This window comes from Pagrus major, chromosome 9, assembly GCF_040436345.1.
Source record: "Pagrus major chromosome 9, Pma_NU_1.0".
NCBI lineage: Eukaryota > Metazoa > Chordata > Actinopteri > Spariformes > Sparidae > Pagrus > Pagrus major.
The window spans coordinates 21,983,352-22,127,530 of record NC_133223.1 but is presented as its reverse complement, the minus strand read 5'-3'; the positions used below and the strand labels follow the sequence as shown (position 1 = coordinate 22,127,530).

At 39.9% G+C, this 144,179-nt stretch overlaps 3 protein-coding genes across 3 annotated transcripts; 2 read left to right on the top strand and 1 right to left on the bottom strand.

Annotated features, from left to right (window-relative positions):
* Positions 1-11,676: 11,676 nt before the first annotated feature.
* On the top strand, positions 11,677-57,474 carry map2 (microtubule-associated protein 2). Its single transcript, XM_073473828.1, has 18 exons — positions 11,677-11,924; positions 24,055-24,144; positions 24,614-24,688; positions 27,501-27,716; positions 30,130-30,435; positions 31,508-33,567; positions 33,646-34,672; positions 34,770-35,012; positions 35,929-36,066; positions 37,074-37,135; positions 38,606-38,744; positions 39,501-39,557; positions 39,945-40,252; positions 47,357-47,449; positions 50,524-50,616; positions 53,242-53,323; positions 56,485-56,597; positions 57,253-57,474. The coding sequence occupies exons 1-18, from the start codon at positions 11,714-11,716 to the stop codon at positions 57,472-57,474; spliced, it is 5,535 nt and encodes a 1,844-aa protein (XP_073329929.1). The 5' UTR covers positions 11,677-11,713.
* A 3,145-nt stretch (positions 57,475-60,619) lies between these two features.
* Positions 60,620-66,973, bottom strand: myl1 (myosin, light chain 1, alkali; skeletal, fast). Its single transcript, XM_073474034.1, has 6 exons — positions 66,756-66,973; positions 65,940-65,967; positions 63,713-63,856; positions 62,430-62,603; positions 62,244-62,321; positions 60,620-61,165 (listed from the first exon to the last, which is right to left on the bottom strand). The coding sequence occupies exons 1-6, from the start codon at positions 66,876-66,878 to the stop codon at positions 61,137-61,139; spliced, it is 576 nt and encodes a 191-aa protein (XP_073330135.1). The 5' UTR covers positions 66,879-66,973; the 3' UTR covers positions 60,620-61,136.
* A 12,642-nt stretch (positions 66,974-79,615) lies between these two features.
* cps1 (carbamoyl-phosphate synthase 1, mitochondrial) lies at positions 79,616-133,824 on the top strand. Its single transcript, XM_073473581.1, has 38 exons — positions 79,616-79,767; positions 81,052-81,161; positions 81,364-81,508; positions 82,932-83,021; positions 83,114-83,170; positions 83,257-83,349; positions 83,452-83,541; positions 83,930-84,058; positions 84,946-85,052; positions 85,457-85,598; positions 85,846-85,923; positions 87,041-87,139; positions 87,470-87,565; positions 88,019-88,208; positions 88,454-88,611; positions 88,744-88,872; positions 90,623-90,767; positions 91,511-91,721; positions 93,067-93,265; positions 93,359-93,535; positions 96,016-96,134; positions 102,344-102,485; positions 103,217-103,282; positions 103,452-103,515; positions 104,509-104,690; positions 107,682-107,876; positions 109,811-109,878; positions 113,372-113,447; positions 114,610-114,687; positions 117,907-118,014; positions 118,750-118,839; positions 119,080-119,250; positions 125,342-125,416; positions 125,530-125,628; positions 131,034-131,093; positions 131,289-131,401; positions 133,070-133,199; positions 133,292-133,824. The coding sequence occupies exons 1-38, from the start codon at positions 79,642-79,644 to the stop codon at positions 133,403-133,405; spliced, it is 4,521 nt and encodes a 1,506-aa protein (XP_073329682.1). The 5' UTR covers positions 79,616-79,641; the 3' UTR covers positions 133,406-133,824.
* The last annotated feature ends 10,355 nt before the right edge of the window (positions 133,825-144,179 follow it).

The following is a 144,179-nucleotide window of genomic DNA, read 5'->3' as shown; positions in this document are numbered from 1 at the left end:
TGGGCTGTAAGGACATGAATGTAGTTCTGGCCAGGCTCCTAGTTTCACCATAGAAGCGTTTTAATCATTGCTGGCAATTTAATGATGAGAAATAAAGCATTATTGTGCACCAGGTGTGCTGTGGCAGCTTGCCATACACGAATGAATGAAGCCAAAGCAAAGCCATAACCTCTTACAGCTTCATTATAATCAACCTTTTCTGTCACACATTCATCAACTCTAAACATTTGAGATGTGCTGAATACCTGTCCGAGAGAGAAAAAGAAACATTTACAACAAGAGATGGAGAGAGACAGAAAGAATGCCTGTTACCTCCGCAGATGAAATGGCTGTGTGGGTGGATGTACATGTGAGTGCAGGCTGCTAGGAGCTGTGAGTGGGAAGTTGGTACTGAGTGGGAAGAGAAGAGCTGCTTTAGTGAGACGATCAGCACCAAGGCCTGCTGAAAGGCAGTCACGCTTTCATGGCTCCTCTTTGTTTTCCGCACTTGTACAAATGTAGGTTGCTGATGGATGGTGGATAAGAGTGTTTTTATGTGTGCCTGCCGTCGTCTGTATATGTGTGTAATTGTGAGGGTCAGGATCTGGTTTTCTTTGCTATTATTTTCATGCAAAACCGTAATCCTGTAGCAACTGTAGAGGTACAGACTGAATAGACTGGGCAGAAACAGCACACTCGATTGAAAACATGAGCAAAAAGAAAGCCTTTTTAGAAATCTGTGCAACTTAAGCAACTCATGCATTTAGTCCTGAACTGATTTACATACATTTTTTGTCAATAACATGAAAAACATCATGAAAAGCATTGTCAAAAAGATCTTGTGAACAGGGATATTCTTGTGGCTGGTTTCATTACAAATAATTGATTGTCAGTTGTTGTAGTTATATAATTTTTTTTTTACCCGCGCTGCTATAGAGAAAGATTACATTTTGTTAGAGTTTGATATGGTTGTGATATGTTTACGCAAAGAAACGGGGGACTGATGAGCAAATATCTTAAACTCCCTAACCAGAGCCTGCAGGTGGATGTTTGGTTGGTGCAAGGGCTGAAAACACAGGCAGCAATACGGATGCAGGGCAGCAGTGGCCTTGACAGGGCAGAGGGAGAGATGGAAAATATTTGTAGCCAAATTGGCAGGATGTGTTTGGTGGATGATTGTTGAGAGTGAGGCACGTTGCACGTGTGAATAGCAGTGCAGCTCGAGTCAACTGCCTGAACTAGTTCACAGGCGTCGCTTCATTTCGTCCCTGATATTTTTACTTCACACATACAGCACGTCCACTAGTGTTATGTGAATCTTAAGAGTTGGTTCATTGAGAGGAACAGGAGGTGGAGCTGATGCTTCAAGCAGGTGAAATTATACTATTGTAGAAGGAGAGAGCACAACGAGATGACATAGTTAAGACGGTTCAAGTTAAACCTTACTGTAAATGGTTTATGTTTGATCCATGTATTCATTCGAGGAAGGTTACAGTCTCCTCAATGCTCCACACACATCTGATGTTTTCATGTATCAACATCTTTCGGCTCTTGGACCAGAAGCTTCAGTTGATGTTTAAGTCAAATGCTCAGTGTACATCATGATTTACGCGCTGAACACCTTCATTTGTTTGAGTTATCTGTGTTTCCATTCATTTTTAGGCACAGATTGACTCTTCACACCTCTCCTCTCCCTGCCTTCCATCTTCTTTACCCCCTTAGTCAAAGTCCTAACAGCTATAAATCACCCTGGTAATAATTAATATATTCTGTCGTCAAACTTGCCTGTCGGCCAGGTTTTATTGCCCACAACTAGCAGCTACAGTTAGCAGCAGTTAGCGATGTCCGTGTTACAAGAGAAGAGGTCCATGTTGCAAACGTCCCTGTTATACTTTCATTCCGGCCCTAATGACAAGCCACAGCTCCTGAATGAAGTGTGAGGTTTTATTCTTTTTTCTTTTGCTGGAACTTAGCCACAAATTAAAACTTGGCCAACTAAGACTCTTCTTATTGATTAACAGTTTAGCCAACTATAAAGTGGCAGTGCTACTGGGCAGCTTATGTTTGACAGTACACCAGGTTATAGGTAGAGTTTAGGCAAACAAAACTGGTGCCAATTTGAACGTCCAACCAATTTGACCTCCCTCTTCTGCTAATACTTCACATGACAGCAGTCATTATTCACACAACTGCAATAGTTCTCTTTTTGGTGAAATTTAAATATACATATTTTTAAATGTTTGAACAAACGACCAATACATTGTTTATTTTTTTCTTTTGTGAACCAGCATGTGAAACAGGCAGCAACTGGTGTCTTTTACTGCATCTGTACCTGGTCGTGTACTGTAGGTATTTAAAGGCCCATCCAGTACTAATGACATAATTCCCGGATTGAAGCTACTCAGATGCTTTTTTTTATGCTGTTCAACATCTTTTTACCCTCATCCTGAAAAACATCACAAGTGCATATATTTCTGAGATGAAAAGCCTTTGAAGCTGCGTTTACTGTACACCTCCGCTACAACTCTCCTCTGACAGCAGCTTTAATGAGGTCTTCCTTTAAAGGAATGCATGAGGGGGGGTTTCATTTCAGATTTTATAAAACGACAATGAGTAAAACCTCAACAAAAATAACTGGATCATTTTGATATCAATCTTACCCTATTAGATCATTCAATCTCTAATACGTTGAACAACTACTGAGAAAGATAGAATATAGTGGGGAGCCTGTACGTACAGTATGTAAAGGACATTTGAGCGCCATATAGGGAGGGATTTGATCCAGCTGTTGTGGATAAAATTACCTGACCCTGAACTACTTTAGCTTGGTTATTCACAAGAAACTCCAGTTTCTCCTGCTCCAGTAAAACCAGCCTCAGGGCTTACAAGTGCTTTCTAACAAGACAAGAAATGTATAACATGGAATAAAACATTAAGGGCGGGAATAGTTTGACCATTTGGGAAATCTGGTATTTGTTTTCTTGCTGAGAGTTAAATGCCTGACACCACATATCTGTCTGGTAAATATGTAGCTGGAGCCAGCAGCTGGTTATTATAGCTTAGCATAAAATGTGTTAAATCTTGATTTTTATCCATTAGCCCAGTCACCAAGATAAAATGTTAGCAGTTAATATTTTTTCTGTAAACCACAGATATGTTCAAGTTTAAGCTGAACCATGATGTTTTCCTAACCAAAGCCAAGTGAGTTAAACCCAAACAAACATTAAATTGTAACATAAAAAAGCATTTTAACGTACTTAGCTTACAAAAGTATAAAAATGACATTTTACTAGAGATGATGTGCCAGCCTATTATTGCCAAGCAGCCAGCTGAGAGAAAACCAAATTTTGTGTATAAACTTTGGTTTTTGAACATTTCCCATCTTCGTACTAAGCTAAACTCCCCCTGGCTAGCTTTTTATTTACCAATGTTCTTGTTTGCTTATGTCCCAAAAACTATTCTTTTAAACTCACATGCATGCCCTTGCTTTCAATGATCTGCATTCGTGCATACAGATGCAAACATGCAACTTCAAGCACTCATACATACTGTATATGTACAGTAAACACACACTCAGAGCAACTACATCTTGCATCCCAAAGCTCCTCTCCATGCTCTCTGGCTCCTGCAGTGAGACGGCCCTGAGAGGAGAGCCCTGCAATGCAGCATCTGTGTGACTCACACACATGCACGCACACACAACCGCACACACAGAGTGAGATGGTGGCGCGTGAAAGTGCTCAGATCGTAGGAGGGAGATGAGGAGAGAGAGAGAGCAGAGTGAGGGGAGAGATGAAGCCTGATGAGAAGCGGAGGAGGAGGAGGAGTGAGTAGGAGGAGGAACAGTGATGGGAGGAGGTGGAGGAAGGTGAAGAGGGAAGAAGAAATAACGGGTGGGAGGAAGATTTATAGGTGATGCTAAGAAGTCAGACAAAAGAAGAGAAGAAGAAGCTGATAAGAGGCATGGACTTGACAAATGGACGACTTAATTAACTTGGTGATTACCTCGTCTGAGCAGAATTTTTATGGCTGATGCATTCACAGACAGTTTATCAGTCCCGCTTCATCTCTGTAAGCTGGACACACATTCTGATACATGCTCGGACTGACAAGGGAACATTTGTCTTGAAATGAATGAATATAAACCAGAATATGCTCACAGCTAGCAGGTAAATCTTCACAAAACTTATGATTGCTGTGTGATGTCATGATGGCTTGATTTTGCTTCGCTAATCGCTATTTTTGTTGGTGAGGAGATGCTCTGGAGGAACAGCCTGTAATTAGCCTTCTATTCGCTGATATCTGCAAGCTCTTGCTCGATAATTTGTTGAGCTAAGATAATTCATGTTAGTCTATAAAAACTCCCAAAACAGCACTCAGCAGTAATGATACAACACAATTAACAGTATTTAGTCAGTGAGCTGTAACTTCTGGGTAAACAAACCAAACACATCAGCTTCTCTCAGTCTGCAGTCAGTACACTTGTATTTCTGACACTTGTGAAAGATTTTTCATTGTAACTTTTAATCTGGCTTCAAAGGGTTAAGATGAATTTTAATCTTTTGTGCGTCCACCTCACCTGGCACTAAAGCAACATAAAGTTCTACTTTACCAAGCTCGTCTTGCTATGTGACGAGAGACAAGCATTGAAGTACCAAATCAAAATTTAAAACTTTACTGTCTGTCTCTTAATGGACTTTATGTTTCAGTCAGACAGCCCACCTGCTATTTTGAGGCCACTGGAATGGCTATGTGCAGCAAGTGTTTCTCTCTCTCTCTCTTTGTCTCTCTCTCTCAGTGTGTGTGTTCTGTTTTGACCCTACTTGTGTGTCCTTGCCTGTATATCTTCCCTCTTTTGACTGTACATCATTTATTTTCTATGGATTGTGCCTCACTGGGGAAGAAGGCCATTGGAAATAGTGATGGAGTCATACTTTTCACGTCCTTGACAATTACTGTCAAGGTGTCCTTCGGCAAGGCACTAAACCCCATACTGTTCTTGTAAAGCAGCTCAGTGGACATCAATAAAACACTGCAATAATACTGGGCAGCCTAAGTAGAAATGAGTAGATTCATCTGAATGTGAATTAGAAAGGTTTATGTCTTGCTTTGAAATGTAGTGAGTCACTGAGTACAGATAAATGGCAATTTTTGTAATTACTAACTTAACACATTGAAAGAAAAACGTTGCATGTTGGTTTTGATTGACATTAACGCCATGGTAACAGAGTGCTGACCACATAGCTGATAACAGGCTTATAACACATGGGGTGATAAAAGCACAACACTCAGCCGAAAAAGTTCAATGTACAGACAATCTGCTTCCACTAATGGACTTTTCTGTCTCTGTTATGAAAGTTTATGTGCGCGAAAGCTCAAGATTGACAGACACAGCCAGCCAACAAGCTTCTCCTCCATTTTCTGAGTAACCAGTGTTACGGGTGAGGAGTTCCACCTGATCTACCATATGATTGGTTGAAGGGCTGCACGATATGGTCAAAAAGTAATATTGCGATTATTTTGACAGATATTGCAATCTAATATATAATTCATGATTATTATGGATGATTACATTTCACATCACAAATTTTAATGTCATTGAAAAACTAGTAAAATCATGTTGATGTGGCATTTTTCCCAGTCTCTGCCAAACAAACATGTTTTATTACATCTGGAGAACTATTTTTGTAGGCCAGAGCATCTCTGCAGCACTAAAATAAAATAATTGCAGTTCTTGCGATTTCGATTATTTGGGGATTAATTGAGCAGCCCTAATTGGTTGCCTAAAAAAAAGATTTTCAACTCTGAAAAAGGACTCTGGTGCTAAAATAAAAAAGTTACGTGGACACGGGTCGAAAAGATTTAATCAAAAATGTAATCATGCTGGAAGCCATCATGGTGCTCTCTCACTTTTCCTTGCATAAATCGAGCTTTTAAGGAAACGAATGAATGAAAAAATACTTAAATATATAAGAATTGTTTTTTTGTCAATATTAGAAATGAAAAAAAGGAAAACCTCAACTCTTAAATCCAAGAAAGCAAAATTTGTAGTTTAATGAATTTCTGTAGCGTATAATCTCTCTCTTCCTCTGAATAACCTCCTGAGGCCGCCGTTTTAGCCAGACAGAGTCGGGGGGAGGAAAAGTACCCTGAGTGGTCTATTCTGAGGACATAGTGAAAAAAAAACAAGTCTACTTCCAGTTATTCTGCACTCAAGCCTTGTATAAGGGTAAAAAATGCAGCATGCTCACTTGATTATTTCCATCGCCTCAAATCGACCCTGTGTTGGGAAATGCAACTTGTCGCTGCTGATTCATCCCTGTGAAATGATGAGTTTATCAGTGTGCAGTAGGTGAAAGGAGCAGAGATGTTGAACCTGTACACTCAGCCTTCTGTGCACTCGTAACACTTGCAGAACTTGAAACAGGCTCAAACTGTAGAGACATGCACTGTCTGTCAATATAAAACAAATATGAATTATTGATGTGAACTGTAACGTAGACCCAATAGTCAATGTTTGTACTTATACATATGTGCATGTTACTTAGCAACCAGTTTGATTAGCTGCTGTTGAGAACGCTGCGTAGCGTGGTGGGAAAAACACACAACCAGCATCATTGCACATTTGGAAAGGTTATTAATATATTATATAGATACGTTTGTTTCCACAGCAGCAGCCACAGTAAATGTTCTTGTTGCATCTTTTACATTTTTAGTATTGATTTTTTGCATCATACCTATACCTCTTAGCTGTTGTAACAAGGTGACAACAAGGTAATTTATTTGTCATTAAACAACACAATGAGAGTTTGTAGTTCCTTCATGCTACACAAACATAAACATGTGTACATGGCATTACCCAAAAAACAAATGGGAGATGCCCCATGCACAACAGTGCTTCTCTTCTGGGTGCAGCCAGTAAAGGGCAAATCACAGCAGATCCAAAAATCAATATTCCAACGCATACCAGGCACGGGTCATAATGACTGCTCACCGCTGTCAACGTTTTTCGTGCCTGTGATTCATGTCTTCATGTCACTCCGCAAGTAGTCCATTCATTTGTCACGATGGATCTTCATTCAAAGCAGAGCTCCACCAAAGAGCCTGCAATCGTTGCAGAAGGTTACCTGATGTGTTCTAAGAATTTTGGACGTGTGGGGAGAACTTTTTCTTTCTTAGCTGAAGCCGACAACGGGACAAAATAAATGTAAAGAGATACATAGTGGAGTTCCTATTTTTGTTATGACATGTATAATAAATTCTGTAGTCTACCCCTTACATGACCTGGCAAGTGACATTCTTCTAAAACGCATACGAATAACTCCCCCGACATGGTTAGAAAATACTGCCTCTAGAGCCAGCTGCACAACGAGAAAATGTAGCTTCATCAGATTCGCTCTGTGCTTAATTGCCAAGAGATGTTTCTTTAAATAATCTGGTGCTGATCAGCAGATAATCCAACAAAGTCACATTCCATAGCTTATCATAAATATATAATAGTACAAAGTACGTACGTCAAAATTGTTTATTTCTGCTGTCATTTTCAGCCAGAACTGTAACGTTCAAACAGATATAATAAAACACGATGATCCGACATTTCTGTTATGTGCTGTGTTGCTTTGCTAGGGTCTTTGATATTAATGCAACAGTGGTATCTCATACTAAATGCTAGTTTGGGGTAAACTCAGACTTGTCATTTACTTAAGTATTTGGCCTATCAGGTAAATTAGTTCTCCAAACTAACGTTAGTAAAGTGTTGGTAATGATGAAATCATCAAACATGCATTTTAGTTGAATAATTTGTAAACACTTTGTAAATACATGATGAAAAAAGGCAATTAATTTTCATTAAAGCTAGTGCGTCATGCAGGGGTTTTATACCCAGAAGTTATTGAAAACAAACATTGTGATTGGTTGTTTACATGCAGGAATTCTGTAGTGCATTTTTTAAATTTACTTCTGAATGCAAGTAAACAGCCGCAACAAGATGGTGACAATAATATGGTCGGCATCTTCACATTAAAAGCTCAACATTTGGTAAACACTGTCTATCAACTTTGACTGTATTTGGGCAGCAAGCATCAATGACGTAAACACAGAGTCCACCTCTCCTCAACCCGCTATAGTAGTAGTTGTGTGCTCTGTCGTCTTGTGACACGGTCCACACGTCAAATGCAACAACTTGATCAGGGATTTTGTGCAATCAGCAGTGGCAGGTGTTTGTCTACAAAAATCAGATCTCACAAAAAACATGTCCGATACACTCATAGAAAGTTGATTTCAGTCGTACTAGCAAGCTTGATATTATGATTTATTATTCATTAATGAGGATAAATAAATATGTCAATATAGAGTGGAATATTTAGAAATGTAATGCTATACTAATACCCTGCTGAGTTACAAGTTACTATCCAACACCTCCAGTAGTAGTTTCCAGCTCTGCTCGTCTGCTCACTATTCAACTCCATTCTTCTCTGGCACAGAGAGAGAGCGTATCAGCATCAACCACCCCTCTATCTGGCATAGTGCCACAGGCTTTTTGCCAAGTGCAACAGACCTGCTGTCTACTGAGACGTCGGACGTCTAACTCTATCATATCACTATCTCATACAGTCTCGGTCCTCACTGGACACAATGCCTTGAGGACAGTATATTATCTGGACCATATACTATATTGTCTGGTATCTGGTGATCTGCAATTTTCTGCTCTTCACTTGTCTTCATCATTTCTTCTCTAAACTGATCTTGATAAGACTCTTTTTTTAGTTTCTTTTTCCTCTGCTCTGTTATACTTGAGACTCTACTCATTCTAAGTTTTTACATCATATCCTAAACCAGTATTTTATTTCTGAATATACAGTAAGTGCATGTTAATTAGTAGCTACTGTACTGCATTGCAGCCCTGTTTTGTGTTTCAGGCTGATGAGAAAGGCGTAGTTTTACGTGATAATGTTGCATAATGCCTCTCTAATCTCTAAACCATGCTGAGTTTTCAGAGGACTTGATTTCAGTCCCTTTTGTCTTCTTTTGCCCAGCAGGTGGTGCTGTTTCATTTCACACATGCAGCACACTCTTACTCACAAACATACAGTCCATACATTAAGCACTGTCATCAGCAGCTCAACAGGCCTCCAGGAAGCCAGGCCACACTTCCCTCCTCCCTCCTTATGGACCACCACTGACATTCTGAGCCTGACCACCATCAGGATCATCCTGTTGGGTCTGGAAATAAGCCATAGAGCTCAAAGTGACCTTCACCATCAGACCACCGGCACTGAGACATATAGCATCAGGACAGCAGTCTCATCTCTGTATTTTATGGCTCTTTTAATATTGAGAGTGCTCTTCGAAGGAGGCTCGTGCAGGGACACAGAGGTGGAATAAGCGACAGAATGGATAGTGACAGTGAAGGGGCGATGCAAAATATAGTGCCATGGTTTTTGGATATAGACAGAGTGGACATTTTGAGCTGTTTTTGTGCTGTGGAGTCTCTGTAGAGGCCTCATTCATACTGATGTTCCCTTCAGAGCTGAGTCATGCAAAGCTCCATTGACTCCTGACTCTGATCCATTTAGGCTGCATGGGCTTACAGCCGTCACATATTCTACTCTGTTCTATTCGGTTCTAATGCTATTCTGCGTCTCTGTGCTCTGTCTTTGTGGTATTCTGTTCCAGTGGCTCTCAAGGTTTTTGTGTGATGTAACCCCACAGATCTGTCAGTTGAGCTCATGTAGCCCTTCACTGACACCATAATGTGTATGTGTCCTGCATTAGGGCCCGTGTCCGCATAACGTTTCCTTCAAGCAGAAAAGTGCTGGCACTGTGTTTGGGACTGCCGGGTTGAGACCAAGAACACGTCAGATTTGATTGGTGTTGGCTAACGCTAACAAGCTTCTCCTCCATTTTCTGGGCTACCAGGATGAGGGGTAACGAGTCCTACCTGGTCTAACATATGATTGGTTGTCTGAAAAAGAGAGACGAAACCAGCACCTTTCTGAAAAGTTCAGAGATTTTCAATTATAAGAGTTCGGAGTGGCCACACAAAAATGCTGCTGCATGCTGCGACAGATGCTCTGTCCTCATTGGGAACAATAAACAAAAAAAGGGGATGTGGACACTTAATGTGTCAAAAACACGACAAATATTTTGTTATATTTTTTGTCATCCCAAATGATTCTCTCAAACCGAGAGAAACCCATAATTTCATTCAAAGTAACGATGTGTTTGATTTAGTCGCCTGTTGCTATACTTTCTGGGAAAACATCAGATGATACGTCAGAGAGTGAAGGAGGGAGTCTGCAAACGTGACTTGTCATCTATTTAATTCTGTTCTACTCTCTCAGTGTGCAGACAGTGAGCAGTAGTGTTGGATGTATCACAGTGACTAGTGCTCACTGTAGCATTACGTCGGTCCCAGGCTGCAGTTATTGACTCCTGTTTTCTCCGGCAGACTTCCCTCAGTCTCTGAGTCTCTGTGGACTGCAGAGCTAAATGACAAATTGCTCTTTCACACATCCCCTTATGCACAACTACACAGGCTGCTCAGCAAAGGCTTAAAGAACCACCAGCCACAAACCTCCTGCAGAAACCACGAATTCCTTTTCGAAGCATTTTCTGTCTTTTGTGTTTGCCAATTGTCTTTTTCTCTCGTCCACATCAATTTGAGTGTTTGAAGGCCAATATTGGTGTTTTTATTGTGAGACTGAAACTGTCTAAAATGAACACTGCGCTGATATCTAGAAAAAAATTTAATAAATAGAAAATAAGATAAAATCAAAATGGTCAACAGACTTACTAACCCAATTATCCAGAGGAGAGGAGCAGAGCCTTCTTGTGTATTGATCTTAAGGTACATCAAACCCATTCATCTGCTTCCCCCACCTTCTGCTCAATATCGTCCAAGAGATCATTGAATCTTACTGACTGTCCCTGCCTCAGGCGATTATATGGGTTGATCAATATTTTCCCCTTTTGCTTCTGCTTGATCTCCTCTGCACACTGTGCTGATCAATCATCTGTTGTCAGCATGGGATTTCATACACATGTAAGCCAGACAGCGGTGGGTTGGAAGTTTCTGGTCAAAATACCTGTTCTACACATCACAGTCTCCTGATTTCCAGTGTTTTGAAGCGTTTCATTTTTGTTTTTGAATTTTTTGTTGTTGAATCATCAGATGAAATTAGATTCAATCTGATTCAAACAATTTGTCTAACGTTGGTCTCGATCATGTCAGATTGACCCACCCTTATATCCCCTCAGCCCTGTGTGAGTCACACAACTCCAAGGTCTGCTCTGTTCATTTTCAGCCAGGTGTGGTCACCACCTGGGCCGCAGGCTATATGAGTCATTACACACACACAAATCAATAGGGTCTAATCCAGTGGCAGTCACCTGCCCGCTAACATCCAAGGACACTCTTTCACACAACCACCTACACACGGACTCACACAAGCACAGACACACTGTCAGAGTTGTTGACAGTGAAGCTCAGTGGAGCTGCAGCAGGGATTATGACTGACAAAAAGAGATTTGTGAATGTGACTGATGCAGCGTGTCCTAGAGCCTCCTCTGGTCTGCACACTGTTCATTCTCCTTTACGAAACATTGCTAACGTTGCAGTTAATAACATTGAGTTTTGACTATTCTCCTCCATCCTCCCTCCCTTCTTGTCTCCCAGCCAAAAGGAGAGACCCCGTCCCTTGCCCACCCTCCCCTGCTGCTAGCTTGCACCAGCATGGCAGACAGTCGACAGCCAGAAGACGGTGCCCCCCAGTGGGACCCATCAGGGGGGCAGGAGCCCACAGGCACCCATGGGGCCAATGGCTACAATTCCTCCGCGTACAGGACCTGCCAGCCTGGTGCCACCCACATGGCTACGACACCCTACTCTGCCAGGGAGAACGGCTTCAATGGGGAATTAACTGGTGCTCACGCTGTTACTGCAGGTAAGATGTGTTGATAATATTCAGACTCAGCAGAGGCTCATCTGGAATTGTCTTGCAAATCCCATCATCTTCTTCAAAGAGGAGGATGGGATGAGGCCATTGAATATCAACTCAGGGTATAGTTAGGGAAGATTGTGTCCCCCTTATAATTTTCAGTTTTCAGTTTTATTGTAGGCGTGTTCTAGAAAATGTACAAACATTTTAGTGCCTGTCTCTTTAAAGAGCCAAAATTCCCAGTCTGCTCTGATTCATCAGCTCTCGCAGGTCTGAGCAGGCGCTGCCCACCGTGTTTCCCCATCAGCTCTGCTAGTGTTTTCGCAACCATGGCTGAGCTTGTTTGAAGGCACGGTTTCTTATGGGCTGTGTTTCATTTCTCCATGGTTTCACAGTATATATAGCACCTAGACCTGCTTTATTTACTGAATGGACAGTAGAAAGAAAAGGAATGACATGCAACAACACTTCTCAGTGGGACTCAAACCAGTGACATCATTTATGTTCAGGATTACTGCCTTAAAACCTCTAGACCAAGGCACCGCTAGAAAGTCATCATTTAACTTAAAGCAACATTATGCACCTTTCTGGAGCGCAACAGTTGATTTTTGAGTCTCATTCCCAGGTCGTCAAATACTGATACTTTGGATTGGTGGCCTGAGTCTGACACCAACAACCCAAAGCCTTAGACATCCTGGGAATGAGACTAAAAAATTAACTGTCTTCTTCAAAAAGTTACATAATGTTGCTTTAATATCTTGAGCCCTGTTTCCCCCCCCCAAAATTTGGCAGAACAAGGCAGTGTTTCATCTCTATAACAACAAATCTCTGCACTTCTGTTATAACTGTCGGCTTTTCAGACTTTTTTTTATAGCTGGATGTGATTTGTAGCATCTTAAAATGTGAATGAGCACAGTGACAGTGAGTTGCTTGTTACGGTTGCTTTTCTAGTAATGATGAAACGGTAAAAACAAAAGGTGTGCTCGTAGTGAATGCATGGTCAAGAGAGTGGTAGAGCAGAGGAAAAGCAGTGAAGTTGTCAGTGTAGCAGTAAATTGAAATGTTAAGGCTTGCATCATACAGACACGGCTGGTACTTAAACTGACTAATGAGGACATTTTTCCTCTGTACAAATTTCTGCCATTTCAACCAGCTGACAGTTTGTAAATGACCAGCTGACCTCATTACGAGCTGCCGATTGGCTGTTGAAACAGGTGATGTTCACACTGCTGCAAATTTCCCCTGCAGCGTTTTAAAGGGGTTTCGTCTCGTCGTGAATCTTTGGTCTCAACTGGGCTTTAATGCATTATCTTTTAATTTTATCATTATGAATATATAATCTGTATATTTTTATTTTTCTGGCAGAAATGAGCCTCTATAGATCCAGCCTGAAATCTTTTTAAATAAAAAAAGTCCAGTGACAAAAAATTCATTTCAGTTTTCATTTCATTCCCTTCGCTTGAAATGTTATTTAACACATAAATGAAACGTGGAGTGCAAATGCTCGCTCATGTATATAAATCTGGCCCATGATATCCGAGAGGAAACACGCCACACTTTAAAGATTAATATCTGGAGGCACTCAGGCATTTTACTGCATCAGCAAAAGGTGCAAATGTGATACGTCTCCAACCCGCTTATAGCAAGTGCAGACATGTAAATGTACAGTTTTACCATAAGTGTGTGGATCAAACCAGGTAAAACATGCAAATGTGAAAGGCAGCTGGGGGTGAGTAGGTCGGAAACATATCAATGACGTTTGCTGTCAGTTTTGAAAGATGTACTTTAAATATAGAAGTAAGAGGAAGTGAGGTCTGTAGCTTTGTGTGATTTAGTGTGTCGAAATTCTGATTTGTAATCATGACATCAGTAGCACTGTTGAGCTGTGACAGGGGTCGTCTTTCATAAAATTAGGGTGCAAGCACAAGCAAAAGTCACAGTTCAGCCCTATAAATCAGCCAGGTCACTTTATATTTGTAGTTAATTTTGTCCAGAGGAACAATAATCACACAGCAGAGGGGGTTTGTCAGGAAGTTTCATTTTAACGGAGAAGTTTTGTTGTTTTGTCAGTCGTGGCAAATCAGATCAGCTCGTTTTACTCTCTCCAAAAGCAGATCTCACAGTTTGATAGTGGAAAGGAAAGTCTGCCAGTCTGTTATTTGGGCTTGTGTGTAGTATGTGTGTGTTTGTGTATGCATGCTTGTGTGTGTGCGAGTGCATGCGTAAGCTTTGTCTACGACTTTTGACAGCGTTTGTGTGTTATTACATTTGTGTCCTGTCTCTTCTCATGCGTGGGTTTTTCAGCACTCCAAGTCCTCACTAGAATCACATAGCCTGCTGTTATTAACAGTGCTATAATTAACACACAATATCTCCCTTTCTCGCTCTACCCCTCCTCACCCCCTCAACAAACCCACCCCACCCTCACTCACGCCCTGGAGACATGAACAATAATGTACCAAAGCTGTAACCATGGAGATGGCTCCCCTACAATTTACTTTGCCGGGGCTTTTGTTCTTTTCGCCTGTAGCTTGCCACAGACAAGGCCATTTAGCACACGATGATAAGAGCCCAATTAACCTCCTATCTCCCCATTATTAAAGCTTAACTGACACCAGTTTTGAGGGCTGATTACAGTATTTTTGAGAGTAGCTGTCTTTTGCCATTTGGCCGTTTTCATACCCTAAATGCCCGATCTTTAATTTTTAAGTATCGTTCAGTCTTGATCAAATTTTCAAGTAATAACAGCGTGCAGATGAACGTCGGTGATTACATCTGCTTCCAAGAACGTTTCACTTGTTTCAAGGTTTTTGTTGGAAGTGTTAATGTGTTGAAAAACAGAAAAGAAAGAGTCAGATCAATGCATTATAATCACATAATGTCAAATGCTATTCAGAGATGACTATACAATTTTATTGTACAGGGATTCATTGATAGATTTTCCTTCATTTTTGTGCTTGGAATGTAAATAACAACACAAAAAAGGTCAACATACTGTGACACTTACAAAGACAGTCCTCGACCGGTGCTTTTGTTACATTTACCTACTCGTTGGTGTATTTTTTCTGTTGACGTACTGTGACCACAAATGTGCTTCAGTAAACATAATGTGTGGGCAGAAAACCACTGCCATCTTACCTGTAAATGTCAACAGTTATCTCTTCTGAGTGTTCAGGCTCTGTTGTGACACAGAACAGAAACAAAACAGATCAAACTACTCATATGATGGCTTTTATGCTTTATATTCTTCAGATTTTTTTAGTTTGGGCTTTTGTTTCATGTTTTATAGATAGGATACTTTACTCTGTGGCGTGCCTGTAGAACACACTGGTTCATTAATCAATGCAAAAGTCTGCTTCCTACAATTTTATGACAGAATTTTCTCTCTTTCTCTCTCTGTCTCTGTATATATATATATATATATATATATATATATATATATATATATATATATATATATATTTATATTTATATTTATATTACTTTTTCCCGACAAAGTTGATCCAATCGTCACATATGTGCAAAAAAGATTTTTTATGATGTCCTATCATATTATCTTCAGTTTAGAGTTCAATGCAACTGACACAATGAGGATTCCTTTGGTAAACTAATAATGGGAAGCGGGTGGTATCTCTGCATTGCTTTGCATTCATTTGCATGCACTACAGTCCATACGAAATTCTTATTGTTTTTCTAGTGTCATCAAAAGTTGCTATCATTTTTGGCCTGTAATATTTTAACCTATTTGCAGATCAGCAAGCTTTTTTTCAACACTGAATCCACGTAAGGCAAGACCAGCAACTCAAACATATTGGGTCAATTTCTTATTTTTTTAAAAACAAATAGAGTACATTGCTTGCTGATTATCCAGACTAACTCCTTCTTAAAGACGACATGTTTTATATGATGTTTTATATCCAGAACTCTTGTCACATTGCTTCAATCCATTGCTCTCTAATAAAACTGAGAGGCTAACTTTTAGGCAGTGGGCTGACATAATTAGCAACTGCCAAGACCTCATGTGTTCCTTTGGGTCATTATTAGCACGTATCAAAGACATGAGAGTTGTAAACAGCCATCTTTCAACTTCAAAGTAATAGTTTAAAACTGACATCAACAAGAAAACAGTACTTTTTTATCTTTTTATGAGAGGGGAAAGCCAATGATCTTTTTAGTCGTTTCATCTCCATCTCATGGAGCAAGTGCAGCAAGTGGAACTGACTTAGATACGATCCTCGTAATGCATCACTTGTCTCAAGAGCTTGTCCTTGGGCTCTGAAAAAAAGTGTTACCAGCCTGCATCAAATGTGTTATCCGGCAGAAATCAGAGATAATAAGATCAAGTGAGAATATGTCTCTTAAGTCATATTACTAACAAATATCTCCATCACTCCATTACTAGACGAAAACTACCATAATTAAAAAAAAAGAATAGATAATAACGATTTCTTTTGCTAATGTTTCTAAGATGAGAAAATTACACTTTGTTGGCATCTCTAATGTGCGCTGAAAACTGAGATCAGAATCCAAGATAACCCCAAGGTTTTACACCTGCTCCTTGATTTGAATGGCTAGTGAACGGAGGTGCACTGACAATGGTTTTCTTTGGACTTTTGCCCAAAATATTGTAATCTCTGTCTTGTCTTGATTCATTGAGAGAAAGTTGATATCCATAGATTGTCATATAAACATTGCACTGACCTTTCAGCAGAACTAAACCACGGCAGTCTTTAAAGCATCTGGGAAAGTTCCTGTGATAAAAGGGGTTAACAAAACTTTCTCTTCTCCTCCAGATTTTGCAGACACTAATCTGTAATAATTACAATGATCAGCGTATCAGTACATGTTCTCCAATCATCTGCATGAAAATGACATACTCTCAGCAGCTGTGTAACCAAAGCTGTGTTTGTCTGGCGAGCACCTTGTCAGCATACATTAGCATTGCTCCAGAGCAGGGCAGGGCGGGGGTAAGTGGGGCAGAATGGGTGACAGAAGGGCTGATGCTGGCACTCAGTGAGCCCTCTCCCCCCCGTGAAAAGCTCTTCAGGCACAACAAGAACCTATTGAAGCACGAAATTGCCCTCTTGACTTTCCTTTGAGACGAAAGTTAAAAAAAGCCATCGTCAGCCATGCTGGAAGTGGACAAGGGAAAGATATGGAGAGAGGGAGACAGAAATAAACAGAATGAGTTAATAGAAACCGTAAAAAAAATATTAAGGGTTGGTGAGTTTATTCTACAGAGTGGTTGGCTTGCATAAACCGAGGAAACCTTTGTGTTATATTAGGGTTATTACACTGAGCTGACACAAGTAACTCGGCCTAGTGTCAAGAAGCCTGGAAGAGATTTTTCTGTTGTTGAAGTCTCTCCATGTCATCAGCTTAAATCAGTATGTTCTGCTGCAGTAGCGCGGGGATTAGATCAAATGGAGCTCTGGTGTGAAGCGTGGACATAAACAAAAAGAGACAAATCCAAAGTTTAAGGATGACTGAGTCTCTGAGATACACTCAATAAAACGGAGGTCTATGAATGAAACAAAAAACATTTTGGCACTAGATGCAAACGTAACATTATTATGTTATAAAATATAAAAGGAATTTGATACGTTTTGCACAAGCTATTTTATGTTTTAAGCCTAAAGAGTACTTTATCGATTTAGCATAATATTGTCGAACTCAGGGACAGTTGGAAAAAAAGGGATTAAAAACAATGCAGCAAAACCAGAGATAAAATCTTTTCTATTGCATGCATACTTATCAAATCCTGGTGCCTACATTACCCAAAATGCAATACTACCTAGCTAAAGTCATATTGGACAGTGTGTGACTTCACACAGCTCCTGCTGGAGCCACAAAAGGGTCTGTACAACTTTTTCACATATTCATTAGAACTCCAAAAGACATGATATGTAAAATCCCATTAGCTATTAGCTTAAATAAAAAATACTTTTATTTGTTTGTTTTGCTCAAAAATACAATCACAACTTTGCCTCAGTGGGCTCAACAATCTGTAACAACATCCTCCAAGGAAATAGTTCACAAAAACTCAAATTTGGAGAATCCTCAAGGAGAGCAACGGAGGAGGGATTCTTCTTCCAAGATGGAGAAAGACACAATCGATGTCTTATTTACAGATAAGACAGAAGTAGAATTTACTATAAGGAGAAAAACAATAATGATATTAAGCAAATAAAAATAACGTGATATTTAGTCGATGTTAACGGTAATAAGTTTTGTAAAATTGGTCATCTTTGGGAAGATGGCTACAAGATTGAAGAGAAGGAAGCCAAACATCAATTATGTGATTGGATACAGCTTTTCTCATTTAATATCCTTTGTGGATAATACAAATTGTTAACATATCTGTAAGTAAAAAAAATGCTTTGGAGGGGTTCAGGAATCTGCTGCAGAGTATAAAGTTGATGCTGCCAGATGAAAATACTCAGCTTGTTGTATTAGAACATTGTTCCTTCAGGAGAAACGATAAAGGTGAAGCTGATCATGTGGAACAACACTCACTCTATCACTTCATCCAGGTCACACAAAGGTCTTCATGAATGATGATGCATCAGTTCCTTTTCCCATGCACGTCATCTGAAACCCTTTGAGGATTTCGTCTCCTAAGTGGCGATGGAGTGTGTAAGACCACCGTCTTGTAACTTGCTGTCCGACCTTGAGTCATGAATGGCTGTCAGACTGAAGATTGTCAAAGATATATTGTGCAACTGCAGACGAGTTCATTCATCTGAAGACAGCAAAGATATAATGTTGTTGCCATGACTTAATGACTAGATTAAACCTAATACACTTGACAAACAAGCTCTGACCAGAGTGAAAACATGAACAGATGCAGCACACTTATATGAAATGCAACCTATCTTTATGTTTTCCTGTCAAGCAACATCTTATGACACATGATAGCCGAGTTTGCGACCTGTTAGCTCTTGTTTTGCTTCATGTATTTGCTGCTATATGTGGTTCCTTGCCAGGAGTGGGTCGGTAGAATGTCCTCGGTGCACCACTACTTCTTCATCTTCTCGTGTTGGACTGAAGGCAGACTGGACCCTACAGTAACTCACAATTGCCTCTTGCGATACAAAGTGGTATTTCGAGACGGAACAGGCCGAGGTTAGCTGGTTAGCATGCTAACAGCAGATATCTCTGCAACACAATACATGACATCAAAACTGTTATTTCTTCACATTCTATTGATAATTTTAGTTATTTTTCTATGTTTCAAACCAAAATTCCTAGATATGTTATGTCTTAGATGAATGCCACTGGGGCCGAAATGTTAGCATTTTGGTTGACATAACCAGAATACATTGGTGAAATTGAGATCTGGCTACTTTGTCCTACAGATTTGTGTGTGCGCTATCTTTATACCTTTGGGTATTCAGCAGGTGCAACATATGACTTTGGTTTAGCACCACAAAATAAAACTCTGGGAAGGTGCATCCTCTCAAATGTGAACTATTCTTAAATAGTAATAAAAAATAAAATAATATTAAATAAAAGGTATAAAAATATATCTCTTTTAATAAATTGTGTTTTGGATTCAGCTTTGTTTCATTAGAATCAGTCAGATTTATGTCGTGTCGTGAAACCATTGGCTTTAATGATCAGCCACGTCACAGCCTTCATTTCCTTTATACTGGAGGCTACAGACAGGCATGCTGCTGGCATCTGAATTACACTGGGACCAAAATCAGTGGCCCACCAGTCTGTTGCTATGGTAACCCCTCGCTTTACACCATTTTGGGTTGCCGTCTGGTGTCGTACCAAACGGCACTCCTGCTCTCTCCGTGCCCTCTCAGTCCTGCTGTGTGTGTGTGTGTGAGTGAGTATGTGTTTGTGTGGCTGTGTGTTGACTCAGGGCTTCGAGTCGTAGTCTCTGCTTAGAGAGGGAGCGTCCTCAGCTACAGTCTGCTTGTCATACAGGTAATACGTGCTTTTACTTCATCGGGAGAGTGTGTCTGTGTGAATGAAAATACGCAGATATGATGTAACCGTTCTGAAAATCGACGTAGCTTTTTGTGCATGTGGTTTATTTTCCTGTCAAAGCCAATGAAAGGCAGTCTGCTTTGTCATTTGACATCACTCTGTTAGAGAAATGCTGAGACAGACGACCAGACGAGGCTAGTTGTCATTACTGTCAGCTAGTTCTGTGGACGTGACAAGGTCATTTTTACAATGCTTTTGCTTGGTTATTGTGCATTTGAATTGGTTCGGAAGATTGTCTCATTGAACCCAGTGCCCTCGCTGTGGCGTTTGAATGTCCCTGCATGTGTGTGTCTGGAAGAGACTGCAGTCTGTTTTTATCCCCTCAAGGCATATGCATGAAGCCTGTGGGGCAGTTCTCCCTTGTTCTCCCTTTTTTAAAACATTTATCTTCACATACAACTTAGAGAGTTTCTAAAACATGTTAATTTTGAATGTATAGTTCATTTAGAAAGTATTCGGACCCCTTTTTTTTCTCTCATCCATCCAGACTCAATACACCAGAATGACCAAGCAAAAACACGCAGCTGTATGAAAAAGATATTTGCATATCAGCAAAACGCCACCCATGAGGTCGAAGGAGCCGCCTGTAGAGCTCAGGGACAAGATTGTGTCGAGACACAAGGCAATGCAGATGGAAAAATATTGTAAATTCTGAAAATATTGATTAAAATCCAGACAGTGCTTCAGGCATGAGACTGTAACCTCAAGACAACTTGAACAAAGAAAAAATGCCATTTTTAGAACACAATGAGTCAGGATCAGTTCTTAACAAGTCACATATTTTCTCTCTTTTACCAAAATCTATCTTGAGTCTGAAAAAATGTAAAAAGAAAAGAAAGAAAAATAAAAGGAGAGAGCTTTTGAGCATACAGTACAACTCTTTCTGAAATGGCATAATGCTGCAATCACGTTCTCCTCGGATGGTCCCATTTCCCGATTTGGGAATTTGCTCTTCCAACTTCATGTGTTCATGTGCGTCATGTTGGAATGTGGGAGCATCATGGATGCCGGAAAAAATTGTTTTGCACTTCATCAGAACAATTTAAACATGTTGACAGCTGTTTCCAGCATTTGAGTGACAAAGAAGAACAAAGGAAACGATACAATTACTAGACAATACATGACTTTGGTAAACGTTTCTTACCATCAACCCAATGGTTACTTTTGTATGTTTCAGTGTCATATAATATCGACTTGGCAACTTGTGTACCAAAATTTCTCGGACTTTTTCGAGTAGTTGTTTTCTGACTTCTGAGGGCATTCACATACATTTTCCCAGTCGGAAAAATGTTTTTACGATAATTCCAACAACACGTGAACAGCACATAAGTCCATTTCTCCTGATCCTCCCCATTGATACCCACTGGCCCCCACTGACATTTGACTGTTGCCTTCAATAAGAAAGGATACAATTGGTATCCTTCCCAGGTCAAATGGCTGCTTAACTTACTTGAATTTATAGGCTCCAGCTCTGGCAGCAGTGTTGACAACGTAACACCCAGGTGGATACGTTCCTTTTCCAGCATTATTTTACAGCACGCGTTGAAGTGCCGAATGTTCGTATGCATTGAGTGTAAAAGAGAGACTGAAGTAAAAGATTGAACCACGGTAACATTTTCATTGTCAATCTACTGTTCCCTGTTTTCCGACACCACCAGAAAAAAAACAGAAAAGCAAACTGGCAAAAGGAAAGGAATCAATTGCCTACTTTAAGTTTAAGAAAACTCACATATATGCTCTAATTTTGATTTAAATGTTATAAGTGTGCACTGGCTGGGTAGCAGGACTTTCCCTTGTTGACCATTCCTATACAAGCAGCTGGGACGAGCACTGGGCTTTGAAGCAAATTTGACATAGTGCCCAAACCGTGTTATTACAACGTCACGTGATGCACTCAGGCCCAAAATAACTTTTTCCCATAACATTGTGAAGGAAGCAGCTGTAAAACAGTGGATACATGTTGTCCCAGCCTCTACAAAATGACTAGTTTCATTGTCATAATTCGATCCATTTGGTCCGACAACAATTAGAAAGTCCAGAAGAGCCGATTTAATCATTTGAAATCTATTCAAGTTAAACCCAAATTTGGCTGTCTCAGCTGGCAGAAGTTTCTAGTGCGCACACTCTACGGGTGCCACAAGTCATGTGATGTATTTCAACTTCATTCCTTATTTTTCTTTTATTGTGTGCTAATTTTAGAATCACCTCTCTATCTGTTTACTACTTGCTTTGAAAAATGTGTGAGACATATTATCGACATCCTAACATGAACCCACCAGGAGTATTTTGTGATGCATCAGTTTTAAAACAAAAAAACTAATACTTTTCAGGATTGAAGACTGTCTGAACCACAAAAGATCTTGAAGCCATGTGTTGTACCCATGGATGGCAGACAAGGCATTCATTTCGGACATGTTGAGCTGAACTGTACACACACATCTGCAGGGTATTTTGAACCCAGGTTTGTCTGAGGTCACAACCATTTATTGCGTTTGGCAGTGGCACCTTAGCCGCTCTATTTTCCAGTATCGGAAGAAAGGGGTTTTGCCTTTAAGCAGTGAATAGGTGCTCCACATTTATTGCACTTTGCTATTGAAAGAGGGAAATGGCTGCTTTGGGTTGGTGAGTGGGTTGTGTTAAGTGTTCCCGGAAGAAGTGTGTATGTGCGTAATTGCATGTGTGTATGGCAGCCAGCTTGTTTGCGCTGATATGTGGGCGACGCTGGATAGAATAAGGTCCTGAAACAACAGCAGAGAAGCATCACACTGCCACCCAATCCCACATAACCACTGATTCTATGCAAATGAAGGCTGGTTTGATTAGGACTCTGCAGTCGTCGTCCCCCCTGCATGTTAGGCAATATTTAAAATAATTCATACAGACAGACCAGACACTAGTTTATTAAGATGTCCCTGCTTGGCATCCAGATTGGGGGAAAATCAGAGGAAAAAGCCTTGTTTCTGCATGATAGCACATGCACACATTACTGTAACAGATTTACGTTAACATTCACCTACTGTTTGCTCAGTTATCAGCTTGAGCATCTTTGTAATGTTGCGTGATAAATTAGACCTTCCCCGTCTCTCTCTCTGTTGCCTATACAAGCCTGTGGACCATTTAAGTTGTTTTCTAACACTGCTGGTCTGTGGATTTCTTTGTGAAAGACTTGGGTTGGATGTTCTCCGACAGTCCAAAGGATGTGACTTTATGCACGTTCTCGAGTGCCTCGTCTCAGTGCCTCCCTCCGCTAACAGTGGCTAATGTTTTGTTTAGACATGCAGTCCGCTAACATGAGCTAACGACCGGCTTCCAGCGCAACACAGAAGTTCCAAGATAATTACCACTTGTCTCTTCCTGTAGGCTAGGTTAGCCACGATTGATAGCTACGTTACCTCAACTTTTGTCATAATACTGAGATCTTTTCACCTAATTAGGAGATACTTTAATTGAATAATGATACCGTAACGCATTATTAAGAGATTTGCGTGTGTGTTTTGTTTCTTTTGAGAATGCACTTCCATATATTATGTACATATTTTTTCAGTCAGTAAATCCAGCTTTCTCAGAAGCATTGAGTCCATCTCTTTACAAATCAAAAGGAAAATGTCTGATGTTTTTTATCACATACTGTACACTCTTATTTCGTCCAGGTGTCATTTTTAGTCTTCACTTGTTTAGGGATGCTGAGTTTCCATGGTGACACTCAGCCTCCTCCAGCAACCCTAGCATCCCCGCAGTTATGGAAACAATTTCAGCTCCCTCATACTGGCTTCCATCTCAGGTTTTGATGACATGATTCAAAAATACATTCATACAAAATGGATGGAAGATGACATTTCATCGATATATCCCAAAAGTGTTGACTGAGCTAAATCCTGTCCTTCAGCCTCACATTCTCACACGGTGATTTCACAGATTGAAATCTGGAAGCTGCCCATTACAGCCACAGTGCCCTGATGCACTGGAGCAGCTGGGGATCCACTGCACATTTTCTTCCAGCCAGTTTTGAGATTGAAATCAAATTAATTCTTTGAAACTTTTATTCCAACTTAAGTCTATTCTTTTAAATTATTGTTTATTTATTTTTTGATAACGTTAAAGTTGATTGACCTTGTGTATGTTTGTGTGTGTTCAGAGCAAGTGTCGGCGCGGATCGTACAGGAAGTGACAGCAGAGGCAGTTGCAGTGCTGAAGGGAGAACAGGAGACTCAAAGGCTGCCATCAGGTAAACCACGCGCGCACACACACACACACACACACACACACACACACACACGTCTACAAATAGCGTGGTGGAAATTATTTTTTGTCCCATCTCCCTCCCTCTAGCAGGAGGCTGGAACTTGTCCTAGCTTGGCATTGGGCAGGGTGCATTCTGGATAGGTCGCCATCTTTCGAACAACTTTTTTAAAAAAAATCTGAATCTGACAATATTATACAAGTACAATAAAAAGTGCTTTTAGGTTTTATGTGCAGTTTAATCCACTGGAAGCTCATGGCTCACATGACAGGGTTGCAGAATTGTCCTCATTCATCTACAGCTAAATGTTCTGATATCTTTTAATGATACTGTTTACTCATCAGTGTTGGTCCCGCCCTTACCTGTATGACTCCTGATGTTGAATTGCTGCAGATGCTCAAAGTCCTTTACAATGTGTGATTTATATGACTCGTAAGGTTTTCTCCCTTCGCAGTTGAAGACACCACAAATTTGCCTCCCTCTCCTCCCCCCTCGCCTGCCGCGGAGCATTTTGGTCCTCTGGAACGAGGTAGGCCAAGAATATAAGTGTGCTTATAAGAGTTTGTCTCTAATGGAGGAGAGTGTGCTTTCCTTCTTTTCCATGACTGAAGCTTCTGGAGTTTTGTGATCGCCACCACATCGGGGTACTGATGTGGGTTGGCTCTGGGTGTGCTCTTTAATCCCCCCTCTCAGGACATACAACACCTACAGGGACAAACCACAGAGTGGTACCCATTCAAGAAACCTGTACACACCAGAGTTGCTAAAAGCAGGAACATGTTCTCCATTTTTCAGACATCCATTTCTTCTAAAATCCTGCTTCCTCCTCCTCATGTACACCTGGAACAGATACAATCTGTATCTTCATCATCACCAACCATTTATCTCTAAAAGAAAAAAACGCTCACCTGCATGACCACCTTGTTACAGCAAGTGCGCTCTTTTTCATCATCCTCTTCTTCCATTTCCCTTTCTAACCTCCACACATCGCTGTCCTCCCACACACTAATATGACAGCCAATTTAGGTAACCCTCCAACTTCTTGTTGTTTGTCTCTTTTGTTGGATTATGTCTTTAGTTTTGCACGTCTAATCATGGTGTTGTGTTTTCTTGTCATTGTCCACTGTCAGTCTTTTTTGTACGTCTTTGGCCGCGGCTACAGATCGGAGGTTTAGCTCTGTCAACATCACAAGAAGACATAGCTGCCTTCAAGCTATAGTCAGCATTTTGTCTGAAGCCAGGTTACAAAATTAAAGTTGAAAACAGAAATTTGCTAATATGATGAAGCTACTGCAAACTGTTAAAATGCAGCCTAGATGATCTGAATCATCTTGATAAGCTAGATATATGACGTCCAGGCTCAGACAATGGATACTAATATAGCTAAGTGTTAGCTAGCCGTCTGACGTAACAAGAATGAAATATGATGCTCATAATTGACTGAAAACATCAATAACACAACATTAACATACATAACACAACACAAATGTCATGGCAAGAATGGTGTAATTAACAAGCAACATATATGAAAATTCTTTGAAAATTATCAAAATAACATAACACTATTCTGCTATTTTCCAATAAGCAGGCATTAAACAGCTGATAATTGACTTTGATTAATTTCCAGGAAACTGGTTTCTGTTAAACATCATGCCATTTTAATTTCAAATACGTTTTTGTCTAGTTAAAGGTACACTATGCAACTGTTTTACGGACTTAAAAATAGAGAGAGTGCTCTTGATACAAGAACTAGCACTTTGCAAGCGCTAACATGAGTTCAATATTTACTTTAAAGCCATATCTTTAATTTGTATGTGTAAAAATCAGAGCAAAACAAGCTTGTATTTCGAGGTATTGTGGGATAGGAACAAAAACAGCACATTGCCCATCTACAAGTCCTCTAGTTCAACGATATAGGTCAAAGAAAAAGTCATGTAGTGCCCCTTTAAGCTGGCATGATCATCAGATGTTAGTCAGAAAGTCTGAAAAAAATTGTAGTGGCCTGCTGAGAGGAAGTTAGATGGCAACTGATATTATAAATATAAATTAATATTACATGATCAGCAGTGAAACAGAAACCAGATAGAAAATGTTTTTATTAACTGCTAGTAGGAAAATGAATATCATTATTAAATAATGTTGGGCTTATTTTCAATACATTTTGATATAATCATTGTGGTTATTTCTGGTTTTGATCCAGTTCGGTTCTTTATGTTTGACTTTGATTGTTTTTGATTTGATTTTGCTTTGAGCGATGTAGGGATTTTTGTGCAGCTGCCTGCAAAAATGGTTGACAGTGTAACTACATCAGTCTGCTTCATGCTTGTCCTTTGTTTACATGTCTGCTCAGTCTGAAGTGGCTGGAGTGTAATGAGGCGAGTGTGTAGGTGGGCCAGCCATGCACGAAACACCGATGGTCAGTTTTGTTAAGAAGTGATTTGAGGTCGCAGGAGTGTTTTGTGTTCTTGACCAGGTAGAGTGGTTTAGAGATGGTGTACAAATGACTTTTTGCTCCAAAATGATGATTAGTTGGTGGCTTTCACTGGGTCCAGAGGTTTGGTTTAGAGGTGGTATAGAGGTTAGTTCATCTAGTGGCAATGGCAAAATCACACTCTGCTACAATTACTGCTTTATTAGTATTATAACTGCTTTGAGGAAGAAGTACTTTTTGTGTTGTATGTCTTCATACTTTAGTATTGATACCTTCCTCAAATGCAGTATATTCATTTTATTTGTCTCAGAGTATGGCTGGCCCCCAGAGCTTTGTCATCTTTGAGTTGCTTGTCACTGTCTCCTTGTCAGTGTCCTGTGTGTTATGTTTCTCTTGCTCTCAATCAAGCTTTTTCCTTTTCCTGCATTCCCCTCTCTGGTGACTCTCTCTGTTAATTTGTCGTCTCTCTTTTGTTTTCCTCAAGCTTTTTCTCCCTTTTCACAGCAAAAAATGACCATCTTAAAAAGTCAATTAAAGATTTATATAGTAAAGAACATTTGATTATTTCCTTAAAAGAAATGACAGACAACAGCTGCCCTCCAATTTATTATGAAATCCCAATCAGTCAAGCCTCGTCTCATAGTTATGAATTCCAACCGAAGGAAAAAAATTAATGATCCCGTTGTCCTCATACACACTATGCTTCCATGATGCAACATTTGTTTGCTCAAAATCCCAAAGATATATTATTATGTTAAATCACCTTTTAAGATGAGCATTCTTTGGTGAGTTTTCCATCATCTTTTCTTTCTCCTTTTCCTTTATTTTCTTCCTCCTCTTCACTCTCTCTTTCAGTCCGTGTGTCCAGATTTCCCTGCAGTTCTTCTCCTTGTGTCTGTCTTGTTTGTAGATGTAGGGGATGAGGAGGAGGCGGGGCCTCTCCGCCGCTTCCAAAATTCTCGGGAGAGGTGCAAGTTCCTCGCCCCCTCCATCTCAGTTTCCGTGCCCGAGGACGACCCCTACCACTCCGACGAGGAGTACTATGAGCACCCATTGTTCAGCCCAGAGTGGACGCACTCGGGCTCTCGCCCCACAGGGCAGGCCGTGGCCTTTAGACAGATTGAAGGTGAACCACGCATGGTTCCTCTTTGCCATTTCCCTCCCTCCATTCCTCTCTCTCTCACACTCTTTTTCTCTCCTTTCTCTTTTTAACACCGATTTCCTTCCTTCCTCTGTGATTTGACCTCCTCCCTCCATCTCTCCCTCCTTCCGTTCCTCCGTCTCTTCGTCCGTCAGTTCCTTCTTCGTCCGTCAGTTCGTCTCGTCGTCTTTGTGTGTGTTTGTGTGTCCATGTGATGTTTGTTTGCTCAAAATCTGAGCAATTTCATTATTGTTTAACAGTCATATTTTTTTTTCCATTTATTTCACCCAAAGCCATTACTACCAGTGGTTGCCATGCCATAAAGTCCAACACATAGCAGTGATGTCTCTACAGAAGGACAATGTTGTAATTGTGATTCACCCAATGGACATAACGCACATAACGTACAGTTGTCGTTAGTACCACATGGCCACCAAGACTTCTGGGACATGGGTTAAGGTCCAAATGGCTTTCATGATTATCTCAGAGATACTGCATGATCGATGATCTCCATGCACAAGTGTCTCTATACCAATCACCTTCCAGGGTTAAGTTCATTCCTCAAGATGACCCCTCACCATATCAAACCCCCTACAATCATCCTAAACTTCTCTCACACACTCACTATGGCAACAAGGAAGACTTTCAGCTCCACACACTCAACAAACAAACACACAACCTTCCACTTTTTTGTCTTCAGAAGCACAAGATAGAGGCAGTTTCTTTTAAAAAGTGTTTGCCCAAATATGTGGAGGAAACCTAGGACCTCAATATATTTACATTTAGGAAATACCAACAATTAACATAGCCTGCTATGTTATCCATAAAAATAAAGCCTTTGGCTGGTCTGCTTCGACAGTGGACATTTAGGGCCTGTGTCCACATAATGTTTATGTGGCAGTGTGATTGGAAGCGTTTGAGCAGCGAGGGAAAAAAAACGCTGCGTTGGCTTTGACTGACATTAGCTAACGTCATGGTAACAGAGGGCTGGCTCGCAGCTTACAGTGGGTAGAGGGATAAAAGCACAACACTCAAGAGCAACATTCAGTGTCCAGCAGTGTCCAACAAATGGACTTTTCTGTCTCTGTTCTGATTTTGAGTTTCTATCTGATAAAGCTCAGGATAGACAGACACAGCCAGAACAAGCTTCTCCTGTATTTTCTGGTTTTCCCAGGTGACAGGTGACGAGTCCTGCCTGATCTAATATATGATCGGTTGCCTGAAAAAGAGTGACGGTGATGCCACCATTGCCTTTCTGAAAAGTTGAGAGATTTTCAACCAGAAGCGCTTGGATCGGCTGAGCAATAAAAGGCGGACTACCCTGACAAATGATGCTGGGTGTGTTGGTGCTACACTCTCTTCACATTGGCAACAATTGAAAGAAGACGCTGGCACTCAGAAAAGAAACGTTACGTGGACACAGACCCTTATACCTCCGCCTTCTCCAAAAGCATACCCTGATAGAATTTAACTCTTCAAATTCTTCTACTTCTGCACAACTGAAAACCTTGATGTGGATGAGACTTAAGATGCAAAGATGTATTAATCAATCTCTAAATAACTTTTTAAATGTATGTATTTATTCAATAAACAATGACAAAGAAGAGATATAAAGCGAGTGTCTGGAACTGATACTGTATAAATTCCATAAATCAAGTGGAAACATGTTTTTAGCTACAGCTATGTCACATGCAGCAACAAATAGAATTTGTGTAACCTACACAAGAGCATAAAATCATACACAGCAATGGCTCCTGAAGAGCAAAGCTTCACACCCCCGCATTGACTGTAACACGGTTAAAAATCCAGTCCATGCAATGTCGAGAATCTGAGGCACTCTGCTTTTAACTGCACTGGACTGAAACACTTCATGGTCCCCTTTTCTAAAGAGCCAGAGATTTCAGACGTGCTCTGAGTAGAAGTGCTTCTACAAGAGCACAATGTTTGGCCTTGAAGTGTTGCTGCTTCATTTATGTTGCCATTTTCCTGAAACAAACTCAGTTGTCAATGATGGTAGGTCAGTCTGGGTTGCAGGCATGGTGTGTGAAAGGGAAAGAGAAAGGGGAAATGGTGATGTTTCTGAATTTTACAGACGGTACTGATAAGAAAATTTAAAACATATGTAAAAAAAAAAAATATGTCTAACCAATAAATCTTAAAGTTTCCTAGCATACTGGGTATACTTAGCACTCAAAGTAGAAACAAGCAGAACTAAAAACCACGTACACAACACTCTGTACTGTATGTGTAATGTACCTATATGTGTGAACAGACATACACTTTAGGTCATCTTTTAACAGAGCTGAAAGTGTCCCATCATAAGTTGTGTTCTCACATAGCCCAAGTCTGTGTTGCCTGTAGTCTTAATGTGTCCCCCTCTCACCCTGTTTTTGAGAAGAAGAGACCATGGAGGCTCTTACAGCTGAATACGAGGAGGAGGTGGAAGAGGAGGATGAGGAGGAGGAGGAGGAGGAGGAGGAGAGTGCAGAGGCAGCAGAGTCCGAGGCAGCTCTTGATGAGCAGCAGTGGAGCGGGGAAGAGCCCGAGCTGGACAGCCCCCAAGCTGAGCCCTTAGAGCAGGCAGAGGGCGTAGACGAGGCCCAGGATCTAGACCTGGAGCCGGCTGAAGTAGCTAGTGCTGCTGCAGAAAGCTCTCTGGAAAGAGAGGAGGAGGAAGCAGAGGGTGAGGAGAGCCCTGAGACAGGTGTGTCCTGCCCTCGGCTCTCCCTGCCTGCATGTTACTGCATTGTACACCCTATAAGAATGCCAGATGTGTCAAAAGGAACTCATATAACGTTAGCATTATAATCCAGGTGGAATGGCAAGTAATCCTCCCTGCGCTCTGCTGTGGCTGCAAGGCAACACAGGCTTGTTGGTGAAAAGAGTCACATTTTTTTAACAGAACCTGGTTTTATTCTGCTATCTTTGCGCTTGTATCTTCTTTTTTGTGCTGTGGTTTTCGGGGCCGGCCATTTCGTATTGGTATGATGAAGTGAAGTGTTGCTGAACGTGAAAGTGCTTCTGTTCACCGGCTAGAAGCTTACAGGTTTCTCATTATGTTTGCACATGGCTTGGTGCTGATGTATCGGTGCTATTCACTTTTTTGTAACCATGAATCATACCGACTAAACATGGATCACTCATATTTTTGTCATAATTGTGTTTCCTAATTTGCAGGGGATTTTGTGTTGGCTGTCTCATGTTAAGTGTGGTGTAGTGGTCTCATCAAATGCATTATTCTATCAGTAAAATTCAAATTCATTGGTTTTTCGTATGTTCCGACACTTTTAGTGGCATTTCTCTGTCATTTACCTGCAAGGCTCTACTATATTTGTGTAAATATTCTCTGAATCATGCAATGACAATATTAAGAAAATAAATTGGATGTTAATGAAACTTTCTGAATGTGGTAGATTTGAGCTTTTCAAATTCTCCTCACATTTTACTCATAAAGAATGACAGAAATGCTATTCTTTTTGTATCTGATGTTTTCAAGAGTCGCATGTATATCCATCCCATCTATTATTGCTTGTTTCCCATAAATCAGCATCACAGTTGCCTCATGCCGGTTCCGTCACATACCATGTCATACTCTCATCCATCTGTGACTTGGTGAACTCAAACCCGCCGTACTTCTTCAGTGATGGCCGTATCATTGTGCCGTAAGTTTCCGAGGCTTTCCCAGTCCCTGGCTTATTAAAGATCTCACTCGCAGCATGCCAAAGCATTACTTCTCTGTGGTGATCAAAACAGCCAACTTACAGATGTCCTTTCAGCTTTGAAGATGGACTCAGACAAGCAGGGCAGCGAGAAAAGTGGTTCCATGAGCCCAGACAGCATTGGATCGGAGAAACGCCCCGAGGAGTTTTTTGAGCCCCAGGTCCAAGGGTTCTTTGCTGGGGAACGAGTTGTGCCAGAGAGCCCCACCATGGATATGCCATCCTTTGTACCTCCGAGTGTTGAAAACCAAGCCAAAAAATCCCCCACCAAATCACTCACACTTCAGCCTACGTACGGTGAGCCGATCACGGTGTCAGAGAAACAGCCTTCAGTGGAGGTGGTGGAGTTCAGCAGCATTGGATCTCCCTGTGATTTCTCTGCAATTGGAGACAAAGTTCAAGGAGGAGACTCAACGAGAGATGCAAGAGACAGATCTGGCATGTCGGCATATTTTGAAACATCAGCCATGGAGGTTGTTGAGGCTCCTCAATGTAAGGGTGAGGGTTATTACGAACTGAGCAGAGCTGGTGAAGAAAAGAGTGCAGTTGATTCCAGACCTCAGGAGATCAGCTACAGCACGCTAGCTGAAGCCCAGGATAAACCAGAAACAACAAAAGACACTAGAGTGTTCACGGTTCCTGACAGGAGTAATGACTGTAGGCTTTCTCCTGGTAAACTAGCCTTAGAGCAGAGGAGTTACTCACTTAACATCACTATTGGAGCATTGGATCAAAGTGGCCAAGGCAGACCTAGGAACTTCTCCCCACTAGCCACAGATATCATGTCATACACTAGTGGCAGTCTAGATGAGTCAGCAGACTACCTCCCAGTCACTACACCCTCTGTGGATAAGCCTCCATCCTTCCCTCCCCTGATCTTAGAGACTGCAGCTTCTGTCACTTCAGATTCATCATCTCCTCCTAGGACCACTGAGCCAGTTTCAAGACCCAGCCCTGAACCGGCATCACCAGAATCACCACAGCCTAATAAGGGCACCTATAAAAATGGCACAGTGATGGCACAAGACTTACCTGAGATGCTGGACCTTGCTGGCACCCGTTCCAGACTTGCATCAGAAAACAATGACCTAGAAATCACCCGAAGAAAGTCGATTCAAGCTGATGCTCCTGCCTTCGCCGATGACCCACTGGCTAGCCTAGTTTCAGGGGAACAGAGTCCCAGAAAGAGTGACAGCCAGCTGGAAGAAATGGGCTATTGTGTCTTCAGTGAATATTCAGGGCCAATGCCTTCCCCTGCAGATGTGTTCAGCCCGACAGACACTTCCGCACAGGTCTTCAAACACTCGGTCTTGGAGGAGAAAGTGGCTGAGCAGGCTAGGAAATTAGCGGTCAGAGACACATCTATGGAGGACAACAGCCAGCCATCAGGAGTCACTGATGTCAGTGAAGAGAAAGACCAGAAGCAAGCAGAGAGAAAAGACTCTGAAGCTGAAGAAAAGGGCAAAGAGGTTGCAGATGATCAGCTGAATAAAACTGTAATTGAGAAGCCAACTGTTCAGCCAAGTGAGACCTTTGTGACGCCAACAGTTCAGCCAAGTGAGACCTTTGTGACACCAACAGTCACTGTGACTCTAGAAGAAGGCGGGAGGTCAGATAGTGAGACTCAGCGACAAGCCAGTGGTGAAGGCTCAGCGTCAGAAACTGAGATTGCCGACTATGAGAGGCAGATCCGCAAATTGGAGATGGAGGGCAGGCCTCTCAGCTTGGAGGAGGAGAGAGAACTGCAAGAGCTCCGAGAGAAGGTGAAGCTGGTCCACCAGGAGGCCTATGAGGAAGTGGATGCAGAGGATGTGTACCAGCTGACCGGCGTGGCCAAGGACCGAATTGCGAGGCCTGTCAAAACGTCACCTGCTTCGTCCGTGGAGAGCAACATTGACGATGACAAGCTTCTCTCCCCAGTGCTCTCACCTTCCAAGCTTAAACAAAGGGAAGTATATGGCTCCCCCAAAAGAACACCTTCACCTGTGTTAGGAATAAACAAAGAGGAAAAAGAGAAAGAGGAGTCAGAAAGAAAAATGAGGGAAGCGCAGGAGAAGGAAGCAGCCGAGAAGAAATTGAAAGAAGAGAAAGAAGAGGCTGAGAGGAAAGAAAAGGAAGTGAAAGAGAGAGAAGAGAAGGAAAAGAAAGAGAAAGAAGAGGCAGAGAGAATATTGAAGGAAGAAAAAGAAAGGAAGGAGAAAGAGCAGGAAATTAAAGAGAAGGCGGAGAAAGAGGAGAGAGAGAGGAAAGAGAAAGAAGAGAGAGAGAAGAAGGAAAGAGAAGAGCGGGAAAAAATGGAGCAAGAGGAGAGAGAGAGGAAATCAAGGGAGGAAAAAGAAAAAATAGAGAAGGAGTTGAGAGAGAAGGAAGAGAAAGAAAAGATAGAAAAGGAACTTAAAGAGAAGGAGGCGAAAGAAAAGCTAGAAAAGGAACTAAAAGAAAAGGAAGAGAAAGAGAAGATAGAGAAAGAACTAAAAGAAAAGGAAGAGAAAGAGAAGATAGAGAAAGAACTAAAAGAAAAGGAAGAGAAAGAGAAGATAGAGAAAGAACTAAAAGAAAAGGAAGAGAAAGAGAAGATAGAGAAAGAACTAAAAGAAAAAGAGGAGAAAGAACGTAAAGAGAAGGAGGAGAAAGAGAAGATGGAAAAGGAACAAAAAGAAAAGGAGGAAAAAGAGAAGATAGAGAAGGAACGTAAAGAGAAGGAGGAGAAAGAGAAGATAGAGAAGGAATTGAAAGAAAAGGAAGAGAGAGAGAAAGTGGCCGAGATGGACAAAAAGGTTGCTGACAAGCCTGTCGAGAAAGAGGAGCAAGAGGAAGACGTGTTGGATAAAGCAGGGGCAGCAAAGGAGATCATAGAGACTCGTGCTGCCATTGAATCAGTGGTGACAGTCGAAGACGATTTTATTACCGTGGTCCAGACCATCGACGAAGCAGATGAGCCAGGACACAGCGTTCGTTTCTCTGCTCCACCTGAGGCTGAAGCCCTTTGTGCCACTGCCCAGAAAGAGGAGGAAGAGGAAGAGGAGGAGTCTGTGGAGTTGGCTCAAGAAGCAGACATGGAGGCTGCCAGTCTAGAGGAGGTGGGTGATGTTCCTGAGACCCCTGCTTCCCCTGAAAAAGAGGCTCAAACCATAGAAACTGAAGAGCCAACAGAAAGCTACGATAGAGATGAAACCACGATGGACGACTCCATTCTGGACAGCTCCTGGATCGACACACAAGGTGAGACAGTTTGTTCTTTGATACTGTTCTTTTCCCTCACCTTTACAAATGTAATGTTTTCTCATGTTGTTCATGTCCTCTTTTTGCCACACTGCAGATGATGATAAGAGTATGTTAACGGAGCAGATTGAGCCTTTGCCCAAGGTGTCCAGCCCAGCCCAAAAGTCCACTGTAGTCCAGAAAAAGCAGACACAACAGAAGAAGATGGAGAAACAGGAGAAGCCAGTGAAACCAAAGGCCAAAGGAGGGCGGCCCAAAGGCCGAATCTCCACACCAGAACGCAAACCTGTCCGCAAAGAACCTGTCTACATCCCTAGAGAGGAAGTCAAGAAGAAAAAAGGTTCACACGATTTTGTTTTTCTTTTGATGTACAATATCTGTTTCTGCTCAATTCAGAACACACTTTTATTGTCTCTTGAAGGGAAATTTGACTTACAGAAGTTTATAGTTGAATTTTAAAGGTCACATGATGTAAAAAGAGTTTTTTGTAATATAAGAAAAGCAGAAGAAATAGAAATGCATACAGCCCCTATTCGGAACCTGTGGCCTTTAATATATGCCTTTAAGATGTCAAAGCTATACAGTCTCTGCCCTCAGCCACGCCCCCAGCACACTCGTACACTGGCAGAGCTGATGCAGAAACACGGTGGGCAGTGCCTGCTCAGGCCTGTGAGAGCCAACCAATCAGAGCAGACTGGGGTTTTCGGGAGGGGAGCCTTAAAGAGACAGGAACGTTCAGACAGAGGTTTAATGGTGGCACTATAGCAGTGGAAATACATTTTTAAATAAATGTGATTTTTTTAACATTAAAGCATGTAAACATTCTCAAGGAGACACCCAAAATAGACATCTGAGCCTGAACATGTGAATAATATTGGACCTTTATATATTATAGATTTAGATCTCAACTGCTTCACAAAATTTATACTGCTTGCCACAGAAAGAATGTTACTGTACACTTTTCAGTGTCCATCCTGTTGACACATTTCATGTGCCTAAGTGGGGCGCTCTGCTGTTCTAACTTCACTAAAAACACAACATCTTGTGATTTATTGCTTACCTCTTCAGCTGTTTATGTCAAAAAATGTGCAGTCTTATTAACTAGCTGACACATTGATTTGAGTCAGCCTTTTTTCTTTTGCTCAATAAATATGACTAAAAACAGGGAATTTCTAACTTTCAGCATTTTATAGTTTAACATGTCTGTTTATGCTTATTGTTGTGTCTCAATGGCCTTGTCTCCTCTGATAATTTAGCCGTGATAAGGAAGACTGAGCTCACCAAAAAGATGGAGACTCAGTCTCAATCCCCAGTCAGGAGGAGCATGGTGAAACCAGCTGTCCGCCAGACCCGCCCCACCCAGCACCACTCCTGTCCTAGAAGGAGAACCACAGGTGACACTTTGCCTTGGCCACCAGAACACCAGTTCCCACCAGTCATACCTCCACTCCAGCATCTGTTTATTTTTGGTATCCATTTTGTTTTATTGGTTACAGTGTTTTGTTTTTTTGTCACATGTGTCTTTGTTTTTGATCTCAATAAAAATTCATTGCCATACACGTTTCATTTGGCTTCATTTGTTTTTGGTGTTCGTGCATTATCTGTCTTTATTATTTTAAGAGCAGCTTAACACCAAAATGAGAGCATCGTTTTCACCTAGTTTTTGGACCAAGTTTTTGATTTCACCAAGCACTTTCCAATTCAATTTCTGTTTCACTACAGCAAGGTCAGCAAAAACAAGATGTTCAGATGGTGTTAAGTTTCTCTTTAAGTGCATTCTTCATTTACAGCCAACTGTTTTAATGTTCTTGGAGAACTGTTCATAGTCTAATGTCTTGTCCTATTAATATTTCATTCCAAATATGTGATAAAAATGGGCAAGTTGTTAATTGTGAAGATCCTATACAATGTTCCTGACCTCTCTGGTCTGTTAAGTCTTACATATCTACTTGAGTTTTTTCAACCTATGGTTGCCAGGCAACTAGTAACCATGGTTTTGTTCTATGGACCTGATAATATAAAGACTGATTTGATGCTGATGCTGCTCTCTCCCAGAGGCAGTTTGCACTTCATTTTCCCCTGACGTACTGGATTCTGTGTCACTGATGATGAAAGCCCTGTACACTGCTGCATTGCCCCAATTAGATTATTTTCCAGGGTTGCCTTACATAATGCAAAATCCCCCATTCTGTGTGATATCTTGCCAAATCTTTACAGAAAAGAGCACCCAAGGGGGCCGCAACCCGCTCCAACAGAACATTCGATTTGTCATATAGCTTACCATGCCAGGTTTGGGAATGCAAAATTGTATTTTGGTATTTCTGTTCTATCCCTTCTGAGCGTGAAGGTCAAAACGTGAATTCTGTCCATGTGTTCTAATTTTTCTGTTTCTGTCTTTCAGAGTCCCTACCAGACAGTCGTCAGCCTCTCAGTGTGGCCAGACAGTCTCGCGACAGAGCATCAGTGAGTATCCTCCGCCGGCCTGATGCTGGCATGACCTCTGGCACTGAAACCACTCAGAGAAATATCATATCAAAGCTTTATTGAAAAACACTCAGAACATATTGGCACTGAAGGTAGAAACCAAAAAAGCAGGGACTGATTGCTCCGTCTCCAGAAAACAGAACTGACTAACATTAGATCTGCTGTCATCTTTTTGTGGTTCTTTGCTAGAAAGAGTATTAGACTTTACTGAAATTGTATTAAAGTATGTTATTAATACATAAAAACAGATCTCAAACCTTTACCTCTTTGTACCAACTACACAAGTTGCCTAGTTCGACAAAAAACACTCATCAATTAGACAGATTAATTATCACTAGAATTAAGACTGCTACATATTTTCTCGAGTGACTTCCAGGTCAACCTAATCATCTATCGATTCAGATAAACACATTACATACTGTTTAACTGAACGCTGTCTGCCCTGCTGCTATCCAAGCCCTAATCCCTGTATGACAAACAGTGCATTGTAAAGTCACTGTTAGTTGTTCTTTGCATTTTATTAAAAAAATATTTATGTCTGTTGGTTTTTGTTAAATGTTGGCTGTTGTTGCCTTGTTTAATGGCTTTTTGCACAAGTAGAGAAGACGGATCCATTTAGAGAGGTTTTTTTTTTCACTGAGTGGGTGTTGAATCACCCCATGACATTTCTCCAGCGACTGTGGTCGTGACTCCATTTTACTCCTCCACCATGGTAATGACAGTTATTGTGTCTAAAATAAAACAGTTTCTGCATTTCTTAAATGTCATGTCATTACAGCATACAGTAAGTTTGTTCACTTTGAGCCCACATTATATTTCACTTTTAAATTTGCAGTCTTTTATACATTCATTACAACAGTCTGCATGAGCATGCTGAACACGATTCTTCACAATCTTGTTTTTTGTTTAGCATTTTGATTTAATACATTTTTCATTTCTTTGCTGACATGTTCAAAATGAATGCACCTGAATGGCTGATGTGATGATTAAATGCTCAACACACACAAGATCTGATGCTAATATCTCAGTCTTCATCTCACAAATTGCATCAGATCTTGAGCAACGATAATGCATGTAAAGCACTGTTATTTTCGTCACTTTTTGTCATCCTGTGTCCTTTATGGTGTCATGCTTCTCACCCACCGGGCCTCATCGTTGTACCATCTCAGTGCCGTGCTCAGCGTTTGCCACTAACAAAGATCCCTACCTCCATATCCAGAGTGGCTGCCTCATTAGATAGACCTCGGCCATCCTCAGTAGAGCCTCAAGGCTCCCCAGTATTACAGAGATTCATAGCCAAGGTAGGTGAATGACAGAGCAGCACTGTAGCTGGGAGAGTTCTGTTAATATATTACCAACCCAAACCTCTTTCAACTTTCAATAAAAGTCAATCACAGCCCCACTGCCCTAAGGATGTCCATCATGTCTGTGGTGTTTGTGTCCCATCAGGACGGCGGCTCATGGAGCCCAGACAAGAGGTCTTCTCTGCCACGGCATGCCATTCTGAGTCGCCGTGGATACCATGACCAGGAGGACAGCTCCACTTCCATTACGAGTTCGGGCTCCACGGCTCCTCGCAGACCCACATGTAAGCTGAAGCTCCTCTAATCTGCTCACTTCACAAAGTAATCGGTATTAAGTGGTATTAGGTACTAAACCAACACCAAGTTGAGTCAGAACAAGTTTCTCTGCTCGGCTCTGTATAATGTTTTATGTCTGAGTCTGTATGTGGGTATCTCCTGCTGTTACAGAAATTAACTTTGAAAACCTGAACATCTTTTTTCTATGAGATTTCATTTAAATTTCTCAATCCCAATCCCAAAACCCTTCAAGACTCTTCATTTACTATCATAAATTAAAAGATAATCAACCATAAAATCATAAAGAAAAACAGAAAATCCTAACCCTAAATTTCAAAAGTTGGAATAATAAATATATAATGTAATGTAATCTTTATAAATGACTGAAACAATTAATCGATTACCAAAATAGTTGGCATTGTCGACTAATCCAATAATTGACTAATTGTTGTTCTCTATTTAGCATTCAACAAGCTTCTATATAGTATGAGTCTTAGCTATAGTTTATCAATGGGAGGTGTACGTTGATGTTAAAGTAAAAATGTTCTCCCTTTTGTGTTTGATTCCAATTTAGCATAAAATCTTTATGAGATGTGTAATGTAACTGTATGTCAAATTGTTATTAATTCACAACTCGTCTTCAGCACATATTCCAAATTCATATGATTGTATTTGGAATTGGACATCCAAGAGCCTCTGATTCTCCCTTTCTTCTTTCATTTGTCCCTCTAAATCTGAAACCTTTCCTCTTTTGCCTCCTGCAGCATTTCGCACAGAGATGAGGGCAGAGCATAGGACAGGACGAGCTCCTAGTATGACAGGTAGACGGCATTCTTTCTCATTTTATTATTAATTTGGGGAAAATAATAGATTCTAGGGTTACTGTATGTTTCAGTTTAATAAAATACTCTATATCTGTAAAGTTCTTGTTGCACAACATCTTATGGTCTGGAATATGACTGTTAAAAGCCTAAAATCTCTGCATCTGCACTCTTTTATACTGGTCAACAAGCCTATCACAGTTCAATCTCACAAGAAAGACAATTTGTTAGCCTTTAATCAGTACAGGAAATGGCTGTTCTGTATTATGGGGTAGTTAATATTTTGATTTCCTGTTTGAAACACAGAAATCACCAAAGTCAGAAATATTTCTCTAGAAATTAAGTAGTAGGACTTCCAACCCTCACCTTTATATTCATTCCCATCAGTTACAGAAACAGTGCGCTCCCGTTCAGCTCGTAGTGGCCACTCCACCCCCCGCACCCCCGGCTCCACAGCCATCACCCCAGGAACCCCTCCCAGCTACTCATCGTCCTCAAGGACCCCTGGTACCCCACGCTCCCTCAGCTTGATCTCCCAGGAGAGGAAGGTGGCCGTGGTCCGCACCCCACCCAAGTCACCCGCAACAACACCCAAGCAGCTGCGCATCATCAACCAGCCACTGCCTGACTTCAAGAATATCAGGTCCAAGATCGGTTCCACAGAGAATATCAAGTACCAGCCCAAAGGAGGACAGGTGATGATCTTCTCTTTAATTTCCATCAAAACTTGTAGCTTTGTACTACTTATTCCTTTTTATCTCTGCAATGTTGCATTTTTCCTGTTTTTGCTGGTTTCACGTTGTGTTTGTTCTCATGTCTCTGTTTAACAGAGTTTATTTCTTTTATTTCTACATTTAACACACAGAAATAAAAAAAAACTATCAGTCCCCCTTATTACCATATAAATGCAGATATCGTCTGCATAAAACGATATTATTTCAGACAAAACTATATTCTGGATTCTGTCCTTGAGCTATAAAGCTACAGCAAAGAGTTCAGAGGCAATATACAGAGATGGAGACACACAACAGCCTTACCATGTCATTGTGTACATATATATAAAAAAGAAATCAGTGGAATCATTGGGGTGTACAAGGCCAACGGTAAACGTGCTGGTAAGAACTGTTTTTAAAATGTGCTTTTGTCTAACATATTTTCCTCTGCTTTAATATGTTCATTTCCCATGGCCACTCTCTCCTACCTCCTCACACTCCTTTTTTGTTTAGTCTCTCAGCTACCTCTTCCCAGTTAGTCCTTCAGTCATCCTGCTGACTCACCAGTGAAAAAGAATGCTGACATAATAAAGCAAACAAACGAACATTTATTATACAAAGAATTAACATTCATTAAAACTTAAAACAAAGAATTTTGCCTGACTTACAATGCATACAATTCTAGTGCAACAGACTGAAAAACAAAGGTTTTCCAAAACCTTAAGTCAATGAATCTTTAAATGTGTATGTGAACTACTAGTTCTTGATTAACATTAATCAGCTTTGTTCTTTGCAGTTTTAACCACTTTCATTTCACCCATCAGCATTGTTGACTCCCATTAGTGGCCCTTTATTTAACTATAGGCAACCACTCATGACAAGTGCTCTCACACACATGATGTTGATGTTCTTCCTGCCTTTTGTAAAATGACAGGGGGAATGGGTTAAATGTTCTTGTGAAGTGAGTTGAGTGTGTAACAGGACTGAGAAAACATCAGATTTGTCAAATGGCAAGGAAAAGGACTCAAAAGGGCTGTCCTTGTTCTATTGAATTAATATATACAGATGTAGGCACCCAATTATGGTGAAGGTTTCTAGCTTTATTGTCATCCATGGATAAATACTGATTCTGAGGTTTTAAAATGTGATATCTTTAAAATGATTTCATCATACTTTTTAGTTAGCAATATCACAAAAATCATCACCCTTGACAACCTTCAACCCCCCTCTCCATCTTCTGTTAGCAGAGAGAATATAGAGGCAGTGGGGTTGTTTAGTTTAAGGACCCTGACACAGCAGGCTGACAGTCGGCCAATGTCGGGGTCGTCAGTGAGCGTCTGTGGCCCGAGTTGTTGCGGTGTGTCACCATTCGCACTAGTCGGCCCGAGTTGGTGGCTTTTTGGCGCCTTGAGTGTTTCGAGTGAGTCACTCACTCTTGATTGGCTGTTCACCTAAGCAAATCAGTTCATGAGAAGAGAAATGAAAAAAGAAAGGGAAAGCCCTTTGAGCCTGTTGCTGTAGTATCCATGATTTCACCTATTTAGTGCATTTTCACCTCCTCCTCTTCCCTAGCGCAATTTCAGACCTTTTATTAGACATATTCTTGATTAGAAGAGCTATGCTAGCGAGAGTGGTGTAAAAAAAACGTGGCTTTATCGTAACAGTGCTTTTTGTATGCCCTTTTTGATGCTTTTTGATGTGGTGCTGAAGTAGCAGACATATTTGTATATGGTTCCTTTTTATCTTAGTCCCACCCTTTTTCGTTTTGGGATCTATTATATTCTATATCTTAACTCTTTACTATTAATGCTCAATTTTATACTTTGTTATAGCTTGTATTCTCCACAAAGTAGTGTCACTTTTATGATTAAAATGAGAAGTTGCAACTTATCGTCACTGAACAGCGAGAGGATCAAAGAGACACACTGCTGCCTGTCTTATCGAGAATATTCCTGTTATATTTCAATGATGATTCAGCAGGATGTGTGTTGCTGAAAAAACACATGCAAACCACAACACTTCTGTGACAAAATATTTCAGGAAAGACATGACTGCAGATAGTTTTTAGACTAAGCCCTAAACTTTACAATTCTGATGCCCCAAATTTCAATGAACAGAAAAGTAACCTGACTTTGACTTCTCATTGAGTATCGTCACTATGAACAGTATTTGTCCCTGCACTTTTTCTCCAGGCTCTGTGAACTGAGGACGGCCAACAGCCACATTTCTGCATTTCAAATCGTGTTTTCTGCTACTGCACACAATCTGCATTAGCAGGGTGTTTGCAAGTGTTTACCCCACAGTTTGACAAATATCGTGTTCCAGCATGAGCGCAAAACACAAAGTCAGCGCTGCAACAGGAAGAATAGTGATGAAAACAGCAATGTGTCTGTAGCCATCACCTTTTACAAGCCTCCACTGATGACCTGATTAGGAGTCTAAGCGTTTGGCTGACATCTTTATGACTTGCCAGGTCCCAGCGCAGCTCTGTGCAGCCAACCACAAAATAGGGAGGGATCATGCTCCAAACGCCTGCCTGTCGTCGGCAGGGGAAAGGGCTGGGTCATTATCAGTTACTACGCTATATCGAGGCTGGCAGTGTTGTTCCAAACATGCAAGTCTCGTTTGGAGTGGAGGTGTCTGCAGGCTGTGCAGAGAGGGTGACAGTTCAGAACTTGCTTTAGGAATCTTACAAATAGTCGACATCTATATTGGGTGAGCTAAAGGTTGACGCCTGATGTAATGTGAGTATTTGTTGGAGGTTGCCATCAAGTCATATGTTGGAAGGCAACTTTAGTGGTAATGCTTGAGGAGGAATTTGAGTCCTTTTTCTTGTGTGTTGGCTGTGAATACGTCACACTTTTTTTACATGTGTAATCTGTCACATAGGGTGTCCTGCACGTGGGTTACTTGCTCATTAGATACAGTACAGGGTCATTTATTAAAGGATTTCTTATGTCATAACCTCAGCTGTACAGAACAGAAATCTTGTCCTTAAAAACATAATGATTCAGCATGTCGTGGAGTAAAAGTTGGTACCAGAAATGTAAGGCTATGATCTTTTTCTCACCTCAAATTCAGTTTATAGAGGTTCATATAGATGTAAAAATCCAAAGAAAAACTCCAAGGCATTGTTTTTGTACTATTAAAGCACCTGTATTGTCACGGCATGGTCATGTTAGACCTTAAAAACAAACACCAGTGCATTTCAGCATCAAGCCTTTGACCAGTTTGACTCCCTGATGAAAATTTGTTGCTGAAACGAGTTTGTTTTTAAGGTCTAACATAATCATGCTGTGACAATACAGGCTTTTTATTGTTCAAAGAGAGAGGGACTCCATAATTGTAATCGAAAAATTGTAATCTATCTGGAATCAGATACAGATCAAGTCTAGTACAGGAAACTCTTTGTGCTGTGTGTTCTCTTCAAAAACATATCTCCTGATAGACACTTTTAACATTCATAAAATCAATTCATTTTGCGTTTTAAGTAGGTGTCCTTTACTGGAGGTAGTTGTCACTCACTAGTTTTTGTCTGGAAAACCTTCAATGTCTTTACCCACAGTGCACGTGCGTGTGGGCGTGTGTGTGTGTGTCACCCCCTGGTGACACAGGGTGTCTCCTATCAGACACAGAACAGTGATGGCAGCTTTTGTCTAAACACAGGGGTGAATGTCTGGGCAGACAGAGTGTCCTGATTCCCCTGCTTCTCTTTTGGCCACAAGCTGCCAGACACCAAGTGCCTCTCGAGGGTATGGTTTTATGATCTTTGGATGAGAAGGGGTTTAAAGGAATATGTGTTTTTAATGAGTCAGGAAGAAGTGTCTAGCAAACACTTTGCCTAAATGCTGCTATTTGTGTCACAGGTAGGTTTAACAAAAGCACCTCAGAGAGGGATTAATAACTACTGAATGTGATTTATATATAATAGGGTACAGCAAAATAATTCTGGCATTTCAATACAATATATACTTAGTATATGTTTAAATTGTATTACTATATTTATGTATTGTTAATGTGTTCCCTTGCTGTCACTGTTGGACCGCTATGCTTTATACCAGCAGAAAGTTAACAACCCAAACTAGACCACCTTGGGAAAGGAGTACAAATTGGTGTTGGTGTATATGGTGCAAGACGTTTGATATCAGAGAAACGAGTTTGGCAAACAGGTGAACTGTGCCAGATTAATTCAATTTTACTGAAATATTCTCTTGTTTGATACAAAGAACGTAAACATTACAACATGGCAAGTTCACCCATTTAACCGAACTCACTTTTCTTATATCATTTGTGTTTGATTCCACCGTACGCACTGATTCTGCTTTGCGGCTTATGTGATCTCATTAACCTAAATGTTTGAAACTGGGATACAGTCAGCACACGATGTAAAACGAATGTGGGCCAGGGGGTGTAAAGTGGGGGCCAGTGCCTCCTGCCCTACTTCCTACCCTTGTACTTCCTGTGCCCTTGCTTGGACCACACCCATCTTACACTCAGCCTTTATATGTTCTCAACTACACACCAATAACACCATATAAACACCTGACCAAGTACTCAAAACTGCTTCTGTGGTAGTTCCTGCTTCGATGGGGCCTCCAGGAACACATTGTGCCATGACAGTATATAGTGAAAGGCGTTTAAAGTTTCTGCCAACTCAGTCAGCAAATCTCGGAATGAAAACACTGGTTCTACTGTGGTTCTCAACCCACTTGTCTGTCTTGTGGCCCCTGTGACTGAAATATTCCTGAACTACCCTTCTGTAGCACATAGCTGAAGCAGTGAGTTTCTATTTTCCCAATGTCAGAACCAAAAGCATGCCCTCATGTTTCCAGCTGAGTTCCCATCAGTTTTTCAGTATTCTGGTGGGTTTTGATCGGCCTTTATTAAGTCAGGGATGGTAGAATCCTCTACCTGCTATAGTAAAACTTTCCACATTACCGCAATACACTCCTCTCCTGACCTTTAGAAGTTCCCTGCAGCTCCATGGTCCAAGTAGTTCCAGTCTCCAAGCAGCTTTAGTGAGCCTCCCCCAGCTCACACCAGGCCTGTGCCCGGCCACTGACCTGTCCAATGATTGTCCTCATAGAAGCACAAGGACCACAATGGGCCAACAGAGGCCAAACACAGGGCCTCTTGGATCTGGAAGTCTGTGCTGCGCCTCATCTCAGTCACTCTGTGTCTGTCAGCGGCACACAGTGTGACCTGGACCGGGGACCTGCTGGTACACCTCAGCGCTGTTAATTATGTGTTTTACAGAGCCTGGATAGGAGTGTGCCACTGAAATAATTACAATTCCTTACAGTGTTTAGTCTTAATCAGTTGTTACAGTGATACATTTGAAAGACTAGTTTTGATTGATTGAATTAGCATTTTAATCAGGCATTAATAAAGTCAAAGTTAAACAAAATATATTAAATCGAATCATTTGATTTGCTTATTAACTATTCTCTATTTTTACATGATGAATTGATATTTGAATGTTGAATATTAAATCAAGTCCAACCACCACAGAGCAGCTGTGAGAGCTCAGCTGTTGTGGGGAGGAGTCATGTGTGATCTGCTGCTCTGTGGGTGACATTTTTATGTGCATACATATCTTTAACTTCAAGAAGTCAGTCTTTAAATAAACCGCTTGTTTAATAGAAGCTGTAAATGTTGAGATTGGCGAGAAATTGACAAATGGACTATACAATAATAAGCCGACGTATAAGTAAAATAAGGTATGTAAAAGTTTGTCAATTTAAAATTCTATATTTTTAAACTTTGATTTTATAAATGCCTCTTTTCAATTGAAATCTAACCAATTACTTTATAATTGCTTTTTTAAATTAATCAATGTATTATTGATTATAATGAATTTATTTGGGTAACTTAGATTATAGTGAATAGGACAAATACATTCCCATATGGAAGCCCTGAGAGGCAGTGAGAAAAAAAAAAATCTGGTAGGTGAAAAAAGACTTTGCCAGAGTAATCTGCCTAAGTGTATTACTCTTTTTGTCTGTGAAAAAGGAAGGAAGGAAGAAAAGAAAAGTTTTGCCAGGATAATTTTTCAAAGTTTCAAACAAACATATTACAAAGGTATTACAAAAAAAAAAAAAGGGCCTTACGAAATAAAATTGCACTTGAACTTTTTTTCACTTGTTTTCACAGATGAAAAGAAATTTGAGGAGCTTGGAAAGATTATCCTGGCAAAACCCATTTTCATCATAAACACAGGAGAGAGAAGAGATTTAGACCAGACTTAGAAAATGGATCACCATTTTTATCTTTCTCACTTGCCTCTGAGGGCATATTCATGTAAAAGGATATATCCAAAATCAAATCTGTCTACATCAGCTGCATTAGATTAGTGGTATTTTAAAATTTGAGGAACTAATAAGAAAATAATACCTAAAATACAGCTGTTATAATGTGCAGAGAACTGGAGCAAATGATTCAAGTGATAGTTCGGGTCCCACCTAAAAAACTATATGTCTGTTTTAGCGTAGACTATGTTTTGAACATTTTTGGCGCTTTACATTGCTGTCAGACAGCCCTTTCCCTTTGGCACTACATTCCCTCAACTGTATGCACTCCGTATTCCTACATACAAACGCTGTGCCTGCCACGCACTGAATTATGCTGCCGATGAGCTGTTCGGGTCAGACTTTCAGCTGCTATCAATGTAAAGCTCCAGAAATGTTCAAAATATAGCGTACCGTTTAGCAGCACAATGCTCTGCTTCCCTGTTGGTGCTACGTGCTGCTTCTCCACAATGGTCATCTACTGCAGGTAATACACTGACTAGGTAGAAGTACCTCATACAACCTCACATCAGAAGACCCGAACTATCACTTCAACTGGTGTAGATGATTGTTGGGAACACTTTCCAAAAACTTGGTGTATTTGTTTTATTCATTTAACAACAATGCCACACAGAAAAACGTGAGTGCACATTGTCTTGAGCTCCAACACTTACTTCCTAATGAATAATACCTCATACACCAGTATCTTCTATAGCATCTCTTTCCAGTGGTGTTTTGACAAGCGTGTATTACCATCCCCCATGTAGGAGGCCTATAATGTCTCTGTATTTCTCCATAGATTCATATTTTAAACACGAAGCTGGACTTCGGTCACGTGCTGTCAAAATGCAGCTCCAAGGATAATCTGAAGGACTCTCCCCGTGGAGGAAATGTATGTACCCTTCTGCCATGACCAATTGGTCTCCTCCCTGTTAATCCTTCTATGGAGAAACTTTATATTTAACCCTAGTTTGTCCCCAGTTTTAGTCCAATGAGTGACATGCAAACATATTTTTTTGTTGTGCTGTGCAAATCTGGATACACGGCTACCTTGATGGCCTCGTATCATGTTGCACTAGTTTGTCCTTTTGCACCTTGTATGTAGTTCATTTTGCCCCTACCTTTACAGTTGTTATTTTAAGCATTATATATACACATGAGCAGGCAATAGAAACACAGCAATTTGTCTGACAGCTTCTGCCGTCTTGCTGTGAAAGCAGTGCCATAAAACTCAAAATAACCCAACTATCTGGTACCATGGTGGCCTTGTGGTTAGAGAAAGCCAGCTGACCAAAGCCATATGCTGGAGAACGTCTCACTAAAGGTCCTACCAGCTTCATCTAACACCTGTGGCTTGACCTCCCATAGAAGGGTGGCCAAATAAAAAGGAAGTAATGCCTACAGAAATCACTGTCTTCATTTATCGTTTCCCATTGAATCCTGTAATATCGTACATATCAGGTCATGCGTTTGGTAGTTGTCTCGTTGCAGCTGTTCTAGATGTCCTCGAAGGCAAAACACAGACCACTTGCTTTATCTCTTTTTGTATTACAGGGAATCAAATCCACAAGAAATCTTATTCCTGTGACAAAGTTGCACACATTTCTGTCCTCTAAATTTATATAAAAAGGTCGATGTTTTGGTCACAAAAAGATGTTGTCTCTTGAGAGAGGTCTTCATGACTGAAGCATTGACCTTTTTTAGTAAATCCGTCAATGCTGAGGTGAAAAGTGTGTGTGGGAATTTGCTGTTTCTTGCAGAAATGAGAGCGATTGTAGATGTTCTTAGAGGCTAGTAGAGTGTCTACCACTCAGTTTATAGCTGGCTTGGTAATGGCTCTAGCAGTGTCTGATGTTATACTGGCTACAAATGTCTTTTTTGCCATAATTTTTAAAGTAGACTGAATTTTCTGCTGTCATTGTTGTTACAGCGCTGCACTGTGGACAGGTTCTAGTTAAAAAGACAGAATTAATTAGGAACAGATGATAAAAAATCAGCACTAATTAATTATCATAAAGTAATGAGGAGCGTTTCTCCAGAACATGAAACAACTCATTTTATTAACATTAAAAATGTGTACGTGTCATGTCAAACTGAGTGGACTGTTTCAATTTGACTACAGTTTATTCCCTACCTTTGTTCTCTTAGTATAGAGCAGAACGACCCACTTATTATCAATCAGTTCAATTTGTATTTTATTTGCATAGCACCATTTCATACGAGAGCAGCTCGAAGGTCTTTACATAATAGCAGTGAATAAAAAACAGCAACGTGCTCATAAACAAAGACATCCATGCATACATACACATAAATACATTTAGACACATATTGTACAAGTACAGTGTGTTTGTTTAAGGAAATGCTCGACTGAAAGGGAAGGTCTTTAGTTTACTTTGTGCTCACTCAAGCAAAGGCAACAGTAAAGAATCTGCTAATAGGAAAATGAATGCCTGCTCAGTAAAACAAACTCTTTTCCAGCTGAACAACCTCCCTCATTCAAAACTGAAACTTCCTCTTGTTTGTCACGTGTTCCAGTATTTCAAAGCTCTTAGAAGTATCGTTTTGGTCCAGTCATGGTCTCTCCTCTCCTTTAGACCTCTTTAGTCCTTTCTCCACACAATCTGTTCAACATGTATGTTTCTGTGTCCCGGTGTAGTTCCCATTGCTTTTACTGTGCTGCTGGGTAAAATGTATTTATTGTGACTCTGCTGTGTCTGCATCTCACTCCTGCTTTCTCTCCTTGCAGCTACAGAGAGTCATTTACCATTGCATATTTTATCATCCTCACACCCTAAACTAATGGTCTCAAGTGTTCACTGCTTTTATTTTGCATCTTGAATGAATGCAGGAAGCGCTAAACCTTCAGCAGTGTATTAAAGTACGCTCTGGAGGAGTGCGATGTCAGGATTTCCTGTAGGTTTTGCATTTCTATTGTGGACTCTAAGTGTGTCTGAAAACAAATTAATCCCAGCGATATCTCAGAACTATTTTAGGACTGTACCGAATGTCTTTTTTTTTTACATTTGAAGCTTTGAGGTTTTTCGAATGAACCGTTTAGTCGAATTAAAGCTGCTCTAAGTGTTTTAGCTAACTTCTTATCCATTTTGCAGTTAGCAATCCCTCCCTCCTCCCTACCTCACCACACATGCACAACTCCTTTCTTTTTTTCGAGGCAGCTCACTTTGCCTCTTTCTTTTCTTCAAGCGTTTTTCATCGCTTAGCCTGTTTGGTAGTAAAAGCCATCACCATGAGCGCTGGAATTGTTGGCTTTCCCTGTTCTGCCAGACATGGGTTACTGAATATTTACTTTTTGACTTGACAATGCTCTTGATTCATTGGAAATGTTCTGATCACACGTGTCAAAAAGAATCCTTTCCAGACACTACTGGAATCTTAATCTACAAATTGTATAATAGTAATAATATTGGTGTAGCCTAACTGTGCAGAAATACAAGATTTAAACAGAATGAATAGGTCTGCAGTAAACAAGATGCACAGCACTGAATGTTGATTTAGAGTACAAATGTCACTGTTATGAACAAAGGTTCAAAGCTTCAAACTATTCGATACAGCCCTAAAGACTTGAGATCTGGCTTCAACTGGAAACATTTGTCGCAGGTAATCCATTGCTTTTAAAGTTCTCGATGAGTAAAACATTTGGGGGCGTAGCCAAAACCTAAGGCCAGCTTTGTAGATGAGCCAGGCTGACACAAAGGGTCACAGCTCATGCTGGGAGACATGCAGTGAGATGAATCTGTCTTGCCTGTTAGCCAGAAGTCCACTGGATGATGTTTGTCCAGAGCAGCAAGGGAACCACCAGGTCAAATATCACGGTCTACATCACAGTCAAACAAACTCGCACGTCTAGGATTGAGTATTTAAACAAGCTGTTTTAGAGAAAATGAAGTGCCATGCCAGAAAAGCCTGAGCCTTCTCCCACCTCATTCCTCACCTCCGCCCCTGCAGGTTCTCATCCCCAGTGTTAAGCTGGACTATAGCCATGTTCAGTCTAGGTGTGGGTCCTTGGACAGGCGGGGCTACTCGGCAGGAGGTGGAAACGTGAGTCCTGTGCCGCATCTCCATTGTCTCAGTGTTCATGTCTCTGTCGTGTTGTGTTCTTTCTGTGTGTTTTCTTCACCCTGCTTTACAACTTCCCAGATTATCATTACGTCACTCACTCATTAAGACAGCAGTTCTCTTTACCTGACTGCTCTTCATACACGAGATTCTCCAGCAGTGGTTTGTGTCCTGCGAGGAATTTTTAATACTAAAGGCTGAATATTTCCTCCTCCAGTGCGTTATAACATTCAAGACAGGAGCTGTATTTTTGGCATCTTTTTTAGGCTTGATAATTGTTTTTTCTTCGCCTGTGTGTCTTCAGTTAGTAGAGAAGAGGCACATTAGAAGAAGTGTCACTGGTAATCCAGCAGTGCTCTGTAATTTAACTGTCAAGATTAACTGCATTTTGCAGAATCTACGTCATTGCTCCCATGTTCTGTGGTATTTAATTTTGCTGTTACTGGTGGAGGCTTAAAGGTTTAAAAGAATATCAAAAACAAGAAGCAAGAAAGTAGACAATACAAATGCATATAAAAAGACTGTTTCTTCCACAACAGGCACTGCAGTACGCTGCTTGATTAACTCCAATTACATACATCTGATGGTGGTGGGTACAGTGTGTGCTCCATCTGATTAGAGTAATGCACATTAGCAGAGCAGTTATGCAAACCTGATGGTTACAAAAAGGACAATTAAAACTTCTCTCTTCACTTTAAATCACTTCCCTAGTAAGTGTCTCATAACTCTGGGTGACTTGGGAAACGGAGACTAGATCATCTTCCTTCCAAGAGATTGAAAAAAAAACTAAGCTATGGCTGGGATAAACAATATCATGGGATACATCAAATTCTTCGATTTTTATATAAATGTGTTGGTTTAAGTTTGTTGTTGTGTGACTAAAAACAAGAATTAGCCATTTCTACAAAATAAACTGTTTATCCAGTCATATAAAAAAACAAAAATTGCATAGTTCCCAGTTTTGCAGGAGTAGCATTATTTCCTTAAGTCAAGTGGTTAGTTTTACCAATAAAAACAAAACAACACGGGGGCAACCATTTCCACCTCAAACTCAATAGTGTATGTTAGGATAATCACAGAAACTAAAGATTGCTCTGTGACTGGGGGGTTAAGTCACTAATGCACCCAATGATAATGTAAAAAAAAGAATATTTCACCTCCACTCTCATGTTTGTTGTACTTTTTGCTTTGATGAACAAATAATGATAATAATAATAATCTTTATTTAAATAGAACACAGAAAAGCTGGAAATAACTAATTATCAGACTACGCCATTAATTAGTATTTAAGATCTAGCTGCTCTTATTGGAACTGATGGGGTGCAGCTAAAGGACATTTTAAAGTTTTGGAATATAAGATAAAATATTCTTAATTATCCTCTTAGGGAAATTTTTCTTGAGCAGTAGTGCTGCATCCAGCGACAATATGTCACTGACAAGACTACAGTGGTATCCAAAACACCCCAAATAATAAGTTACATAGACTAAAATAAACGCATGTAAATATTGCACATGCCCTGAATGTTGATAATAGGAATAAGTATTTAAAAAACGAGGTAGTAATAAAAAAAAAAAGGCCAATACTTTTTAAATATGCTCTTGATATACCTGAGTGGACCTCTCTCCGATTGTCAGTGTGTAGAGCCAAAACTAATACCAGAAAAGAAGAAGATCTTTATCACCACAAGGATGAAAAGGACGGCAAAAGGACGGCTCGTCTCTCCAGCACTGTACAGTTGGTACAGTGCTGGAGAGACGAGCCGTCCTGCAGCCTGACGTTCACCCACGCTGACACAAACCACATCTCACCTCTGTCTATTCACTCACGCTGTATATCTGTGATAGTTTTGTGCATGTGAAAGGGACTCCTGGCAGATGAGCAGGCTAAGTTGGTGCATACTTTGTGCTCATGGTGTTGTGGTTCGTAATGTGGCTCACGACCTGCGTTGTTCGTCATCGTCTCACTTTTCCTGTTGTTTTTTTTTTTTTTTGTCCCTCTGAGGCCTTGTAAGAAATCAAAAGAGAAAAATGAACACCAAATCATTGGTCACAAAAGACACATCAGCTAAATCAGTGACCTGGCAAAGTAACTGCTGACCACAGGCGTGTCCCTGTGATTCATCTCAGGACGTCGTGTATCTCCTCTTCCTCACTGTGCTGTGTCTAAAGCTTTATAGCTCCGCTCTGTTCGCCGCCTCATCTGTTCACTCCTTAAATATTTCTCTGTGGTGTTCCCTTCAGATCCCCGGGGTGTGTCACATAACCACATATCCTTATCGCCTCTCCGCCTGTGGCCACTTCCTACTGTGCATTCCTACTTCGCTGTCTCACACTGAATTCTCACTGTTGTGATGCATATTTGACAGGTTTTCTGAATGTGCCAAAACACTTTTAGCACATAGAGACACAGTTACATCATATGTCATTTTCTTCAAAACAGCAGCTACAGTTTAGCACAGATCAGACATACTATGTCATTTTCTACCTTTTTTTGAAATAGGGAAGATACTATTTGGATCTTCTGTCTGAGGATCAGCAGGAGTTTTTTTTACCTCTTGGTGAACTGTGAGCTCTGACCTTGTCTTCTCCTGACTTTGCTTCTTCCAGGTGCTGATACAGAACAAGAAGATCGACTTGAGCCACGTGACCTCCAAGTGTGGCTCTTTAGACAACATCCATCATAGGCCAGGTAACAGTCAGCCTGGACTCGTTCAGGGGGAATTTAAAGGGAAAAGAGGTTATAGAGAAACATGCTACCAGCAGATCTCTAACCCTCATTAGATGGATGGATGGAGTAAAGCCTCTTGGATGAGAGGTGAAAAGTCTTCAAGAAACTGAAACAAGCACGATACAGCACCTAGATTAACCAATAGATATCAACATGAAATTTCTCCAGGTGATAACTTACATTAAGGCAATTATTTTTGGGTTTTTTTTTATATAAATTTTATGTTTTATCATGCAAATAAGAAATCTGAATCTACCATGCATTCATTTGCGAAATTCTCTTTCCCTCTTTTACACTTTCCACTAGTCTTAAAGACATTTTATGGAAGCAAAATAGGCAAAAATCTCAAATCGGTCAGTGCATGAAAAACAATGTTTTCACCTGTAGTGTGAGCCTGAAAGCTACAAGTAGTAGCAGTAGCTCACAAGTCGTTCCTTGCAAACAGAAATTTAAAGAATGCCCATGGATCAGATGTCGTTACCCACATACAGATCCCATGTTAACGTCAGGTAAGGTGTTCGCAGACGTGTGTGACAGCAAGCCATGAAATTTAATGCACTGCTGCTGTTTGTAAACTGGCAACCAAGTACAATCTAATTTAAATAATAAATGTAATTTCCAGTGTATATTTAACTCCTGATAACAGTCTAGTCAGATGAAGCTCCAGCACTGATCTGTGGAAGCGTGCAGTGAACATTCAGATTGACAGCTCGATGGATCCGTCCGCAGGCAGCCGACTGTGGGAGGTGTTGTGATTCCTGGTGGCCTTGTTGTGTTCTGAGCGTGTGAGTGTGGAGCAGGATGTCGATGAATTGCTGATGAACGGTATTAGGTCACATCTGGAGAGTTATATATCCAATTTGAATTTTTTTTGGTCAAATCACCCACTGTGAAACTAAAACAAAAAAAAAAGACTTTTAATGACTTGTTCAGAAAAAGATCTACTCCATGAGTGTTTTAGTCAAGACCACCTAAACCGAGGTGTCATGAGCGAGACCAGAGACAAGACAAGGCATGAGGGGTTGAGAACAAGTCAAGGCAAAGATCAAGGCACGGTGTGAGCGAATCAAGACTCAAGAACAGACCAGTCTCTCGCCGCATGACATAAATATTGAGTTCACTAAAAACACTTACAGAAAACGGGTGATTATTGTCTTTCTTTGTATTTATTTAAGGTTTTCTGGGTTATTCTTGTCTTCCCCTAGAAACCATCGAGTACATCATTTTTATTAAACAATTATTTAATACAGTGATATTCCTGTAGTTGTGGTCTTGACCGGTCTAAAATCCCAAGTCCTCATCGTCCGAGATGAGCCAGTTTTGATGATTACACTAAGTAAAGGACATCGTTTTTAGGAAGTTGCAGAAGTTTGATAAAAATTTAGTATCTACATTACATAACAACCAGTGGTATTTGGCAAAATGTATATATATTTTTTTATTATTTGGGTGAATTGGCTAGATGCAGATTTCCCGGACCACTTGCTGTTTTGCTGTGAGGTGTGAAAACCCCTCTCCTCTCCCAGATGGTGTTGTGGTGACTGCTTCAGGTCCTGCAGCTCCATCTGCTGGGCCCTCGCTGTCTGTGCTTCTATTTTATAACCTTCACTAACTGAGGGATGGCTGAGAATACAAACTCTTTCAGTACAGCATTACACATCAGCCTTCCCAACAAGACCAGGTTTTTATAAGAGCATACTTTCCAACCACATAAACTCATTTGTCACCTGTAGACAGCTGCTCCCTCAACCTGATTAGATACACTTTATGGCAAAAAAGTCAGTGGACACCCCCTCTAATTATTAAGTTCAGATGTTTCGGCCACACCTACTGCTAACAGATGCATAAAACCCAGCACATAGCCATGAAATCTCCTGAAAAACATTAAGAATTTAGAGCTCAGTGTCTTTTGAGTGTGGCACTGTCATAGGATGCCGCCGTCGCCACAAGTCGGTTCATCAAATCTCTGCACCACACAGTCTTCCCTAGTCAAATCTATGTGCTATTATTGAGAAATGGAAGCATCTAGGAGCAACAGCACCTCAGCCATGAAGAGGCAGACCATGCAACAAGTGCTAAAAATGAACTGCCTCTGGAAGCAACATCAGCCCACAAATTGTGCATCTGGAGCTTCATGAATTGGGCTTCCATGGCTGAGCAGCTGCTCACAAGCCTCACATCACCATACGCAATGCCAAGTGTCTGCTGGGATGGTGTAAAGCAAGCCACAACTGGATATTGGAGCAGTGGAAACATGTTCTTTGGAGTGATGAACCACATTTCACCATCTGGCAGTCTGAACGCTACCTGCCAGAGCGATAGTGTCTGGTAAATGGAGGATAATAGTTTGGGGCTGTTTTCTCAGGGTTTGGATGAGGCCTCTTAGCTCCAGTGAAGGTTTTCTGAATGCCACAGAAAATGAACACATTTCAGCCAGTTTGGTGCTTCCGTGTTTGTGCCAACAGTTAGGTGATGGCCCTTGGCTGTTCCAGCATGACTGTGCACAAAGTGAGATCCATTGTTTGATGAGTTTGGTGTGGAGGAATGCATTTGACCCTTTTCACGGCAGACATTTTGGCTTGTCAAAGCGGGAAAAGCACCGGTGTGACCAATAACATAAACAATGGCTCCATTCCATTAAGTGCCCCAGTAAGCCATGTCAGGGAGTGAGCATACACAACACCAGAGCCCTGGAACCAGCTCAACAAAATGGAATGAAGCCATCATTAATGTAAGAAATTCCACCCAAGATATTTCCTGCGTTGACAAGTCAAAATGTCTGCAGCGAAATGGGTCTATTGGCATTCACAGAGACCTGACCTCAACTCAGCTTAACATTGCGGGGAGTAATTAGAATGATTCTGAGCCAGGCCTCCGTGTCCAACATCAGTGTCTGACCTCACAAATGCTTTTTGGCTAAATGGGCACAAACTCCCACAGATATGCTCCAAAATCTTCTGGGAGGTTGTAGCCATAAAAGGGGGTCCAACGCCATATTAATGCTCTATGTTTTAGGGTGTGATGGTCAGGTGTCCACTGACTTTTGGCCATATAGTGTACCTCATGTCTCAACACGCTGTACACCTTCTACACTTCTCTTACACTGACTTTTTTTTCTCCAGGCGGCGGTCACGTGCGTATAGAGACTGTGAAGTTGGACTTCAAAGACAAGGCCCAAGCCAAGGTGGGTTCCCTGGATAATGCTCATCACACTCCTGGTGGAGGCAACTTCATGGTGAGTGTCAGCTCCATGCTCCCAATCCATGATTTAAAGGAAAACAAAAGTTTTTGAAAAATTGTCTTACTAGAAAATTTCGACACAAGCTTACTAGTAAATTTAGATTTAAGCTCTCATAGACTCTCTTTGCTTCTTTTGTGAGTGTGATTTCGTATCCAAGTCATACTGTGCAGACTTCTAAGTTGCCTTAATTTGTTAATTTTAATGTGAAGAGGATGTAGACAGTGAACATAACTGTAATCATAGAAGGTAGATGCATAGTCTGTTATATAGTGCTGGAGGGTAAAACAGGTAATGTTTAAATAAAATTGGATCAAGTTTACATCTAATATATATAAAAAATGTGTTTAACAAGCCAATCTTCCAAAAACTTGTTGTATTCCTTTATCCGCCAGTGAAGGTAAAGGTATAGTATACACCAGGATCAATAACTAATGTAGAGTTGAAACACCCTGAGTTGTGCACACAGGACAAAGTACAGTGAGTACAGTTCTTAAGAGTTCCCTAAACTTTAGTAATCTTCCATTTGCACTAGTTGTAGAGCTGACTCACAATGATTCATAAAAATATTTTCCTTCTACATGATATGAAAATGATCTATTTCTTCCTCCCCATCCACATCTCACGTCATCACTCCACCTGCCTCTGCTAGATCGAGACCCACAGGCTGGCGTTCCGCGACAACGCCAAGGCGCGAGTGGACCACGGAGCCGACATCATCGTCCAGTCTCCCGGCCTGTCAGGCTCGGTGTCTCCCCAGCGCCACCGGGACAGCCACCTATCATCCTCCGGCAGTCTCAACATGATGGATTCACCACAGTTAGCCACCCTGGCGGAGGACGTCACTGCAGCTCTGGCCAAGCAGGGCTTGTGAACACTGGGTCTCTGGATTCCTGCTCCGCACCTGAGGCATCCTCGCCCTGATCCCTTTGAACTTCTCTGCCCACTTCTGCCACCCTGAGGCCAACCTCAGATAAACCACAGCCTCTTAACATCTCCTCTTCAAGACCCATCATTCAACTCTTAAGTAGAGACTCGAATTAGGAGCTACTGTACGGTTCTCTTTATTTCCTGTCTATTTTAAATCCAAGTATGTGCTATTTCTTATTCATTTCGTTGGCCTCTCTCTTTTTGAATGATGTTGCATAGAATAGTTCAATCTGAGCACTGGTCCTAGATTAAGTGGTTTACACAAAGTAGAGACCAGGTATTGGCTTGACTGGTCCTGGATCAGTGTTCTGAAGAAGCTGCAGCCTTTTTTCTACATTAAATAAGAAGTAATGCGGCCAGCGCACCACGCAGCACGTGTTGTTCTTGCTCAGTAAAAAGTGCATGGACGCCAAACCCCCTAACGAACCAAGCATCCTTACTGCAAGTCATTCTTGTCATCCAATATATAATATATTTAACAAATATATATAGAAACATGTATAAAAATACAAGTTCTTTGCCATCTACATGTCCTGAAAACATTTTAAAAGGAAGTGACAATATGGCTATAAAATATACCTGTAAAATTGCATTACTGCAAGAACTAGGTCATGTTATGACAAGCATGTATTGATTCTAATATTAAAAGAGGCTATTTTGTAATCTAAAAAAAGGATTTTAGTAAGTTATTTCCTCAATTATTGGATAAAGATAAAACAAGTTCATGTTTTGTAGTTATTAGTTGTTTACAGTGTAATGCTTGGTGACATTGTCAGACAGCTGAATCGGTGTTGCTAAGGAATGCATCTCAGTCCTGTTGAAGAGCATCATACACTTGTACCTGCTCAGTAGTTCAATATAGACGCCTGTTTATACATTAAAACAGTATTAAACACCGGAGCTCACTCGACGAACCTCCATCCATGAAGGACACAAGTATCTTGTCTTTACAGCTGCAGATATTCAGCTCACATGAATGAACAGTACAGACACTTCCTCCTCTAACGCAGGCTGATGTTGCGCTCGTCAGGACTGTATGTTGTGTTGAACCACCGAGGAAGACGCTTCGAACGCGACCTGAGATTGAGCAGAAGATGCAGCTACTCTGAAATCTGTCTGTGTGTGCGTTTGGTGCAGATCCCATGCCGTTTTACGACGTATGCTACCGTATCTGGATGTTTTGTTGCAATATGTGGGAGAAGAACGTGGACTAAAAAAAAAAAAATATTTTGAAAAAAATCCATTAAAAAGACAATTCATAAAGCAAAAAAGAAAAACGGCCGAGGGGAACTCGGATCCTGTTACATCTGTTAGGAAAACAAGTGTTTGGGTGATCTAGTTTCTTTTTTCAGACACCATTTGTGGTATATCCTGCCTCCTGCCTAATTACTGCCCTCACCTGCGACTGTTTGTTTGCTTCTGTGTTTTTTCTGCATACCCCATCTCCGTGTGCCCCCTTCCCACCTCCCGCTCCACCCTACAGCAACTGTAAATGTATTTAAAAGGTCAAGTAGATGTACGCAGTTTTTCTCTTGTTGATATGACACCAATTACAATAATTAATGACAATAAAAAGGACAAAAAGTGATACCTGAGTACTGTCTTCTATTCACATAACAAGACATATTGTGCAGTTAGAGGTCCAGTTTGCAGGATTTGGTGGCTTCTAGCGGTAAAATTAAGATAACGACTGTAGATATAAAAGTTTCGTTCTACGGTGACAAAAACAGTAGTCAGGTGATTATTTTTTACTTTCTATATGAAAATTAGATGATAAGATTGATACCACTCTCATGTTTGTACTGTAAATGTGAAGCTACAGCATACAAGGTGATTAGCTTAGCTTAGCTCAGTGATGGAATGTAACTAAGTACATTTACTCAAGTGCTGTACTTAAGCACAATTTTGAGGTACTTGTATTTTACTTGAGCATTTCCTTTTTCTGCTTCTTTATACTTCCACTCCCCTACATTTTGGAGGCAAATATTGTACTTTTTTACTCGCTACATTAATTTTATAAAGTTAGTTAATAGTTACTTTTCAGATTACATGTTGCATCAGCGCCAAATGAGTGCATTTTTAAATAAACTTATTTGATCAACAATAAACAGTGATTCCAATAATCCGGAAGATGCTAAATATCGGATTTGAATCGATCGACTTATAGTATAAAGTATATGCATACATGTAAATATACAGTATGTATAACTTACTTATGCTTGACTTATACTCAAGTACTATTCGTATGAGTGACTTTCACTTTTACCAAAGTCCTACAGTATTTTAAAACAATATCTTTACTTTTGCTCAAGTATGAATTCTGGGTACTTTTTATCACTGCTCCTAAAGCTCAGTGATTAACACAGTTTATACCATGATCTGGGTAAATACTCGATTGTGTTTGGCTGCAGGGTGTAACTGACCCCTATGGAGCTACTTCCAGCATCTGTTCACCGCTCTAAATTAATGTGCTACAGCCAAAATGAGAGCCACTGGCGTAAGCTGGCTGCAGACACCTCAAAGTCAGATGTAAATTAAATGGCACAGGATGGCGCCTGTAACACATTACTTCAGCCGACTTTGGCTACATATGGCCAATTTTTTATTGTGATCTTGATGGGGACAGTGACAAGGCTGGTTAGCTAGCTTGTCTTGTTGTCACATGCATGCCGTCAAATTATATTTAGTTAGGTTGGGTTAGTTGGGTTCTATGAGCTGAGCGGACTAGTTTATCTCCAGTTGCTAAGTCGTATCTAAGGTTCGTCCTATTTACTGGTGGTAATGATTTTTTTCAGCTATTAGTCAAAACCTCAGGTGTTGCCAGAGATGTGGGATTATGGCTTGTGAAAAACTTTAGACTTTGATCGCATAACACATGAAAATTTAAATATATACTTATGTCACTGTTTAACCTACAAAAACAGGGAAATGACGGAGCGTGGTGTCAATGTTTTCATCTGACTCTTGGCAGGAAAGCCAAAGAGCATATTTCCCAAAATGTCAAACTATTTGTTACACATGCATCTGGCTGAATTATGTATGCAAATGATCTGCATCAAACAAATAGAGTCAAAAATGTGGAAGTAAAATGGGAGTTTGTGAAAAGTTTATTGTGAAATGCCAGAGGATACAATAAGTTAAGACCTAGGGATGGGTTTGGGCGAGGAGTGGATTCATTTTGATGGCCAGTCCTGGTCAAAACCAGTCACTTCACTGGCAGATAGAGAGCTAGCCAGACAGTAAGTGACAGGAGGGGATGGTCATGAATATCCCACGGTCCCCTCCATCACTGTTCCACTGTGAAAACAAGTGACGACAAAAAAAAAAAAAAAACATTTAGAGGGAAACTTGGATGGCGATGAAGAGACATCTTGTGGGAAATCGGCTCGGCTTTCCGTAGAGCAGGAGGAAGAGGAGGAGAGGGGGAAGAAAAGCACCAGTTGGACAAAAAAAAAGTGTAGAACAAAACAAAAGGATTCAGGAAATGACATCTCATAGTCCTTTGTTCCCCCTGCTTCCTCAGGTGGTACAGGAAACAGTGAGTGGATGTCGCGACACCATGGGGTCTGCACTTATACGATGCTCACCACCGCAGTGGCAGGGTCCTTAAACAGACATGATGTGCTTGACAAAGGCTGCAGATGAAGACCAGGAGCGGCAGACAGGGTGGAGAGAAGAGAGGGGAGATGAGTGAGTGAGGAGAGGAATGTGTACGAACTTTACTTTTAGCATAACACAGATGAGATATTGACTATAACACAAGAAAACAGGTTTAGTCAGGTTTACAAAATTCTTATATATACATTCTATATATACTTTAATGGGAAATCTTATCAAAGGTGAAAATTGACAACTCATTTTCTGGGTTATGTGAGCATTTAGAGGGGCACTCAAAAGATTTAGCCAAAGAAGACATACAGCTTCAATAGTTAAATTTGGTGGAGTGCAACTTTAAAATGATCTAAAGCTAATAGTGAAAAATGAATTGATAAAAGGGACCCCTTTCTATCATTAAGTAAACTGGCAACCCATGACGAGGTGACACATTTTACAGATATTTTACATTATTGTCATTGACTAACAATAACAGTACAGAACAACTGACCAACTGAACAATTAACCCAAATATTGAACTCAATAACAGCAGGAAGTCTGTGTGAAAGGAGCAGTTCAGATGAATTTTGAGCAGAGTATTATGTATTATATGTATTTTTAACAATCATGTATACCTTATAAGCTTCTTTCTTCACAAATTTAGTGTAGTACTTTACCTTACGCTTGGCCAGTTTTCTATTAGCTCAGTTTTAATTGCATACTCTACATTACTAATGCAGGACGAGGCTGTTTAGCAGAGTGAAGGCTCTGTAAAAATAGCTTGTCTTCACATGTCCTCACAGAAATGAATGAAATGCTGAGGTTTGTTTTACTTATTTCAAAATATTTCGGAATATATTTATTTATAAAAATATATCGATAATATTAAGTTTTCTTACGCCCCTTATAATTCAAAAGCATTTTACCCAGTGCGGCTTTGGCGACCCCTAGTGGGAGTCCAAACCCCCTGAGTGGGAATCAGTGTTTAATAATACACAACCAGTGTGGAATCTAAAAGACTGTTAAAATATAAAAAGTACATTACAACCTATAGAGCCCTTAATGTTCTATATTGTTCTTAACATTTATTATTGTTCTTGATATCATATTGTTTCTCACCCTCGTAGTTGACACAGCCGTTCTCGTCCTCCTGTCCTGCCATGAGAGCATCAATCTCAGCCTCAGTCATCTTCTCTCCTGTAGGGGGAGGCAGAGGATGACAGGTATGAATACACACACACACACACACACTATACGCACACCAACATACACAGAAAGACACACAAGCGCCCCGACATGACTCACCCAGTGTTGACAGAACGATACGCAGCTCAGCGCCCATCACTGTGCCGTTGCCCTCCTTGTCGAAGACGCGCAGACCCTCAACGTAGTCCTCAAATCCGGCCTTGTTTGGGCTGTTGATGATGGTCTGGAGCATGGGCAGGAAACCATCGAAATCTACTCTCTTGCTGTTCATGTCTGCGTTGAAGAAAGCAGAGATGACAGTCATCTACGTGCAGAGGTGGACAAGCCAGGCAGGTTTTGAGACAACAGCTGCCACATGGACACATTTTCAGTAGACAGTATAAATGCTTAGTTTCTTTCTGTATTTTCCGTGTATTTGGTACGACTTGCTACAGTCTTGACTGTGCAGAGTGAGGTACAGCTGTGGTTCTTTCAGTAATCATTACACATCATGGGGCTGTTTTGGTTTTTAGGATATAGAGATTTGCAGCTGCATCGTCGGCTGTCTGCACAGTCCAGATGAGAGGCACGCATCAAAAGTATCTAACAAAATCATACAGTATAAGGACCACCAGACCAATTCATGACTTAAAGATAAGCATTGTTTCACTGATCTCTGAGGGTGCAAAGATTCGAGATTTGTTGACCTCACCAAACATCCAAGCAGGGTGTGGATAGTTTGCATTGCATAGTGCAAAGAGCAGTATGACGTACTTCATGGTGTGATGGGGTGAAACAGTGCATTTCTACCACTAACTGGCAGCTCAAATGTGAGATTCAGCCTGTTGACTATGTGCTCAAAACATGTATAGGCTTCGTTTCTGAGACATGTTTGTAATCTGTTCCATAGCACATTTAATGTGCAGACTGATTTGAAAGCAAAGGCAAGCATGTGATTTGATTGAACGTGACTGTTTACAGCCACAAAAGCAGCTATTTTTTAATATCTTCTTCCAAAACTATACCCACTTTAAAGTTGCGACACCATCGAAACAAACATCACCTTCTGCTCTGATTTACTGATCGGTTTTAGCAAGGTTTATTCAAAGTGCTGCTCATAATGCCGCAGGCTACAGATCATGCGGCCATCCATACAAATGTCATTTTATCATTATCATTAACAAAACTAGAGGTAGTACCATGTTTGTCTGGCAGTCTGCAGTAGCCTTTCACTCCCAAGAATAATTAAATAATTTGGGAAAGACTGACATGTTTCTAATTATTTTGAATGGAATGATCACATTTAAATAAAAGAAATAGCACAAAATATCCAAACAACCTATAAAACCTGACCATAATCATACAAATCCTGAACGTAGAACAAACGCTACACATGCTCTTACCGTCAGCGGAGGGGTTTCCCAGCAGTTTTGTCACCTCCTTGTTGGTGGGGTTCTGTCCCAGAGCGCGCATGATGTCAGCGATCTGGTTGTAAGCCACCTTGGCGTCGCCCACCCTGTCGAACAGGCCAAAGGCCTCCCTGTAGTCTGTGGAGAGGAGGGACGAGAGGACATCATCACCTTCATGAAGCCAGTGTCCTCATATTTATCAACTTATTTCCGTTTGTAAACTGTTCAGAAGTGAGTATATGATGTCTGAACGGTATCTTCTTTTTGCTTGAGGGACTTTAAACTATCAAACTGCTGTCGTCCTTTATTGGTTTTATTCTCTTATTTATCTCTGTTTGCTTTACTTTTTTACTGTGACTTTGCCTGTTTTATCGCTTTTACTCCATTTAATTGTAATTACTCACATTGACTTTTTGTGTTTTTACATTTTGTGTTCTGCCTTTTTTGTTTTAACTCTCCTCAGACTCGGCTCGACTGTCGAGTGTTTATTCTGTAATATCGTCTTCCCAAGTTTCCTGCTTTTGCTTGCTTGTCAAAGCACTTTGTAAACTCTGCTTTTAAATGTGCTATATAAATAAATAAGAAGTTTATTATCATATGCAATATGGTAATTCCTTTAGAAAGTGACAGGTCCTGTATAAAGTTAAATAAGTCAGTCTGCAGGGTATTTTTTTATTTGTGTATTGTTAATTACAGCATGGTATTAAAACAATAATTCAAAATAATTTTTCTTATATTTATTATATGTCAGTGCTGCACTAGAGATTGGCTTAGAGCTGAGTTTTATCCACAGTTCAAAATATAACACTGAAGCCAACAGTGGATCCATTTGTATATTTTTGATATTTATGTGCTTTAAAGTGTTTATTTATTTGCCTGAAAATCATGTCCAGTTTTAATAGGCCAATTAAGACCTTTGAACATATAATAATCTACACCGCTGTTACTTCAAAAAAAAGAATATATATCTTTCCATGTCCTACAGCATTTTTCCAACCGTTGGAGACGGTTGTTAGCTTGTCAGCAGAGGTAGCTGGGGCTGTTGGAACACCTGCCAGCAGGTGGAGGCAGCTCCTCTACAACCTGTCAGCAGAAACGTATAACAAGGGCAAGATGTCTCTATAGGTTAGGGTATTTTGGGCTGAATGGACCGACTCCTGTCGAGCTCCGTCACCCTTCGTACTATTTCCATCTCAGCTGTCTCCCTTCTCTCTCTCTCTCTCTGAACCCTTTTAAAAGACCACCTTGGAATTGATAAACATAGCTGAGAATATGAGCCCCCTCCTTTTAAAGGCAAGGCCCTCTGTGGGCGAGCGGAGTAAAAGTAGGGAATGCTGACTGCAGTGTAACGAGCAGCCTGCCAGGAACGGTCTGCTCCGATCCAATCAAGGGTCAGAGGGGAAATTTTTTTTGTTTATATGAAACGCTTGACTATTCTAAAGTATCCTCGTGTAATCCCTGAAATGAGCTGCTAGAAATACTTCCTCTGGAAATACTTTAAAAGTTTGATATCACTGATCTATTTACATGGAGTCACTTTTCAACAACAACAAGCAGCCAACAAACAATCTGCAGTTCATATCAGGACTCAGGGATTGGCTGGATTGATTTGTGACACTCGGGCCTCCACTTAATAAATGAACCTCTTCACATGCAGTTTTATTAATAAGTGATATAATCTGAACGCTTTTTAACCAGAAACAAGATGATTTAGTTACTGTTTTACCTTTTATTCACTACTTTTACTTGCAAAATGTTGCACTGACAACACCTGACAGCCTTGAGACTTAATGTGGACATTTTTCTTATTTTTCTTTTCTTTTTCTTTCAAATATAACCATCAATGCATTTAGCCAACAAACTATTATTTTGTTTGATGTTTTGGATGTTTATGTTGATGTAAAATTCAAGTTTTTATGGTTGTTTCTGTCTTTTTGTTCACTTAAAATGTACGGGACACTCGAATGGCTCCTTCGCTTCCAGACTATCAGGTTTCACAAGACAGAAATGACAGAGGTGACCATTTGTTATATGACCTGTCAGACCCTGCACTATGTCTGTGGCAGGCTGCCATCGATCTCACCTTTAGTATTCCATGTTGTTTTACTCTCTAACTTTAAAGACTCCTGTGAAGTGATAGAGTGAGATTTTCCAGACAGGAGGCCAAAAGATATTATATTTTGGGAAAAGAGTTTCATGGACTGTTTGGAGGTGTACTTACCATCAATCTGGTCTGCGCTGAACTCGATCTAGAAGCCAATACAAAGCAGCCATATTAATACATAACATTTTCACATGGCATCTTATCATCAACACAACCACTTTGATTGCTGGAGGCCAGAATAACCAGGCATCTCCACTCAATCAGGACTAATTAATCAGGTCTGCACAGGGATTAAACTTTGTCTCTTTGCCAAAATTAGCTTCACATGGTGGCACCCGATCTGTGGAGGTCCATCTTTAGCTACATTAACATGTCCACATTTGGTGTCACCCTGCATTGCCATCACACATTAGTCGACGCTGTGTTAGTCCAATCCAGAGAACAGGGGGGCGTGGTCTGAACCATGGTGAGCTATCCATGGTTCTAGTCATCCTCTGTGCAGCTCTGAGTGTGATCATTCAAACCTGCAGCTGCTGCTCTCATTTACTCATTATTACTATACTGTGCTGCATCCACTCATATAAACCTGTGTGTGCTGATTAAGATTTGCATTAAAACAAAGTCCCAGTTTAATCAGACTTTGTCCAAAAAACACCAACAACACAACCTTCATTCTAGATCTGATGCATGCGCCATTAGGCTGCATTTGCACTGTAAACACATTGACACCTTTGATCAAAGCAGTCCTCTGTTATTCTCATGTTGTTCCTCCTTCAAATGCCCGAAATTTAAAAAAAAAAAAGAAGAAAAACACTCCTCAAGGAGTCCTCTAAAAAGAACCACTAACAGTCAAATCCCAGCTCCTCCTGAGCAGCCATCATCCTATCTCCATCCCTCCCCACAGCAGAGCTCATGCGTTCACGGTCATTGTACCTTGACTGCGGACAGGTCGACGGCGGGAGCGGCAGGAGCAGGGGCAGGCTCGGGTGCGGGTGCTGGTGCAGGTGCAGGTTCGGCCTTCTTGGCGGGAGCCTTAACGTCCTTCTTGGGTGCCATCTCAGCTGATAGTAGAACTACTTAGACCCTGAAACACAGACAATTCCCGGTTTGGGTGACAACACAAGGAGTGTAGAACAGAGTGGAGGGGACTCGGAGCAAGAAATCACCGCTTGGGCGTATATATATGAGGCTATTTTTCCTCTTGACCCCCGTCAACGCTGTCCCCGTGTGAGGATTGGATAGCGGATGGGAGGGGGGGTGTGTGTGTGGAGGGGTCCTCTCTAAACATGGAATATGGAGTTGCGCCAGGTGGTGTTTATTTAGGTCGTATATCGATAATCAAAAACGAAAACATTGGAAACCATGTCGAGGGTTACCTGGGGCCGAGTACGCGACTTCCTGTTCTGAAGTGAACGGGTCCACTTTTACGCACAGCGTTGCGCGCCATTACGCACAACCTGGAGTCATCTGTGGAACATTCTCGACCACTTGTGGATCGTGTTAGTGTTTTAGGATTTAGAAGGCACGTCATTTTTGTTACCTGGTTTGCACATTTTTAATTTCATGTGACAAAAAACAATCTCGCATCTCTAGGAGACAAAAATTGACAAAATTGCGATCCAATGTGGAATTGCATAACATGTTAATTACTCTGGTAAACACCAGGCTCTGTCAGGCAGAAGTTATGTTTCAATGAATGGTCAGAGCTGGAAATAGGGCGTGGAGGGTTTCCCAGAAATGAAAAAGGAGTTCGTAGTCATATGCCCTACGCACAGGAGTATCAGTGAAGATCTGAGATGTACTGTAGTTGAGTGTAAATTAACCTAAATTCTGTTTACTTATCGTCTAGTTTCACGACTTTATCTACCTTTACATCTTCAGGGTCTCATCCTGCCAGCTAACATCGTAATCAGTTTCAACAGGGTGGAGATTATTTTAAAAAATGCTGCCTATCATGATTAGACACTTTTTTTAAAATCCACCATCATCACTGATGATGTGAGAGTAACTCATCTGTAACTGCAGCTCTGCTGAACTCATCAATGGCTCCATCTTTACTGACTGTGTGTACCCAAGCAATGCACTGTGCTTTATTTGAAATACAGCACAGCTCCAAAAACATAATCAGCCTACATGAGGGTGAATTTGGGGTAAATGTGTACGAAATGATGCACAACATATCTAGAATATCTGTAATGGTGCAGCCATAGGAGCATGACATATTTGGAAGAATATTTCACTCAGTATGAGCATCTTACATCCGCTGAAACAAACACATTTAGAAAATATATGTGTGGAAAAGTTTGTGGCAAGAAAGCTGATCAAACTAGTGCAAATTTGTGTTGGAGGAACTGTCAAAGGAGCCAGCTTTAGGTGGTGGACAGGTGGTGGAAGAGGCGTCTTTCAGATCTAATAATGAGCCCCTTGTTTATTTCTAGTCACTGACAATGTGTGTCACAGCACCTGTGTTCAATTTAGGGCTCTTTGTTGGGGGGCCGAGCAGTCCCAAACACTCCAGGGGAGGATGTGACGTAAAAGCAAAGGGAGATGAAGACCTAGAGGCGCTTTCAGCTGCTGATGCCAGTAACCCAGACAAGGCTAAGAGTGCAAACTCTGTCTCCTTAATTCTTGTCTATATCTGTCTCCCATTGCCAGTGGTGCAGCCCTGCCCCCACCGCCTGCGACAGGGCCCGATGACGAAGGAACCGCATAAATTCCTCCACCATCCCCGCCCCCCACTTGCTTTCACTGACCCCATCTCCGCGAGGGCAAGCCAGAGAAAGCCTCAGTCCCTCAGCTGTCATCTGGGCTCACCCCCGGCACCCCACTGCACCTTCTTTGAGTCTGACTTCCCTTCACTCCTTCCCCCTATAGAAACTCTGCCCCAGTCCTTGCACCTGTGCTGCAGTCCACTCTGAGCTCCACTATAGAATCTTAATGGATTCGGCAGCCTGGTGGAGCGGGGCTTTATTAGGACGTGATAGCAGGTCAGCTTGAGAAGACAAGCTCAAGGTTATTAAGCTGTCATGGATGTTTCATTGTGTGAATTATATGTATACAACACTGAGTTGCATGTGACATTTAGGGGATATTTGGGTATCCAAATTGTTTTTTTTGTTTTTTTTTATCAAATGTGAGTTAGTGTGCATGTGTGAGCCGTATTAAAACACAGCCTGCAGTGTTTCTGCTTTTGTCCGGCGTCAATTTGCCAGTTTCCATGACAAACATCAAAAATAGCCTTTCAGAAGTCTGTGTGGTTAACGTTCGCTCCACCAGCTCGAACAAACAGGTTTCTAAATACGTATTAGTGTGCTGTTACTGAGTCCTTCTAAGTATCACATCAGGGAAGATAAATGATCTCCTTCTGAATAAACATGTAACCCTTTACTTATTCATCATCGGCGCCCAGCTCCTCTGAGGTGTGAGGTCAGATCTTATGAAGAGGGGAGGGGTCCTCAGCTGAGCAGTGACACATGCCAGGTGAGATCAATTTCAACGACCACCCTTTGTGACCAATAGTGCCATCCGTGATGGCAGAATGATGAAAGAGGAGAAGGAAACTCAAATCAAAAGTCCCACACAAGTTTGATTTATTAAAACCTTTGTCTTTATGCCAGTCAGACAGACATCTTGGGTTAAAACATGTCCAAAAAAGTACAAATCAAGGAGACAGCATGTAGCCACTTTAATACAGCTGGGGGCATTGTTTTAAATCTTGCATCGCTGGCCTTACTCAAAAAACAAAATACAGCGACAAAGATAGAAGCTTGAGTAATTAAAGGGGCTCTACGTAACGATTTGTAGTAATTTACATGTATTATTCCCTTTTTTTATGTTCATATGTGAGCAGATTGTAACGTGACGTGAAAAATGAGACCTTCCCCGTTTCTCTCTGTTGCCTATACAAGCCTGTGGACGATTAATTCAAGTTGTCCAATGCTGCTGGACTGTGGATTTCTTTGTGAAGGATTTGGATCGGATTGTCAGCGACAGTCCAAAGGATGTGACTTTATGCACGTTCTCAAATACCTCGTCTCAGTGCCTCTCTCCGCTCTGCTAACAGAGAGCAACAGTAGCTGATGTTAGTTTAGAAATGGAGTCCGCAAGCATAATCTAACTGCTGGCTCCCAGCACAACACAGAAGTTCCACAGAGCCCCTTTAACTACAGTACGGCTACACTTTTTTGCCTGTGTGGTTAAAGTTCAGTAAACGCAAGACAAACACCTGTAAAGGAAACATAAAACAAGACTCTACAGCTGTGCTAGCGGCTCTGTTTGGCTGTACTTACCACTTACTGGCCTACAGCAGTTTTCTGAACTAAATGCTTAAGTCAGCATGTTCAGATGCTAAGAAAGACAGCGCTAACACGTTGAAGTTTAGCAAGTATAATGTTTACTGTCACCATCCTAGTTTGGTGTGTCGTGTTCGCATTTGCTTATTAGCACTCAACGCAAAGTACACCTGAGGTCTGATGGGAATGTGATTAATTTTGCAGGTGTTTAGTCATAGATTAAAACATTGGACAGACATTTTACCTGATGATGGTGCCAGATGAACAGTCAGAGGATTACACACGTGATTACAATTCATCCTTAGTTCGACATGAATGTCAACATCAACATGAATATAATTTCATGCTGAAAAAAATTATGAAAAAGAAAAAAATAATTCTGAGTTTCATTAATATTGTAAATATTAAAATTCTGAGTTTGAATTTTTTCTCCAAAACTACACAATGCCCCTTTAAAGTGAAGGTGAAGCTTATATTAATGTGAAGACAGAACAATGCGCGCATTATGCAAGTGGCTAGTTAGCCTGCCGTCTTCCAAGCTCAGACAATACTGAGCTATAAATATCCCAGTTAGGGCAAAGACCATACATGACAACTGTCAGACCTGCTGACTTTTTCTTTTTTTACATGACCTGTGATGCTTATTTTGGCAGTCTGGTCTTCCAGTTGGCCGACTTGTGCACTAAAAGTGTCGTTCTTTGACCCTTTTCTAATTCAACCAGTCATGTATGATTTTACCTTCAGAGAAGTAACTTGTTCAGCAATCGGTACTTGTCACACACTAAGGTTTGAAGTTGATCAGTTTCTTTCTCCCAACACAACCATGATTCAAACATTAGCATTCATTTTATTTGGAGCCAGTGGGATAATTGGGATGTTTAAGCACCAGCAAACAGTAATGAGAAGCAACAACCAGTGGAGTTCAAAATGGAAGAGAACAAAAGGGGTGCATTTAAACAAAACACTATTATTAGCCTGATACTTCATTTTATTTAAATCGTTTCACCCAATTTGCATGAGCATTCTGGAGTGATATTAGCGTCGAGAGAGGGATGCTGCGGGCTACGAGATCTCACATGCAGGGATAAAAAATATGTTAATTGAATAAAGCGGCGACCGTGGTGAGCTTGATTTTCATCAGCTAAGACAAAGAGGCTTTCTTGGGATTGTGATAGAAAGGTTTTGGGGGGGACTGAATCGATTCTTTTTTTTTGTCACCTCCTCACTCTCTAGCTTTGCCCTTGCGGGAGGACAAGCAGGGCATTTCATAATATCAACTCCAGGTTTGCTCCAGGACAGGCGCTATAACTGTCTCCTATCAGGAATGATGGTGTGCTCTTGTGCTTATGCATGCATAGTAACCTTTCAAATTCACCCTCAGTTCACAGAGTTTCTTATTTGGATCCCGACATGAACTCTCACTGAAGACGAGAATTAGGATTCTTAGATGGAGGCACTGATCTTAAGACACAGCATCTGTCCCAGCCTTGGTGCCCTCCTACGCTAAGCATGATTGATGAAATGTGAAGAACCTGAGCTTGAGGGGAAAAAAAATCATGCGATGAGTGCTGTGTGGTGTAAGATTCCAAAGATGGTGGATGCTCCCAGGTCACTGGCATTCTGCCTCTGCAGGGAGTTGGAGCGTTGAGAGGGTTTCTGTCGGAAAGGAAATGACAGAGTGAACCGATGGACTTCCTTTGCTGCAAAACATGCGGCAGAGGTCACCCAGCCATCTGCGATGACTAGAGAGTAGGTTTTGGATTCTAGTTCTGCCCCTCTACCCCTCCTCCTCCCTTTTCCAGCCCTGAGTGCTTCCTTCCCTGCCCTCCAACCATGCCAAAAGGAATGAGGCTGTAACTGAGCCTGGGGGCACAGATGGAGCCTATTTATAGTCCCTACAGAGAGGTGTGAAGTTTCTTGGGATTTCCAAGAGCGGGGGCCATGGCTCCTTAAGGGGGCTGATGCAGCCTCTGTGGCCCGCATGCTCTCTTTCCCTCTCTCACTCTCTCTCAAAAGCCCTCCACTGGCCACACAGGAATTAGATGAGGCCAGGCTAAACAAAGCGACTTGCTGCCCTTTTTACCGGGGACACTACATTGCTACAGAGGAAGGGAATCCGATACTGTCCCTAAAGGAGGATAGTCTCCTTCTGATTTTTCTCTAGCTGATCCGTCTGTCTTCCTTTAACACTGTCGAGGCTCAAGTTGCAAGACAATCACTTAAATCTTTCTATCTTAATATCATGATGCCATCGACCCAAAACAAGAACACTGCGTAACACCAAATCTGGATGACAGCAAAGCACAATTCTAAAGATGGTGATACTACTGCACATGTTAAATTTAACACGTACATTTCTACAAACGTGGTTCAGTTTAGGCACAAAAACCAATGGGTTAGGGTTAGGAAAACATCATGTTTTGGATTAAAATACCCAGTGTTGTTGCCACAAACATAGCAGATGTCTTGTTAAAAGTAGTGGTGGTGGTTTCACGCTTACAAATGTTGAAATGCTGTTTCAAACAGAGGTCTCTGGCTTGGCAGCTGTTTCACCTAGCTGTCAAGACACCACCCTCCTTCTCCAGCTCATATATGTCATCTGGATGTGAAATGACAAGTGTTAACGTAAACGTGCAAATTTAACATATATATGGTTTGCAGAAATGCACAATGCGAACGTTTTATTCTGGCAACTAGCCTTTAAAAAAATGTGTTAGGTCAGAGGTTTCCAAACTTTTCAGAACACGTACTACTAGATACCAAACCAAATTTCCCAAGTACCACCAACTGCATATACCAACAAAACAATACTGAGTTATCACGTTGTAGCCATTTCAATACTCCACTCATGCTGCTCTATAATCAGTGACTGAGGACTCCGAATCTGACTGTGTTTGTTAGCTTACTAGTCTATGTCGCCACGCCACGTCCATGGACATATAGGTCAAACAAACAAATGACAACCATTTTTTATGTGATGTGTATTTGTGTGTATATATAACTTTTGTCTGTAGTTAAATTAAATTATATTAAATGACAATGTATGGTCTTGGGCCAGTTTGGAGTGCAATTTCAGCAAGGTGCTTGTGTCCCACCAGGTGGCGCTTATGTACCATCGCTGTTGGTACACATACCACAGTTAGGGGATGATTGTAGTAGGTTATTCATCATCTATAACTTGGCTTACTTTTGGTCCAGAAAGCTGATCATACAATTGTCTACTTGGTTAATGCTATGCTACATGTCAGCTCTGCATCATTACTGCTATGTCACTAGTACTACTAATGCATGTGTCAAGTCCATAACAACATCAGGTTCAAACAACACTAAAGGTAGTTTCTCAATTTTTTTATACTAGTTTTCTGTGATTAAATACTGTAATCAGTTTCTATGGGACACAGAACGATTAAGGGCCAAAATACGTTTCTCATTTCCTGCTACATTTTTAGATATAAATTAAATTCACGAAGAATTAGATTTAAAAAATGCACTACAGAATTATTTACATGAGTGTATACGTCTATGTATATAAATAACTGTATATATTGCTTTATACTGTATATAGTAACTGCTGCTGTACCACCAGACTACGGAACAGCTTCATTCCTTAAACTGTGAGATTCCTAAACTCATCCTCCACACTCCACCATATAAAATAGTTTGTTTTTCTTTTCTTTTCTTTTTCTGTGATGTAGCTAAAAAGTAAAGGACTATTGTAAATCTCTCCTTGCAACCTTTATTTTCTTTGTAATATTCTAAATGTAATTACCTGTGTGTTTGTTCTATTTGTGTGAAGGAAACTACAAACTTTAATTTCATTGTGCTACCCAGTGTTGTACAAGGACAAATAAATTACCTTAATCCTCGATAATGAACTATCCGCACCTCTCCAGTCACATGTCCCCGGAGTCAAAACTTGGAAAAGTCTGTTCTAGAAAACTCTCACTGCTTATACAACTAGCTTTAAAACATTTTCTGGTTACTATTCATTGAATTAAATGCGCAACTTTTGATTCATATGTTGAACTGCGCTGTAACATTTATTCTCCTGTTTGATGTGTTTATGTCTTGATGTTGAAAGATGCTGTACAAATAAAATTGTCTTGCCCTAGTAGAGAAATATATAACATGCCCATTCAGTAGCTTCACACTGGTATATCGCTCTAATCCTGCACTGAACAAACATCCTCGAAGATCCTTGAAACGGCCATCTCTTATTTCTGTCATCTCAGGGCCAAGACTGTGCTTGGAAACCTGGCAGAGCGAGCGGCGAGAGAGCCTTCCTGTCTATTCACGTCCTCTCTTAAGCTCCGTCACCATCTGAAACGCACACTTGAAACCGCAGACAATGTGGGGACCCTCCACTGAGGACAGACACTGGAACTCATTAGGCCTCGCCCCGGCCAATCAGTGAAGGAATTTAGAAGGCAGCTAATCACAGCCCTCCCTGTATTAAAGCTCCATACAGTACATTGCACAGGCGTCTCATGTTCTCACAATCGTCACCCTTGCAATTTTCCATTGTCAGTGATTCTGTCATTATTGACGGGAAGAAGCCAGGGCATAACCTTTTGAAAATAGCGACAGTTCACAGAAAAGAGGAAATGTATGTTGAAACACACACACAAAAAAACTGCTACAATAAGCTTACGCACTGAGTTTATTACTGAGTAGGTAGGAACCCTGGGATGACAGCATTCTTTCACTTACCAAGAAGGCTTTACATGATACATTTTGAGTATTCATAATCAAAATGATGCAGGTCTAAAGGTCTAAAACATGTGGAGATAAACTCTACTTTGCAGATATAAGAGAGTGCTCACCTTATAACTGCTGCTTTTACATAAAAAAAGATGTCTGATGTCTGCACTTGAATAGTTTCCTGGGATTATGAGACGGTTGCCAGTGCTCTTAGTGAGGACAATTGTTTCAGTTGTGTTTATGATTTATTTTACTGCTGGAAATAACTCTTTATTTTTGATGGTGACAAGGTAATAAAGTTACTACCTTGTTAGGTGTTGAGCGGCTTCATGTTCTCGCTGTCTGAAAATATTAACACAGGCTAACAGGTCTACTTCACGATTTGACAACTTTTAAGTGAGTGAGGAATCAGAAAGTAGCATGTAGTGAGGTCTGTTTTCTAAATGAAGGTATCAGTGAAATCTGCTAATGTTAGACATTAGTTAAAGGGTAACTTCACCAATTTAACACATTAAAGTGTTTACAGGTCTTGGGGAGTACTACTGCATATGTGAAAAAAAAGTAGTATGAGGCTTTTGTGGCTCCAGAGGAAGCTGCGTGTGATCTGATACAATGCCTCCAGTGATGTCACTCAGTGGGTAAAATCTGTGTTTGTAAACTGTCCATAATGACTGTAACATGGCACTCCTGAGAACAGTGTTATGGGAGTGCAATAGACCAGTAGAGTGGTTTTCAAAACTGGCAATTTATCAAATGACATGCAGCTTCATCTGGAGTCACAAAAGGCTTTATACTACTTTTTATGACATATGCAGTAGTACACGCCAAAACCTGTCAACACACTTTAATGTAAAAAAAAATAATAAAAAATGGTGGAGTTACCCTTTGAAGTGGCATAAAATGTTAAATATTATCAAGTCTATTATGTGGTCACAGAAAATGACTAAAGTTATCAAATGAATCTAGTGGAGTGAAAAGTACAATATTTTTCTCTAAAATGTAGGTGAGTTGAAGTATAAAGTAGGAGAAAGAATTGAAATACTCAAGTAAAGTACCAGTATTTCAAAATTGTACTTAAGTACAGCACTTAGTTACATTCCATCACTGCGGTCAGTCTGGTTACACAGTCTGGACTTCATTGTATCCAATTTTTTAGAACAAGCTTTAATTGTTGGAGCCTCTAATCAGGCAGAAAATGATCCATTACATTTCTTTAATTGTGTCTGGCTGCTTTAGTTAACCTAAGAACCTTCTGTGATTTTATGTCCAACACAAAATAGCCCACTGCCACAAGAGTTATACACTGTTGGACACCGAAAACCGGTGCAGGCTCTTCGGCTGTTTTACAGCGAAACGAGCAGTGATACTGTGTGGAGAGTACACATCTTGTAGTGTATATATACCGACAAATCCTGTACTTGAATGCATCACTTCCTACATTACATAGATATAATCTGTGGTCCCCATAAAAAACTAATGTAGGTGTCATGTCAGCTGTAAAGCTGTTACAGGCTGGCAGCTAAACGATCCCAGAGGCCTCTCAGTTGTTACTATAACTCATATAAATATAGAGCTGCACTGTCACCTACACATGAAGTGTGCCACTACGACACTGTTTACTGGCTTTAAGTCCCACTGAAGCTTTATTGCAAATGTTACCACTGGATGTCACCAGTGCTCCACAGCAGGAGCACCGCCTAAAGTTGGACTATGAGGGGAACATGATCCGTAGTTAACCAGGGAGGATGACTTTAGACGAATGCAGAGGATCTACACAAAGTATACCAACTTAGGCGTGTATTTTTACGAGTAGGTACATGTAAGGAAATTCAGCAACACACTGAAGCATTTTAGTGTTGAAGATTTTCAAATGGCATCACATCTTTTACTCATTTACAAAGAGAGCAAAGACTATTGTTCCGAGTCCAATATCTGGAGAGTGGAGGTATTTCCTGATCTACACAGGTCCTATTACTCACACCCACTTTGTTCAGACTGCTGAACCCAGCAGAGTGGCAGTCAGGCAGCCTTCTCCACAGAGGACCGGTCTTGCAGTGATCAGCAAATACACACAGACCACTCTAATCCCACCACCGTGCAGCCTGTCCACAGCCAGTTTGGCTGTTCTTTTTTTTTTTGCAGGCAACTGGCCTCAAAGAAAAGGCTGTAAAGAGTTTGTTGCACTGAAAGCACTATACACAAGTTTGATGTAAGCAGGTGGAGTCATTCTCAGTCAGCATGCTGTTTCTTTCTTTCAGTTCCTTTTCAATGCCTGAAAATGTTAGCTATTTATGTAATCAATATTTCCTCATGTGTAGACATTTCGAAAGATGTCAATGTGGCACTTTTTCTTTCATATCATCAGAATAGAAACAGAAAGAAAGACGGGGCTGTTGAAATGGAGAATTTGAGCATTTTCTTCAAAAAGGTTATTTCAGGTTTCAAGTTAGCCTTGATAATGGTGTTCGAACCCATCAAAAATGTACTTAAAGGTAGTAATGATATACAGCAAATGATCAGTACTCTAACCAGTATTGTAAAAAGTACCCCAAAAGTCATACTTGAGTAAAAGTAAAGATATAGTGTTAAAATATTAATTTGGTAAAAGTTAAAGTCGCCCATTTGAACAGTAATTGAGAAAAAGTCTCAAAGGATTTGATATCAAATGTACTTAAGCATCAAAAGTGCAAATAAAAGTACATTATTCATTGTATTTACACGTATAATATGAGATGAGTGATTATTGGCCATCAGTGTTGTTTTTTCTTTAATCAGGTTGCCGATGAAATACATTAATTTAAAAATGTGCTACTTTGGCTCTTATGCAGCATGTAATCTGCAAAGTAACTAGTAACTAAAGTTATAAAATAAACGTAGAGGAGTAAAAAGTACAATGTTTGCCTCAATATGTAATAGAGTGACCGAATACAGTAAAGTAGCAGAAAATGGAAATACTCGAGTAAAGCACAAGAACCTCAGAACTCTACTTAAGTACTTGAGTAAATGTAGCTACTTAGATACAGTCCACCATTGACTCTAAGTATGGATATAAAATCATTTAATTTGAAGTGATTGAATGTAACTAAATACATTTCCTGAAGTGCTGCACTTAAGTACAATTTCAAATTGCTGTACTTTACTTGAGTATTTCCTTTTTATGCTACTTTATACTTCCACTACACTACACTTTGGAGGCAAATAATGCACTTTTTACTCACTACATATATCTAATATCTTTGGTTACTAGTTACTCAACAGGTTACATGCTGCCTTTGAGTCAAAAACAGTGCATTATCTAAATCAGTTTATCAGCAATCCGATAAAAAAGTTCTGATAAATGCTTGACCCACAGTATACATATATGTTAATTTATGTATAATTTACTTTTACTTGTATTTGTGGTACTCAAGTACATTTATCGCCAGAAGACTACTTTTGATGCTTAAGTACATTTAATATAAAATACTTTAAAGGTGCAATATGTAAGAATTAGCCAGCTGTTGAATTCATACTCCCATCAAATCGGGAGATCACCAGTGTAACTGCTAACTGCTGCTAATTGTATTTGCCTTAGACATCCATGACTCTAGCTATTGTTAGCTTGTTAGCTCAGTTAGCCAGGCAACTAGCTGAACTACTAGGGGACTGTTAGGGTGCAGTATGTACTTTTAATACATACGGCAGCTACCCTTACAAAGTACATACTTTTCCATGCCGTATGCATTCAACTGGGACACACTACTTCGTCGTGACACTGCGGATTGAACTTTTAGCCTCTCACTTCTATATCCGTTGGAGCCTTAGCATGAAATTTTGGAGCCCAAAGAATGTAGTAATTACACTTGAATGTGCTTTAATCTGTCATTGTGGTGTCTGTCATTCTGTCAAGTGACCTATCAAGCGTTTGTGGTCTCTCTGCTTTGTTTGTATTCATGTCACACACTGTGACGTGCAGTATCTTCCACCGCGCAGAGGATTGTGGGTCAGAATAGCCAGAAAAGCATGCTGGCTTCCATATTGTAAAATACGACTGGATGTAATAGGACAGGTATTTCTGGATGCATATTGCATTTCACATACTTCATAGTGGGACATACTAAATCTTTTTCTGGCACACGTAATAGCATGGTGGTATGAGTATTGGAGCGCAGGGTTAGTGTTTCAGTAGATATCACTGCAGCACAATACATAGCCATCTTTTGACATAACTACCAAACTGTTCATCACATTTTATTGAAATTAGTTAGTTAATTTTTGAATGTTTCTCACACATAAAACTATTGGTATGGGTGACTTTTACTTTTTACGAAAGGAATGTTTTATCACAATGTCATTACTTTTACTCAAGTATAATTTCTTTCTTTTTTTTTTTTTTACAACACTGTTAATTAGAGAGGTAATGAATTCAAACAACAAATATTATATGCATATGTTGTTAAATTTCTTGAGCTTGCAGAACCACTTCAGTGTTCACACCTACTATCATGTGTGTTTCAACAGATGAAATCCACAAGTTCATCCCTCTTATTCGACAAAAAGTGGGCGTTTTCCCTTTAGACCAATCAAAACGCTGAGCGCTTCATGCGGTGAGTAAAACAACTCCCCCGACGACCAATCACGATGGACTTTCCCAGCGCCAGTTGAACTTTCTGTTTAGCACGAGGGGGAGGCCCTGAATCTCAGCCATTCATCTGTCTTCAAAGGGAATTTACACATAGTTGGAAAGTTAGCAGTTTGTGCGACAGTGTTTTCATTTCGTTGTTTTATATCGGGTAGCCTCTCATTCACGTCTTTGCGAGTTTACCAACAGAGCAACTGAGGCTAACATGACAAAAATCCTGTTAGCTTACAGCGTTGTTAAATCCCTGAGACAAGGATGTGCGGTGGGCAGAAGAGTGGGAAACACGTCGGCCTGGCTGAGACTTCAAACTACTCAGCATTTTAGTGTGAAGGTAAGAAAAAAACGTGTGCGAGTCAAAACACTCGTTGTCTTTTTTAAGTTGAAACTTTCCCAGAAGTGCTGCCAAACCAGCGCTAACACCGCCATATGCCTCTGGACTTGGAGCCGAATCCCGTTGAAAAATCTATCAAGTCTGTGATGCTTTGCCTGCACACACATTTGGAAACATGTAAACAGTTATCAAAGCTTTTTTGTAAGCACAAAAGAGGCTACGCCTACATTCGGCACGGCTCCAACACACAAAAGTTCTTATTTCAACACAATTTAGACGTGTTTTAATTTACCAGACTCGCTCTTGCATCAGAAATAACGCTGCAGCATGGTGTGCGGAATGCAGCGGCGTGAGCAAGTTGAAAAGCTGGAATTGCATTGAAATAAGACCTTTCTGATAGACTATCATTACCCCGAATTGACAGGTAGCTACATTTGATTCAGTTGAACATAGGAAGTTATTTCTCTGACACATGTGCTTATGCCATTAAGAAAGTATGCAGGAAATTGCCTGATTTTCAGTGCAGTTTGGAACAGTGAAACTTGGTACGTGTCACCTCAGAGAAACGTCAAACAAAGAAGATATCTGCAGTGTTAGTTGATGGGAGTTTCAGAATCTTGTCAGATAATGTGTAGCATGGATCCTGGACTTCGGTGCATCATGTGTATTCATCATTAAGAGAATTGCATCATGTTGGAGATACGCCCTGATTGCAACAGCTTTCTTTCTCTATGTCACTCTTCCCAGAAAAGGTTGCATATTTTTTGGTAGTGGTGGTGGATGGTTTTGTTTCATTTTCCAAGGCTAGAATTTAATCAACTTTTGAGCCTGAAAAACTTCTTTATCTCAGGCAGGTCTCAGCGGATTGTATACATCACCACTGTATTTATCAATATATACTAAATTATATATCTGTGATTTAGTGTTTTGTAAAAGAGACAAAGTTTACTAATGATAGCCACTGACTGGAGGTCGTACAGGGTTACCAACCTTTTATATTCACATGTTTAACACACACACACACACACACACACACATACACACAGAGAACAGAAGAACAGATTTGTCGGTCTCAGCATTCACAGCACAATTCACACGGGCCTGCAAGTTCAGCACGAACTCCCAGAGGCTCACTGGTGGCCAACACTCCTAAATTCAAAGTCTACAACACATCCTTTTCAAAGTTTTGCCTTTGGTCTGTCCAAACATGCTTCATAAAAAGAGAATGTATTATTCTTGGGTGAGATTTTGCTCTGCATCTGCCTCCTCTGTTTGTACTTCCAGGCCCAGACAGCTCACCTGGTCTTGGAGGATGGCACCAGGATGAAAGGGTTTTCCTTTGGGCATGATGCCTCTGTAGCCGGGGAGCTGGTCTTCAATACTGGACTGGTGGGGTAAGAACGAGACATGCTGACCTGAGTAGAACTACATTAAATTTTAGACAAAATAGTGCACTTGAACAAGCACAGGTCGGATTTCAGGATGGCAAAATATCAACCTTGTTTTGAGCTTGACAACTTTGCATTTTAAGGGACGATGCTTCATTACTACATCACAGTATTCTTCCATATTTATCCGGCTGTTTCCCTGCTGTAGGTACCCTGAGGCTCTGACTGACCCCAGCTACAGAGGTCAGATCCTCACCCTAACCTACCCTATTGTCGGAAACTATGGGGTACCCAACACCCAGGCGCTGGATGAGCTCGGCCTGAGAAAATATGTGGAGTCAGAGCGCATCCAGGTAGGAACGTTAGCAGTGGTTTGAGGGTTTCAGGCTTTGTGGCGGCCTCAGGGCTGTGATGAATTTAATACAAATTAAATATGTTTTTTGTCCCCAAAACTTCCTCAAAACGTAGTAGCGTTCCACACAAGTAACACATAATAACAACAGAATATTAAGTGTTCGACAAATGGTTAATCAACGGGAAATAAACCAACATCAATCAATACCAATTTTTAGCCATGCTAGCGTTGTGGCTCATGAAATGGTAATCTTGGTCTGTCTGTGTTCCACGTTGGTCCACACTAGGGATGCAAATTTGAATCAATTTCTTGATCGATAGTCAGCTCCCTTAACAATCGATTATCAGTTAATCATTAATTACATCTTAAATTAGTTGGACCATTAAAAAACAGTTTAAACCACTAACTTGACTCATGTTTGATGCAAAATCGGAGAAGGCTACATTAGGAGTTCAAGGAACAGAAAGAGAAAACACCAAGTTACCTGAATTATCTTTCAACTAAATAAGACAATATTATGACTTAATTTAAGCTGCAGAGCTCCCGTCTGTCGCTATTGAACAACTGACCCAACAATATCCAACTAATTGAGCTACTTAATAGCCTAAATAGCTAGTAAATGGCTAAGATGTAATAATATGAATTTGTATAGAACATCTTTTTGTATTTTTTAATTGACAAATTACTTGAATTTTAATTAAATACATTTTTGCATACAAGTACTTTGTATTTTATGTTGATACATTTGTAACAAGATACTTCGTTAGATGTTATAAAGCAGTCCACTGCTCTAGCATTGCACTCCTATAACACTGTTGGTCTCATTATGGACTGTTTAAAAACAAATGATCAAAATCGATACAGCAGAACCAGAGGTATCAGCTTTTTTATTCCACACCTTCTTTTTCCTTTTCAAAGCCTGGTGCCTACATTACCCACAATGCAACTTAGCCACTGAGTGACATCAATGGAGGTAATTTATGAGATTACATGCGGCTTACTGTGGAGCCACAAAAGGCCTTATACTACAGTACTTTTTTCACATTTATGGTCGTACTCCACTAGACCTGTAAACACACTTTAATGTGTAAATTTGGTGGACTCACCCTTTAATTGTAGCTGACGCGCACATGGTTCTGTTTACACTACATTGGGTGTCTGCATACAATGACGTTTTCACACGTTGTTGGCGCGAGCTGTACGCACAGCCCTGAGGCCATGCGGATGCAGAAAATACAAGTTGAATCTTAGTCTCCTGTAATAGTAAACTAAATACTGTTTGGGTTTTGGTCATCCACATATACACCTGGACTCTTAAGAATGATTGGCATTTTTAACTGTTTTCATAGACATTTTATAGACTATATGATTATCAAATAAATCATCTTTTTTTAAGGCTGGTGTTGTGTTTTGGTGTTTAGGTATCTGGTCTTCTGGTTCAAGACTACAGCCATGAGTACAGCCACTGGAACTCTGTAAAGTCTTTGGGACAATGGCTACAAGAAGAGAAGGTTGGATTCAAATCACCAAACATCCTCCTGCTCCTCTTAGAGTCGGATTCAGCTGCTGGTAAATTTACAAATGTTACTTTTCTTCTGTAAAGGTTCCTGCGCTGTTTGGAATAGACACCCGGATGCTGACCAAGGTCATCAGAGACAAGGTAAATACAAAAGTCTGAGCTGCTACAGCTTTTACAAATAGATTTGTTGATCACTCAGTGTTGTTTTGATTGTGATTTCTCCTCAGGGCACAGTTTTGGGGAAGATTGAATTTGATGGGCAGCCTGTCGAGATATCTGACCCCAACCAGCAAAACCTGGTGGCAGAGGTCTCAACCAAGGTAACACCTGCCACGTACAATAGAAGAACTCAGGTCATATTTACATTGCCTACAAGTGTTGTTGATTGGTGCTAACCTCTCTGTGTTTCCCCGGCCTTTCAGGAAACCAAGGTTTTTGGAAAAGGAAACCCAATAAAGGTGGTGGCAGTTGATTGTGGTATTAAACATAACATCATTCGCCTGCTGGTTAAGGTGAGAATGAATGCAGAGGATGTTGTGGTTGAGTGTGCATCCTCATTAGATCACACACGTTGCCTCAAATGACTCTGAGGTAGTAATGTTAGGTCTAACTAGCTTCTGAAATAAAAGGAAACATCATGCAATATCTATTTGTGTCATCCAACTGTTTGTTATTTATAGTGTTGACATTAGCTTGTAATTGGTTGTAATAGGAAGTCAGGAATCGCAGCCTACAGACTTAGATATTAATAGAGGGTAAAGTACATGAGTATCTATGATCTATAAAGAGTGATGATTGCTTTTCTATGGTGGTTGAAGATGAAGTTTGTAGCACAAAATACATCATAGCAAAAGTTGTAAAACTTCTGCAAACATACTCCATGTGTCTCTATTTGTGCAGAGAGGTGCAGAGGTCCACCTTGTACCGTGGAATCAAGACTTGATGAGTCTAGAATACGACGGCCTGTTTATCTCCAACGGACCAGGAGATCCGTCTCTGGCCAACACGCTTGTGGAAAATGTCCGCAAGGTAGGACATGGTGCCGTTTGAGTATTTTTAAGCTTCAGAAGATTTTAAACTTTATTTTGTGTTTGTGCACCATGTGAGATTTGAGCACAAAGAGTGGTTGTTATTTATAGTGCTACAGGTTGTGTTCTTCTGCGCTACAAAGACTCAGCAAGGATATTACATCCATAAACAATATTTTTACACTCATTTTTACATATTATTGTCAATTACAAGCATACAAGAATGTTTGGAGAGTCATATTATTAAGGAATCTCGTTTACTCTTGAAGTTACCAAGACTTCACACATATTGTTTTTATATATTTTTATATAGACTATTGACTAATGAACTAGATCAAATATAGAGAGTTTGGCACTAATGGATGCAGATGTAGTTTTTGATTCCTTTTACCTTTTTTTTTTTTTTTTTTGCTTTTGCTTGGATTTCAGTATTGTGTCTTGTGCCTTGGGGGCTGTGTCTGTGTATCTGTTCTTTTTATCTGCTGTAATGTTTTTACTTGGGGAGGTCTGTTTATTTGGATGATGCTTCTGTTTAGATTTTGATGTATTGTGCTACTAGATGATGGTGGGTAAACATGCTGGAATGTTTGATTTGTTGTAGGTTTGACCGATCTGGCTCTTTCAGGGCGGATACAGATTATTAGAAATCAAGGAGACTGAAAACCAATATTTAGGACTGATATTGATTTGCAGTGAAAATGAAAATCTTTCTGTCAAAATTTCTAACAACCAGTGATGAAATAAACCTAAGTATAGTTTACTCAAGTCCTGTTCTGAAATATAATAATCATTCATTCGTATACAAGAAGATGTAGATCATTTATTTATGTCATGATCTTCAGCGTACCTTGTAACTGATTTTATCTGTATGTGTTTTGTCCTGTGAAGGTTCTGGAGGGTGATCGTCCCCAGCCAGTGTTTGGGATATGTATGGGCAACCAGATAACAGCTCTGGCTGCCGGAGCAAAATCATATAAGCTACCTATGGGCAACAGGTGAACTCTTTAATCGCTAATTAAGACACAATATGAACGCTCTTTAAGCATCCTCATTAAGATTTAAAAAGGCCCCGTAGTGTGAACAAACGAAACTTATGTTTGCATCCAGTGTTAGGAACCAAAACGTATTGTGTGTATCCTAAAAAAATGTGTTGAATTGGCGCATTGCAGCAACGGTTTATCAGTGGAATAGTATGGCACCATTATCATATCCCACTCATTGAAAAAGCTCCATAGTGTGACAAGAGGTCTAAAAATCCACAGGGAACCTTTAAGTCTCGCTGTACATCACACTGTTTTTATCAAGGTTTTGTCTGGTTTCAGTGCTTTTTTAAAACTCTGTTTCCCTTTCAGAAATCATGAATATATTTTGTGCTTTATGCATTTCTGTGGTTCCCCAGAGGGCAGAACCAGCCGGTGCTGAATGTGACGACGGGTCAGGCCTTCATTACGGCACAGAACCACGGCTACGGCATAGACAGCGAGTCTCTACCCCCGGGGTGGAGTCCACTTTTCATCAATGCCAATGATGGCACGAATGAGGTTGATTTCTCTCTGTGTGAAAGTCTTTTTTGAAAACAATGGTGCACTTTAATATTTTTGTTCTCTTTTGAGTTAAAAGCACCAGTTTTTCTTGCAGATTGAATCTAGTCACGCAAATAAGAAAGACCTTAGTTTATAAAATAACAACATTTAACTAAAATAGAGCTCTGAAAAGTTGACAAATGAAATGCAGAATACAGTCAGCTTTAGTTTAGTTTCCTTATATCTCCCTCTGCTTATTTTTCAGGGCATCATGCACAACACTAAGCCTGTCTTCACCGCCCAGTTCCACCCGGAGGCTAAAGGCGGTCCCACTGACACAGAGGTAATTAAAGATTTTGCTATATAAGGTACCTGAATGCTATACTAAGGTTAAGTAAAGGAATCTTTACAGGATGCAACTTAAGTAAAAGTTGAAATCTTCCATTGAAACAGGACTTGTGTAAGTCTAAAGTAGTGTTGTAAAAAATAAAAGCTGCAAGTAGCATTCAGGTGGCTCTGAATGTAATTTCCTTATGTGTATTTAATGGTATGTAAACCAGACATATTGGTATAAAAATAATAGATTATATAACCAGTGGCAACATCACTGTCAGTGAAAGATGTAATCATCTGTGATGCCTGATGTTTGACTGCAGCAGGGCCACAGGTGTTTGGGAGGACCACTGTCTGCCTGTTCCTGTCCCGACAATAAAGCGTTGATGGTTCTGTGCTACAGTTCTCGTCTCCCACATGGCAGCCAAGGACTGTAGTTCAAGTCCCGGTCAAAGTATGTTACAACCTCTGTCACACTAAGGCAGAATAATGACAAGAGTCTTCTTGACAGCTCTGCGGGAGAATTCTTACCTTCCACCTGGGTTAGACTTTTTTGGGGGCTTCACAAACATTCTGCACTGTGTCCATAACAGATATGTTATGGCCTTGACTGTAAGGGAATTGCAATATTTTATATATATTTATAATTTTGTATTTTTTTCTATCAGACATTGATACATTTAATAACACAAAAACAGTGAAATTTTGCCCATCTGGTGATTATAACTGTGTGAGTCTGTTTGAAAATGACCACAGCTCCCTCATACTTTCTACTGTGTTGTAAATGATGCCAGTGATTACTTTATATAGATACTTTAACTACTTTCCATTAATTTTCATTTTTTTGAACATTTTAATGCCAAAGTTTCCTAAAGGCACTTCAGAAGTACACAAAAGTGACCTTGGGTGTCAGATGGTTTAGAGAAATCTATACAAAACTAAAACCATGTACCCTTAGGCAGAGCTTGATCTTTATATCAACCACCAGGGTGTTTTGAATACATTAAGTAATGAACAATGTTTGTTCAATCGGCAGTATGAAAGTAACAAAACCTGAAAGTGTGGGCTCCTCTGTTAATATGCTATTCAAACTGTTGTTATTCTGGCATTTGTCTTTGTTTCCACAGTTCCTCTTTGATACCTTCATATCTCTGATCAAGAAAGGAAAGGATGCAAACATCATGTCCGTCATGCCCAAGAAACCGGACCTCCCTCCCAGAGCCAAGGTACTGTACATCTAACAGGTGGAGCAGATTCAACTCTAACTTTATGGGTAGCACAGGATTGAGGTTTACCAGGACTTTGATTAACTCTTTGAGCGTATAAAAGGCTATTGGAGAATTTATCCACATTTCACTTTATAGGAAAATAGCAGTTGAGAACCAGACTACATAACATCATTACAATGATTTGTAAGTGAGAAGTATTTAAGTAACTGGAATGCATGTCAAAGAACTTCACGTCAGGTCAGCCATGTTAAAGACAATTAATGTTTCTGTGTTTCATTGCAAATGGAGTGTATACTGTATTACATGCTGTTTAACGTGTTAATGCAGGTGTCAAAGGTGCTCGTTCTGGGCTCTGGTGGTCTGTCTATTGGTCAGGCTGGAGAGTTCGACTACTCTGGGTCTCAGGCCATCAAGGCCATGAAGGTAAGATTTAAAACAACAAATTAGCTGTAACCCACAAAAAACATCAAAAGTGTCATCATCATCATGACACCTGAGCATACAGTTTAGAGTTGTTCCAATTGCGATACAAGTATTGGAAATGCCGCTGATCGGTATTGGCGAGTACTTGAGTCTATGCACTGATCCGATACTGCGTAATTTAAAAACAGGAACCTGGTACTTCCCAGTTAGCTCTATTAGCTCTGCTAACGTTACACACCAGAAATTAATTCTTCTTCGCTGCTCTAAAAACCAACACAGGAAGTTGTGCTGTGCTGCCCCTGGCAACTACCATTTTAGAGCGGCAAAGAAGAAGTTGATTTCATGTCAGATGGAGCTAGCAACATGTCAGCTATTTGGCAGTATTTTACTATAGATATGTTCAGTATGCAAGGCTGTAATTTCTACCAATTCTATCTTCATACGGTTTTGTAGGAGGAGAACCTGAAAACAGTGCTTATGAACCCAAACATTGCCTCGGTTCAGACCAATGAGGTGGGCACCAAGCAGGCCGACTCCGTCTACTTCCTGCCTGTCACGCCAGACTTTGTAACTGAAGTCATCAAGACTGAGCGTCCGGACGGCATCCTGCTATCCATGGGTGGACAGACTGCACTCAACTGCGGTAAGACGTGTACAATTGTTGGCATCAATATGGAGATCAAGAAGGGGAAAATATAGATTGTGTTTCAGTGGTTGAAGGTTCTCTTTGCAAGTCACCAGCACTAAAATTACTTACACCAATCATACGTGCAACTCGCGAAGTTTTTCCACTTTTCGACTAACTTGTGCATATAAGTTTGTGTTTTTTTAAGTTGCCTGTATCTTTAACCACGCATCTGTGTGAACTGGTGTTTTTGCGGTGGCCAGGAGTCGAATTATTCCAGCGTGGCGTCCTGGAGAAGTATGGTGTGAAGGTCCTAGGAACCCCAGTGGAGTCTATCATGGCCACAGAGGACAGACAGCTTTTTGCTGACAAACTGATGGAAATCAACGAGAAGATTGCACCCAGTATCGCTGTGGAATCGGTAAGGAACCAATACCAACAGAAAAAGATAATTGTCTTTCTATGAACTAAAGCAAATTGCAGTAGATGAATTCTGCATTTTGTGTGTTTAAATCATTTGTTAACAGTTTTGAATTTTTTTTCAATCTTTCAGGTGTCTAATGCCTTGAAAGCGGCAGAGAAGATTGGTTACCCAGTAATGTTACGATCGGCCTATGCCCTGGGAGGTCTGGGCTCTGGTCTGTGTGCCAACAAAGAAAAGCTGGAGGAAACCGCCCACAAGGTCAGAATAACTGGTGCAGAGTTGGGACAGTGTAGATACAATTACTGTATGATGGTTAATCTTTGTAATATTTTTTTCCCTCTGCTTATGATTGCTCAAATCAGAATTTGAAGCATTTTTCTTCAATTCTTTCACTGACAAACTTCTTTAGTTTTACACCTTTTACCCATGTTTACAGCGTTAACCTGAACAGAGATAAAAGCTTTGAAATGGTTTTGAAATGTTTCTTAGGTGCTTCGCAAAGGAAAGGAGTAGTTTGCTGTTGCCAAGCAACATTCTTTTGTGCTCGTCCAGTATCCAGCATTATGTCTGACAGCTCAATTGGTTCTAATCTGTGATCACAGGCTGCAAAATGAACTGTCTGTTCTGCAGCTTTTCCAAGTGCTTATTTTTTGTTTCATTGGGAAGCTTCAGTGGCAAATGTTTCTATTGCAGGTTATGTTCAGTGGTTGTCCCATTGGTTTGTATCAAGTACAGGGCAGAGATGGAGCTCTAATCTTTGACAAAAATACAAAAGGTTCTGTTTATTTCAGACAATTTATAAATCTTTTTCTGATAGTGAGGGAGGCTACAACCATGTTTTATGTAAACAGTAGAATCAAAACAAACAAACATTTATCGTAGTTTATTTAAAAAAAGTCACTTTCCTTTTGTTTCTGTACAAAATCTATGTGGGATTAGGAGCTCACATAATACAATGATAATATCATATTGCAATCCAATGCAGCGATCCTGCTAATAAATACCACAGTATACAGTATGTAACTTTGAGTTTTTAGTTTTTGATCACTGTGTTCCTTTGATGACAGTCAGTTCAGGTGCTTGTTATGTTAATCCATTAGAGCAAATAATTTACTTGTGTACATAAACTCATTTCTAATTCATTGCTATTGAATAATGAGTAGTTTGTGTGATGTGATATGTCACCCCAATGTTTTTAATGCTGTTTAAATACATATAGGCCCCATAAATTATTGGCCAGATATTGGGAGAGTTATATCATCAGCTGTATATCAGTATCGGTAATAATTGTTTTAATTGATAAATGGACCTGATAATATGAAACCAAATTGCTTTCACTGACTTAACAAGCGCAGCATTTATGCACTCTGATACAGTAGGTGGCAGCATGCTTCTCTAAAATTAGTTTGCATTTTAAATAAATAAACACAATAAACACAAAAAAGAAGAAGAGGCAGCACAGCACGCTGTTGTCGCACTCATGACGTCAAACTGCTAAATCTGAGTAGAGCCAAGCTGTATAGACTAAAGAGCCAAACAATATTGAATCACACATTTTTGTTCATCACATCTCGGCCTTTCTCATCCTCAGGTGTGCATAAACTACAGGTTAGGAACTCCTCTTAAAAATACAAAAAATGTGAAATCATCTGTTATCTTATAGGTATTGGCCATGAGAAGCGGGTAATTATCGATTATTTTACCTTTTTGAGTTCATTCAGGTGATGACTCAAAATCAGTCAGTGTAGGGGGTGTGTGTTTTCATTGCGGTTTTATAGTGAATCATATTAAACATGAAACATTTTTGATTTTTTTGATTTTCAGTATTGGATAATGGGCAAGGGCTCAAAATTACTAATGATTGTAAGCTTTTTCAATGGCAGTATTTACACTGCAGAGCTATTGTGTTGAATGATATTGTATGGGTCTTTGTGGTGTGGTGCCCACCCTCTGTGTAAAGGTTAATGTTGACACACAGCATTTACTAAATTGGTAGTTTTCTGTGTAGGCTCTGGCCATGAGCAGTCAGATCCTGGTGGAGAAGTCTCTGATGGGCTGGAAGGAGGTGGAATATGAAGTGGTGAGAGACGTGGCTGATAACTGCGTCACCGTCTGCAACATGGAGAACTTCGATCCACTGGGCATTCACACAGGTACTGACACATAGTCTGAAGAACACATCAGTTTTTTTTTTTACTGTATCCTGTTCTGTTGTGTTTGATTCAGTTCTGTTTGCTTTTTTTATTCTGTTGTCCTCAAACAAACACACATACTATCCCTCTCTCTCTCTCTGGGGAGGCTGCTACAAGCATGTTTTCTTTTTGCTCTTTTCAGATCGAGAAGCTTGCTCACGTTGACCAAATTTTATTGTGTGCCTGGATATGGATGAACAGGCATTTTTGAAAGCTGTTGTCCTTATCTTATTTCTTTTGTCTTGTTTCTGTAGCTTAAGAAAAACATTGAGAATCAATACTTGAGCAGCAAACTTAAGCTTTTGGGTTTAGACTGGCACACTTGAAGTACACAAGGTGAAATATGGTTGAGTGCTCGTTATCAGTTCCAAAGGATAAAAGTACAAAGTGTGTTTTTTGATCTAAAACCCTGTGCTTCTTCTGTAGAACAATAGATGAATTCCAATTGAGAAATTATTTTATTATGCTGAATTTTGTTGCTGCTTCGTAATGATATTGAACTTTACTTCACAGGCTTTGATGTTTTGGTAAATAAAGTGATAAACAATATGTTCTTAAAACTCAACATCAAGAGAATCTGTGTTTTGTTTTCTCTGTTTCCTCTGCATCTTTTTTCCATCTCCATCTTTCTAACCAAAACCAAGACTGTTAACACTATTTTAAAGCAGCTTTTTGTCCTAACCCTTCCTCTTCTTCTGCTTCAGGTGACTCCATAGTGGTGGCACCGAGCCAGACGCTTTCCAACGAGGAGTACCACATGCTCCGAGAGACGGCCATCAAAGTTGTTCGTCACCTTGGCATCGTAGGCGAATGCAACATTCAGTACGCCCTGCACCCTTCGTCCCTGGAGTACTGCATCATTGAGGTTAACGCCCGGCTCTCCAGAAGCTCCGCTCTGGCATCCAAAGCCACCGGGTGAGAGAAAACATGCATACAAGCTGAAGACTGGTAATACAACTGTCACTAGTTAGACTAGTTAGTTGCCAGATCAGCTGAGCTCAGGCATGAGGGTTTCTGGTCTGGTCTTTGACTCGTACAAACTGTGGTTGTTGTTGTGCAGTGGTGCAATAATGGAAACGCATCTTTTGCTATGAATATAGAATTTGTTGGCGAGTGTTTTAGATTAATATTATTCCCACAATCTGTAATCAATCAGTCATCAACTGTAGGGGAAATTGTAAAAACATTTGTAGTTCTTCAGAGAAAGCGACATAGATCAACTTAAATTCATGTAATTTACAATGGAATTCAATACTGAGTTTTCATGGTAAAACAAAATGTCAAATTGAGACTGGCATCTGGTCGGGCTATGCTGTAATCCATTAAAAGATTGTATATATTTATTAAAAGATAAAAAATAAAATGGATTTTAATGTAGAGAATGGATTTCTACAATTGTTTAACATCAAACAGATCTTGGAGCTCTTCAGTAAGACAACATATAGTAGTCAGTACAACATCATTTAAAAAAAAACATATAGTGGTTTTGCGTACATAATAAGGCACTGTACCAAAAAAAAAAGAAAAAAAGGAAGCCCTGAGGGGCATGTGAGTCCCGATTCTTATAGGGAGAAAAAACAACTCTCGATTAAAAACTTTTCCCCACTTGTTTTAGAAAATCTTTTAATTCTCCTGGAAAAAAAACTAACAAAAAAAATGTTTTCCCCCTTATTTTTATCTGTATTTCATGAAAACATCATGCAATACAGATATTTAAAAGGAACTGAGAGTAAACAATTTAGATTTAAAATTGAAAATGGATCACCAAGAATAAAAAATGTCCTAGCTTGCCCCTCAGGGCTTCCATAAATAAGACAAAAAACTAAAAGAAAAGAACATCCCATTAATATTATACTGTTTTTCATGCTGTAGGGCATGTTATACAAGAAGGGACAGTCCTACTTATCCTTGATGTGCTATAACACTGTGTACCAAATACTGAAAACCTAAATAGTTTGTACCTCAGTCTTTCAAAATACAAAATGCCCTCCAATTCCTTTAAACAGGTCTCAAACTGGGGGGCTGACACAGATTCTCACAGAAACAAACTTGTTATCTTGGCAACTATCATGCCATACACCGAGGCCTTGTGGACTCTTTTGTCAAAATTTGCCACGATTGTGGAGTTAAGCATTATTAGCATGATCACACAGTAATGATCTTCATCAAAACTGTGATGTTGTCTGACCTTGAAACTGCTCATTTGGTATGGAAACTATTAGTTGATTTTGCTCCCTGCTCTTTGGTCAATGTCTCACAGGTATCCCTTGGCTTTTGTTGCTGCTAAGCTGGCTCTGGGCATCCCCCTGCCTGAGATCAAGAACGCTGTATCGCAGAAGACCACGGCCTGCTTTGAGCCCAGTCTGGACTACATCGTCACCAAGATCCCCCGCTGGGACCTGGACCGCTTTCAGGGCATGTCCCATGAAATAGGCAGTGCCATGAAGAGTGTTGGAGAGGTGGGGGAAGGAGCCACGAATAAACATTCCATTTGCTTATTCACTATCCTCACACCTGTTCTTCTCTCATGCATCTCCCTCTTCTGGATTCAGGTGATGGCAGTGGGTCGGACCTTTGAGGAGAGCGTGCAGAAGGCCCTGAGGATGTGTCATCCATCAGTGGATGGCTTCATGCCCCGGCTGCCACTCAAGAAAGCCTGGGCCGACACCCAGGACCTGCAACAGGAACTTGCTGTGCCCTCCAGCACCCGCATCTTCTCCATCGCCAAGGTACACTCACCTTTCATAACGTTAATAATGAATGACACCAACTCCAGTTTTCTCATTAAAATCACATTTTGAAGTGTAACAGAAAAAATGTCATGAAAAAATCATGAAATGCGTCGCAAAATGTGTCCCTGGCCCACCTGCATGACAAGTTGTGAATGCTAAATCGTGGCATCTTTGAAATGTTGAATTAGTTCGATAGATGCACTTGAGTTATAATACTTGGAAAACATATATAGTGTAAACAGTGTTTTATAATTTTAACTGAAGTATGGCCTTTTCAAATATGTTTTAATGTGGGGGAAGATGAAACGAAATCACAAAAACCTGAAAGATATTATTTTTATATACCCTTTACAGTCCTGTTCGCCTATCTTTCTCCTCATTGAATCAGATGAAGGCGAAACAGCTCTTGAATAAGCACATTAAGACACAGGGTCAAAGGGTGTTACGTGAACTATTGCAAGATCAAAAATATCGACATGTCTAGCACTTTAACATGCTTTTATCACCAGCTGTGAGAAGAGCAGAATGAGATCAAAACCTCCAACTGTGTGAGCTTGGAATCCCAACAGTAAAGACACAAGCAACATAGAAAAAGATAAATAGATCAAATAAATATCTTTGGGAAAATTTGATGGTTACTGTGAGTGTGGTGGTGGAGGTGATGACTGATACTGCAGCGAGCCACCAGAGGGTGATGGAGATGTTTTGTCTTTCACTTTTGGGAAGCTGTCATGTTGTCCATCTTTATACAGTCAATTGTCTAGACTAGGGCTGGGTGATATGGCTTATATACTGTGTGTGTATATATATATATATATATATATATATATATATATATATATATATATATATATATATATATATATATATATATATATATATATATATATATATATATATATATATATATATATATATATATATATATATATATATATATATATATATATGTATATATATATATATATGTATATATATATATATATATATATATATATATGTGTATATATATATATATATATATATATATATATATATATATATATATTGCACTTCTTAAATGCTGGGACTGAATATCAAAATCAAGTAATATGCTATTTCTGACCAGATACCTCTATTTGTTTTAAGACAATATCATTGGGATGACTATTGGTAGTATTGGAGATTTTTGATCAGTTACTATCAGTAATGTGGATATAATGATATAATGTCAAGTGGGTAAAGGCAAATATTAGAACACTCTGGTAAGTTAAAAAATTACATCACTTTGCTGTTATACAGCCTTTAAAACTAGGAAAACTCTTAAGCCATATCACGATAAAACGATATCCAAAAGACTATATAAACTCTCACACAGGCTACAAGATGTGGTCAAAAAATAAAATCATCTTGACAAATATTATTCATGATTAGTGAATGGGATAGGTCATAGGGAATGATCATTTTAGCATCACGATTTTCATTTTCACTGAAAAAACATTTGTTGGAGTCTCTCCCAAACAAAAATGTTTTCTTTCATCTGGACAACAAGATTTGTAGGTCAGAATATCTCTGCAGAACTACAGTACTTAATTAAAATAAATAAAAATAAAGAAATTAAATAAAAAATTGCAGCTTCTGCAATGTGGATATTGGATATGGCCATATTGCTATTTTTAAAATAATGACATTAATTGAGCAGCCCTAGGCTCATATCATGATAATGATATAATATTGATATATCCCCAGCCCTAGTCCAGATGATTTGAGACAATATTACATTTTAATTGTGCGGAAAGCATTAATATTTAAACAGCCAAGTCATAAGACATACCCACCCTCAAAAAACAGTAATTCAGATAATCAGGTCTGATTGCAAAGACACAAGATAGCGGAGGAAAATAAATTTGATGTGACTCAAGCATCATCAACACTCAAAAACACCAAAAGATTTAACATGTGTTACGTATTGTATTTTTTAAAGCAAGTATATCTTCACTCACATCAAACATTAAAAAGCTCCACTAAAAGTCTCAGTTAATAGCCTCTTGCAGCTTGATAAGCAGCTCTTATGGCAGGCTTCAGTGCCTGTTGAGCCTGCTGAGTAAAATCCTCCCACACTAACCTGGAATCATTTCTCTGGTCAGACATCTTATATAAAAATGCTATAAACATATTTACTAAGCTGTCAGGACACAACCTCATTCATATTACAGGTTGATGACACAGACGGGCTTCTAATTAAAGTAATATGTCGTTTCTGCAATAGTTTTTACTCAAAGTAGTCCATGAAGGAGTACTGGATAAAAACAGTTTTCACTGACTGATTTGTACCATGATTTTAATCACAAGCCATTGATTATAGAATCTGTTGAAACTTTGTGAAACCTTTTTGAAGTCCGCTTTCAGAGTGCTCCAGTAGGAAGCATGATTGATGAACTTGACGATAATGAATAATGAATATAACACCCAATCTGTTTCATGTCTCTACTTTTAAGTCCCTCCACAGCGGCATGAGTGTCGATCAGATCCACCAGCTGACAGCCATAGACAAGTGGTTCCTCCACAAACTCCACGGGATAACACAGCTGGAGCAGCACCTGGCAAACTACAGGAGGTAAAACACAAATACACACAGATGCACAGCTTGGTTGAGCAAAGTCACTTTTTAGTTACTTTTTATATTCCTACAATGTGCTGGTTGATTAATGTGAAATCAAAAATTTAGATGAACATAAAGTGCCTGTATACGAGGGTGTGTACAGTGTGTAAAATGCTTTGCGACATCCTCAAGAAGTAGAGTAAAAGTAACTTACTATACAGTATCTGTCTGACTCTCTGCTTCTCTTTACTGGTTGGAACCATCTCCTCGGAAGTACAGTGTGTCCATCCATCCATAAGGTTGCAGTCTGTTGCACCACTGGAAGGAACCTCATGGATTATTATCATTTTATGGAATATATTTAAATTCATTTTCTAGCTCCCAAGCTAGCTTAGTTGCTATCGGTCTCACGTCTTTGTCAAATACATTCATCTCCTTGTTATCTGTCCATTATTTCTGCCCGACATGTTTCGGTTTGCAGGTTATTATTGGCCCTTTGGCACAGACATGTTATTATGCTGATTTATATTCAGAGTAATTGTTAAATTTATGCTCTACTTTATGAAAGTCTAAACCTTTGGAGTGCCCCTTTTAAATGCATACCTAACCCAGAAGGTAAGGTCTTTCCACGGATATTCAATAAATTGATATTTGTTACAGCAAGAAAATCAGACCATAACCATTTTTCTGTATTATATAGTAGAGCAAGCTACATAATACAATATGTAGTCAGGATAAACTTGACTTTTGGGGCTGATAGTGATATTAGAAACTAAAATAATCTGATATCAATATATATCTCTTAAAATGTGGTTATTAAACACTAACATACACTACAACACTAAAAATGAGGAACCGGGCAGATTATTTTTTGGTTTTACAATAAGTTATATTGTCTAAAATGGCAGCAGAAACAGTAAACTTACTTGGAATTTAATTCATCAATTACCCCAAGCATCTTTTTCTATATTATAATCTCTAAAATCATATTGAAGCATATTGGGAGAAATATACAGTACGACAATACAAATATATCTATTCTGCAATAGGCCCTATTATGTTGTTAATATCTCAACTTTTCTATGTGATTTCTACCTGTGCATTTGATAAAAGGAAATAAAGCATCAAATCCTTATTAAGAAGCTGGAACCACCAAGTGTTTGACATTTGGTTTGAAAAATAGAATTAATAATTTATTGAATATCTAAATAGTTGGCATTCATTTTCTTTTGATCAATTTATCAGCTAATTGTTGCAGCTCTGACTATGTGGACATTGTTGCTTAATGTTTCCATAAGCTTGATACTTGTCAGTGCAGGAGTGTTTTTCGATCCTTCACACGCCCTGCAGGTTTTCAGACTCAAATGTACCATAAAATACTACCCAGAACACTGTTTGTGCATTGGAGAGCACTCTGTCCCATTTGTCCCATTAAAAAAAGCTTCAGCCGACAGCCGGTGCCCACAGGAATTAGAAATAGATAAACGTGTTAGAAACCAAGATAGACATTTGGGTTCTTTCCTGAAATGACTCTTCTACAATCGTAAAATCAGATGGACCCCAGTCCCTTCACGTCTCAGTTTCTTTCTCTCTTGTGGTTCGCCTCCTCTCTGCCTGTCTCTGCCCTCGGGCTCTTACCTGGACAGCCACTGTGAATTTTCATGGCTCAGCCACAGGTTACCTGCTGCCTTCTTCTGACTCTGCTGTTTAATAATTAATGGCTGGCCGTCTGGTGGGCGCCCGCCGCAACACACTGACACATGGACGGCTGTTGTAGTCTCCACTGCCTCTGGAGCAGGGGACACTGGGATGGGCACACAACAATAGGCTGCTGCCAGACTGATGGAGCGTATAGAGCTGGGTGCAGTTGGGCTTCAGGCTCTGATGGTCAGCAGGCTCACTGTTTCTGTGCATAAGAGTCTCCTATTGGACTTCTATAGGACTAAAGGATATTTATTGATAAAGATGAGAACAGTCTTTTAAAATGGGAAGATTTTATTCTTCCTGTTCTTTGTAGAGTTAAGATCAAAAGGTAAATAGCTCTGACTGACAATGGATATCTGACTTTCATTGACCATGTTTTCACTTAGTTGTTAAGAAGTCGTTTGTTAAAGTTGCTGGTAGAATTATGAGTAACAATCAGTAATTTGTCCTTATGTCACAAATGATATTACATATAGAAATTGGATTAAGAAAATGTGAAAAAAGTGTTAGTCTGTTAGCAGAAAATAAGGACTTTTGCGGTTGGCAGTTTAGTATTACTAGTATAAAGGCACCAGTTAACGTTTTTGCCTGTGGATGCCTAAATTACCAAGGTGATGAATGCCACAAAAATCACTTGTTTCGCCTGCTTTAGTAATTACCTTGATGTAGGCTACTGTCTTCTATCAGACAAGGGCAAACAAGAACAAAATGTAACAGGCTACTCCACATCATACCATTCCAGCACACGGTCTTTTGAGGGGGCTACAACATAACACTACGCTGCTTGTGTGTATGATAGCCTAGGACAACGGATAGAATACCTAAGCAAAAAATACACACATGAATACCACAACTTGGTATTCACCATGCAGTACTGCAGTTCTATTTATTTATTTTTGGATATTTTATTTATGGTATATTTGATAGGTACACATACATACATACATACATACATACATACATACGTACGTACGTACGTACGTACATACATACGTACATACATACATAGATGAACTGAAACAGCTGTCAGCTGCTAATTTGCATCCCCTGTGGCCATCCTTGTGTGTGTTAAACCCTTTTGGTGACACTTGTGACACCTTTTGGTATCAGTATGGCGTTACAGTGTCCGTATGTGTTAGTGTTAAAGAATACATGTGTATTTATGCATATATAGCACTCTATAGCACTGCCATCAATCATTGTCATTAGCGATTAATCTGCCAGATATAAATTTGATTAAAGGATAAATTCACCCAAAAATGACAATTTAGTAGGTATCTACTCACTCCCATGCTAATAGAAAGTTGGTTGAAGTTTCGTAGTCCACATAACATTTCTGGACCTTTTTTATATTAAAACAGCGTTGTAGCATTCTCCTAAACAACTGAAGTAGATGGGGACTTGTTTTAAAATGTAAATAAAAAAAACAATCCAGAAAAAAGAAAAAACATAAAAGAACCCTCCCATAAAAATACAGCTCATCAGGCATATCCAAGTCTCTGTAAACTCAAGATCCCAAATTGATTTGAAAATACTTTATTTACACACTTGACGTGCGTTCAAGTTCGTGCATCCACTTCAGACAGTGTGCACACAAACACTTTATTCTTAGCAACCACAGTGAAGATTTCAGCTTAAAAAGGGTATAAATGGTGAATGGAGCCATTTTTTTTCTCTTCTGGTTGGTTTCTTTTACTTTTTAAAGCAAGTCCCCAGCTACTTCAGTTGTTTAGGAGAATGCTGTGACACTGTTTTGCTGTGAAGCTCCAGAAATGTTTTGTGGACTAAAAAACTTCATCCGACTTTCCATCGACATTGGGATGAGTAGATAATGACTGAATTTTTGGGTGAACTTATCCTTTAAAATTAGTCTATGATATCAGCAAAAAGTGAAAAATGCCCATGACAATTTCCTGAAGCTCAAGATGACTTCAAGTCCAAAACCCAAAAGATAGAAAAGCTGCAAATCCACACATTGCTGGAACAAGAGATTTCACTATAACGATTTATTGGTCCTCAAAATCTATGTTACAAAAATATTCCACCTTTATTCCATGTTCTGTATTGTATTGTTTTACAGTGCAGTATGATCAACAACACTTATAGACATAAATGTACAAAATCTGTTTTTTCAGTCTTTTGAATTCAGATTTTGCGTCCAAAGCCAGCCACTGCAGAGTTGTATGTGCACTTCATGAGTCTTGGTGAATAGCTAACATTTTGATCCCTTCAAGTTTGATTACACAAAGCAGAACTTTAGAATACAACGTGACAATACACCTGCGTATTACGACAGAGTTAATGAGGTATATAAGCTCCGTGCATGACATGAATTACAATTAACGGACTCTTTGAGTTTGTAAGGAAAGCAATTATACAACACACAAACATGTCATTCTCATACTCTGAAGTTTCAAACTTCATTAAGTGAAAAATTAACTAAATGAAAAGTGTGAAAATCCAGAAAATTGTTTGGTTTAAACTTTAGTTTTAGTGTGTTTTTGTAGAAATAGTATCCGTCAGTCCCTTTTCCTCACTCTCTGCACACGCACACAAACACACACCACAAATGTCATGATGTGCTTCTCATGTTTTGGTTGCATGTGGAGGCGTATATGCATGAGATGATGGCATGCAAAGGATTTCCCTCCCATTTTAAACTGCTCTCCCAAAGAGGATAATTGTACACAAGACAAACTGAGCTCTCAGATCAAATTTCTTCCCTTCCTGTGATTCTGACTCTGAGCTCACGCAGCTCTCTCCTCTGGTTGTTATTTTTCAGCCCAGCCATGTGCAGTGGGAGTTAAAACACACTTGACATTTCCAATATTGTTACGCTACAAGGTCATAAATAATTCAGATAAGGAGCAGGGAGAGCAAGTCGTGGTTTGCTAGAAATTAGAATTCCATTTGTCTGTACCTGGGGTTAAAGGAATACTGTGACGTTATTGAAAATAACACTTGTTGCTTTCATAGTGGGAGTTCATGAAAAGATCAATATCAGTTTCATCACTGTGCATCCATGTGTTCAGTTTAGCTTGGCATAAAAACAGAAAGCAAAGGGAGACCATCAGTCGAGCTGTGTCAACTCCATCACACACTGTTTATGTAACATAATCAAAGATAGAAAAACATTTAAGTGTGGTTTTAATAAGCAGATATTGTGCATTCTGGAAGTATTTTCTGGCTCAGTCAGTTACTGCATCGGCATCTCACATGCTGTGTCCCTTCACTATGAAGTTGCTGACTTTACACACTTTTGACTTTTCCCAGCAAACCCCTAGCTGACTCTTCGATGTATTGTAGAAAACATGATACAACATGCAACATACTTTTCCACTTACGGCAGAGTCTAGCTATTCCCTGCCTCCCATCTTTGTGTTAAGCTACATTTTCTGGACAAAATCCCAATACTCAACACACAGCGATTTACTTGATATCTGTCCTTTTGATCTATATGGCAAACAAAACATCTCTCCAAAAATGGAAGTGTCTTCTTTGTTTGATAATGGACTGACTCTGTTGTAGCAATGTGATTCATCATATTTGAATATGAGAAGAAAGCAAAACCTATTTTATTTCCAAGAGATTAACCAGCACACTCAATTGTACAATCATAAAGTATGTTGTCTTACTTTCTCAGAATTTTCTTTAAACTGAACCTTGCAGTTAGATGAAATCATAACCAACAAGATATGACTGTGTGTTTTATACTGTATGTACACTGACACATGCAGCAGGTCCAAAATTGTTTGGATGGAATAAAGGAAGCAAATTCACAGTTTTTATGAAGTGGTCCAGTTGCTCCACTTGAGAATCACCTCTTGAAACCCAACTTTATTTCTGCTGCTATTTTTCTGTTTAACCTCACCGCTCACATTAAAGTTTTATTGATTTAAAATGGGTTTTAAACGGCTACACTTGCCAGCCTGGTTCTCTGACACCATGGCGTCTTGTTTGTTGATGTGTTATTGATCGCCCTGAAATGGGCTGGTCCCTGCTGTCCACACCGTTGGGTAGAAGGGCCGGTCATGACACACTTGTTGGATTGACCCTCTTAGTTCAGTGGACTTGAAATACACAGATATCTGAGAGAACATTAAAAAATGAACTCACTTGTCAGTTTTGTTCACCTACTTCACTTGGCTTTTTTCCCCCCCTTTCCACCACTTTCATGTCAGGCATGTTGTGCTCTAAACTTTTCAGCTTAACAGATGGGTGACAGACTCTGCTGTGCTCAGATGCAGAGGTGACAGAGTGTGGTAAAGAAAATGGATCTAACACTGAATCGTGCACTTTTCATTCGGTATTAAGGGGGATTTGGTTATGGCATGAAACAGCGACAGCCCCTATTGTTACAGAGAAGTCCCTTCAGGAAAACTCCTCCTCCAAAGTACACATCACTGAATAAAAACTGCAAATCCAAAAACTGAACATAACGTCATTCCATAGAGTAATGGTATCCGAACGGTTGGCCAGACATCTGTATAACCATCATTACTTATTGTCTTCTCACACAGTGATGCAGTACCTGAGAGTCTGTTGCTGAGGGCCAAGCAGGATGGCTTCTCAGATCGGCAGGTTGGTCAGATTCTGGGCTCCAATGAGAGAGCAGCCAGAGAGCTGAGGCTCACTCACGGCATCAAACCCTGGGTCAAACAGGTGAGCATGAGTGGGCGTAGGTCAGATGCACACAGATAACTGCCCCTGCCTGATCAATACATGGAGGAGTATGAAAATATGTCGGGGCTGTAAGGTTAAAGTTATGATCGACTATCTTTCCACCTTTTCATTATTGACGTGTTTTGTTCAGATGGTAATTGCAATCTCACAGGTCAAAGCATGCAAAAATTTGAGATAGTTGTTCATATAATTTCCTCTGTCAGTACTGAAATCCAGTAGACTTAACACTAAATAACAATTTCACCTGCTGAAAACGTATCTGGATAATTTACTTAAATTATAAAATGTATCCCTTTTTATTATAATTTTTTTTAAATAGTTTTTGGATAACAGTTCTTTGTTTAGAAGAAGTAAAGCTACTGTATATCAACCATTTGTCTACAAAGGTATAGCATAAATTCATTTTGTTTATGTTTTTTTCTTGGATGTATTTATGCCTTAATTAACAACAGTACTACCACAATGGAATGATATTCAGCTCAAGTAGCGGCACTGTGTTTAAACATTTACTAAAGTGAATGTACAGAAGGATTAGCAGCCAAGTGTATCTGAAGTATATAAATGAAATGTACTTGGTAGGTAGAATTGCTCCTTTGGCTCCGTTGGTGTACAGATCATTATAAATTAGCACTGTTGCCTAACAACAAGAAGGTCTAGGCTCTGTATTAATAACCCATATTAACCTCTTTTTCTCTGATGCCTCTTTTCAGATTGATACCTTGGCAGCAGAGTATCCAGCCATGACCAACTACCTGTACTGTACCTATCACGGTCAGGTATGTAGTCACTGCTAACTGAGAATAGACAAAAGTTTATAGCATCTTTATGACATGTGTTGCCAATTCAATCACTGTCTAATAGAAAATACAATTCAACATTTAACATTTTAATGTGTTATGAAAACAATATTTTTTTGAACAACGTTTTTGCCAATTTATACCTCAGGAGCATGATCTGGACTTTAATGACCAGGGAATTATGGTTCTTGGTTGTGGGCCATATCATATTGGTGAGTCTGAGATTAAAAGTTTTCATATAATTTTTATGCTGTTCAAATAAAAGTTTTGCTGATTACAGTACTCCCTCGAATAAAAGCAGGTTGTCAGATAAGAGCTGGGTCTCAAATAATGGCTGTTGGAGTTTATCCAACCAAAACCCATGGTTTTTCTTCCTAACTAAACATAATGTACATTTACACTGATTCAATTTAGTAAACTTAACAACCTTATCAGGCTATTTTCAACACTTTGTTTTTCTGGACTACTAATCTTCAGTATTCTGGTCCTGTATAAATCACTGCGGGTGTATGTGTGTTAATGTCTTCGCTAAACTGTATTTTGCAGTGATGTACAATGGCCACAAGATGGCGGTAGCTACATTTTGAAGTACTTTTTCCTGCAAATGTTTCACAATAAATTGATTCAATTGAAGGGATTCTGTTCACTGAAAATCTAGAGGGCTTTTAATTAGAAATGGGAATAGAAAGTATTGAGTTTGTATTAACAGCATAATGCAGTAACAACGTTAAACAGGACACCAGTAGATCACAAAATAAGGAGACTTTGTACTAAAATATGAGCAAATATACTTCATCAAATATACATCTTGGTTACTTCATACAGAGGCATTAGAAATAAAGGCTTGTCTTTAATAAGTCTGCTTTTAACTAAAGGCCTGTAACCCTCTGCAGTTGAGGTTAATAAAGGCCCTGGCCACTATTTGAGGAAACATGGTATACAAAATCGCTGGAAAGAATACATTAATTTTGTGGCCACACAAATTAGCCAAATTTTTGTGCCGAGTAAGCCCACAACTTCACGTAGAATAGCAAAAATACCATGGCTAGTGGTCATAGAAAATCGGTCTAAACACAAAATCATACACATGGCAAGCTGAATCACATTAATAGAAGACAGAATATAATTTGCATTGAAAGTGTTGCTGTCATGCATTTGTCTTTATGGCCAACATATTCAAATGAATCTTTTCTTCGATCCACCAGGGAGCAGTGTTGAATTTGACTGGTGTGCGGTGTCCAGCATCAGAGCTCTGAGACAGATGGGCAAGAAGACGGTGGTGGTCAACCACAACCCTGAGACTGTCAGCACCGACTTTGACGAGTGTGACCGCCTTTACTTTGAGGAGTTGACCCTGGAACGCATCCTGGACATCACCCAACAGGAGGTCAGGAAGCACACAAAAACATGCCATTTCTTATTTGACAAAATTGAAACAAAATATATAGATGTCTTAGTATATACCTCTTCTTTTTATCATTGAAGATATTTTTTTATTGGCAGGGGACAGAATTCTTTTACTCTGAACTGAAAAGACAAGACTGCTACTATTGTTGTACCACTGATCTTATCAATGATCAGTGTTCCACACACACATACTGTATTCTGGTCTGGGTTGCTCTGTCTATCCCAACATGCATTGGGAGAGGGGCAGGGCACTCAGACAAATTGCCAATCTATCACAGGGTTATATCAGTGATAATATCTAATTATATATTCAAAGGTATTGAGTGGAATCTGATTGAAATAAAACATTGCGATCAATGGAAGGCTTCTTCTAGTATTGATCAGTTACACAATGCATATATAATAATAAAAGGAATCAATCATGTCAAGCAGGTCAGAGGTAGTAAACTAGTGGAATTTCATCAAAAAACAATATTTGTCTAATATTGGCACACAGCATACATATAACTGCATGATAATTTATCTAACTAAACTCTGATTTGTTCTGAATAATTATTTATTAAAAAAGCAGAAATTAAACATTAGCAGCATAACTAACGTATTATCATGACATTCCCACATTGATTGGGAAAAAAAATATTCCCCGCTCAGAGTGGCATGTATGAAACATAGATGACAGTATCCAAAACCTGTATCCAAAAATCTGTTTTGTTCAGATTTATATTTATGTATAATCCCATGTAAACCTACAAGCTGGTTAAGCGTGCAGCTTTCTTATCCTCATGGTCTTCACCACACAAAAGCCCTAGCCCTCTTTCTCTGTCTAACAGAAACTGGGAAAACTCTGAGTGAGTCCTAATTGGGACATTTATTATGCAGCAGCATAGCCTCATCGAAGATTTAAGAGCTTCAGTTTGTGTAGTTGCAGGTGTGCACACTTTTTTTTGTCTCTTCAAGGTTTCCTGACCTCTCTGTAAGACTGATAGTTCATTTGGTCGTGCTTACTAAATAGTGTTTTGGGTAAATAAATTCTTAGGTCATTTTACATCATTGTGTAGCATTTGTGTCACTTTATGAGGATAACTGTTTGAAGAAGTTATTTGAGGAAAGTGTACTTCATTTACAGGAACTGTGAAAATTCCTCCTGTTTGAATATTGTGAATTAGGCCAAATTCTAATGTAGCATTTCCAGATTGAGACGTGGAATATGCGGATATTATTCAGGTTTTAGGAGCATTCTGTGGACAAGTTTACACCGTATTTGGCATATGTATCTCATTTGGGGTTTTACTGCAGTTTGTGGCACACTGCCTCTTGCTTGTTTATAGTCAGCTCTGTGCTCTGTCATTGACGGCTTGCAAGGCTTTGGTAGAGATGCTTGTCCTATTATCGTTATAAGGGTGTTTAAAAGCCATGTTTTCTATAAATATTGCCATATAACAACATTGGTTATAGCCAGAAACTGTTTAAAGGAAAAGGGAATTTGTCAGATTTTCAAATATCCAATGATACTTTGGTAAGTAAAAGTATCAAAATCTAGGCTTAAAATAATAGTATTGCATCAAAAATCACTTAAGTGCTCTAGCCGTGATTGTGATGTATCCATCAAAGTGCAGGATTATATATTGCTGTAAAAAAACAAGTCTTTGGTGAGTAAAAATGTGACATGAGCAAAATATGCCAGGTTTTTTAATATGGCCAAATATCTCAATGCCAACCTTTTGAAAAATGTGGTTGAAGGAATGAAAGAGGGAGGGTGTGTCTGCACGGTCACACAAATCCGCCACTGGTGGAAAACTTAGAAAACATATCATACTTCCTGCTCAAGTTGTTCCACTTGTCCAGATGTTGATGTGCTAAACATCATGTTAGGGCACCTTAATCAGAGTATGAATGGCTGCATAAAAACAGGAATATTGTAGTAATAGTAGTGTAATAATATTAATATAATAATATTTTCCATTAGCTATGTAAACAGAGTAGGAATAGTGTCAACAGCAAAAAAAGGAATATTTTCTGCATTTAAATATTGTCAGTGATAATGAGTATTTGTAGTGATTATCATTTGAGTTGTATGAAACATGACATTAGGCTCCTATCGTTTTCATCCAATTTTAATTAAGGTGAGATTTCACATATATGACTAGACCTGATGTATTATATCATGTATTTAATGAAACCTAATTTCCACCTTATTGGCCAGTGCTGCAATGGGGCCCAGCTGACCCTGACTGCTGTTTTTCCCTGTGTTTATGTCTGTGTATTAATGCTGTGTTGTGTGTTTGTGCACTAATGTCCATTGACTTTCCCCTGCAGAGGAATTGTAATCCAGTTAAAGTTGCGATGGGATCAGAGTGTGATTAAGTGTTTGTTTGTTCAGGGTGATAGCATTACCATCAATCCCTCTCTCACAGCTACAGTCCCCTCCTGCTTTCTCTGTGTGTGTGTGTGTGTGTGTGTGTGTGTGTGTGTGTGTGTGTGTGTGTGTGTGTGTGTGTGTGTGTGTGTGTGTGTGTGTGTGTGTGTGTGTGATAAATATGGCATTAGAGCATGGAGATAAACCCTGGACAGAAGCAGGAGAGCAGGCCCATGAATAATGAAGAGATACAACCTGGCATTGCCATGGAAACAGCATCCCCTCTGGATTAGCTAGACAGGATAGAGGTTGCATGTTGTTATTAAAAGGAGAACACGCGCTTATTCACACACACATACACACACTGTCCCTGGTGATAACTAAACCTGTGGCTCGACCGAGATCAACTGTTTTCTGTTTGTCTCATATTTTCACCATGTGATCAGTGGCCAGAATAATGGGAAGTGGCCACAGGTTTCAGACTGTTAATCTTGGCTGATACGCTTCTGGCAGGAGGTCCAAGTCTTGACAGAGTATCTCTCCTCTGTCTTCCCATTCTCTTTTTTTATTCTACCTGCTGTTCTATTCTCTTTTCTTCCATCCTCTCCTCGGCAGGGTTGCTCCGGCAGCATTGTTTCAGTCGGTGGGCAGATCCCAAACAACCTGGCCGCCCCGTTGCACCTGAACGGGGTGAAGATTCTGGGGACGAGCCCCCTGCAGATCGACCGGGCTGAGGAGCGCTCCGTCTTCTCCAGTATACTAGATGACCTTGGGGTGGCTCAAGCCCCGTGGAGGGCCCTCAGCTCCCTGGTGAGAGGAAACAAATTAATCATGGATAGTAAAAGCATTAATGATATATTGTAGCATGATATTTTGTGATATGTTGTGACGATACTGTAGAAAAATCTCGGCCCTAAAAAACCCATATATATACAAGTTTTTCTTGATGATAATGTTCCACCCAACCAGTGAGCTAAGTTCAGTGGCTTGTACAGGCGGCTACAGTGAAAGAATGACTTCCCTGAGTAACCGTATCAGGATTTCCTCCAGAAAATGAGTTGGCAGAGACGTTGAGCTCAAGGTGTTTGGAGAATGTTAGTTCATGCAAATGACGTTTGCTTTTGAAAGTCATTCCCATCTTTGTTAATTTTTCTGCTCTAATTTAGTTTTGTGTACATATGGATCTTCTTAAAGAAAGTCTAATATTTACATTTTACACGGAAACCCATAAGAAATCATATTGCATTGGAACGAACCTTAAATCACAGTTTTAAAAAAAAACAAATAAAACATTAATATAATCTTAGCACTGTATCCTGATGCAAGTATTTGGGTGGGAAAGTAGCATCTTTTCGGTTTACTGTGTGCACTATTCTTATCATTGTTATACAAATGTGTGTTTTGTTTTGGTGTTGACTACCTCACACCAAACACACATCACATTACCTTTGGTTTACAGCCCTATAACGTTGTGTGTTTGGCCCTCTCTACCTGCTCTTGGCTACCTCTCAATGAAGCACCGGCAGGACCCTCTGTGGAACATGTGGAGCACTGAAATGTGTCTGCAGTCAGCGCTGAAATGTCTCTTCCATTACCGTCGTTCATGTATTCAGATATCACAGAGGAGCGATTAGTCGACACATGCAGATAAAGTTCTGCGTCTCTCCCGAGTCTGCACACACATTCTATTTCCCTGTTGATCGGGAAGAAACGGTTCGTTTTTATTGGGCTGGAATAACTCCAGCAGAGCCATGGGGAGTTGGTTCTTCTGCGTCTCTGGGAAGCTATTTTCTGTTTGTTAATGGTACTCCACCTGGCGAGTGAACAGTGGGTAATGATGGAGAGAAAAAGGCAAGATGTGCAGAGAGATGAAGAGGAGATAGCCATGATGATAATGATGATAAGGAGGACATACAGCCTCTCTCTCACTGCCAGACTCCTTCTATGATTCTTTCTTCTCTCCTTCCTCGTGTGATCTGAATAGAAGGAAAGAAAATCAAAAGGAAGATGAATCGAAGCATCCTTTCTGACTGTCTGAGCACTTATACTCCTTTTTTACTTTTTGATTAGTTCTGTGTAGGTGTGGTTCAGTTGGTTGTATGAGAGGGTTGTTAGTACAAACACACACCCTTGATTTGATATTGATTCTTTGTTTTTGGTCTCAAGTGGCTTTAATCATACAGCTTTCTAACATTATATAATCCACATCCAAATCTCACAAAAAGAGAATGATTACTACATAATGTTGCTTTAACATATTAAGACCATGAGGAAATAGAAATGACATGTTTTCTGTAAATCTTTCGTCATAGGTTCCCCTCTTATTTCACGGCCTTTTGTGGTGTTGTATTATACATAATGGTGTATTTTCAGTGTGTTGTGTTCATGTACATTTTTATGTCATCTCATCTCTTGGTATTTTATTGTTTAGTTATTTTCTATTTGTTTCACTGTTATGTTATTATCTGGCTCTTGCTAATTTATAGGTGAGGCCACACGTATTGGTCGGACCACGTTGGCTTTTTTAATGATTACCTGTTTACTGCTTTAGCAATCAGCAATCACTGATTTCTGTCCTCGTTTGATACATGCTCTTATATTTGGAGTGCCTGGATTGCCTCCGATTTGTGACACTGACCATTCTTGATGATTCCTGGCATCATTATCATGACATAACATTCTCTTATCTTTTTCAAAATGATAAATAAAGATTACAGCAGTCTGCTTTTTCTCTCCTTCTGCAGGAAGATGCCTTTACCTTTGCCAACGAGGTGGGCTACCCTTGTCTGCTGCGCCCCTCCTATGTTCTCAGGTCAGTTTTAACATACACGTCCGCCAACACACGCTGGAATTGCTGTAGATCATCAGCACATTTTCTGTATTTTGTCCAAAATTTGGTACAAACTGCAACTGCTTTCTTATGTGAACTTTGTAGCCAATAAAGTATATTAACAAACACAGGGCAGAAGACGGGGAAGTCTTGGTTGGCTAAGACATGAAAGTAAAAAACAATCAGTCTCAGACCTAATGATATTTTTATTTCATGAGGATTAATGAACCTTACTGAAACCACAGCTCATTCAAATCTGCAGTGACACTTTTGTCCAGCAGATGTCGTGATGAGACCCTGTATCCAGCAGGATTTTGTCACTGAGAATAAACTTGTGTATAAGGGAGTTTTGGGAGACTCATGGTTTTACGTGCAAGCTGTGATGTTAAAAAAAGGGAATCTGTCTGTACTTGTTTGGCATGGTGGAAAACCATGAGTGTTATGCAGAAGGTCACATTAAAAACTACCAAATCAGAGAGGATATCCATCAGCATTTAAGTCTTCCACCTGATAATGAAGTTGCCATAATAATACCAATATTAAGGAGAGTTGATCTTATCATATATAGATTGCATCGCCTCTGTGGGATAATGTTAATGAGGAAGCCTCTCCTCTCCTCTCCTCTCTTCTCCTCTCTTCTCCTCAGCGTCAGATGAACACTCTCTGATCTTTTCCTACCCCAAAAGCATTTCCACCCTTCCCTTACTTGTTAATGGTTTTTCAATGTTCTCCTCAGCCTCACTACATATGCACAAAGTCACACATTTACACACTAAACATTCTCTTCCTTGTCAGATTCATATTTTTATAACGGTGAAATGCACACACATAGGGCCCTAAAATATATTCATGTAATAGCTCAAAAGCAAGATTCTAACCCTTGTCTTACTTGCAAACTTAAATCCATCATTCCTTTTGGTTCTGAAAACATTTTACTCTGCAGTATAACTGCTTTGACCTGCCAGCACTGCTCGATAACGGCTGTTCAATGATACAGTATGCACAGGCAATCAGGCGCTTTTCAAGTTTCCGGTTTTGCTATTTTAGCTAAGTGACTTTTTTTTTTTAATAAGTAAAACGGCCTCCAAAATGTCAATCCACAGCTTAAATATTTGGAAACTGTCTCATTTCTTCACTGTTTACACGTGCTGCAAAAGCCAACATTGGCAAGACAGTGAAATGCAAATGCACACTAGTTCTGAGGACTTTCTGTCTGTGTGAAAGCAAACCTGTGTGGGTGAGAAATGTCCTAGTCAGACCTAAGTAATAAACCCAAGCATGAAAATTACCTTAATCACTTTTCTAAAAATCCATCAAGTGAATTTATTGTGATGCTATTGTTTTATAATAGTTTTATCTGTTCAATTATCCTTCACCCTGGGGAATCGTTTAGGTGTTGGATGTGAAAATCAAAGATGTGATGAACAAATGTGTCAGACTAGGGTTGCCAGATTCAGGGGAAACTTTCCATAGGAATTAACAGGAATTTATGGGAAATAATGGGAATAACATGGAAATATAGGGCTGATTTGACAAGTTTTATTTATTATGCCATATGCAGTTAGAAACAAACCTCTCACCATATCATAAGGAGATGTTATTGAAAATCCTTCTAATACTGTCAATTGAGTTGAACTTTAAAGGTGCAATGTGTAAGAATTTTAGTGAAAACATTCAAAAATGATCAGAGATTTTCAATAGAATGTGAAGAAAAAATAAGTTTGTGCTAGGAGTGTAAACACCAACACTCCCCTGGTGCTCCGAGCGCCCACGATGGACTGCACATCTGTCTATCTGACTAGCTAACGGCAGATGAAGTTAGAAGTTAGAAGTTAGCAGCAGTACTCTGGTGATATTCTGCCTTCTTTTTGTTTTGAGGATGAATTTCGACAGGTGGCAAGTTCTTACATATTGTACCTTTTTTAATTAAATGAGTTGACTTTAACAAGAACAAATGGAAATGGATTACTTGAAACTTATCCATTTGCATGCTAAGCAAAAACAAGAAAAAAGGTCTTTGCTTTAGGCTTCTATCTGCTGGTAGAACTTAAATATATCATTAAAGATTAAGATATAATCAAGTTTTGATTGAAAGCATGTAGTTGTTTGGCTCAGACAGTGTAGTAGTGTTGGCAGTATGTTGAGCTGCACATATGATGGGAGAATGCACTTTGCCTGCAGATGGTTATAATTTTACAGAATTTTTATTTAATAAAATGCTGAAAAATTACCTGCACATGTTATGGAACAGTGTGCTGCTCCTGCTGAATCCAGTGCAGGTTTACAATTTGATTAAATGGGCATTATTTATACAAGGCAGAACAAAACATGTCATTCTTGCCGTGAAATGTGTTGAGTGTGAGCTGGTAGAAGACCATTTAACTCACTCATTGACTAAGTGATCATGAATATGGTTAGCCACGGAATAAATTACTCTCATTCCTACTCGGCCTTATTTTAGATCTAGTGTTTGCTTTTCATTAGGACAGCTTCACCTCACCTCAGTTCCTTTAAATTCTTCCCTCCTTCTGCAGACGGGGAACAAGGGATCAGTATTCTCCAGGATAAAAATGTCACAAAGGTTTTCTCATCGTCCACTGCTAGAAGAATATAAATTTGTCTGTTTTCAGGCAATCAAGAGAAGACAAAAACAGTATTTGTGTTACTACCATGACTACAACCATGTGTGTTTGTGTTTTTGCTACCACTGGAAGTATAAGCTGAACTGATTAAAAACATATTCATGCATACTCATTTTATTCTCAGAAAAGGCTTCACTCACAGAGTGCTGACTCACTGTGTCTCAAGGACCGACACTGGACCAAGATATAATCTTTTTTCTTTAAGCAGATGCAGACTTGTATCAAAGAAATGTCTTCCTAATTACTGCATTCATGTGAAACTTCAGTGAACAATCAAGCAGAAACTAGATGGCATCCAAGTCACGGATATGCCTATATCACTGGTGCTCAAATGAAGGGTCAGTATTCATTTGGGTTTTTAACATATGTCTGCCTCCGAGCAACAGAGAGCTAAGGAATAAAGATCTGACCCCAGCCTGTGGCCTTTCTCTGTCCTGTTTCTCTCAGTCCCTTTTTCTCAGACAGGAGCTAGCAGTCTAAAATCAAAAACAACAACAACCACAACAAAACTAGCCTAAATCTGTTGTTTTTTAATGACTAAGTTCTGAACTCGTTTTCAAGAGCCTGGAGTGCTTTTCGACCTAAATAGCTGCTCTTCTCTCTCTCTCTCTCCCTCTCTCTCTCTCTCTCTCTCTCCCCCCTTACTTTGACTGTTTCCAGACCTTGTTCCCGATGGTAATAGTGATGCAACGGAGAGATAATGAGTGTTTTGAACGATCATTTGAAGCTTGTATGTTCTCCTGTTTGCTTGCTTCTCCTCCTCTCCTGTGGCCTTTTGTTTTCTCTCCCTCACACTCCCTCTCTCTTTCTCTCTCCTGCTTGCATCTCACCAGTGGTTCTGCTATGAACGTTGCGTACGGAGAGGAGGAGATGAAACGCTTTTTGGAAGAGGCCACCCAGGTGTCTCAGGTGAGATCAGCGTTAACTCTGTGTGTGCATGCCTGCACATGTGAGAGGGACATATCACCTCCATAGATTATCCTTTTTCACTTTTCACAGTGTTGTATTGAATCAAGGACCTGTGATCTTTCTCTCTCCATTTTACACACACACACACACATACACATACACACACACACACACACACACACACACACGCCAGTCACTCTCATCTTTTTTGTCTTTAGCAAGAGACTCTGTTGTGTTGGACTGGGGTCAGGTAACAAACTAGTCAAGAACATTAAATAGTTGGGTCCTAAAAAGAACTCATTGGTTGCCTTAGGGGTGGGCGATCTGGCGATTTTAGATCATGATCAATCTTGGAATCTACTTTCCAGGTGACTTGTAGAGATTGCGATATTTGATGTCTTCTTACTTCTGTTTCTAAATTAAAATAACAGATAAAACCATGAAAAAGCATCCGCGATGGCAATTCTTTGCCATTTTCCAACCATTTAATCATGGAATACTGTGTTTTTGACTAAATATGTTACTGAACTGGATCTACTGGACATTTGGTAATAAGAGAAGCGAGGTTTGTTGGAGTGTGATGCAGAAACTGAGACACTTAGACTTAATTGGTGAATTGGCAAAACTTTGTACACGCTAGTTGATGATTGTTGATTGTACCCTTGTACCAGTTTGTATTGTGTGCCTCCTCTTAGTCATGGGAAAAAAGTTTTCATTCATAAAATTAACACAGGATTGAGGAACTTGTGCCAAAAATCAATCTATCTTTTATCTAATGTTGTTTCTTAATGCTGCAGATGGATAAATCATAGATATTTGTATTTCTAAGTCTGGCTAGACATCGCATTTAAAAATTGAGAATTTTTTTTTCGCAATTCAGTTTGTGGATAGTGACTGTGATTAAATAGATCTTGATATTATTCTTTGACAAGATTTCCCACCCCTGGGTTGCCTCAGCTAAGCAGAAAGGAGTTCTCTGTATTTATGTCAACACCCTCAAATAACAAGTTTACTTTAAACTGAAGATTTCGTTTCAAATTGAGTGTGTTAGAGCACAGAGCCCAAATAAAAAGATTTTCACTCACTAATAATTTACACACACTACACACCATGTCAGCTTTGATTCACTGATAGAATAACTGCCCTGCTGTCTCTCCTCCAGGAGCATCCAGTGGTCATCACTAAGTTCATCCGTGGTGCAAGGGAAGTGGAGGTGGACGCTGTGGCCAAGGGTGGCAAGGTGAGGCATTACTGACATATTACAAAAGAGAAACATGACCGTAATGCCATGGTGCTGCCACCCGGTGTACGTGAAGACTCAAGGCCTTGCCAATTAAATATACAACATGTAATAATTATATAAGTAATGTTAAACATGAATGTGTTTTTGTTTAAAATACTGTTTTTTAAGAGACTACACATCTCCTACATAATGTAACATAATTTTTCATTTATAACAGTATCATTGTTATTCATATGTGTAGCTTGGCATTATTCAGTCCTCAGTTATTTTTCACTTTAAATGGAGAGGTAGGACAGATATTGAGCACAGCAGATGAATAAAGTGGAAGTAATCTCATTCATCTTCTGTGAAAAGACATTACAGCCCAGACACATCTGATTGGGAGAATGGAATACATTAAAACCAAAATGCAGAATGAAAGTGGTGATACTAAATTAATTTTTCCCTTTAGATTAGATTGGTTTGGGGCCACTGGATTTCTTTCAGACAAAGGCTGGAGAAGTTTAAGGGGCCGTTTATGAGACAATGGTTTTGGCTGTTCCTTCAAATGACAATGTTGTTTTTGGGAAGACACAAACTTCTGAATCCAGGTTCCAGAGTGTAATCTTTTATAAACGCCATCCTTAATTTCCTTGTTTAAACTGGCAGAACGCAATTCCTGTGAAAACACCGCCCTAATTCGCGCATGTGTATTGTGTTTTCAGCCTAATAGCCTTGCGATAACAAGAACAATTGGTGGACTATTGAGCTTTCTTTGTGCTGCTGACTACTGATTTTATTGACCCTCCTCCAGGAGAGTGTAGATTTGCTGCACATAAACTGTGATGTGATGGCTCACCGCTCTGTAGAAGAAAGCGTTTTTGTGCAGGGGTGTAGTGTTAGTCTATGGTATTCAATTGCAAAGTACACCTACTGGCCTGGCATGCCTACTACAGTATTTTCAATCGTTTTTGCAGATCCATGTGCACGAGGATTGTTTTCACAACCTTGTCTTAAAGCAGAAGGTTTTTAATATGCAAAATATAAATGTTTCTGTTTTTTAGTAAATCTTTTGTCATGTAAATGGGGTCTAAGAGGGCCATGCACTTAATTGAAAAAGTCAGGAGGAGGAGAAAAAGTCAAAAGAGCACAGAAGCTGATGAAAAAGCTAAAAGACAAGAATGATGAAGGAAAAGAGTTTTCTGAAGTGATCAATGAACAGATATCAACAGGTGGTCAAAGAGAAAATGCTGAATTTTGATAAGAATATTTTAAAAAGGAATCACTGAAATTAAAAACGAGGTGTTTCTTAATTGTTCAATGTAGTATTACAATTCAGTATTCATTTTGAGGCACTGAGTCACTTGATAAGGAAGCTATTAAAAAACTGCATTTAATTTCTAACTGACCACCAATTTAGTATTTTTTAATCACCATTTTCAATAACACTAATTTATGGACGGTAAGTGAAATCCCTGTTTTTAATAAGTTGACACAAACATGAAAATTCAGTCTTTCTCTATTCACACCCATGATGATTGAAAGTTGGGTGAAGTTTCGTAGTCAGAAAAAAAAATCCGGAGCTACACAGCAAAACTGTGTTGCATCATTCTCCTAAACAACTGTAACATCCCCCCGAAGAAAGCATGAAATGGCTCCATACAGCATGTCCGACGTAATTCCTGTAAGTCCGGAGATCCCAAATTGATCCAGAAAGGGTTAGGGTTGTTTTGTGGAACTTTGACTTCACCCGACTTTCCATCAGCATGGGAGTTAGTAGATAATGACTGAATTTTCTCTTTTGGGTGAACTTAACCTTTAAGAGCAACGGTTGGAAGAGAACTATTGTCCTCTTGATTTGTGATTTAAATGTGTTCCCCTCTCCTCTGTGAGGTTTATTTCTCAGCAGGACTTGTCTCCTGACTCTGCTTGAATTCGTGTGGGTCTCACAGCAAGTCTGGTGATTCAATGGGAGGAGAATCACCAGACTCTTTCCATCTTAAAGTCCTCCTCCACTTGAATTTTTAACAACATAATTTAATATTTTGTGGGAAAACCATACTAGGCTGTATATTGAGTTCAAGATAAACCAGACACAGATTATTCAAAGCAGAGTGTTTTCATCCATCTTATGTCTGGAGGGGATCTTTAAATTAATCGGATTATAGTTGGTTTACTTACATACTATTATGAATGGTAGAATGAAAATCCACAATGTGAATGTATGCACACATTCTGTTCCTTCTTTTCTTTTGATTGCTGGGAAATCACCAAAAGAAATACCAGATGGTGCAGATAGGGAGGATACAGAAAAGAGTCCTGGATGTCTACATGACACACCACAGACTGATGATTCTAGTATGTTACAGTTTGACATTAAAAGTCACTTCACTGTAACTTTTAAAAACTTACATAACAGTTAGCATTTTAAGTTGCAGCAGGCGACAGAGCCACCAAGGTACTTGTCATGAATGCCCTGTCTGTTTTTCTATTGTTTAGGCTGTGGGAGTCATTTCAAGGGTGTCAGTTTGAACGTGGGCAATTCAGTTGTATGGTAGATTTTCTCTCTCTACTTTCCCTGAATGCAGCCCCTCCATTATCTTCAGTATCACATTAACAAGCTGTCCATTCATTGAATACCAAACAGGCCTCATTATTCCCGGCCAGGCTGCGTGTGTGTATAAGTGTGTGTGAGTATATGTGTGGGAGAGAGGAAAAGTCAGAGATAATACGTATTAATTACAGGCTCTATCTGAAGAGTGCTAATGAATGTTGTGGTTAGCAGCAGTTTAAATGAGCTAATGACACGGCGGCTCATTATCACACACATACACACACTTGCACGGAGTTGCTTGGTGATACAAATCTCCTTTCCTGCGGGTGAAATGTGGGAAGTTATTCTTTTGACACTGCATATCGAAAATACATTGTTTCTGAGCTAGTCCGTCAACAAAAACAGGCCCTCAGTCCAGAACAGATTTTCAATGAGCGTTCCTCCAAATACCCTCACTTGCACTCGTTGACACTGCATTTATGTATATTATTTCACAATGTGACATATTGTAGGTATAATAAACACATCATCTCTGGAGGCCATCTGCCTCTTAGTCTGAAACATTCTCATCAGAGAAAGGAGCAAGGCTGCAAAAGATGAGTTGCCTTGAGTGGGGATTTATCAGAGCGCTGATCTGCATGCAAATACTGTCAGTGTGACATAATCATTGTGCGTCCGTCCAGGTTCTGGTCCATGCCATAACGGAGCATGTGGAGGATGCCGGGGTACACTCAGGAGATGCCACCCTAATGCTTCCAACCCAGATGATTAGCCAGGGGGCGCTAGAAAAGGTCAGTAAAGTCACCCTCAGCATTCAATTATACTATAATTTATTTAATGAGCCAACTGATATCCCACTCATATGCTGTGTGCATTTAAACCAGAACATGAATTATGAAAGAATAATGCATGTATGCAGTGTATATGCAGTGTATATTCTCTACTCGTATAGTGTAGCGTGACGTAGATCCGCTTTTCACAGCTCACTTTTGTATATATTGATGGTTTACCATTTTTTTTTTTGTAAATAGGGTTTCGGCATATGTTATCATTTTGTAGGTGTTTTTGACCAGTGAGGTTAGCCTGTCAGCTAGCCTAACTGGATTCCTAAAAAGCTCTGCATATACACAATCGTAGAAGCAGTCACCCTTCTCTCTGATTTGTGATTTTAATCCCTTATCCAGCAGTGATGTCGGAGCTTTACTGCTCGCTTTCACTTTCACTTCATTTTTGGCAGCTCTTCCAAGCACTGAGTGTAAAAACGACCTGAAGTTAGTATGTGACTAGCTAAATTTTCTATCTTTCTATCTACGGTATCTGTCTAAAGTTATCTCTGTGCTTTTTCATCCATAACTTAGTTAAAATACTTCACTTTTCACAGCTTACTTAGTACATATTGTGATAAGTATACAGTTTTGTTTTTGTGTATGGTGTTTTAACATGTTTGATCCTTCAGATAGATGGATAACTGTTCATGACAGCTTTATATATATTGTTATGTGTGTGTTTTTCTTCCATCCATTCAGGTTAAGATTGCCACCCGGAAAATCGCGCAAGCATTTGAAATTTCGGGGCCCTTTAACACTCAATTTCTGGTTAAAGGCAATGATGTCATGGTAAGTAATACTCCTTCAGGGTATGACTATATGATATATCAGCATTTTCACACCTGGTTGCATTAAATGCAATTCCTCCTTAAAGTGAAATCACCTTGTATTAAATAATTTGCAGAACTGGATGGAACAGGAAATGTACGCGTAGACAATATGACCATTTGCAGAGTATGTTTGACCATTGATAATTAACATATCTGCATTAAACATGTTTGTCTTTTGATTATTTTTTACCCCTTTAAGGTGATTGAGTGTAATCTGCGGGCATCGCGCTCCTTCCCTTTTGTATCAAAAACAATCGGTGTGGACTTCATCAATGTGGCAACCAAAGTGATGGTGGGAGAGCCTTTGGATGAGGCCAGCCTGCCCTCGCTGCAGAAACCCATCATTCCTGTCGACTTTGTTGGCATCAAGGTGAGAAGAGAGACTGAAATAACTGTTTAATGCTGTGAACTGGTTGACTGGCTTTCTTTATTTATTTTATGCAATGTTGAGTTTTAATATAGCACAGAGAGAGAATGGATGGATGTATGGATAAATAAATTGATAGCATTATAAGTGGGTGTGGATTTTTCTGACTTGTGGCTTCAACAAAAGCATGCTATACAATGAGCTGCCCTTTAAAATGTCTTAGCACCAAGGCAAGCAGGGCTCTGATGCAGTCATAAGTACCAGAGATAATAATCATGGCGGACTAGTGTGACATGTCAGAATGTCTTCTGTGAAGTACAAAAAAGGGTTTGCACACCCAAAATAATTATATTCTCTTTTTTCTCAGTCTTCATTGTCCTTATTCAATATAGGTTTTGGATTAGCACGGATGTTATTTATTTTATGACATGTCACAGTAAGAAAAGCACGGGTGGAAATGATAAAATGAATGATAATTCAGGGTCCTTGTGCCGTTCAGAATGGAGCCATCTTTAAGGTTATTACACCTGTGCTTTTCCTGCTCTGTTGTGAAGAGGGCCTATTCTCTTGTGAAACTACTTTCTTGGCCACACTGCCCAACTAGAAGTTCGACAATACTGTATATTGTTGCCATAAACCTGTATAATAACCTATAATGGAATGATCCAAAGATTGACCTCACTGGACCTCTTAAAATTTCACATAATAGGAAGCAAGTAGCCAAAATGGGCTCACAAGTTAGACATATTTGCTTATTTACAGGTTCATACTCTTATTTTAGGTTACTACTAGACCAGATTTACATCCAATGTTCAAAAAACGCATCAGTTTTCTCAAACTGTCCTACCTTTGCAAAGGTAGTTCTCAAGCTGGGGGTGGAAGATACTCAGATTGGTGGTGGTATTATTCAACTTGTGGTGGTTAAAGTGGTAATGGAAACATAAATCAGAACAGCATTGTTTGACTCAGCACGACTAACAATGCAAATGAAAAATCACCATAAGTGTGACTTGGGGCAGCCCGAGTTACAGCTGTTCAAGAGCCCCTTGGCCAGTTGACCACGTGACCTTTTAGTGAGCCCTAGTGCTTCTTTGGTCAGCCCATGACTTATGGTCAGCCCCAAGTACTCACAAAATGACCTTTTGGTCGACTAATGTGACCCTGGGTCAGCCAAGTTGCTGCCCAAGTATCTCTGCGGTCAGCAAGTGTTGCTCTGCTAGGGGTTAAAATTAATCCACAGACTGGACGCTGTGATGCTCCAATGAAATTTTAGCTCCTGTCCATGAGAGAGTCTCTACACACCACTCTAATGGAGGATTTAACCATGGCTTCATTATGCATCATACTTTTTACTCTCAACTCATACAGGCCTATGTCGTTGCAGTGTAAATATAGAGAATTAGAGAACAGTGAGTTCAGAGGTAATGTCTACTTGTTTGGTTAATTTTCCTGACACCTCCTAATAACCATGTGTCTGAACCTCTTACAGTCTAATGAAGAAGGTATGTTGGACAATTATTTCATATGTAAAGAGCCCTACATGTATGATCTCTTAATAGGTACTGCAGGTTACCATTATACCGCTTCTGTTGGATCACATAACAAAGACAGCAATTACTTCTTCATCCCTCTACCTTGGCATGATGGGGGGGAGTAGTAGGTGCCTTCTCATACCGGCTGGGAGGCTTACCTCTTAGATTGGATGTGAGAGAGTTTACGTGTCGCCAGCTGTTCCAAAGCTATTTTTTCCAAAGTAATTTCTCCCTCTAATTACAACAGAGCTGCTGTAACAATGGCTGTAGTTTGGAGCCAATCACGCAGGCATAATCCCCCACTCTCCCCCACCACCTAAAGTTTTCAATTTCTAGTCTGCATAGTGGTGAGGAATATTAATCAGAGCTCTGAATACTCCAGGCGCCAGGCTTAAAAGACTTCCAGAGTTTACTTGGAGTCTATGATACAGACTTCATACCCCCTGACTAATACGGCCTTGCTGGAAACCCTGCCAGAATACACGACGATTGCTTAATGAAATAGTGCGACTGTAGTTAATTTCTTCCTGTTTAACGCATTATTGCTGCGTCGAAATCAAGCCCACTCCGTAAACACACGGTGATGTATCCAGCCTCCGTAGCCTGAAGTGTGTGCCATTAAAATATACTCCATCTCAGCCCTCATGGTCCCTGTCCTCATTGTATCGTCACAAGGCACAAGTCATTGCAATCCAGAGAGACGATCTTCATTTATCTGTCTCATTCCTCCTCAACCTCACTCTGTTGCTCCTGCTGTCTCTTTTTTCTGTCAAACTCTCCCTCGTTTGAGGGCACAATGTTTTCTTTTCACTAACAAGTCCCCTTTGTGTCATTTCTGTCTCTACATACAAACTCATAGGAACAATAACACAGTTGTATTTATGACACTGAGAGGAAGACAAGAACGAAAACAACATTTGAGAAGGAGAAAAGGGGGTTTGGTGGTTTGGTGTCACTCCCCAGTGCACACTTATCGTCTGAAGAAAAATAACTTCCTTCATTGGACGTTTTGTCCCCTTGACCATGGCGTGAAGGACGGTATGCGACTTTCGGAGATAGAGACGTTCTTGTGAGCCCAATGACTTAAGGAAAAACATTTGCTAGAATAATCTTACTGGCCTTGCATAACTGTAAAAGCTTTAAAGTGAGGAGGTCATGTTAATACCACCCACATGTTACCCGAATAAAAGCAGAAGTATCTGTCTGTTATTCTGTTGATTGACTTAATGTAATAGTAAATGCACCCTTTCTAATGGAATGCTTTTTACTTTACTTTCTTTTCAATGTACACTTTTAGAGAATCTCACCTAGTTTTCTTGTCTCAGCCAGTGTTCTCCCACACAAACGTACTATATGATACATGGTTATTTGAAAAATATTGCTCACTGATATATGCGGCTTTGACTTTTGGTGGCAATTTCTTATATAGTTTTAGAAATTTGCAGTTACACCTCTCTTCCCCATAGAGAAGATTGGAGTAATTTGACAGAATTTTATCTCCACCCAATTCCACCTTTAAATTGTTCACCAAACTTTTTGAGGTTTACTTTTAGTTTAGATTTTTCAGACTACTTTTCCAGTACAGTGGAGGTGTTAATGGTGAATTCACCTGCAGGAACAGAAATTTTAAAACTTTTGAAACTGCTTTATATCCCAATTTTCACTTTTTATTCAGAAATTGGGCATTAAAACACGACCGTCACAGCAACCAGTACTAAAGCTGGAGGATTTGCCTTTGTAGTATGTGGGAACAACTGTCAGAGAAGACGCACTGGATCAATTCATTAATCAAAGTTAATTGGTCACATGTAATCATATAAAGGTACAATTACAATTAAATGGGATCCCACCAATTCCTGTACAAATTGAGGGACTATAACTACTGCTACTAGCACTAATGCTAGCATTAGCACTACTTCTGTGGTGGACTCACATAGTACACAAACAAACCAATCAGAATCTGTCAAACCACCACCTTCTCTAGCTTTACACCTTAGCACTGCCAAAAGAACCTACCTGCAGCACCCCAGCAACTACCTAAAACCAAGCTGAACAACCTATAGCTAGCTATCTACAACATGGGATACCCACCGAAACACTAGCAACCACCTAGCATTGACCATCTAGAAACTTGATTTAGCAACCACCTAGCAATGTCTTAGAATTGGTGTGCAAGGACAGCTAAAGATTGGTATTGTAGGTCCTTACTGAAAGTGAAATTGAGCCTTTCCTAGTTTTTGTTACAATGTAAAATATCTGTCATTTGTAGCATCAGAAAAAAATGGAATTGCCATTCACAACTCTGTACAAATGTTGTTCGTTTAAATACAGCTGCAAACATAAAGACATTTACACAGGTGCCACTTCCGCCTCCAACAAGAACGACAGCGAGCAACAATGTTATGTGGAAATGTCTTACTTTATTTATTTCCTTCTCCACTGGAGCTCAGCTGGTGCCCCAAGATAACATTGTTCATGTTGCGGAGCTTCACAATTCTGCAGTCTCTTAGGAGTGGGCGGTCGGTGTGGGACAGGGAGATGGGGAAAGTAGTGTTTGTGTGCGTGTTAGGGTGTTGTAGTTACAGAGCTTTGGTTATTGTGACGGTCACAGACATTCTGTCGCGGAGACACACTGTTGCAATTGGAGGACAAACGATTATAACTGAGACCACTGAGGTTTTCATAATTCTGCTCATGAAGGCTTGTGTACGGTTTCTGTGTGTTTCATGTGCGGCTCTTGTTTGTGGTTGTTTCCACTTCCTAGCTTTTTAATTTGAAGCGGCCGCCCCAGATCTGGTTCTGTAGTTAGTACGGGGTTCCTTTCTTTATTGGAATATTTTGCAATTCCCTTTTTTGGGAATTTACTCACTTTGTGTCACTTACTTTCTGTACTTCACAAATTCTCTTCTTGTTATTCTAGTTTCTTGTCTCTATTATTGCACATTCAAAAGTTCCCTCTCACGGTTATTCGCTCTCCTCTCCCTCTGTTTCATTTTCTGTCTTGGTTACATACTGCCATTTTATCTCCGCACACTTCGCCGTCTTTTCTCTGACTCTTTGAACAAAGCCGTGATAAGCGATGCTGGTTCCCCGTCTGCATTCCCTGCTCTTCGTCCCTCCTTACATTAGTATGCGAACATTACATCCAGCTGATTAGATAGCCCGCTTCAAGGATGAATACCCCCCTAGTGGCCCTTGCCTCTATGTGTGTGTGCGTACACATGAACCACACAATGCCACACCATCTCTCTCTCTCTCTCTCTCTCTCTCTCTCTCTTTTCAAGGTAATGGGAGTTGTCTGTTTTTTAAATGGAGAAATAAGAATGGCTTTGAACATGGCGCCCCACTATTCTTAATTTGTCTGTAATAAAATAACGAGAAGCTATTGTCTTCTGTTCTTGTACAGGCAGTTTCCTTTTAATCATTCTCTTCTCTGCATCTCTACTTATATACTTATATCTTTCTCTTCCTCTCTATTCATTTATTCTCTTCCCCTTTAATTGCTCAGTTTATTTCTCCTGTCTTTAAATTCATTATTTTACTCTTGTTGTTCCTGCATTTATTTCATCTCTTCTTCTTCTCTCCTCTTATTTAAGTCATTTTATTCAGTCTTATCTTATTTTTTCTCTCCTCTTTGTCGTCTCTCGCTCTGTATTGTCTTTTGCTTTCTCTTCTGGCTCACCCTGCTGTTGCTTTATTACTCGGGGCCACCTTCTTCTCGGTTTTGAGACGGGCTGTTAAAGCGACTGGTGGCCTGAAGTTTGGAAGCCTCGTTTCTTTTCATATTTTCCCCTTTTCAGTCTGTCCACACCAACCGTTGTATTACTAACATCTTAAACTTTTTATGTGTTACCGTACCCTCTCTTCTCTGATGTGCCCTTAAAGTTTCATAGTTAGACTTAGAAAAAATGTAATGTCCTCTGAGAGGCAATTTGTGCTACGGCACAGAACATATAGACATTAAAAATACATCGGATAGACAAAAACCACAACACAACCACATTGTCTGTGGTGGCTGTCGTCAATGTCATCACAGTAGAGGCAGTCAAGTGCATGTCAACAATTGTCATAAAATTAAATAGTTGGTATACTGCACATTTTTGCTCGGTTGCAAGAGACAAAATGAAATGACTGGGGGAAAACACTTAATTCATTACTAAAGAACTGTCACAGTTTTAGTTCACCTGTTATTTTTTAAAGGAATGCAAGCTTTGTGTCACCTCTGGGTGGCAGCAGTGTTGTAAAATCCCTAAAATTATTCCAATGGACTGCTGCCATTTATGTAGGAAATGATTCTCTATTGATGGCCTATTTCTTTGCAGTATTTATGAGTTTGTACTTCCCCCTTTTCATGGTCAATCAACCTGAATCTGTATGTACACAACAGTCATAGAAAATGGTTCACTGTCATGAAAGCTGTATTTTTGGTGACCAAATGACATTGTGACTTGAGGTAACTACTGTTTACAGCTGAACAAGGTGATGTAGGGCCAATGTTGTGATATGCTGTTACATCAAAAGCATGTCAAAACAAATCCCTTCCTCTTCTCTTTTGTCACCAGGCCCCCATGTTCTCCTGGCCGCGGCTGAGGGATGCAGACCCTGTGCTTCGCTGCGAGATGGCCTCAACCGGAGAAGTAAGTCCCTCAGGAACACACAACCCCATTTTTGTGTTAATTTTTGTCATAGTTTATTTCTCCCATCTAATTTGAAGTAAGTCACGTGTGTCTATTTGTGTGTTTTATTGCAGGTAGCGTGTTTTGGACCAAACATTTATTCAGCCTTCCTGAAGGCTATGCTCTCCACAGGCTTCAAGCTACCGCAGAAGGGCATCCTGATTGGGATTCAGGTAAGACTATAGCCATCTGGAAGTCCACTTGCCTCCTGTTTGTGTTTCCTTTTGGTGCCTCCTGCCCACAAGACAACAAATGCGAGGTGTCTTCTGAACAGATGGCCTAAATCTTTTAGGCTATCCGCTTCTTACAATGCCAGTCTGGCACTTTTCAGTTTGTTTCACACCAAATCACACCTTGATTCATGCCATACCTGACAATTCTTGTAAAACAAAGACAACAGCTCTAAAGTGACCCACAGAGATTAAAATGCGTATCAGCTATCAGAACTGGCGATGCCCCTTATACAGTACCTGAATGGATAAGAAGAAAATACACAGACAAAGAGGAACAGCTCCCAAAAAATGACAAAACAAGTTTAGTACAAAAACATGCTCCTTCAAAAGAAGTCTTGAATCACTGTCCCTTGATAAACTTCCTGCAAAAACACTTCCCCTCTCCTTTCTCAGCAGCAGAAAAGAACAAAATGTAAGCCTGAGCACTTCACTGTTTAATGACTCCACATTACATGAGTTTTGGTAATTAAGTCGCGCTGCCACCCTGGGTTGCCAAACTGCCGGTTTGACTAATGCAGCTCTAACAAAGCACTCACAACACTAGCTGTATAATTGGTGCTCTTGGGGAACACGTCCACTTCAAGGCAAGTACCTGAGGTCACCTGTGCACCGTAATGTGGCTGACAAGCAGAAATCCTTTAGGCTGACAGGACCAGAACACGCAGCAACACAGATATGATTTACCTCCAATCTGTTTAAGAAAGATTGTGCCAGGAAGACTGAAACAGACTTAATTTGATTTACTTTATTTTGAGGCCTCCAGCTTTAGGGCGGTAGTATGCGGACTCCCTTGTAGTACACTGTTGCCATGGTGCAATGTTCCTTCTGCAAATTTAGCTAATGGCTACATACGGTATATTTTAACAAGCACAGAGACACTTTTATTTTGTGTCTTTCTTTTCTTTTGGTGTGGTTGTCCTGTATTGGAAATGTCTGTCTGTCAGGGCTCTTGATTGTTACGCTCTCTGTTCCAGTTGACCGTTCCAGTTGGCAAAATACCTCTACCTATTCATTGGTTGTCCAGCAACTATATTCTAGGCTTTTCTAGGGAGTCTTCGACATTTCAAAACGTGTGTAAGGGCTCAAACGCTTTTCCAATTTTTACCCCTACCCCTCGTTTTTGATTGCCTTCTTGCCCCTCAGAACAAAGTTACAAGGAATAATGGTTGAAATCTCCCCCTATGAAATGGGACAACCCTTCAAGACCCTCACACTTCATCAGCAGTCGCCGAATGCGTTTATGTAAACAGATGTGACCGATCATTTCCACTATGCTGTCTTCAACTGTGGTGATTACTCTTGTGTTGCTGTGGACATCCTGGTATTATCAGAATGCCCAAATCTGATGGAGATAGGAAAGCATGAAAGTTTGCAAGATGTTCACAACTTCACACTATCAATCAAGTAATCAAATAATAAAGAACAGTGCTTCATTATCTGACCACCACCAGTGCTTTATAGGCTAACATTAGCAACCCATGCTCCCACTCTGCCAGTCTGCACTGAGCGGTACCAAGTGCTGCAACTACGCTGCTGGACTTCAGTTAAATTTTGGGCGTCATATGGCATCAAATTTGACGAATGCAACATTGAAATGAAATGAAATCAGAATTCATCAGCAAACTGCTTGCTTGTTTTATGTTTGCTATAAAGGCCATTATACATTGAACCAACAGAGAGTAGCCTTAACACTTCACCATACCGCTCTATATCAATAAGAATCAAAACACTCCACCCATAGGACGTAATGTGCATAACAGAGGCATAGGACTAAGTGGTAGGGCTAAGAGGTGTATTGGAATTGGGCCTTTCAATCCAAATGTCAGAATACTGGGTCATTTTCTGTGGCGGCTGATGCTGGTTTACAGTAGAAGAACTACACTAAAAAGTTGGCTTTAAAAATTAGCTGAACATGTCAGAGGCAACAACTTTATAATGGCAACATGTCTTGCAGCTTGATTTGTTTTGTATTATACTGGTGCATGTCATTTACAGTAGAACTTGCTGTTAAGACAAAAAGGTTAGGATAAATAAAGCTGCTATAACCATTTTTTTCTATATTAACAATTAAATTGATTAATAGCAATGTTTAATGTGAATGGGGACACATTGTGACGAACTTGCAGAGAATTATTACCTGACTCAGAGTTTTTAGGATTTTCAGCTAATTATCTTGGTTTCCTTGCCCACAACTTTTCTGCTTTGGCACAGCCCCACCGCCCCTCTAATAACTTGCTGAATGCTATCTGCCCAGTACCATAAAGGAAACCAACACAGGTAGCAGCTTGGAGCATTTAGCTGTTTAAGAGTCAGACATTTGCCATAGGAAATTGTGGAGAACAAAACAGACCTAAAACTAGTGGGAATATTGGGCTTAGATTCAAAAAGTAGCCAAAATATGACTCCAAATGAATGTTAATGTTGTAAAAATAAGCTGCTGTTTGCTAATGAATTGACTTAGCAGGTCAGTTTTGTGCTCACAGAACACACTTGATGGAAAAGGACAGTAGCTGTAATGTGCTACTGCAGGGAGTGAATGTGATAAGTTGCTGCTTCTCTGGAAACTTCGGCGTAAGAAAACAGAACTGTAGTGTACCTTGAAGACTTAACGTGCAACTGCCTGCAATGGCCACTGTCAGGACACAACCCCTGTGCATGAGTTTACATAGACAGTAATGGATGCTGGTGCTTTCATGCACATCATACTGTATGCTGGCGGTGTGTGTGTTGACCTTAACTTCTTATATAAGTAAAAAGCAAAAATGATGTACTATGAAGAAGAGAACATAAAGTATAGCTCATAGCATATGTATGTAGCTACAATCTTAGAGAGCGAGACTTTGACAAGAGTTGGAAGACAACAGTTAAGACGGCAACAACTGTCACACTCTCCCGAATACTCACTGTTTGCCTCTGTCATTTTAATTGGAGGCACCTTTTCTGTACCAATACCCAGGCGCTCTGTGTCAAAATTGAAAACCAAATTAGAAAACTGTGTCATATAAGACTTATTAAGGTAGGCTGCAGAATATACAAAAGATATCAAACCACATCACAATGATTCTGGGTGAGACAGCAGTAATTTTAGCAAGCGTATTGTTTACGAAGCTGAAGGGCACCCAGTTTGAGCATAATCAGTTGCAAATTAGCTGTGAAAACTCACAAAGGAGCTTTCAGCACTTTCAGTGTGTTTGCTGGAATCCATAAAGTGGGTCGGGTCATTTCAATGTGTAACAACATAAATTTATTTAATATTCCTTCTTTACATCCTGTCTTGTTTGTGAGACAAATATAATATTTAAAATTATGACCTTAAACCTGTCACAAAGCCAAATCAACTCTTGGATTTACGTTCTAGCAATATAAAACAGACAGTATTAGTTTTATCTGTACATTTCTTCACTTTTTTTTGCACATAATTTTATGTTCATATAGGCCTAATTTAAAGCTGTCATCTTTCTTCTGTTGACTTGATAATAAAGCCATAAAAATGCTCCTAAAATGCGTAAAAAATAATAACCAGTTATTGAAATACTCACCAGAAAAGGAAAACCGAAAATAAAATGAAATTATAAAACTAATTTGAAAAGCAGAATCACTGTAATCTTGGCACACTCCAACTGTGATGTCGGAGTGGCTTCAGGGTCAAATCTCCAAAGCCCTTGGGCGGCCCAGCAAAAACCTGCACTCGAATTAACCTCACTGAAAATCTTAGAGAGCCTGGGAGATTTTAATCAGTGCTCCACATCAACTTAGTTTAGCGAGGCAGAAATGGAGAAATTTGTGCAAAGCTGGTAGAGGCATTCCCAGGAAGATACGGAACTGTTAATTCCAGGTCAAAGACATTTTACTGTAAAAAGTCAAAAACTAGGGATGTGATGATACAAAACTAGGCATCTAAAGTGCCAGTTGTTTTTTTTCTCCACCAGCATCAATGAGGTCAATGGACCGACCATAGTTTTGCACATTCATCAGCCACACCGAGCTCTGAAGGAGAATAAATTTAGTGTTAGATTACGATGGCAGCCTTAACATAAACAACAAATACCAGAACTTGATTTGACAAACACTCCTAGAACTCAATCCCAATATCTTCCTTCATCCTTCTTCTCTTTATTTACTTTTTTAGTGTCATTGAGACTTTTACCAGAGCTTCGAGGGGTAGGTTCACCCAAAAAATGGAATTCAGTCGTCATCTACTGACCCTCGCGCTGATAGAAAGTCGGTTGACGTTTCAACCGACTAAACAGTTGTTTAGGAGAATGCTGCAACGCTGTTTTGCTGTGAAGCTACAGAAATGTGTTGTGGACTGCAAAACTTCACTTTCCTTCTCATGGGATGACTGAATATTTCATTTTTGGGTGAACTTATCCTTTAAAGCAGGGTTAGGGGTTAGGAGAAAGCAGAGAGGAGCAGAAAGGAGAGGATTGAGAATAAATATAAAAAAGTGCAACTGGTAAGTTGTCTGAGTTTTTCTGACATTTCAGGTGTTCAGTGGGACAACAGAGAGTCCAGAGTTAGAAAAGCTGCTCCATCACACTCAGTCCACATCACTCATCCTTCATTTGGGAACCTATTAATAAGATTTACAATACGTACTGCAATTCGTTTTTGCTCCACACTGACTGCCATCGCAATTTTGTGTCATAAAATCAAAGTCATTACTGTAATGCAACAAAAAGTGATGGGGTCTGATTGTTTTCTGGAGCTGATGTTTCAGCACTTCTAATCATACACCAGGAACACTATTTAAATTGTTAGAGGTGTTTTTTAGAAGAGTTGGAGGTATTGGTGTGGTTCCCTTTTGTTCCAACTAACCAATCACATTTTTAAATGTGACTTGGGGAAAGAGACATGGTAGAAGTTAGCCTTTCTAACACATGGTTAACGTAAAAGGGTAAACTTCAACCCTTTTCCTAAACCTAACCAAGTAGATATCCAGATTGCGACAGACAACTGAAAAAAAACTTTACATATATAATAAATAAATAAACTTAATGGTAAGTTCCACATGGGACACAAACCTGAGTATCCTGAGAGAAGGCAAAGATGGTCCTGGATCATATCGACTGTGGCATTACACACATTAAGTCTTTTTATTTTGTCTGTAAACTAAGTTTTAGTCTGTGATGATTACCTAACACACACGTATAGTAGTCATGCATCTATATTCATAATTACCATCATGCTTGAAGACATCACGATTGCACCGTATGACTAATGATCTAAAAAGAGGAAATTTAAAGCAAACCTTCATGATGAACTGTACAAAATATGTCTTGGCTCTGTATTTATAAGGCTGCATTTTGTTTCTTTGTCTTTCTGCTCCCCTCACGTCATCCCAGCATTCGTTCCGACCCAATTTCCTGGCTACAGCCCACCAGCTGAAAGAGGAGGGATTCAAGGTGAGTGAGTGCTGAAAGCTTGTATGTTCCAAACACTACAGACCAGACTTGTCATTGAAAATCAGACAGATTTTCCCTCTACGGTTGATGAAGCTGCCTGTTCTTATTCTTCCACCCTTATTAGAAAAGATGTTCCTTAATTTTGTTCATGACATTCTGAATATGTTGTAATGTTGCCTTATTTCTGTTTTCTAGCTCTATGCTACTGAAGCAACATCTGCCTGGCTGTGCGCCAATGATGTGCCTGCTACTCCTGTTGCCTGGCCCTCTCAGAAGGGAGGGGACACCAGTTTGCCCAGTATTCAGAGGTCGGAGAATATTCATTTTGACACTCAATGGATGTTTTTGTTTGACACATTCACAAACATGGAAAAGCAGTGAACATGAAACTCTGAGGCAAAGACTTTCCTTTGGTTTCCCGAGGCAAGGCTTAAGTTATACATAAATTGCGAATCATTAGATTCAGAATTGGGATATCTTATCTAATATCTAATCAGATACTGCCTTAAGATCTAAGGGCATAGCCCCTTCATTATCTCTGTAATATGCTGATAAGATCAAAGAAGATGTAGCAGACTTAGAAGTCCAGAGCCATTGCATTAGCCAGAAATAGGGCTTGAATAAGGAGGATGAAGAAAGTCTGATGTCAGATCAATGCCAAGTCAAGTTTGGGGATATCATAAAAGCAGCTGAAGCATCTTGGGTTTTAGCTCGGGCCACAAATTAAACCAAAATATAACGAATACTTCCTTAGCATTCAAAACCTCGGACAACCTTAATTATCATTTTAGTCGATTGCACTTTAAGTGAAGCTGACTGCATTTCTGTCAGTTATTGTTGAGAGAAAACAATGGTTTTACAACAGACACCGTCAGCTGTCAAAGGTACAACACTTCTCGAACGTTCTTGCATGAAACTTGAAGTAATTGTAGCCGGCTGTGTGTGACTGCAATTCTGAGGTAATGATTCCACAAACAAGTCATGATCATGTTACGATGGAGCCATCTGGAGCATATGTCTAGAAATCATCTGGTGAAGACGAGGATTTAAAAAGGAATTTGATAGGCCTACACCCAAACAACACACACACGCAAACACACACATAAACAGACATACACAAGGCTGGCTGGCTGGCATCAGCTGTGCGAGGTGGCATAGAGGCCAATTCTTTATAGAGAGGAACATGACCTTTGTTGTCTGTTCTCCATATTTTTTTATTAGAATTCAGCTCTAATTCGAGGCTGTCTGTCAAAGGCCTTCGAATGAAAAAAGGTGACACAGAAGCCAGGGCTATACTGTGTGTGTGTGTGACAGAGAGAGAAACAAAATGTATTCAAATATGGCAGCAGTCGTGGGTCACACAAGGTTTATAGCCCTTTTTTTTGCAAGGTGTTCACATATGTTTTCCAAGTTAGTGTGACAAAAAATAAACTTTCACGCCATTTAAAGGTCCTTCTGTTCTAAAATTTGGTTTATTTTAGCGGGGGCCATGTTTGTGCTCTTAGCTGTTGACTCTCAATGGGATCCACAGTAGAAGCAACTTTATCCAATTACAGGAGGTCGTTTTGGAGAAGAAATTCAAACTCAGAATTTTAATATTTACAATATTAATGAGATAATAATACAAACTCAGAAATATAATTTTTTTTCCATAACTGAATAAACAAGCTCTTCTCAGAGGAAAATAAGGTCCCCAGAACACTGTTTGGAGCTAGAAAGGTGGCAGGGTCCGCCAAATATAAAAAAGTAAAAGTAAAAATAGTATGAAATTGTGTTGTCCTTTAAGGTCAGTTTGTTTATTCAGTTTATTCAGTCATGAAAACAAAGAGAGTTTGTTTATTTAGGCATATACAAATAAGTCAAAAAATGATCTTTTTCTTCTGATTAAAATATCTTCCCCAAAACTACATAGTGCGCCTTTAAATTGTTTACATTTATTGCTGATTGAATAACCCTAATTTTATTTGTCTTCACAGACTGATCAACGAGGGTCATATCGACCTGGTGGTGAACTTGCCAAATAACAACACTCGCCACTTAAAGGACAACTTCGCCATCCGCAGAATGGCCGTCGACCACGGTGTTCCCCTCATCACCAATTACCAGGTCAGTAAACATCACACAAGTGATGTGTTCAGTTAGTCTTTACATACTGTGTCTCTGCTTCAGCTCAATGTTTTTGTTTCTGTTTGTATCAGGTGGTCAAGTTGTTTGCAGAGGCTATTCGCTATGCGGGTGAGCTCGACACTACCAGCCTCTTCCACTACCGGCAGAAAGATGACGAGCAAAGATGGGCCAGCCAGCAGAGCTAAAGTTCCTTCCCTACCCTTTGTAAAACAGACTTATTTCAGTGGCGGGAGATACCTCTACCAAATCACATTCATGAATCATAAACCATTAACAAACAACTTTTGGGTTGCCAGGTACACCTGATTAATAATTACTGTAAGAACATAGGTTCTTACAGTAATTCAAGTCTGGAAATGTAAATATGAATACGTTGCTAAAAACTGTAATGCAGACCAGATGCTCTGCAGATATTTCTCAGAAGGTCAGAGGTCAAACAGAGCCTTACAGGAAACTTCCTGAACAACTAACACACAAAAAAAGTGTCATGCAGGAGGAGCATAAATACCAGCCAGAGAAATGTTTAACGACCTGGTTATCCAAAAGTTATCCTTATTAATGGCTTATCAAATGAGCTTTAAAGCATTAAAGACCTTTAGTTATATCATGTGACCAGTTAGGGTATTCACACAGCTGGTGTTAACAGTGTTTTTATCTGTTATTTATGATCATTGGTTTAGTTTCTTTCTTTTTTTTAGGTCCTCTGTGTTAAAGTTTTTAACTTCTCAGCGCTCTCATAATACCAAACGTTTGGCCAAGTGCCTTTTTAATGAATTGTTTTCAATTCAAATATTTTTGTTTTAGATTTAAAATGTCGGAACTCTACATCATAGTAAAAATGTAGATAACGACTGTCGATAAGGTTGCTGTAATGAGGGAAAGCCTTTTTTGATGAGAAGAAGACGAGTTGTAGCCTGAAGCTCTGGAGCTTTAAAGTGTGAGGTTGATGACAGCTGATCTGTTTATATATATTTAGATTTATGTGTGTGTGTACTGTATGTCTCAAACTGAGTGTGTTTGAACCTGCTCTGCATTTTAAAATGGTGCATTTAACTCTGTATAGCAATAATCCCCAACTCCTACAGTCTGTTACACATGTTTATGCTTTGTAAGAATTCACTGGCACACAATGAAGTTTTCTCTTGGTCACGTGGTGTCTGCTCTCTCTCTCTCTGTGTGTGTGTGTGTGTGTGCGTGTGTGTTGTGTTTGCACTGGACATGAATTAAAATCAGGGTGCTTTCTCCTTCACACCAGCAACTACCCATTCACACACACACACACACATACACCACAATACATCTTCTTGGGACACAAGATAGTGTACTGTAAGGCACAAAATCAAACAATTTGGTACCAGAGGTTATCAAAGAATCTAACAGACTGGCTCTGAAACAGGACATTGTGTTTACTGTAGTGTAGTTGTATATATTGCCAACAGTATACATTCAGAAATGCCAACAAAAGAACAGAAATATGAGAGCGGAGGAACCTTAACTGGGGCTATTCTCTTATTGGGGACTCAAAGCGTTACATCTACACTTAATGAAGTGGAGAATGTCTGTGGTACCGCTCTCTGTAGGCTGAAACCAAATGTTACATGTTCCAATTAGTTATGTCAAATCGGAAAGCATCGCCGTTCTTATCAGGAGAAATATACGGTCGCCATGAGAGCTCAGCAGCTTGAGCAGCAACTTAAGACAGCAGGCGAATTAATTCAACAAAATGTAGCTTCCTGGAGTAAGATAGATAAAGACGTTAAGTCTCATCCCCAGGTCGTCAAATACTGACACTTTGGATGAGACTTAACCGTCTCATCAATCGTCTTTCTCCAGGAAATTGCTGCTTTTAGAAAACATCGCCAATTTGGCAACACTTGTGCAGCAAGCCAGGAAAATTTCTGAACTAAGTGTACTGCGTTATTAATTCTAAATGTACTGGTTGTTACACCCAGGGAAGGAGATTATTTCTTATTTCTTTGAAAGAAAATACTACCATGTTCCAAAGTTTCAAGGAAGTTGTATAAGATTGTCTAAAAGACAAATAGTATCTTTAAAATACATATTTACAGATATATGTGCCACTTCAAATAAGAACGAGCATACTGAATACTAAGTTTTGTTTGCAATAAAATAAAAATAAAAAGGCATTTTTTAAGCATTATTGATCAATGGTGATAAATGAGGTATCACTAAAACATTCATTGGACAGACGTATGTATCTTTGCCTTATTTCCTGTCTGCAAAGATTCTATTACATGAAAGTGCATTTGAGAACGCAAGGAAATTAGGAAATGTTGTCAATCAAAAATCTTTAGCAGCACAATGACCCAGAAAAGACTGACTTCTGTCTTATACATGGCCAAACAAAATTTATTGGACATGAATGCTTTGATGCCATCTTTCATCACCAAGAACCTCAAGCAGAGCCTGGCATGGGACAGTTTTGGAGTAGGCGAAAACACAGCGTGACTGCAGCAAGGTAGGCGGATTCTTTTTCCAAAGTAGTTTAACTTTATTAAAGTTTATTAGCCTATTTACCACCGTGAATATTTCTGCCACGGAAAATGTCAGAGGAGATACTCCTAACTGATTTGGTGTGCAAAAGATTTGGACAGGTCAAGTCGCGTATTGAAATAATACAGGTTAATAGTTTGTTGAAAAATGAGCTAAATTGTTTTTTTTTAACACTTTCTGTTGTCGTCTGTGCTACTTGCAGCGTTTCCCAATGTTTTGCAGTGTATATTTTCTTCTTTTCTTTTCTCTACTTTCATAATCTTTCTGAATGCTGAACATGTTGGTGAAAATGTTTTCTTAATTTGCTTGTGTGTGCTCAACTCTCTGCTACCGCTAAGACCTTTAAAGCTCCATTAAACTCTGTTAAAGTTGCATTAAAGCCTATTCAAATCTTTAATACATCATGTGTATGACCGTGCCACTGGAGCTAATCATGGTCAACGGCTAATCACGGGAATAAAGTACAAAATGAGTCCACTGCCTTCCTATTTTGAACAAGGCCGATGCTATTATAAGTTATTTTGTTACATAGCATACTGTAACTTCAGGTTCCGTTTACAGACTCTCTAAAGACTGCCAATATTGATCTATCCGCCAGCTATCTGACCCGAGTTTACCAGCCTCACTCCTCCGCCTCAGCATTTTTCTTCGATTAAGCAACATCTTCCTATAGCACTGTAAGATCCAGAAAAAGCACATCGCTCAGGCCACGGAAGAAAGTGTGAGATTAAAAAGGTAGAGGGGGCAGTTCCCATCCACATGGCAAATGTAGTTCTTACTGTTACTGTACCATGATCATTACTGCCACTCAGTGGTAGTGATGTAACATCCAGCACAGGAGCTCTGAGGATAGTTTTGTTATTCAGAAACATATCTAAACCATTGTGTCGGAGCTTGTTTATGACCTGCAAAAGTCATGAAACAGTCAACTGTTACAATCTGTCTGAACATGCAAGTGGTGTGAACTAGTCTAAACCTGGTGCCTTTTTTTTGTCTTTGAATGCACCAGCATGGTTAACGTAATAAACACTGATTTGGCTGCCAAGCCGACATTTATTGTGTGAGGGCGGACTGCATGTGCCAAAGCAAGTTTTCCTTGGATCATTAATTTCTTAACAGAATAAACTAGAAGCAATGATAATAAATGGTGAAAGGATGTACAAAACAAACGGGTCAGTTGGTCGCCTCCACACAAGCTACAGCATGACCCAAAAGGTCAGCGTGCTGTGAGGAATTAATCTTCACATGCTTACATTCAAAAATACAGCTGAGGGATATTGTTTTCCTTGTTAGTAAATAAGTAAAAAGCACCACAACTGGCATAAACCGGTGGGGAAAACATGGACAAAATGTGCAGACGAACTGTGAAAAAAAAAAAATATAAAAAGAATATTCTGACAGAAAATGATCTCATAAATCACAGTAATTTTAATTATTAAAATAGTGTTTTAGTACTGTTTTAGAAAAGGTGTAAATCAATTCAGAAGTATCAACACACGGAGACATTTGTCTGAACCTGGAAGTGAAACACACAGGGTGTAATCAAACAGTAATGTCAGCTAGGAAGTCGTTAACATCAGCTAACGAGTTATCAAATATGTTGTTTTACCTTGAAATATGGCCGAATGTGCCAACAGATTTTCACTATCCATCATCTTTTCAGTTGCTCATCAATTAGAAAGCTGTAAAATTACAATTGGTTAGAGTACCTACTTTTATACAACTTGAACTGGAACACAGCAGTATTACATTTCCCAGCATTCAAGTTCCCCACCCTGACTGCTGACGGGGAAGCATAAACATGTCATTTCAACCTAAAGTAAACACTTTTGTGCTTCTGTTTTAGTGCAACTTGTTGGGTATAATCGCGAAAAGAGTAAGACGGGAAATCAGTGCAAGTGTGAAATCTAAATATATTCATGAGTCCTTGTTGTGCTCCTTGTGAACCAGAATACAAAAGAAAAATTTAATTTTTTGTGCTTTCCTTCAACTGGTTCTGAGGGACACAAAATATCAAATTCTGTCTCAAATCCTGTTCAGTTGAGCTAATTCTACCTCAGCAGCCCAAGGCCATCAGAGTCACGATTCACTGCAGGCACAGTAACCAAGCAACAGGGCTGCTTGTGGTGTTCGCTGCTGACAATAACTCCAAGGTAGACCCCTCTGTCTTGAGCAGAACGTCTGCAAATCCCACTTTGATTAAAGTGTACTGTTGTTAAATTTAACCTTGCTTTGTTATTATGAAAAACCGATGCTGTTTTGGGTTTGCTGACCTCAAATCCACCAGGAGTACACCAAGGTCTCATATCCTTTGTGAGCTTTCCTTGGGTAAGAAAAATGAGACTTTACAGAAGCTGGCTGAAAAAAAAGGAGAGGACCTGGGGGGGAAATAGAAACTGAAATTCCTGTGAGATTTGAAATTACTATCACAGATCTATAGTGTACCACATACAGCACAGCCATCTATGTAAACTGCAGTTGGGCGAAAATAATGGGGGCTCCTGGGTTTGTGATTGCAGGAAGCCACAGCAGGTCAAACCAGGGGTCACGGCTCCATCCAACAAGGACAGAAAATATCATGAAAACTGGATTCCTGTTCACTCATGAACAGACAACATTGCAATCGCATGGCTTCAACGTCTCCACCACTAAGCATGTCACTACACAATTACTATACATGCTTTCTATAAATTGATAAATCTACAAGTTGTAAAGTTAAAGTTAGAATAGTTTGTAACTGAAGTCCGCCTGTCAAAGCCGGACTAGTGAGTCGTTGAGTCTCAGTTTAGTTTTTAATATCCGCGACAACTTCTGTAGTCTCATTTAGCCACTTGTTAGCAACCAATGTTTTTAACACACCTAGGCGCTTTATAATTATCTGTATGTATTTTATGTCTTAGAAAGAAACATATCTTCAGCCTGTGGCTAGCACAGACCTTATTTCAGGCACATAACGGAAAATCAATAAAAAAAACCTAATAGACTGAGACGAGGGAACTGGATGTGCAAAAATGCTAACTGATTTCCGGGTATTAGGACTACAACCTACACCACTCTATTGCGAAACCAAAACAAGAAGAGGCATCGTTTACCTGGTCTCTATCTCGAGGTAACGGTGGAACACCTGGAATAACTGGAAACTCTACACTGCAAAAGAAAAAGAACGCGCTGATGGAGGAGGCAAAGAAGGTGAGGAGGGGGAGTGATAGAAACTGAGGTAAAACAGGGGTGAACAGACGGGCCTTCACACGATGGAGAGCTCTCTGGTGTCGTGTCAAAGTCTGTTCCCTTCGCTGACTCAAGACGGTTCAAAACCAGCATTCCTTCTACTAGATCTTTACTGTAAGTAACAAAACCTGCATTCTTATTAATACAATCCGGTGGGTTACTCTGCCTTTTCGTAGAATTGACGTTGGTTTCTAGCTCAAATTGGGATTCGTATGGTTGTTTTTTTCTTTGGACAGTGGCCAGACTGTTAGTGGTAGCCAGAGGCGCCAACAGTAATACCACAAGGAAACACTGCTTTAATCTGAGCTTAGATTGGGCTGTACTTTACCGATTCACGAGAGAAGAATAACACACCGAATCACAGTATATATGTGCCACACAGACTTGAACATGATATCAGGATAGCAAATATTTGAGTTTGGCAGCGGTGACTACGACTTTATTGTTGACATGAATTACGGATGTTGGAAACAATGGCAAGCAGCTCGTGTGGATCTGTTTCAGCTGTGTCTGCTTGTGACGGAGTAAGCTTTCTCTCCATACAAATTACTGGGTGCTCATTCTGAGTTATCTACAGTACACATATCGTACAAGAGGATTGGTTTCCATTTTCTTCTTTTTTTTTTTTTAAAGGAATTTTTAAATGTTGACTGAAATAAATGTGTAATCACTGGTGGTATTGTTGGTGTCATTACACACTCAGACAGATGGGGAAAGAGGGATCCAGTTCCTTGAAGAGCTTCAGTAATTACATTCAGCAGCCAATGTTGATACATAGAACATGAGTGCTTGTAAAGCAGTAATGGAGAGAACAGTTAATCACAGGCGTACACAGCAGGCAAATCTGAGAATCTATCCCCACAAATAAAAAAGAAAAAAGCTACGCCTGTTTAAATCAAACAGAATAATTGACACTGTCAGACTTTGTTCTTGCTTTTCTCATACGGAGAATGAGGCCGTGTAGTCTGAGCCGCCATGTCCAGATATTTTAAATAATGCACTGTTTCACTACATTCTCCTCTGGCTGGCATGAAGAGAGACCCGCTGTTTTTCCATCGGAGGAAAAAAATAAACCTGGCTAATTGACATGCGTTTTCCATGCTGTGCTAAATGAATTATTTATGGAGGTGAGGAGCAAGCGGGGCTCAGAAGACGGTGCATCCTTGTGGGCTGAGTCCCATAGTTGTTGGAGGCTGATTACCATGTGTGCAAGCGTGCACAACGGGATGTTAAAGGCCCAATCATATTATTTAACCATATAAAAAGAGTTTCGCTGATTAATAAAACACAAATTTCAGCCTATAAAGTCTGTGTATCAGACAACGTACACACAGTAATAAGGGCATATCTTACTTACCTTGGCGCGCCGGACTCCTACCACCATACACACATTCATGCACTCAAATTAACACATACCTTCTTCGTCTGCCCTGTTTCAGTGTGTGGTAAATAGCATTCTGACAGCAAGACGCCACCCCATTAGCTGTCAGAGTATCTCATTCCAATAGTCACTGCGCAGCTTAATTGTTTCTCAGTCCATCAAACACTTTGGGTCGCCATCTGTAAAGACGCGATTGCCATAATGTATTTCCATGCTGCTACAACACAGTCACCTGTTGTTTTACAGCCTCTGTTCACCTCACGAGTTTTGGAGTCGTTTAAACTGAGTTATCCTGTCTGCGATGATGGATAGACTTCAGTAGACTACACACGTGTGTAAACCTGCCACGTGATCAGCAGAATAAAGGTTGGCAATGTATGTTGCAGCAAACCCTCCATATGTTTCTTTAAGTTTAATTTTCAGTGTTATGTTCTGACAAATTTGTGCTTACGGTCTATTTAAGATTAGGCACAAAAACCACCTGATTAGGGCTAGGAAAATGTTTTCTCTTTACTGGTTCTGATGCCACAAACTCAAGGTCTTATTAAAAATACCAAGTTTTCGGCTGCAAATTGTCCCAACATGCCGTCAAAAAATATCCGGTCTTCTTGCCACTAACACAGCTGGAAGAATTCTAAAAATCTCGTTAAAAATATCCAGTAGTTTGGCGCTTACATATGTTGAAACCCCTGACAGCCGTCTCTCCTATCTGTCACGTCACCACGCTCCCCTCCTTCTCCTGACATGAAAGTCAGCTCAAAGACACACGTTCTGTGTACTTAATATGTTCACATAGAAATGCCATGATACGTATGAAACAAAGCTCTCGTATCTGTTAGCAGAAAGGTACGATGCCGACATTGTAGTCTGACGACTGTGCTGGAAGGCGAGGAAAAAAAGGATTGCCTCCATTTCAATTTAAGACAGTCGGTTGGCTCATTAACATACTGCTGATGATGACAAGCTTGAGTTAATGGAATGATGATTAAAATGATTTTTTATTATTCTGTTGTCATTCACTCATTTATCATTGTTGGGCTGGGAATTGGGTACATGGCTGCCTCACTTAATTTGATGGGACAAAGGAACTGCATATGTGCATAATACAGTGGTCCTGGTTATTTGTCTTTACTGTAGCTGCTGGTTCACATGCAGTCAGGAACAATTCATTAAGAGAGGTCGGTTACAAGATTCACACATATCCCGTGGTACATTTACTCAGACCAAAAGTTGCAAGCAAACTCCTGCACACTGTCTACCATTGCAAAAATACATTCATTTGTGATATTTTGGTACTAGACCTTCATTGGGCGATAATACAATGTATATAGAATATTGGCCTGATGAAGGTATAGTATCAAAACATCGCAAATGTATGTATTTTTGCAAGTTAGACAGGGTGCGGGAGTTGACTTGCAAATACTCGTCCCTCTCCTATACACCTGGCTCATGAAATACATGTGCAGAGTATTTTTTCTGTTTTACATTTACTCAAGAAAAAAATCCCTCACAATTCTACTTCACAATACTTTAATATTTCCATTTTCATCTACTTCAGAATGGACCTTTTAAGTCCATTAAAAATTTCCATCCATTAAAATTTTTCCACCTAATTTTTTCTCCCATGTTTTACCTGCTTCTAATGTTTTTCATTTTATTTTTGTAGTACTAATTTAACAGGACTGACGTGTTAATGGTCTGCTCACTATCAGTATCTTAGATCCTAATTATCAGAAGCCGGCTTTTCTACATCTGTGTGTGTCTTAACAATGACGAATCAGAGCTACACCTACTAATTGCTCTGCCCCTGAATCACATCAAATCCCTGTGTAAGCTCGCCTGATGAGCCCACTTAAATTACACCTTCTGATTTACTTCCTTGTTAACGTACAATTAGGAACACTTTGCGAGAGAAACGCCAGTGATGGCAAATTCCCTTTTGTTATGTTTTTACCTTCGCAGGTTTCAAGGGAGGATTTTAAGAATGAGGACTTTAAAGAGTCGATCAGCATAACAAAACTTTCACTGGGCTCAATCACACCCCTTGTTTATCGAGAGGGGGTGGCAATTAAATGACGTGGTGGATCTGTGTTAGTATTCTGGTGATGAAGGGGATATTTCCCCATACAGCTGGTGAAGGTTGTAACTCAGGCTTTGGGTAGAATACCAAAGACAAGGTGTGCTTACCCCCCGATTCCCAACAAACACTCCCACAACTGTGTCCTAGAGAAAACTGCGTGGTCTGCTAAAACCCACAAAAAAGCTCTAAAACATGCACCAGGGAGGCCTCTACTCGCAGTATCATAGGATTATGTTTTAAAGCCTCTAACCATTCTGCATTCCCCAGCATGGGTTTACTACTACATTTAGCAATTCAGAGTAAATCTTGAGCAATTCAGAGGTGGGAGGGAAGGTACTATAAATCCAGAATGACAGTGGCGCATTAGTAAACTGCTTTTCTCAATGAATGTTTTGTCATCACCATTATTTGTCTTTTCTGTAATCTTATGCAAATTACAGAATTATCTGTGTATGCAAAGATAGCATGCTGCTGATCATATAGGTAATAACACATAACAAGATGTCCCGAGAGAGAAGTATCAAAGAAGAGGGCAAAGTGAAAAGATTCATGAATTTCTTCAGAGGAAAACAAGCAGAAAAACAATCCAGACCTGCTGCCAGTTAGCCATTTTCTTATGTTTTGAAGTGTTTTCTCACAAGAGACAGCTACCATATTTAGCTCAAGATCAGTCTGTCTGAAATGAAGAGGAGCAATAGGTGGATAAACTTGAAAAGGAATGGGATTAGTGAGGCTATAACCTGTAGCCTGCTAGCAAATGCAAGGCAGACAGCAATCTTTGCAAGCCTGCAACTGAAAACTATCACTCAAAGAAAAGGATGGCTAATGATACGAACATGTTCAGGACTTATTCAATTAATATATATTGAGTAGTAGTGTTACCTCCATTGTTCCTCATGAATGGGAAGCCAGTGAGGGATTATCCTTGCTGCTGCGTTAACAAGACTTACTGGTTCTTGATGTGCCTGCATGGAGACGGGTCACATATTTGGGGTGTGAAGTTTAAATAGAACATATGAAGTCTGGTTATTCATATCTGCACAAAAACCCAGAGAATCCAGAGATATAATTGCCTGAGTATTCCAAGATATGATCAAAATATGATGACACCCGTAGTCATACTCTATAATCATGAGAGTCATAGATTTCATATGTGGAGATATCAAACTCCTGCTGGAATCTGGAGTTCTTGACATCTCAGATACTGTAGAAATGAGGTCGTATTTGGACTACATACAATAAGATGCATCTGGTATCTTATCGTTAAGTATAGTGAGTCTATATTTGAGTTGATATGGCGCACATCAGCAAAACTTAGAATAGAAGAATGGTCTGTATTCTCCAGAGAATCTCTGGAAGTTACATGAATCTATTTTTATCCAGGTTTACAGCTGTCGTCGTTCAGCTCGCTCATTCTACTGACTGAGTTACCTTAGCGGCTGAGGATAAACACGATTTGTTCTTTTGCCTGCCTGCACACAGCTGAAACAGCTGCAAAGGAGATTAACAGTGGAATTCATCCTGCATTCATTTTGATCACAGTGAACAGTTTGTTACTCGTGACATAAGTTAAAAAGGTGACATATGTTACCTCTCAGACGCCGTTGGGCACCAGTGGTGAAATAAAAGCACGGAAGCACCTTTTCTAGCCCTGTAGAAGAGGGTTTAAAAAATATTCTTATCATTTATTTACTTACCCCAGCCTCCATCTACAAGGACTTTCTTTCTCTTTATGTCTGACTTGTTTTTTTTATGC

What these genes read in the sequence shown, in the direction of transcription:
- cps1 (XM_073473581.1), top strand. Translation starts at nt 79,642, where the DNA reads ATGACAAAAATCCTGTTAGCTTACAGCGTTGTTAAATCCCTGAGACAA. An exon ending in TCCACTGGGCATTCACACAG is followed by an intron (nt 90,768 to 91,510) that starts GTACTGACACAT and finishes CTTCTGCTTCAG; the next exon opens with GTGACTCCATAGTGGTGGCA. An exon ending in AGATGGCCTCAACCGGAGAA is followed by an intron (nt 125,417 to 125,529) that starts GTAAGTCCCTCA and finishes GTTTTATTGCAG; the next exon opens with GTAGCGTGTTTTGGACCAAA.
- myl1 (XM_073474034.1), bottom strand. Translation starts at nt 66,878, where the DNA reads ATGGCACCCAAGAAGGACGTTAAGGCTCCCGCCAAGAAGGCCGAACCT. An exon ending in CAGCGCAGACCAGATTGATG is followed by an intron (nt 63,857 to 65,939) that starts GTAAGTACACCT and finishes TCCTCTCCACAG; the next exon opens with ACTACAGGGAGGCCTTTGGC. An exon ending in GGGAAACCCCTCCGCTGACG is followed by an intron (nt 62,604 to 63,712) that starts GTAAGAGCATGT and finishes TCTTCAACGCAG; the next exon opens with ACATGAACAGCAAGAGAGTA.
- map2 (XM_073473828.1), top strand. Translation starts at nt 11,714, where the DNA reads ATGGCAGACAGTCGACAGCCAGAAGACGGTGCCCCCCAGTGGGACCCA. An exon ending in TTTTGGTCCTCTGGAACGAG is followed by an intron (nt 24,689 to 27,500) that starts GTAGGCCAAGAA and finishes TCTTGTTTGTAG; the next exon opens with ATGTAGGGGATGAGGAGGAG. An exon ending in GGCCTTTAGACAGATTGAAG is followed by an intron (nt 27,717 to 30,129) that starts GTGAACCACGCA and finishes GTTTTTGAGAAG; the next exon opens with AAGAGACCATGGAGGCTCTT.